Source organism: Dermochelys coriacea, chromosome 4 (genome assembly GCF_009764565.3).
Source record: "Dermochelys coriacea isolate rDerCor1 chromosome 4, rDerCor1.pri.v4, whole genome shotgun sequence".
NCBI classification, from domain to species: domain Eukaryota; kingdom Metazoa; phylum Chordata; order Testudines; family Dermochelyidae; genus Dermochelys; species Dermochelys coriacea.
The window spans coordinates 108,936,773-109,071,714 of record NC_050071.1 but is presented as its reverse complement, the minus strand read 5'-3'; the positions used below and the strand labels follow the sequence as shown (position 1 = coordinate 109,071,714).

Sequence of the window (134,942 nt, the reverse complement as noted above, 5' to 3'; positions counted from 1 at the left end):
GATATTTCTAATGTGCTCTCACATGTCTTTATAGGCTTATGTGCATTTCCTACTCTCAGCTTTTTGACTCATTAGAATAATATCTAGATGTTCTTGTGAAATTCTGTCAGATTTTTCTTTGACTAACTTTAAAATAGAAGAAGTTTCTTGCTTTTCCTTAGTCAGTTAACAGAGTGGCTCTTTGTTTTAAATAAAAGCTTAAACAAGCCCTCTATCAAAACACCAGGGGTAGGTTAGGAAAAGCAGTTGCTACAAAGGAACTGGAGGAATTATGTTGAGACATATCAGCGCTCTAGGCTCCTTTGTTGTAACTATTCTCCTGTCCTACATTCAGCTCTTGTTTATCTTTCTTCACTCTTTATATACGTTGTGTCACATGCCTTTATTTTTAAGCAGAACTCATGGATTTCAGTGGAGACATTTACTTAAAAACTGATAGCACATGTCCCAGCATATTCATTCCCAGACTCTAATAATTGCTATTTACACTTAATTTATAATTGTTCTAGTGTACATCATTTTCATAAGTTATATTGTAAATATCTTTGTGATTGAGTTGTTTACATGCCATATTTGAAAACTATGCAATGTTTATCTATAATGTAAAAAGGACATACTGTATATTTTATAACATAGCTTTTAAAAATTGTATTTGTAACTATGTATACTTCATACTGTGGAGCCATGTTAGCTAAATATCTTCATATTAAGTCTATAATACAGAAGGATGTTGAATTCTATTTTTCTAACCAGTTGTGAATTTTCTGTGAAGAGTAATTGTTGAGCCACAAGGTTTATAAAAATCATTTTTTTAAATCAGAGGAAATTATACAACCTTTCGGGATTTTGTACCATTGGCTTTGTAACCTGGCATGAGTGTTCATCTTGCTCTAGTAGAGTGCAGTGCAATGAATAAAAAAATAAAGAGATGTTTAAAATATATACATTTACTTATATGCAGTGGTTGCCAATGGAAAAATAGTTCTGAGTCAAAGAGCTCTACTTTGAAACAGCAACATGTAAAGGATATGGGGTTGTGCATCAGCATAGGTACAACAAAGGAAATCTTAGAAGGAATGTGCACCAACACAGATTTTCATACAAGTGAACATGATGCGTATGAGGCATGATGGAAGGGACCATGAGAGGTCATCTAGTCCAGTCCTCAGTGCTGAGGTAGGGTCGAGTTAGATCTAGAATATCCCTGACAGGTGTTTGTGCAACCTGTTCTTAAAAACATCTAATGCTGGGGATTTCACAACCTCCCTTGGAAGCCTGTTCCAGAGCTTAACTACCCTTACAGTTCAAAAGTTTTCCCTAATAGCTAACCTAGAGCTCTCTTGCTACAGATTGAGCCTAGTACTTCTTGTTCTACTTTCAGTGGACCTGGAGAACAATTGATCACCATCCCCTTTTTAACAGGCCTCAGCGTATTTGAATACTGTTAACCAGTACCCCTCTCAGTCTTCTATTCTCAAGACTAAATAGGCCCAGTTCTTTTTAACCTTCCCCCACAGGTCAGGTTTTCTAAACCTTTTATCATTTTTGTTACTCTCTTCAGGACTCTCTCCAATTTGTTCACTTCTTTCTTAAAGTGTGGTACCCAGAATTGGACACACTACTCCAACTGAGGCCTCTCCAGTGCCAAGTGGAGTGGGACAATTATCTCCTCTGTCTTACATAAGACACTCCTGTTAATACATCCCAGAACTATATTAGCCTTTATTTATTTATTTATTTATTTATGCAACTGCAACACATTGTTTACTCATATTCAATTTATGATCCTACTATGATAAACCCCAGATCCTTTTTCAGCAGTTCTATCACTAGCCAGTTATTCCCTGGTTGGTAGTTGTGCATTTGATTTTTCCTTCCTAAGTAAAGTGCAGTTGCAGTTGGCTTATGTGGGCATGGGGATTTTCTGGCAAGTTTCTATGGGCTAGCCATAGTGTAAAGTAGGTATGGAAAAGTAAAGGGAAGATTGTCATAACACTCTTGATGCTTGATGGAGTGTTGGGCCTCTCCTGTCCTTTCCCCTGCACTGTGCGAAGGGGGATACATGTAGAACAGAATGTATTCAAGAAACACTAGCTTCTCTTTTTCCCCAGCTAAGGACCTAAATGATTTGGCTTTGTAATTGAGCATGCATATCTGTTTTGCTCTTTCAGATTGAACATGGTATATGGAATTTAAAATGCGAGAAGAACCCAGACCTATTTAAGATCATTAAAAATTGGTAAAGTACAAAATTACAGCGTTCTATCAAATTAAAATACCAGCACAGAAACATTCCTTATTTGAAAATGGATAAATGTGCAACACTACATGAACAGGGTTCTTTCAGAAATTAAAACAGCAGATGTCTTAGACATTTGGCTTATAATTTTTAACCTCCTCTATTAAACTAGAAATATTGAAATTCAGTTTGCTGTCGTCATGCCTTATGCCTGACTCCCCGTCCCTCGTGAATTAAAGCACATCAGTGAAAACATGGATAGTGCCTGTAACGGGGTGGTTTGTTTGGTCAGCAGGCCTAGCAGTCTGGGCCTCCAACTCCAGCCTTTCTAGGGTTGCCAGGTGTCCAGTTTTCAACCAGAACACCCGGTCGAAAAGGGACCCTGGCAGCTTTGATCAGCACCGCTGACTGGGCAGCTAAAAGTCTGGTAGGCAGCACAGCATGACTAAGGAAGGTTCCCTGCCTGCCCTGGCTCTGCACGGCTCCCAGAAGCAGCCAGCATGTCTCTGTGCTCTCTAGGTGCAGGGACAGCCAGGGGGCTTTGCGCGCTGTCCCCACCCAGTGAGCCAGCACCGCAGCTCCCACTGGCCTGGAACTGCGGCCAATGGGAGCTGTGGGCACGGAGCCTGTGGACACGGGCAGCATGCAGAGCCCCTGTGGCCCCAGGTGAAAGGGCCAGAGGACATGCCACCAGTTCCATGAGTGCACAGAGCCAGGGCAGTCAGGGAGCCTGCCTTAACCCCATTGTGCCGCTGATTGGGAGCTGCCTGAGGTAAGCACTGCCTGGCTGGAGCCCACATCCTGCACCCCAGCCCCTTGTCCCAGCCCTGAGCCCCCTCCTGCACCCCATGCCCCTCATCCCTGGCCCCACCCCAGAGTCCACACCCCATCCCACACCCCAACCCCCTGCCCCACCCAAATCCCTCATCGCCAACCCCACCCCAGAGCCTGCACCCCAGCTGGAGCCCTCACCCCTTCCTGCACCCCAATACCCTTCCCGTGCCCGGTGAAAGTGAGTGAGTGAGGGTGGGGGAGAGTGAGCGACAGAGGGAGGGGTGATATAGTGAGCAGGGAACAGGGCCTCAGAAGCGGTGGGGTAGGGGCAGGGCCTCGGGGAAGAGGAGGAGGAGGGATGGGGCAAGGGTGTTCGGTTTTGTTCGATTTTAGAAAGTTGGCAACCCTAAGCCTTTCTGTCTGTTCAAGGTATCCCTGACCATTGGATGAGGTGTTAGCTGGAGTGACCTTTGATGGTAACCCCTCGTCCTGTCCTCCTTGAGGCTATAGGCATAGCTCTGGAGTGGGAAGGGGACCTGGGCCCTCCCTCTGCAGCAGATCCATGCCCTGGGCCCTGAAAGTGAAACAGCATGCAGTTTGGCCAGCCTGCTTGCTCGCTTTCCCCTGGGCCACTTCCTACCAGCACGGCATCTCAGTCTGGGGCATGGGCACAGTGGCATTAGTCTTTATTTCCAAACCCACACAATCTAGGGCTGATGCCTGTCGCCTGCTCAAATCCTAGCCCACGGTTCCTCCTCACAGCTGGGGAAGTGGGGGGAGATTCACAGTCAGGTTCACTTAGGAGAACTTTCCTCTCCTCTTGCTGCAGGGCAGTGCTCCTCCAGGAAATAGGCCCCCACCTGGGGCTGCTGATGCTCTTTATCCTGATATTCTCCCAGGAGCATGCTCAACAGTGCCTGAGGGGGAAAGGCCTCCCTGGGCCAGTATTGCTCCAGCCCTTCCTTTGTCTTTGCTTTAGTGTGGGGTTTGTAAAGCTCATCCCTGTGCTGTCCACCTTATGTGAACAATTTTCAAATCCGTTCTGGAAGTATATAGATTCATAGATTCATAGATACTAAGGTCAGAAGGGACCATTCTGATCATCTAGTCCGACCTCCTGCACAGCGCAGGCCACAGAATCTCACCCACCCACTCCTATGAAAAACCTCACCCATGTCTGAGCTATTGAAGTCCTTAAATCATGGTTCAAAGACTTCAAGGAGCAGAGAAGCCTCCCTCAAGTCAACCATGCCCCATGCTACAGAGGAAGGCGAAAAACCTCCAGGGCCTCTCCAATCTGCCCTGGAGGAAAATTCCTTCCCGACCCCAAATATGGCAATCAGCTAAACCCTGAGCATATGGGCAAGATTCACCAGCCAGATACCCAGGAAAGAATTTTCTATAGTAACTCAGATCCCATCCATCTAATATCCCATCTCAGGGGATTTGGCCTATTTACCCTGAATATTTAAAGATCAATTACTTACCAAAATCCCATGATCCCATCATACCATCTCCTCCATAAACTTATCGAGTAGAATCTTAAAACCAGATAGATCTTTTGCCCCCACTGCTTCCCTTGGAAGGTTATTCCAAAAACTCACTGAAGCCTCACTTTTTGGCAAAGCATTTAAGCAAACACTTAACTTCAGGCAGGTGCTGCAGAAGGATCTAAAGACTCTTAGAATGAAGTTCAGCAAGGGACTCCTCATTGCTGCTCTTATCTCTGCACATTGCTGTACTTCTCTTTCATCTGTCTCCGCATCTGGCCCACATTGTTCATCATTCACCTCTGAGCTTTTGCTCCTTTGCTGTCACTTTCAAGTGGACCCTTCTTCTCACCAGGATTATTTGGGAGGTTAACTTCCCTTTCTTCAGTTTCCAGTGTGTCCTGACAATGTATTCATATCTAGAACAGAGCATTAAACTGAGTACATTTTAAATCCAGGGGAAATTAAACACACTACTATCACTACTGCGGGTTAAACACTCCACTACTTATTTCTCTCCTTGATTTCCATATTGGTAACCATGGAAGGAAATGGTTAAAGGACTGTTTTTAGACTAATCTAGATCGGTTCTTATACTGCACTCATCACAGTAGTATCAGAGCACTTTCCAGAAGTGCATTAAGCAACGTGACTATCTGTTGCATTCTCATTCATTTTCTTTCTTATCCTTTCCCTGGGGGAAATAGTGCTTGCAGTGCAGTGTTTTGTTTTGGAAAACTTAAATATACATGCTTTCTATGTGTGTGTTCTATGTGTTTATTAGAGCTAGTCAAAAAAAATTTTGACTGGAGAGTTTTCTGGAAAATGCAGTTGTGTTGAAATCAAAACATTCATGGGCAGGATTAGCATTTGACAACATTTTTGATGGGAAAGTGTTGAAATGATACACTTCAGCCATCTCAGTTTGATTGGTTTATATTTTTATATTAAACATGAACTTAAATGTGTAATTTACTATTTTATATTGTTTTGCAATTATTGAAACTGTATATTTTGCCATTTCTGAATTGATGTTTTTTCCGAATTTCTGTACCACAGAAAATTTTGAAATGTTGACTTATGCCAATTCAGAACCAAAACAGGTTTTGATAAGTTGAAATTTCCTGAGAAATAGAAATTCTGTTTTTCAGTCAGCTCTAATGTTATGTTAGAGAAGGCAAGGCCAAAGAAGTGACCCAAGATCAAGATCACTGTTATCTATAGAAAGAAAAGGAGTACTTGTGGCACCTTAGAGACTAACAAATTTATTAGAGCATAAGCTTTCGTGAGCTACAGCTCACTTCATCGGATGCATTTGGTGGAAAAAACAGAGGAGAGATTTATATACACACACACAGAGAACATGAAACAATGGGTTTATCATACACACTGTAAGGAGAGTGATCACTTAAGATAAGCCATCACCAACAGCAGGGGGGGGAAGAAGGAAAACCTTTCATGGTGACAAGCAGGTAGGCTAATTCCAGCAGTTAACAAGAATATCAGAGGAACAGTGGGGGGTGGGGTGGGAGGGAGAAATACCATGGGGAAATAGTTTTACTTTGTGTAATGACTCATCCATTCCCAGTCTCTATTCAAGCCTAAGTTAATTGTATCCAGTTTGCAAATTAATTCCAATTCAGCAGTCTCTCGTTGGAGTCTGTTTTTGAAGCTTTTTTGTTGAAGTATAGCCACTCTTAGGTCTGTGATCGAGTGACCAGAGAGATTGAAGTGTTCTCCAACTGGTTTTTGAATGTTATAATTCTTGACATCTGATTTGTGTCCATTCATTCTTTTACGTAGAGACTGTCCAGTTTGGCCAATGTACATGGCAGAGGGGCATTGCTGGCACATGATGGCATATATCACATTGGTAGATGCGCAGGTGAACGAGCCTCTGATAGTGTGGCTGATGTGATTAGGCCCTATGATGGTATCCCCTGAATAGATATGTGGACAGAGTTGGCAACGGGCTTTGTTGCAAGGATAGGTTCCTGGGTTAGTGGTTCTGTTGTGTGGTGTGTGGTTGCTGGTGAGTATTTGCTTCAGATTGGGGGGCTGTCTGTAAGCAAGGACTGGTCTATCTCCCAAGATCTGAGAGAGCGATGGCTCGTCCTTCAGGATAGGTTGTAGATCCTTGATGATGCGTTGGAGAGGTTTTAGTTGGGGGCTGAAGGTGATGGCTAGTGGCGTTCTGTTGTTTTCTTTGTTGGGCCTGTCCTGTAGTAGGTGACTTCTGGGTACTCTTCTGGCTCTGTCAATCTGTTTCTTCACTCTAGCAGGTGGGTATTGTAGTTGTAGGAATGCATGATAGAGATCTTGTAGGTGTTTGTCTCTGTCTGAGGGGTTGGAGCAAATGCGGTTATATCGTAGCGCTTGGCTGTAGACAATGGATCGAGTGGTATGATCTGGATGAAAGCTAGAGGCATGTAGGTAGGAATAGCGGTCAGTAGGTTTCCGACATAGGGTGGTGTTTATGTGACCATCGCTTATTAGCACCGTAGTGTCCAGGAAGTGGATCTCTTGTGTGGACTGGTCCAGGCTGAGGTTGATGGTGGGATGGAAATTGTTGAAATCATGGTGGAATTCCTCAAGAGCTTCTTTTCCATGGGTCCAGATGATGAAGATGTCATCAATGTAGTGCAAGTAGAGTAGGGGCATTAGGGGACGAGAGCTGAGGAAGCGTTGTTCTAAGTCAGCCATAAAAATGTTGGCATACTGTGGGGCCATGCGGGTACCCATCGCAGTGCCGCTGATTTGAAGGTATACATTGTCACCAAACGTGAAATAGTTATGGGTCAGGACAAAGTCACAAAGTTCTGCCACCAGGTTAGCCGTGACAGTATCGGGGATACTGTTCCTGACGGCTTGTAGTCCATCTTTGTGTGGAATGTTGGTGTAGAGGGCTTCTACATCCATAGTGGCTAGGATGGTGTTTTTAGGAAGATCACCAATGGACTGTAGTTTCCTCAGGAAATCGGTGGTGTCTCGAAGATAGCTGGGAGTGCTGGTAACGAAGGGCCTGAGGAGGGAGTCTACATAGCCAGACAATCCTGCTGTCAGGGTGCCAATGCCTGAGATGATGGGGCGTCCAGGATTTCCAGGTTTATGGATCTTGGGTAGCAGATAGAATACCCCAGGTCGGGGCTCCAGGGGTGTGTCTGTGCGGATTTGTTCTTGTGCTTTTTCAGGGAGTTTCAGATTGACAGAGCCAGAAGAGTACCCAGAAGTCACCTACTACAGGACAGGCCCAACAAAGAAAACAACAGAACGCCACTAGCCATCACCTTCAGCCCCCAACTAAAACCTCTCCAACGCATCATCAAGGATCTACAACCTATCCTGAAGGACGAGCCATCACTCTCACAGATCTTGGGAGACAGACCAGTCCTTGCTTACAGACAGCCCCCCAATCTGAAGCAAATACTCACCAGCAACCACACACCACACAACAGAACCACTAACCCAGGAACCTATCCTTGCAACAAAGCCCGTTGCCAACTCTGTCCACATATCTATTCAGGGGATACCATCATAGGGCCTAATCACATCAGCCACACTATCAGAGGCTCGTTCACCTGCGCATCTACCAATGTGATATATGCCATCATGTGCCAGCAATGCCCCTCTGCCATGTACATTGGCCAAACTGGACAGTCTCTACGTAAAAGAATGAATGGACACAAATCAGATGTCAAGAATTATAACATTCAAAAACCAGTTGGAGAACACTTCAATCTCTCTGGTCACTCGATCACAGACCTAAGAGTGGCTATACTTCAACAAAAAAGCTTCAAAAACAGACTCCAACGAGAGACTGCTGAATTGGAATTAATTTGCAAACTGGATACAATTAACTTAGGCTTGAATAGAGACTGGGAATGGATGAGTCATTACACAAAGTAAAACTATTTCCCCATGGTATTTCTCCCTCCCACCCCACCCCCCACTGTTCCTCTGATATTCTTGTTAACTGCTGGAATTAGCCTACCTGCTTGTCACCATGAAAGGTTTTCCTTCTTCCCCCCCCTGCTGTTGGTGATGGCTTATCTTAAGTGATCACTCTCCTTACAGTGTGTATGATAAACCCATTGTTTCATGTTCTCTGTGTGTGTGTATATAAATCTCTCCTCTGTTTTTTCCACCAAATGCATCCGATGAAGTGAGCTGTAGCTCACGAAAGCTTATGCTCTAATAAATTTGTTAGTCTCTAAGGTGCCACAAGTACTCCTTTTCTTTTTGCGAATACAGACTAACACGGCTGCTACTCTGAAACCTGTTATCTGTAGGAGGTGCAGCTAGAATAGGATTTTTAAAACTCCCAAAACACTCACATTAAAAATGTGTAAAGCACCATGCAAGAAATGAATATTTGTAAAAATAAATGTGCACAATACATAGGACCACTGAAGTCAATACAGCAGGGCCAATTTATAAAGCAGAAAATTTGACTCAATGTTACTACAAAAAATGAATGGTTAATGAATAATACTGAGAACAAATCCACATGATTTGGTAGGTGTGTAAGGAAAGGGTGCTAAATATGAATATTGCAAATGGCATGGCCAACATTTAACAGCATAAGGAGATCAGAAGAAAATCTCAGTCCACATTTCCATATAGGTACTGTAAGTAAGCAGCAATGCTGTGCTCCATATCATCCTCAATATGTCATTGATAGGGATTTGTTTCTATTCAGCGGGCATTTCTAAACATACCAAATGCCAATTGCTATAAATATTTTTGTCCATGTGACTGGCTGGCATTTTACTGTACATATCAACTCATGCAATGTATTTTTATAGGGAATATTCTGTGAATTGTAGTCTTCCCTTCATCACTTTACTCTGAAGGGGAACACATGCTCCATAACCAGGGAAGCTAAGGTGTGTATTTCTCACATGTATAGTAATTATGCTGATTTTCACTAGAGCAGTACTAAGTAGATTTACAATGCAGATCAGACCCCAGTATTACAACACAGCAGAACACCAGAAGGGAGGACAATATTGAAATCATTCCATTTTACTCATGCCCTTGTGAAATTTTCATAATTACCCTTTACACTTCTTGCAGGCACCAATCACTATACACTAGTTAATATATTAGTGCCCTGCACTGTATATAAACAAGCAATTTAATTACAGCAGTAGATAATATTTTGCAAGTAGATGACAGTAGCATGTAACTACTGCTAGTTTACACTATGCAAGAAGCATACATTACAAGCTGGACAATTTATGGGCCAGATTCTGCCTTTGGTTATGCAATGTGCAACTCCTATTGGCTTTAGCGGGAGCTGTGCACATGTAACTGAGGATAGAATTCAGTCCTCTACTATTTGACTATGATCCAGAGCATCAGTTCTCAAGCTGTTGTCCACAGAGAGCTAGTTGGTCATAAGGGGCTAGCTCCACAAAGGTGCTCAATCTCTCCTGTTAAAGTTACTTCGCTTTGTATAAATAATTAAATGACCAGACGCAGCTCTATGGCCCAGTAGTTAGAACGCTCAGCTAGTACGTGAGAGACTGTGACAGGATGCTGTTAGCAGCTATAAACTGAGCCCTTTGGAAGCAACCTGGTCACTTAGAACAGCCAGGGTACTAGGTTTAGTTAGAATATGAGGGACTTAGGTAGTTTGGGTCTGGAAAGGCAGAAAGGATCACTTGCACCTGTAGGGAGCCTGGGGAGCTAATGAAGTAATTAGCTCACATGCTGGATAGCTCTGAGAAGAAAGCAAGCAGTGTAAAAGGCAGAGCCTGGGAGTAGGCGAGTGAGGTTCTACATAACTGCTGCTATGCTGCGCTGTGCCTGGCACATAAACAATAATCAAGACTCTGTGTGTTGCTTAATTCACAAAGAGGGCTTACTAGCCAGTGTTTCTAGAAGCTGAAGGAGAAACCCGTTCACAGAGACCCAGATTCAAGTCTCTGCCCCAATGAATAGCTGAGAGACCTACCCCAGAATAGCCAATAGCTTGCTTGTGAGGGCATTCACCTCAGATGCGTCTTCAAGTCCATGTTCCAAATCAGGCTTGAAGATGGGTCTCCCACATCCTAAGTGAGTGGCCTAACTACTGGCCTGCTGGCTATAACAGAGTAGGTCTCTTGCTGATTTTCAGTTGCTAGGACATGGGTTACTTAAGCAGCTGATCTGGAATATGTGTTTAACACCAGGAGATGGTTCATGGCTGAGGATCTCATAGAATCATAGAAGATTAGGGTTGGAAGAGATCTCAGGAGGTCATCTAGTCCTAGCCCCTGCTCAAAGCAGGACCAACCCCAACTATCTTGAGCAGAGGGAAGCACCTTCCTCTGCCTGTCAATTTAGTCACCTTGAGGCCCTGATCAATGGAAGTTAGAAACCTAAATACCTTTGAGTTTGGGCTATAAGCCACTCCCCTTTTCTTTGCATTTCATTCCCGGCTAGCTTCGGCGGCTTCCCTGTTGGCTTGCTGGTTTCTAATGATTCCTTCCTCACGAGCCTAATTTTCTCCATGCATTGTGCAGGGAGCCTGGGCACTTAACTCAGAGCTGAGAATTCTACACCTTGGTGGGGTGTTGTAACACCTAACTGCCTTTGTGTATCTAACCCCGGTGCTGGCTCCTTCTTGTTGCTGGTTGCTACTTTGCATGAAAAGATGCTAAAAATGCATTAAGTATTTTCCCGGTACTTTTCCATGGAAGAAGTTGCTGTAGTTGCCACAGGCATATTGTATGATCCCAGATGGAAGAGTAGGTGATTTATATAATCATAAGCGATTCCCTCCCTCACCCTTTGCCCCAGCGGTGGTTGTTCCTCAGCACAATTTATAGAACATGAACCAAAAGACAATATAAAAGCATTACTAATCACCATGCTCACAGAGGGAGCAGTCCAAAAAAAAAAAATCAGGTCTAGCTTATTCAGTAAAGCTACTGAGGCTGATAGGGAAGGGCAAGGCAAGATTAAAGCAATCTGGGACCTTGGTCTTGCCATCTCCCCCACTTGGAATTGTGGTGGCATGGGGATCCCCTTCCAGAGAAGCAGCATGGGGCATCTTCTTCCTCTTAGGAGCAGCAGCAGGGCCACCCTTGCCTCAGGAGCAACGTTCCCAGCCAATGGAAGCTGCGGCGGGCCGTGCCTGCGAACAGTCAACATAAACAGAAACAAAGAGGAGTCCGGTGGCACTTTAAAGACTAACAGATTTATTTGGGCATAAGCTTTCATGTCCAGCAAGATTGAAGTGTTCTCCTACTGGCTTTTGTATGTTACCATTCCTGGTGTCCGACTTGTGTCCATTTATTTTTTTATATAGGGATTATCCGGTTTGGCCAATGTACATGGCAGAGGGGCATTAGTAGACGTGAAAGTGAATGAGCCCCTGATGGTGTGGATGATGTGGTTAGGTCCTCTGATGGTGTCGCTAGAGTAGATATGGGGACAGAGTAGGCAACAAGGTTTGCTGCAGGGATTGATTCCTGGGTTAGTGTTTCTATGGTGTGGTGTGTAGTTGCTGGTGAGTATTTGCTTCAGCCTTGTGGGGTTGTCTGTAAGTGACTGGCCTGCCTCCCAAGGTCTGTGAGAGTGAGGGATCATTTTCCAGGATAGGTTGTAGATTGTTGATAATGTGCTGGAGAGGTTTTAGCTGGGGGCTGTACATGATGGCCAGTGGTGTTCTGTTATTTTCCTTGCTGGGGCTGTCCTGTAGCAGGTGACTTCTGGGTACCCATTTCACTCAATCTAACCCCTGATACTTGACACAATGTAAACAAAATGTCTCACGGCCCACCAGCAGATTACCCTGATGGGCAGCGTGCCAAAGGTTGCTGACCCCTGGCCTAGAACCTTCCCAAGCTTCCGCCTGGCTTCCTGCTACAGTTTAAAAAATATATGCATATCTTCACAGTCACCTTACATACATACTACAGTCACTTTTAAGATGAAAAAAAATCTGTATTAGTAACATTTTTTTCCTCAGTATGGTATGGATGAAACCCCCACCATACGATGATAACCATTTATTAAACCAAGCAGAACTGGAAGAGAAGTGACACCCTTATAAGAGACGTTTAACAGCTGCACATAAGGCCATGTTTTTAAAAAGCGATCACAAACAGCTGTGATTGCTATGAAAAGGAACCACAAAGAAAAGTTAGTTAAATGTTTGAATTAGACTTTAAGCTTGGGCTAGGGACTGTCTTTTCATTCTATTTGCGCAGCATCTAGCACACTGAGATTCCAGTATGGTAATAAATAAAAATAAAGACAAAATTTGGGCTAATTTGGCTTCCTTGAGTTCAGAGGCTCTAGAAAGTTTGGGATGGAGAGGGACAAGTTGGGGGAGATTTACAAAGGCACAAATGGTCTCTGGAACTCAACTCTTATTTCAGAAAAGTGGGACTTAAGTGCCTAACTATCATTTGTGCCTTTGAAAATCCCCTCCCATTAACTTTAACTGTGTTTTGAGAATTTCTTAGCCCATGTGGAATTAGCAAATCCTAGCTCCCTTTACGTTATTAACAAATCATCTCCCTTTCATTTGAGTCCTCTCCCTTTTTCCCCTCCTACCTCATCTCTCTTCACTTCAGTAAAACCTTTTAGGGGCATGCTGCTTTCCGATGCTAACTGCACTTCTGAGTTTCTGGGTAATGCTTGTCTGTGTGGCGTATCTAGCTATGGTACCTGAAAGAAAATGTTGTCATTTTCTTTTCTGTGTATTGCTCCTTTAAATGTAGAACGGTCTTCCTGCCCTCTTCAGGGCCAGCTGTGAGGGAGATGCCATTTTGTGTCATCTCAGATGTAAAATGTTAGCAGGTGAGTAATTGTGCTCTCTATCTTGATGAATTGCATGGCTGTTTTTACTTGTTTTACAGGAAGGTAGAGATCTGTAAATCATACATACTGCAGGCGCTAACTCCATTTTCAGATTCACTGTTGGCAGTGCTGTACCAAACATCCTAGAGATGTGACAACATAGTCTGAGGCCTGCCCTCTTAAATGGTAATGAGGGGCAAAAATGAACGGAAGAATCCACACGAACTATCACAATTAATTGCTATTTAAACAGTCATTTTTCTAATAGTTATCACTCAGCAAGATCTCCCTGTGCTTAGAATAGCACATAATCAAGTATCTCAGATTCCCTGATGTGGTGATTAACAGAGAATTCTGGGTTTTTAACAGGGGCCACTTGTACCTTTGGGCATCGCCATCCTTTGTTATAGGTCATTTTATCAAAGCATCTGTTATTAATAGTTTTAGCCAAGATAGAATTTCCACAGTGGACCTACTGTGAAAGTCCACAGCCGCACAAAGTATATCGCTTATAAAGGTTTCTTTGACATTGGCACAGCATTAGGTTATTGTATGTAACAAAATTATGGCATATTCCCTCACAGGATTTAGATCATCCTTACTGGAAAAAGAAGCATGCACCCCAGGTGAAGTCCCAGCAGATCTTTCCTCAAAAAGTTATTGTCACATTTGAAACTCTAAAAGCCCAAATCTCCTCTCAGTTCTGCTACTGCAGCACCCACTAAAATCAGTGGGAGGTGGTGTACGTGCATATCAGAAGACTGAATTAAGTCATGAGTGGATAAACTGCCCACAATTCAAATTCCTCTACTAGGAAGAATAAAAATCATTGCAATTAAATGGTTGTAAATGATCCAGTGTGGCCTTTGTTCCATTGCCAGGGAAAGGTGAATTGCATAATAATCACATTTTAGTGCCATCAACAAATAAAAGTGGTGAGTACTACTGTAAATGTGACCATGAACTAAAATAATCTTTCTGTTCAGTAGCCAGAAGGAACCCTCATAAAATCAGAGCTTTTAAGGTCACTTGCTGAGCTGCAATGTACTAGCGATGTAGTAACAGCAAAATTTCCCTCTGAGGGAATGTCAGCACAGCAGAATGTACCCTGGTCTCGGCTCCTGTGCAGGCAGATCAGTGCTTGCCAAGCATGCATCTGAGCAGCCACGCTACAGAGCCACAGATGACCATACTGATGTAACTGCATCCACACTAGCACTGCAGTTACATGGGTTTGATCCATGGGTGTGTATCCCACGGCTCTGAGCACTTCACTAGCTTGAGCTGCTCTCACCATTGGTTAGCGGTATATTGTGGAGGATTTGTCTGTCCCTCCTGGGCCTCTTTGTGGAAGTGTTCTTAGTCAACCAGCGCATCTAGCTGGGGCACTTGTGGCTCCGTACACTCCTCGCTTCTCTCCATTCCAGCCAGTGCCATGCCGTTGACCCAGAACTGCTTGTGGCTGAACTGTTTTTGGAGCAGGGTGCAGCTAGAGGTTCTGTGAGATGGTTGATGACATTACAGCAGCAGTTTTGCCCCTTGGAAGGTGGCGGCAGGTCTCAGAGGGGAGTTCATTCATGGCAGACTGGAGACACCCATTGCATATTGCAATCACTATGAACTTCCCATATGTAGACCAGCACTTCTGGTGCAGGGCCACTGAGACAGCATGGTGGGATCAGATCATCATGTGAACCTGGGGTGAACAGCAATGGCTCCAGAACTTCCACAAGAGGAGGCAGACCTTCATGGAGCTGTGTGAGAAGCTTGCCAAACCATTCAGCACCAGGACACACAACTGAGGCAGGCCCTTATACTGGACCAGAAGTAGGTTGCTATTGCCATCTATATTCTGGCTCCCAGACTGCTACAGTTCCATATCTAACCAGTTTGGAGTTGGGTTGGCAAGTCAGCTCTTGGGGTTGTGGTGACTGAGATTTGTGAGGCAATTGATACTGTGGTGGACATTGTTAATGTGTCTGCAAAAATATCTGGCTTTGAGAGAATGGGTTTCCCACCCTGTGCTGGAGCCTTCAATGGCACTCACATATCCATAGTTCACCTGTGACAAGGAGAACATGAATATGATTCAAAGGATGCTACTCGATCATTCTGCAGGTCTTGGTCAGCCACAGAGACAGGTTCATGACAACAAACATAGGATGTACTGGAAAGGGGCCTGAAACCAGGGTGCTGAGAAGATCTGGCATTTACTCGTTTGGATAAGAAGGGACCTAATTCCCTCCAAAATATACCCTGACCTCAGGGAACATGACAAAAGAAAGGTCAGTTACATACCGAGCAATTGCAGGATGGTGCTGGGTGTCCATTTGGGAGGTCGAAGGCAGGATGGCACTGCATAAAGAACTGTTTGGATGCCAATGCAGCTGGTGCCCTGTGTATTATTGTGCTCTGCTCAGCATATGCATGAATAAGGGCAAACATTTTTGCCTGGCTTGGGCTCAGGACACTGTCATTTTGCAGGCCTGGTACAGGCAACCAGAAAGTGCACCTATCATCTCTGGGTCTTGGTCCAGGTCAGCAAGTGAACCTAGGGACGCACTGAGCACCCGTACCTTTAATTTTGGGGTGACATTGGTGAGGAAATGTGATGCTGTGGTGGGGGGATGCAATGCTATGTATTTTTTTAGTACGCATATCAATGTATTTGTTATTGTCTTGATTTGCTATTGTTTATTTGCTATTGGTTTTATGTGATTGTATGAGAGTTTGTTCCTCTATTAAAAGCTTTGGCTACAACTTCCTTCTTTTCCAAGCACTCAGACATAAATGTATTGTACAGCCAAACCAATATATAAACAAAAGTATTAAAATAACCCAAAGTATTCTGATGACCATTTCAGGCATCCCAGCTGCCTGTCCACAAATAATGATGTAAAAGGATAAGAAAGTGCAACAGAGTGCAAAACTGTGCCATTAGCTAAAGTTCAAGCTGTGCAGTCTCCCTGGCAGTGGAACTGGATGTCAAAAGAGTATCTCTTCTTCTTCCCCCTGCTGAATGGGTTGGACAGGGTGGAGTGAATAGGGTACATCTGACCATTCCAGTTCATGGAGTTGTTTATAGCCCACCCCAAGCCTCAGGACTCTCAAGTGGCTGCATTGGCTGCAAGGTGGATGTAGTAGCATGGAGGAGAGCCCATGGGCACTGCTTAATGGGGTTGGAGCTGCAGGCTGGGAAGTGGTGGTCCACAGGGTGAGCAGCTGTTCAAACAGCTCCCTGTGCTGCACTCTGTCCTGATCCCTTACTCATGCTTAGGCAGAACACGAGCAGCCATGCTCTCCCTCCTGCTTCCTGTTTTGCTCCTCCTTTCCTCCGGCACTCCAGGTGTTTGTCTGACCTGAGCTTAATGTCATCTCTGAGCCTCTTGAACGCGCCTCAAGAGTCCTGGTGCCTCATTCCCACTGAACTGGAAGTTCCTGCAAAGGAAATGAAAGTGTGTGTTATGTTTTGTCCATTGGGCATGGTGGAAGAAAAGAATCTCGCCATCCTGGCAAAGCCATAGTTTCTATGTTTATTGGTTTGGTGTGTTTTTATTTAGTCCATCTTTACTGACCTGTTCAGAAGCTCCTTCTAGCCACATACCCAGCCTACAGACACACTCTGGTCAGAATTTCTGATTTATTTCCATTTTTAAAAAATGGGGGGAGGGGGTGATTTAGGGCAATCGGACCAGGGGCTTGTCACCAGTAGTAGTTTTATCATTATTTCAGGCCAGGGAAGCCTTAGAGGATATTAATTGATTGGAAGTTTCAAAGTGGAGGAGGGAGCACATTTCCAGGCCAGTGGTTGAATTCCATCTATCTGTGCAAAGGAGATTTTTCATTGTTCACTTACTGAATGGCATAAGCGAGGTCAGGAGAGAGCTAGTAAGTTATAGGGGTGGCTATGAGAAGTTTGCCCTGCCCAGGAATCTCACTGACCATCTTGAGTTTCTCCTGTATAAATAATTCTCAAGAATTACCTGCTGGAGGGGGTAAAATTTGGGCAAACATTAACAGTATGCTGAACTAGAAGGCAGAGGCTTGCTAACGCAGACCAGGTTCCCCCTCCTTCCTCTCCTCAGCCTGGACATCAGGACCAGGAGGAGAAGTACTGATTTCCCAAGGGATTTCACTTAATACGTCCATTTGTTCTTTTAATTCAGACTGTCTGGGACACTGCTGTAATGCTAGCATTGGAATAACTCTATATGAGTCTACAGGGGTGGCAGACTTACACAGAGAGCAGGAGTACTTGTGGCACCTTAGAGACTAACAAATTTATTTGAGCATAAGCTTTCATGAGCTACAGCTCACTTCATCTGAAACAGAGAGCAGGATAAAAGAAAAGGAGTACTTGTGGCACCTTAGAGACTAACAAATTTATTTGGGCATAAGCTTTCATGAGCTACAGCTCACTTCATCGGATACGTCACGAAAGCTTATGCTCAAATAAATTTGTTAGTCTCTAAGGTGCCACAAGTACTCCTTTTCTTTTTGCGAATACAGACTAACATGGCTGCTACTCTGAAGAGAGAGCAGGATATGCACTCATGCTTGCTAAGAATGTAATCCTGATTATCCTGAGTTTTTTAATAAGTGCAGTTTTTTAATAGTAAGTGCTAATTGCATGTTTAAATCCTGCCTCTCCCACACTTGGAATCCACCTTGGATCACATGTGGTATGGGAAGTGAGTAGGTAGAAGGACCAGAACAAACAGGCCTGGGAATTGTGGGTCAGCACTGGAGGATTAACTGAACATGAGGTCAGCAACATATACTTTAGCTAAACCTTCACTGCAAAATGGACAGTTTGGAACATGCCTTAATATTAAAGACAGGCTTTACCCCAGACCCGCAGCTGTACAAGGAGTGCCCAAGTTTAAAACATATACAAGCATGAGTTTAAGGGTTTTATGTGTGGATGATAATGTGATTGGGACTAAACCATGCGTAATAGCATGGGTTAAGCCTGCAACTTAGACACATGGTTATTGGGACAGAAGATTTCAACTCTGATATCACACTCATGTGCTGCTGTTTAAGAACAAATTCATTGGCTAATCAGAGCCCTCTACTCTGATGAGCTTCCCCTGTCCACACTATAAAAAGAAAGGGAAAACAGGCCTACAACTGTTGGCTGATTGGTTTTCTTTTATCCTGCTCAAAAGCTCTTCAATATCATCCTTATATCACTCTCCATCTTCTCTGTGTTCAGTATTTTTGGGTCAGTTTAGTGTCAATCTACCCCTGTCACTCAGGCCCTGCCCCATCAATGAGCTTCAAGTAGAACTCATTTGTAGCTTTGACTCTTGTGAATTAAAAGAGCCAATCCAAATCCTTGCTGAGAAAGGGCCTGATCCAAAGCCCACTGAAGTCAATTTCCAATGCAGTGAGCTGTAGCTCACGAAAGCTTATGCTCTAATAATTTTGTTAGTCTCTAAGGTGCCACAAGTACTCTGTTCTTTTTACTGAAGTCAATGGCAGCCCACAGCCTTTATTCACAGCACAAGATCACATATTCTGTCTCTATGGATGTATTAGCCATTTGTAGCCTTCCAGTTCAGGCAATTAATGCAGTTCTGATTAACTATAGCACATTCTGGGCCATCTGCCAGCTCATTCATTGAAAGTTCTGCCATGGACTGAGAGTATATGTAGATATAACTTCCCAAGTTTTCATCAAGAGCTGCTTGAAATCAAACAGGTATGTCATAGCAAGATTGTATTTTCACAGTTCTTAACATTGGGCCTTATATAGGGGAGAACTTTGCCCTCATACCAGCATGGTAGAGCTGCTTCCTTTCATGAAAATGAGGTTTCTGGTCATGTAGAACGAATGCTATATCAGCTGAGATCTGCTATGAAGACCAAAAAGGAGAATTTCAGCTATGAATCAGTGTGTGCATTTCAAGAAGAGAATGAGCCCCTTTGCTTTAGATGAACCAGTCTTAAATTGAATAGCACTGTGATGGGGGAATACAAATGCCCGGGACAGGGCTAACAAGCTGCTGAGGGCTTAATCAGCTCTGACTCACTACACTGGCAATAGGCAGCAGGCTGGAGGGAGGAGTTAATAAGGGACAGCCCAGCTCATTTGGGATCTGGCTGAGAGGGAAAGCAAAAGAGAAGAAGCCTAACTGGCAGTGATTAGGTTTGGGCTGGGGAGTGAATCCCCCCAAGGTTTTTGCTTAAAGTTCCAGGCTGTGGAGTAGGGGGGAGGGGGCATTGCCCCAACACTTTTAAGCAGTGGACCTGCATGACGTTAGGTACTAGGGTTGCCAGTATTCCTGGAGGTTTCGTCATATGTCATAATGCTTAATTAAAGAGTATTCTTTAATTCCTGGAGACTCCCGGACAAACCTGGAGGGTTGGCAACCCTAATCAGTACAGCTGCTGCCAGAGCAGTCTGAAGGGTCGCTTCCACTGTATGGTCACAACACTACTTAAATTTGACCCAGCCACCTCTCCATACAGATTTTACCTCCTCCCAGAACTATCTGAAGTGATGTCACTGCTGTCTGTGGCCAGGAACTAACTAGAGACTGCTGCCTGCCAGAGCCCCCCCTGAAAGAAGGTAGGCCAGATGCAGGACTTTGGGTGTGATTTGCTACCTGTGACTTGCCCGTTGCTGCTGCGTAAGACTGCTGCAGGTGGTGCCCTGCCTGAAAGGGGGAGACAACCCAATAAACCCCGTTTTGTGACTGAATGGGGTTACAGCAGTGGGTTGCTGCAAATCCAGGAGTAACACTGCCACAATCACTAAAATGAAAACAGCCTGTATCATGACCTGGCCCTGACAATATTGATACAAAATCATATATTAATTTATAGAACAGATTTTTTTCTCCTGTTGGCATTTTAAAAAGTTTTTAGTCTCCCCAGCTCCTTCAATAATCCTGATAAAAAGTGGAATTACTGGTGGCCTTGACCTATTTGTTTCCTATCATATTGATCCTGAGCTACTTATACAACATGATGGACCAAATTCCACTCACTCTCACCAGGGTCAGCCCAGACTATTGACGTTAGCAATCAAGATTTCACACTGCTTTTTCCTTGACCTCCTGTGGAGCTGAATCATCAGTTTATCTTAGAAATAATCTTATCCAACTAATGAACAATTAATGATGAGAAAATAACTTATGAGAATCATGCGTGGCATGTGCTGAAAGATACACTGAAATGACTGTATTTTGCTCTGCAGGGGGAGAGCATTTCTTCTCCAGATCAATCACAACACAAAAAGGGAAAAACAAAGCAGGTAAGTTTCACGTATGCGTTCATTTCAAGTTGATTTATTTGGGTCCTGTAGAAATGTCTGATGGGTGGCTCTGTAGGCTGCCTGACCTTTCACCCTCACGTTCTAAGGATTTTGATGGTCTGGATTGAAATCTTAGCAGCATCTGTCCCATTTTTTATTATTACAGACAAAACCACAGCATATAAGGAAGGTGGGGCAGTGGGATTCCTTCAGTGTATATATTGCACCTTAGCCCAAGCCCATTGTCAGTAAATGGAAAGACTCCCAGTGATTACAATGGGCTTTGGAGCTTGCAGTCACTGACATGCCCTGACAGTTGTCCTAGGAGAATTCACAGGAGATTGCTGAGTGTCGCCTCTTTTTGCACTGCATGCTGCAGGAATTAGCAAAAGGGTGTCCATGGGCAGGACCGGCTCCAGCTTTTTTGCCACCCCAAGTGGTGAAGGAAAAAAAACACACCAAAAACCCGATTGAGCTGCCGCCGAAGGGGAAGGGAGGGAATGAAAGACCTGCCGCCGAAGACCCGGACGTGCCGTCTCTTTCTATTGGCCACCCCAGGCACCTGCTTCCTTCGCTGGTGCCTGGAGCCGGCCCTGTCCATGGGGCTGTATGGGGCACGTTTTCAGAAGTGTGCCTGTATCTGAGTTTTGCACAATGGGTTTTTGGGATGCAAACAAGAAATCTTAGGCAAAACTTGGCCAGCTTGCGATTAGTGGTGCTTTAACTGCAAAATATTCAGAATTGTGTACTTTCTCCTCTCAGCTCCAGCACCCCACCCCTTCTCTTTATTACCTTGAAATGAATTCTTCTTAGCATATGCACAACATGCCTTGGGTGGTACGTGACTAGGATTCATCACCAAATTTGTTTCGCTGGTTGGATCATTAACTTCCCTGGCTTGGGCCAGGTACTGACGGGGAGTCCGACGTGAATGCTGATCTCTGTCCCCCTTGAAACCAATTTAAGACACACATATAAACTTAAGACTCTCTTCTTGCCTTTCCTTCCCCTCTCCAGTCTGCCCCAGCATTGCCAACTTAGCTATGAGTTCACATATGGTTTTCTAAACAAAAGATGCATTTTTTTTTTTTACTCTTTCTTGAAGGTGCAGATTCTTACCCTGACCCTAGCTTCCTGTTGAAGGGCCTGATCCAAAGTCCATTGAAATGAATAGAAAGATTCACATTAACTTCTATGGGATTTGGAACAAGCCCAACATTTACAGGAATCTCACTTGTCCCAGTGCTTTGTCTAAGCTATCTGTATGTGTTGATTTTAAACTTCCTGAGATGGGGTCACAGCAAAGAGAGAGAATGTTATCAGATAAAGCTAGCACAAAAGAGCAAGGCCCTGTGGCTGAAAACGTAATGATTAGATTTACACTGCATACAAATATCACTATGAAACTGTTAGATGCCCATTTTAATTGGACATGTCACAGGGTGCAGTCCCAGCATGTAACCCCCACAGGGCAATGCAGCCACCCTGCCTCAATTTCCCCTCCTGGAGCTCTCACCAATTCTTCCAGTTGTCATCTCAGTTCAGTTGCTGAGGTGACTTAGCCCCTCCAGCTAAGTCACAAGAGTCCACTCCTTCTGGAGTATCAAAATCTAATAAAACAGACAACCAACCAGTCTTTTTCCCTAGGCTTAAGCTGTGCACAGCCCATCCTGCCCCAAAGGTTTGTCTTCCGCTCACCTTTACCTCCTCTTCAGCCTGTCCTCTGGGCTCAAAATTCTTCCCCTCTTGGGATAGGGACTCCACAACTCTCCTTCTTGGGGCTGTATAGTGGGACCTTGTGCTCTTTGATGGGCCCAGCCTAGGAACCTTAACAGCCAGGGCCCAGTTGTAGGGGTGAGTGGGCAGGCAGGGCAGTCATCGTGGGCATCAGACTGATATGCTGCTCAAGATTTTTTTTTTTAATCCACTCCAGTTGGTCAGATTGATTTTTGATTATTTTTTTTTTTATTGCTCAGCAGCTAAGGGCGGGTGGGCTGGAAACATTTTCCACCCTGGCCAGCAAAACAGCTAGGGCTGCTCTGCTTATGGCCACATGCTGCTCTGCTTCTTTCCCCCAGGGCTTCTTCCTACACTTGCTGCCCGCCTGCTCTTCTCTTGCATAGTAATTCCCGGGCTCCTCTCTCTTCCCTCCTGGTGTCACTTTCAGGACTCTTTCTAGTGCTCTATCCTACGCTCAAACCTCTCCCTTGGGATAGGGCATCAGACAGCAACCTCCTGCTACTTGGCTCTCCCATTTCCCTGGGCCACATGCTGCCTTTTTATCTCCCAGCATGTCTGGTTCAAGTCACCCGACTCTTTGTCACATGGTTTACTCATTTCCTCCATCTGGGAAAGTGGACTAAATCTGGTGCAGGCACAGCTGACCCCAACCCCTTAATACAGTACAGGTGATCTTTAGTCATCTAGCATAACCCTTAAGGATCTGCATGTTTCAGAACAGCAATGGAAATGGAACCAACTCTTCAGTGAAATCAAATAATAAATTAATTCATTTTAAAAAGTATTGTGTGCCTTCAATCTTGTGTAGGACAAAATGGCTGGGGGATGTAACTAGACATTTGTGTCCTCTGGGAACTAAAATGAAAGTAGCTTTAGTTCTTCTACTGCCTCAAATCCCTGACCTTGCCCGTAAAAGTAGATGCTGAGGTCTTGCTTCCCCAGTGTGCTACTGCTGCATTGCAGTCTTCAGGCAGTGCAAATCGGTCCCAAAGCCAGCTTGGCAGGCTGCTGCAGGATCCCTAGCTGGTGTTGAGCTGCTGTAGAGGCTCCTACATCCCGCACCCCTCTAGCTGCCAGTCCTGGGATATAGTCAGGGCATCCATATAATCCAACAACCCCCAGGGAGATTAGGAACCGTATGGGCCAGTGACAGTCGGTGTAGATTGGACCTGTTTTTGGTGACTTAAGCGGAACACTTCTGGACCAGAACTGAGGGCTGGAGCCTGAATGTTCATGTCTTGTTTTTATATTTGATCACTTACTCAAATGACCTGATCTAAAACTTTCTCAAACATTTTTTTTCCACTGGAAAGTTCAGTGCCCCCTTTGAAACACCATTGTCTTGGACACATAACAAATAAAACAGAGATGCGTGCAGAGACATTACTATAACACAGGTTTTTAAGTGATGGAGTATCATAGTATGCTATGCACTTTATTACCTGACAATGTTTTGTCTTGTGCGGCATGCAGTATATTGGATTAAAGCAGTAAACTGGGGTCTATGACCACAAGGACAATGATAATAAAAAATACTATATTATGTTATGTGTAAACCTAGTTACAGGAGATACCAAGCTCAATTTTAGTAACAAAACCCAATATCTTTTTGTTTTGCAAATATCATGGTTACAGTCCCAGGAGGAAAATTTCAAAAGCACCTAAATGATTTAGGAACGTAAGTCCCATTTTCAAAAGGATCTTTAAATACAGTTAACGCTATTTAGATGCTGAAAGCTGCAGTTTCTGAATCCCGCTGGGCTTACGCATGAGTTAGGCACTGAATTCCTTGGTGGTTTCAGGTCTCAGGCATTTTTGTGCATGCCCACTGGAAAACATTTAGGCATCTGGAGGACTTTACTAGTGGAAATTTGGATGCCAAGGGAATTTGGGCACTTACAAGGTTAGTTGGCAGTTGAACAGTGTTTTGTGAATGCTAGTGTTTTCTAAATGTTGGACAGAGGTACTTAAAGGGGCAGTTAGTTCTCTAATGGTATGTCATTACTGCAATATAAGTCCATGGATAATGAGACTTGAGTCAGCTAACCCATGTTAAGGAACCCTGGACTTGAACATCTACAGTGTATTTTAACCCTAGATTAAGACTTTTCTAACCTCTACTTGAACCTAGAGCTCTGGTGTCCACACAGCAGTGCATCAACCCAAGTCAAAGTAACAATAACCTTGTCCCTAGGGCCCCCTGCCCCTGAAGTGTGGCTGCTCAAGCCCTACAATTGTGGTGCACTGTGGGAAAACTTTACTGCTTGCCCTGCATGTTACCGGGAAGTAGCTCACTTTGCAAAAGGGTTGATGGATTCGCTCTCCATTGCAAAGCCGGGAGGCTCTCTGACAGTGGACTTGTAGATCAGTGATCAGAAGAGAATGGGTTAATACTGACCTGAGCTGCTGCCATTTGCAGAGTGTGGGGGTGGCTTCTCTTTTCAATAGAATAGATTGCAGATTCCTTAGGCCTAGAGAGGACTAAGGAAGTTATCACATGGAATTTTGTGATACTTCCAGCTGACTCCCAAGACCTAAGTCAACTGGGGCTGTGTTTATACTGCTAAGGAATATGGCTTGGACCCTGGGTCCCAGCTTAACTTGAGCTTGGACCCTCCAGCCCTGCAGGGTCCTGGGACCCTGGGTTAGCACAATTGCAGTCTAGACACAAGGGGAGTTAGGCTTGAGCCTAGGCTGAAGCACGGGCTTACACTGCAGTGTAGACATACTATACATCCTCCTCGTGAACTAGCTCCTAGGGCCATATTCAGCTATAAGTTGTTAAAATACAATTGAGTATTACCCTGCTGTGAAAAGCATCTTCAAAATCTCCAGATAATCAAGTTGAAAATACAGACAGAAAATTTGCCCTTTGATTGCAATATACAGATATCTGCAAATGACAGTAGACCTTTCTCCTTGCCTTGGTTGAATATAAAATAAAAATTTAAACACATCATTCCTTTAGTCAGCTTCAGCAGGGCAGATTAATGATTATTCAGGAAGGTTATTAATACAACCATGCAAACTATTCAACATTTCTTCCATTGTACAAAATTTGCCTGAGGTGAATGTCAGTGTATTCACCGGTTTCAGAGTAGCAGCCGTGTTAGTCTGTATTTGCAAAAAGAAAAGCAGTACTTGTGGCACGTTAGAGACTAACAAATTTATTAGAGCATAAGCTTTCGTGAGCTACAACTCACTTCATCCGATGCAATGCATCCGATGAAGTGAGCTGTAGCTCACGAAAGCTTATGCTCTAATAAATTTGTTAGTCTCTAAGGTGCCACAAGTACTGCTTTTCTTTTAATGTATTCACCCACTCCTAGCATGACATTAATCTATTCCTATTAGAGCTCATCACACAAGATCAGGTCTGTCATTTATGACTCCACAGTACCAGAATCATCCTCCCTGAGGACTTGGCTTCACCAGGTGTGTTTTTAATCAGTGTTAAATTAAATCATGTTACAATCCTAGTGAAGACAAGGCAGCTGTAATTTTAATTTATGTTAGCTGGTGAAGGAAAACCCTATGCTCCCCACTGGAGTTTACCTTCACCAGCCAATGCAGGTTGAAATTATAACTGCCTTGTCTTCACTAGGATTATAATGTGGATGAGTTAAGGTGGTTAAAAATACATCTTTTTTCCCTAGTGAAGACACAACCCAGGCTTTGTGGATTAGCAATCTGGATTGTGGGAAGGCCAGCCAGAGCTGTGTAGGAGGGCATGTTCAGGGGCCAAACCCACAGGTCACTAACCTCCCATGCACTGGATCAATTGTGGACACAAAATTGTGCCCCAGAATCTGTGTTTCTCCATCGCTACCTGTGCCACTGATTCCTATTGCCACAGATCTCAAACCCAGTCCGAATGCTGCTTCTTACCTTGAGCTGAGTTCAAATCCCACAGTTGGTTGAAACAACTTCACCCAGTTCCCTGAGCTCATGTGCTGTAAACTGAATTGCAAGCCTCTTCCAGTTTTCCTCTCTATATGGGTATGTCTTCATGATAGCAATAGCTTGTGTGACTGGTGCCCACAGCAGCCTGGCCTGAGGTGTGAGAAACCACACTGCAAAGCCATACTGGAGTTACTAGATCCCCATGGCACTACACTCGGACTTCCGGGGGCATATCCTATGGTTCTTTGTACTGCCATAAGCTGAGCTGCTCTGTGATTCTTTTCCACTGAATTGTAGAACTTGTCTGTCCTCTGGGGCACATGGTTGGAGAGGGGAATATTGTGGGAAAGCCTCAGATGACTCGCTGTACTTGAGTGGTTCAGCCTCCAGCCTCACTGCAGAATGGATGAGTTATGAGGCAGAGTAAAAATGACACCTGAGCTCTAGCCTCTACTACAGCCAGGCCAGCCAGCCTAGGTTTGAAACACTACCAGACTTGGGAGAGAGGATTTTGTGTGTGGATGAGAGGGGGGTTAACACAATGCTTCCATTAACTCCGCAATGAAGCCATACCCTATCCATTTGACGCAGCTACTAAATGTAATTGATTTGGATGTCCCAGGGCTGCAATTCTTAACTCTAGCACAATTTTTAGATGTATAAAATTCAGCATTGTAAGCCAAAGCACTGAAGGAATTCTGCTGTGATTTGCCAGTAAATGCAGTCAAAGGGCAGTTTGTGCATATCTCTTCAGCTTTGTTATTTGGACCTGATTTTTCAATTTCGTCTCACATTTTGCATATTCAAATAATTGTGGGATTAACTAATGTGGGTCTCTATGAGGACAATTAGGTGCCTAAACACCTGTTTTTAACCTACAAGTCATTTATGACCACATGTAGCTGCAAAAATTGCAGCTGCAAGAGGGAGACTGTTTTTTAACAGAACAGACCCTTTAACATTAGTCTAATATGTGAGAAGAGAGTCGAACACATCATAATTAAATAATAATGATTAGTTTGGAAGATCGAAACGGTTTAGTATTGCTCGTAAATCAAGCTCTATATCTCCCCTGCTAACTAGGTTTAAGCATAGGATGGATAATAAAGCGTTTATTTTATTGGCCTCATAATTATGTATGCTTATTTTTATTACTGCATTCCATTAAACAGTATGCTGTGCAAAGCATTTTCCATCTCTAGTATCTATGCATGTACGTCAAACATTGTCATAACTTGATCTTCTGACATGTATAGACATTTATTACAGTAATTTCTATGTGCTTGCTTCTTGCTCTTTTGTTTTGAGTTTAAATTTGCTCGAAATACTGGTGCAATAAAGTTTTGACTCTTTCTAGTGTAAACAATATTTGATAAAGTTACAAGAAAGGCCACATAAAAATTATGGGGCACGATAAAAGGATGGATTATACAGCTTTTCTGTTTGCTGGGTCTCTTCCCTGCTTTCTCAAGCTGCCATTCAAGGGTGGCAATGGGCCCCCGTTCGCTTTGAGGAAATGGCGAGAAGCACTGGCAGCTCGGATGTTCCTTAGTGATGGATGAGCGATAAAGATGGATGAGCGATAAAGAACGATAACGGACACAGCTAGACATGAACAAATCAGAGAAGGGAACGGGAAGAGGAAAGCTGGGGACAAGAGCAAGGATAGAAGACAGCCTGGAGAGTTGAGGCGTTTTTGACTAAACAACAAAGCTTAAGAGCCAAATTTACAAAGGTGCAGACAGACGCCTAGTGGGCTTTACAAAGTGCTTTTACAGCATAAGAACCTAGGTCCCACTGAAAGACCAGGAGAGTTAGGCACCTAACTCACCAAGGTGCTTTTGAAAATCCTACTAGATTTACTTGGGGGACTTACTATGGTGAGTGTACAGAATCTGATTAGGCACCTTGCCGTTAAGTGGAATTCACAAGCCCGAGATAGATGCCTTGGCTCCCCATCCAAGGAGAGTTAGGTGCCTAACAAAGAAATTCACAGATGCAAGCACATTAAATGAGAGCCACTTAAACTAGCAAATAGGAAATGCTGAGGAGAAGGGTACAGCCTAAGGCCCACCTAACTCTCAAAGGGAGTTAGGCCACCAACTCTGGGCTGCAGGGAGATTCCTTCCTCCATTGGGGATTCGCAGCTGTTATCCCTTTCCTGGCATTAAGTGCCTAAATCAAGTCACTCTTTTCTCAAGTGAAAGCAAAGAGGAGGTGGGATGCCCCCTTTTACCCGAGAGCCCAGTGGTTAGCGCATTCACCCCAGATGTGGGAGACCTGGGCAGGGGTGTCAGAATAGGAGGAGCCAAGAGGAGATGGCACATTCACTTTTCGCCACAGGCCCAGCCCTCTGCCCCTCCTGTGCCTCCTTCCCCCGAGGTCCCACCCCCTGGCCAGTCCAGAAGCCGGAGCCTGGCCCGGGTAAGACCAGTCCAGGGAGCCTAGGAAGTTGTGGGGAGCCGCAGACCCTCCACCTGTAGACTCTCCACCTGCCCAGGGTAGGGAGGTCCCAAGAGCAGCCCCCGAACTGTGTCCCCGCCCCCTGTGTCCACTACCCAGAGCAGATGGACGGTGTGCAGCTTTCCACAACTGCCCGGGTGGCTCTTACCTATGGCCTGGCAGTGGGTCTTTGGCCCCCGAGACCCTGCTTCCAGGGCAGGCTGGAAGCCAAAGCCAGGTTGGGGTAAGAGCCACGTGGGCAGCTGTGGGGAGCCCCAGACCTACCACCTTCCCTGGATGGGGGTGCCCTGGGCGTGGGGACACAGGCTAGGGGCTGCTCTTGGGACACCCCTCCCTGGACCGGCTCTGGCTTGACAGGGGGACAGGGCCTCCACGAGAAGAGGAGGGGAGGGGGCAGGGCCTCATCCTCCCCCCACTTTTAGAAAGAATCTGTCACCCTTGGGCTTGAGTTCCAGTTCCTGCTCCATTGAATACTGGAGGCTAAAGCAGCTGCTGAACATGTCTACCAGATCGGGCTCTCCAGGCAAGCCAGAGCGGGGAATACTTAGCCCCAGCAGATTCACAGGCTTAGGTGTGAGATAGGCACAGAGTTGCTCAGTGATCTCAGGATTGAGGGTGTGGGCATGTGCACCAGCAGAAATGTAGGTGCCTTGGGAACTTTATTGGCAGAAACATAGGCTGGGTAATTTCCGCACCTACACCATTAGGCAGCAGCTGCGCAGGAGTATTGAGGATCTAAATTTTGGATTCAGGTACCAAAAGTGGCATTTAGGTGCCTATGTTCCCCCTTGGGAATCTGGTCCAAGGTGCCACTATCTGCATCTTTAGGCCTCTAAATATCTTTGTAACTCTGCTCTAAAATGACCATGAATGTAATATGGGATTTTCATAAGTGCTCAACTGACTAAGGAACACAATGCCCTTTGAAAATCAATAGAATTTACATGCTACTGAAAACCATATGCCAAGCAATATCTACAATAAAATACTTGAACTGCATTATTTATATCCTTGTCACCTAATATTTATTTTGATATCCTATACATCATACTACTTCCTGCATGAAAGCCAAGTGTGGTGTAAATGTCTAACAGAAGCAGGCTTATGGGAGTGCAATCACTACTTGACATGAGTTCTGTGCAAGGCATATCCTGTAAACGTACAGAGGCTGGAAGTACGAAGATATGCTGTTTTATTCTGCATCAGGTTCAGACACGGTTGCTCCCGATTCACATTTTTACTAAAATCCCTTAACACTGCAGCATACAAAGGGCCTTATTTGTGCCTAGAGTGGTATAAAGGGGCCTTAGAGTATCTAGATGGGTCAGGAATTAGGGTGCCTGGGGCTGCTTTAATGCACTCTAACTTGCAAGTGTAGCCAAGCCCTATGACTCAGGCCCTTGGTCTTCACTCCCAAGGTTTTGCCTAGTTCCAATCCTGTTTACATATCTGTCCTACTACACTCTTGCTCATGTACTACGTTCAGTCTACTCTTCCAGGACTGCATAGCCCTTAGGCACCTTCTCTTACTCAGGATTTTGGGCTATTTTCCATGCTGTTCTCTATCTGGGCCATCTGCTTCTGCCCAGTGCACTAAGCAATCTTGCTCTCATCCAAGATCCCCTTTAAAAACTCTTACTAATCTCTCACTCCACGTCTCTTTCAACAGCTCAGTCATCCTATCTAGCTCACATTCTATCACATCTTTATGAAAACACCCAGCCAAACAAAAAACTCACCTTGGAAATCACAACGTATGTGCAACCTGTGACACTATACCCCACATTCTTCATAGAAATATTGGTATAATATGATTATAGCTTATCTAAGATGTATTTTATGATAGATGGGTCATGTGAGATATCATTGGAAAGGTTATGATGTACTGACTATGATTATCCTATTTGTGTGCATGTATCATGTTTGTATTTGAAGTTGGGAATATTGTCTATGTACTATTACATAGGTTTACACCTTGGGAACGCCCACTAGACAGAATGCAATCAAGTCTAGATTGCTGGCTGAAAAGGGCTATTAGGAAGAAGAACAGGTCTTTGAAGATGCTAACCTCCCACTTTCCTGAGGACTTATGGCTGCTTTGACATGTGATCATGTCACCTGCTACTGGACTCCATCTTGGAATACCAGTATTTTTCCACTAGGAGGGGAGGGGAATCACACTGAGAGACAAAGGATTCCTGCCATATGTAAATCCTATTTAAGGAAGGGAAGTGAGTTAATCATAGAACTGGAAGTGACCTTGAGAGGTCATCTAGTCCAGTCCCTGCACACAAGGCAAGACTAAGTATTATCTAGACCATCTCTGACAGGTGTTTGTCCCACCTGCTCTTAAAAATCCCCAATGATGGAGATTCTACAACCTCCTTAGGCAATTTATTCCACTGCTTAACCACTCTGACAGTTAGGAAGTTTTTCCTAAAGTCCAACTTAAACCGCCCTTGCTGCAATTTAAGCCCATTGCTTCTTGTCCTATCCTCAGAGGTTAAGAACAACAGTTTTCTCCCTCCTCCTTGTAACAATCTTTTATGTACTTGAAAACTGTTATCATGTCCCCTCTCAGTCTTCTCTTCTCCAGACTAAAAAAACCCCAATTTTTTTCAATCTTCCCTCGTAGGTCATGTTTTCTAGACCTTGAATCATTTGTGTTGCTCTTCTCTGGACTTTCTCCAATTTGTCCATATCTTTCCTGAAATGTGGCACCCAGAACTGAACACAATACTCCAGTTGAGGCCTAATCAGCGCGGAGTAGATTAGAAGAATTACTTCTCATGTCTTGCTTACAATACTCCTGCTAATACATCCTAGAATGATGTTTGCTTTTTTTGTAACAGTGTTACACTATTGACTCATATTTAGCTTGTGATCCACTATGTTCCCCAGATCCCTTTCTGCTGTACTCCTTCCTAAGCAGTCATTTCCCATTTTGTATGTGTGCAACTGATTGTTCCTTCCTAAGTGGAGTACTTTGCATTTGTCCTGATTGAATTTCATCCTATTTACTTCAGACCATTTTTCCAGTTTGTCCAGATCATTTTGAATTTTAATCCTATCCTCCAAAGCACTTGCAATCCCTCCCAGCTTGGTATTGTCCACAAACTTTAAAAGTGTACTCTCTATGCCATTATCTAAATCATTTGATGAAGATATTGAACAGATATCTTCACTGAATCCCTGCCCAGGATGACTGCTGAAAACATCGAAGATAGAAGGACTGAGGGGGGCGTGGAGAAGAGCTGAGCTCAGGCTGGAAACGGTATCTGGCCTGTGAAAGAAATACCTAGAGTTTTAAGCTGCAAGCAAGAGCAGCTTGTCTTCAGGAACCTCTGCAATCTGCCATAAAACAACATTTAGGGTGAAAAATTACTACTTGTAAGCAGTTTCTTAAGTGTATTAAGCTTAGTTTGTATGTTTGTTTTATTTGTTCAGTAATCTGCTTTGATCTGTTTGCTATCCCTTATAATAATTTAAAATCTATCTTTTGTAATTAATAAACTTGTTTTTGTTTTCTCTAAACCTAGTTTGTGGAATTCATAACTGTGGGGGGAGGGAAGCGATGCATATCTTCCTCCACATTGAGGGAGGAGGCGAATTTCAATAAGCTTATGCTGTACAGTTCTCTGTGCAGCGCAAGTCAGTACGATTTTGGGTTTGCACCCCAGAGGGGGTGTGCACTTGAGTGCTGGGCAATTTCCTAGCTGAGTCTTCCCAGGCAGAGCTGATTTCAGTGTCTGTGTCTTTCTGCAGCTGGGTGTGTCCCTACCTGTGTGTGTGCTGGAGGAGGCTTGAGGCCTGGTTCAGCAGGACAGTGTAAGGGAGCCCAGGCTGGTGGAATAAGCGGGCTCAGTGGTACCCCAGTACATCAGGTGGCACTCCGGAGTGGGGGGTCAAACCGTCACACAACCCTTCTTTGTATCTTTGTACAATGTAGGGGCAGATTTGCAGCTGGTGTAAATTGTCAGAGCTCCATTACTTTAGAACATAAGCCCTACGGGGAATGGTCTGTGTCATCTTGCCTGCTTGTAAAATGGCATGGACTTCAATGGTGCCATATAAGTACTAAGAAATGTTTCATATGTATGAAATGTATTTAATTTCAAATATAAATATACAAAAATGTTAGCATCGCTGGGCCTAATTTTCATGTATGCTAATGTGTAACTACACACTCCAATACACACACAGAATTGTATGCTTAAAGTTCATCCCCACGCAAATTAGGAGATAGCATAGTCCAGTGGCTAGGGCCACTGAGAACACCTGAATTCCGGGTCTACTCTGCCACTAACTCACCCTGTGACCCTAGGTAATTCACATGACTGAATTTTCAGCATGTCCTTTAATTTTTGGGTGTCTGATTTTGAGGCACCTATGGCCTATTTTGCAGAAGTGGTGAGCACCTGCAATATACATTGATTACAACTGACTTTTTGTGTAAATCTAGGCCTTAATTTCTCTGTATTTCAATTAAACCATCTGTAAATTGGATATAATTGTCCATGTTTCTGCTAATAATAGTATCTGCTAATAATAGTATTTCCTATCTCCTATTTAGCATTTTTCATCCATAGAGCTCAAAGGTCTTTACAAAGAAGGTCAGTATCATTATCTCCATGTTTCAGCTGGGGAAACTAAGGGACACAGCAGTGACGTGACTTACACAAGGGCACACAGCTGGCAAGCAGCAGAGCTGGGAATTGAAGCCACATCTCCTGAGTTCTAGCCCGGTGCCCTATTCATTAGGCAACACTCCCTTTTATCACAGTTCTTTGACATTATTGTTATCATTAACTATGACTAACTGGCCATTTGCAGATACAGACGCCCATTTGCCTACTCCTTTGTTGTAACTGTGCACAAATTAGATGCACAATTGTGCACCCATTTTGGAAAAATCAGGTCTTTAATACCGTGCCATGTTCTCATTTGTATTTAACAAATAAAATTTGCAAAATTTTGCAGAATTTTAAAATATTGTGTGCAGAATTTTCAATTTTTTGGCGCAGAATGCCCGCAGGAGTGAAAAACCACAATTCCATTGTGTGGGGTTAGGTAATTACTTTAATCATATGGACCAATTAATATTTGGTTTGGCACCAATGACCAGCTGGATACAAAACTTGCCACTTGTATGTACAAATACCCGATTTGCATGTAATCGTAGTATTTGCTCATGCAAATTTGGCACAGAACACAGGCATTTTAAAAACGGGTATTATGTGTCAAATATTGTTCTGTAACAGCAGCTGCTCCATAATTAAAGTTTGTATCTTAGTTTCCATACGAAGTCCAATTTTGGTTTCCCTTCTAACATAAATTAAAATTTTCATACCAACTTAAATAAAGTGCAAATATCATAATGCAGTCTGCATTTAGGGTAATAATGACAACTTGTTTTCATTTATCTGGTTAAATATATAATATTAGAATTCTGTCAAAAGTCCAAAGGTGTGTGCACGCGTACTGTTTGTGATCAAATGTAGCATTGCAAAATTTTACAGTTGAATGCAGGCTCAATAGAGATGACCAATTATTTGCAATGGCTAAAAACAATACAAGGCATAAACACTAGGCATCTGATTATAATTTACATTTTACATTTAATTTATGCTAACCTTACGGACCCTTTACGTTGCTAGAGCAGGGTAAAAGGTTCTTGTGAATCAGACCCTAGGTAAATAGAACTAGATGGATTACATGGCTTTTCAACCACAAATGTACTATTTTTCAAACAAACAAACAAGCAAGCAATTCTACCATTCAAGTTTTTATTATTGAAAATAACTAGACTTTGGTAAAAATAGTTCATGCTAATAATGGATACTGTGATTATGTTGCTGAACTGAACATTGGGGATGGCCCAAAAAAATTGACACAAATTGGGTTTTTGAAAAAATGAAAATTTTTGCTGACAGTATTTGCTTTTCTAGAAAATTTTCAGGGTTTTTTGGTCAGAAAATCGAAACTCAAAGGTTTGAAAATGTTTTGCCTTTTGGCTTTTTGTTTTTTCAATGAAAAGCCAAGATTTTCCATAGGGGAGAATCCCATTTACTGATGAGCTTTTCTGAAAATGCTACAAATAGTGGAGCACTGCTTGATGAGATTATCTGCACAGATTATATCCTCTAAAGCTAATTTGTGGCTACAAGATTTGTGTAGAACTATCCTATCTGTAACTCAAGATAAAAAGACAAATAAGCCAGTTACCATACAGTCAGCAATAGAAAAATAATTTTATTTACTCTTGTAAATAAAGCAGTGCAAAGAGAGTAGATTTAACTGACAAGAATGCATAGATGGATACAATTACATACGATTTTTATGTGTACACACACCTGCTGAACACAGTCACTCCTTTCCTACATCCACTCACTTTGCATAGCTTTAAAATCAGACAGATGAGATCTATGCTCTGTATGATTACTTCCTGTATATCCTGTTATCCTGACTGTCCTAACTAGCATTTTTATTATTTATCATCATTTGTATTACTATAGCCTATTCGACCTCCAGACATGGAATCAAAGACCCCATTACACTAGGTGCTGTATAAACATATTAATTAGTGAAAATGACACCTGATCAGTAATTTAGTTCAAGGACAATTTAAAATATACTGTAAAACTAGAGAGAAATCCCTTCCTATATTACCCATATAAGAACTTGAGAAGAAACTGTTCACTGATTTACTGTGACACTTCTACTTTTTTTTGTATTTTTTGGTAAAGGGAGCTGCTCCCTATAATCAGTCACCCTTGTTCAGCTACCCAATAAATTCAAAGCAAACAAAGACTGGAGCCAAACCTCCAGGAACAGGGCTACAGGAAATTTAACCTTGCGTCTAAGTGTGGGCAAAGACTGTTTAGTAAAATATTTGATACCGTGGGTGAAATCTTAGCCATATTGAAGTCAAAGGGAGTTTTGCCACTGACTTCAAAGTCTGGTCAGGTTTTCACCCCTGTTTTTCTATTCCCATCAAAAACAAGATCATACAATGCATTCAGATGTATAATCTAATGAGATAATCAACATGTATTCTTGGTTTGGGTTTTTAAAATTTCCTTCTCCTTTATATAATAGATCGATTAGATCACTGGGGTTGCCCAGCTGTAACTAAGAGCAGGATTTAGCCCATGAAGTATATAGTTAATACCATTCTATACAGTTGTGAACTCTTAGTATTGTAACTGCTCAAGACCATGCCTTCCTAATGTTTGCTTTGGAATTCCAATCTTTCAGAGAATTACATCTCAGCTGATCAAATGGGGATGCTGAGCTAAATTGTTCGTAAGAGTAGATTCCTCTTGCTCTGTTGATCTAGTGTCACTGGTGTTTTCAGTGGAAGAATGTACATCTGGAGATTGTTCTGGCCTTGGTGCCTGAGAATCATTGGCTATAGAAAAAACACAAATACAGAATAAATATTGAAATGTAGTACTATATATAAAGTATACACGTACATATCTGGCTCTCATACAAACATATAAATAAAACTATATGGAAGAAAAATCAAGCATTAAAAAATTAAGAAATGTCAAAATAAGTAGCCCAATGTAACTTTAACTGTGTCCCTTTGTGTATATGCATTATGATGGCCCCTAAATTATATCAACTGCAGCTGGTAATAAAGGACAGGGCTTTCAAAATCAAGTTTTTAATGCATCTGTGAACAATTTATATATGTTGTAAGTCTTATTTCTTAATAATTCAGTAAATTTTATATTAATAAAGGAATATTTGTGATTATAAGGGAATTATTTTCCAAAATTTAACAACGGGGGGTGTGAACTGCAGAATACACCCAAGTATTGAGCACTAACTGCCTCGTGGTCACTGCTAGTGCAAAGTAAAAGGTAGCTTTAGAGAGAAGACTCTATTAATGTGAACTAGTATCTTATAGTTTGCACTAGCAGTGCCTACACAGGGCAGTTCATGTGCAACATTTTGCTGTACTCTGCAATTCACAACTCCATCGTCCACACAGTGGCACGGTGTAGACATAGCCCTGATTTTACTTTATTTTGTTACAGTAATAAGCCGTCACCATATACCCATTCTATGAAGACTAGACTATAACATTTTTAAGTTTGCAAGAAAATACAATATAATGGAAACCCTCTTTCCATAATTTGTCCATATTTCTTCTACAGTTTGCTGATCAAAAACTGTCTTGTCCTTAGATACGTGCCTGCCTTTGCTCTCTTCTTTAATTTGTGGCTGATCATGCTCTTCAGCTTTGTTGACCAATGATTTACTATCTGTTGCACATCATGAGCACTTTTCCCCCTAGACAGTGGGGTTTTTTTTGTCTGTAATATTCCTTTGAACTGAAAAAAAATTTCTAGGAGACTGAGGGCTGATATGTGGCCCCAACATTGATTCTCTACTTCCTCCCTATCAGAAAAGAAAGCAATGGGCAGGATTTTCCAGTCTGTTAGATCCATTTTGACCCACTCTTGCTCTTCTATGACTGATTCTGTACTGGTATAAAGTATGAGCTTCCACCCTCTGGTGTAAGTCAGAGTTGCTCTCTAGTAACTGGTTTCAGAGTAGCAGCCGTGTTAGTCTGTATTTGCAAAAAGAAAAGGAGTACTTAGAGACTAACAAATTTATTAGAGCATAAGCTTTCGTGAGCTACAGCTCACTTTATCGGATGCATTTGGTAGAAAAAACAGAGGGGACATTGATATACACACACAGAGAACATGAAACAATGGGTTTTATCATACACACTGTAAGGAGAGTGATCATTTAAGATAAGCCATCACCAGCAGCAGGGGGGGGAAAGAGGAAAACCTTTCATGGTGACAAGCAAGGTAGGCTATTTCCAGCAGTTAACAAGAATATCTGAAAAAAGAAAAGCAGTACTTGTGGTACCTTAGAGACTAACAAATTTATTAGAGCATAAGTTTTCGTGAGCTACAGCTCACTTCATTGGATGCATCCGATGAAGTGAGCTGTAGCTCATGAAAGCTTATGCTCTAATAAATTTGTTAGTCTCTAAGGTGCCACAAGTACTCCTTTTCTTTTTGCGAATACAGACTAACATGGCTGCTACTCTGAAACCTGTCAAAAGAATAAGATAAGCCATCACCAGCAGCGGGCGGGGGGGGGGGGGGGGGAAGGAGGAAAACCTTTCATGGTGACAAGCAAGGTAGGCTAATTCCAGCAGTTAACAAGAATATCTGAGGAACAGTGGGGGGTGGGTTTGTCTCCGTCTGAGGGGTTGGAGCAAATGCGGTTATATCGTAGAGCATGGCTGTAGACAATGGATCGTGTGGTATGATCTGGATGAAAGCTAGAGGCATGTAGGTAGGAATAGCGGTCAGTAGGTTTCCGATATAGGGTGGTGTTTATGTGACCATCATTGGGCCTAATCACATCAGCCACACTATCAGAGGCTCATTCACCTGCGCATCTACCAATGTGATATATGCCATCATGTGCCAGCAATGCCCCTCTGCCATGTACATTGGTCAAACTGGACAGTCTCTATGTAAAAGAATAAATGGACACAAATCAGACGTCAAGAATTATAACATTCAAAAACCAGTTGGAGAACACTTCAATCTCTCTGGTCACTCGATCACAGACCTAAGAGTGGCTATCCTTCAACAAAAAAGCTTCAAAAACAGACTCCAACGAGAGATTGCTGAATTGGAATTAATTTGCAAACTGGATACAATTAACTTAGGCTTGAATAGAGACTGGGAATGGATGAGTCATTACACAAAGTAAAACTATTTCCCCATGTTATTTCTCCCCCCCACCCCACCCCCCACTGTTCCTCAGATATTCTTGTTAACTGCTGGAAATAGCCTACCTTGCTTGTCACCATGAAAGGTTTTCCTCCTTCTCCCCCCCCCCCCCCCCCGCTGCTGGTGATGGCTTATCTTAAGTGATCACTCTCCTTACAGTGTGTATGATAAACCCATTGTTTCATGTTTTCTGTGTGTGTATATCAATGTCCCCTCTGTCTTTTCCACCAAATGCATCCGATGAAGTGAGCTGTAGCTCACGAAAGCTTATGCTCTAATAAATTTGTTAGTCTCTAAGGTGCCACAAGTACTCCTTTTCTTTTTTCTCTAGTAACTATTACACTGGGACCGAGTGGCATGGGATGAGGGAAGCCCAGTTGGTGCAGGGGTGCAGAATACAGCTCACTGAATCTAGTGGCAACGATCACCTGAAGTCATAAACTCATTAGTCTGACTATTCACAAGGTGATAGGTATAAGGACTATAAAAGGAAATAATGTATTCCTTCTAGTTACTATCTCTTAAAGATAATGCTATACTAGGAATCTTCATAACCACTGCCTTAACAACAGGTTTAAATTAGCCATCAGTGCCAGGTTTCATTCAGACTTCAGTAACTAATGTGATGGTCAAAGCATCAGAAAGGCTTAACACAAATGGTAACCAACAACAACAAAAACAAAAAGCGGTAATGAGCATAACCTCTCCTGTGATACTAATTACTTTTCTGAACCTTTATTTCAAGGATAGGTTAAAAATCCTCTTACTGCTGCTTAACCCAACTCGAGTTATAAAAAAATATTTTACTAGAATAGGACACATGAAACTGACATTACTGAACTGTCTGTTCATTATTTTTTGTTTGTTTTATTCCCATTATTCTAGTTAACTGTACTTCAAGAAGAGGAAGGAGTACAGAGATGAGGAAAAGAAATGTGCACGGGGCTGGAAGGAGTGATTTGTAATGTAGGATTCAGAGAGCTAAGTATGTATTACTTGGAGAAGTGATGACTACGAAGGACCATGATAACAAATATCTGATGGGTGTGAACATCAGGAAGGGAGAGGAATTACACAATTAGGACGGTACACTGGGTATGACTAAGAGTATGAAAAGTCAGAATGCATTAGGCGGATAAAATTCCTAAAACAAAAGTTTAGGCTGGATATCGGGGAAAACAGCTTAATCGTAAGGGGTATTGTGGAATACTTTCCCAAGTGAAGTGATAGACAGATCACTTGGAGCATGTGAAATCTTGTTTGGGGAAAAAAACACACTAGAAAAAGTATAGTAGGGGGTAATCCTGCACTGGCAGAGAGATGGGCTCTCTAACAACTAGATCTTTTCCCATTTCTGTGACTATCATTCCAAACAGAAGGAAGCTGCAGTTTTCAAGCTACAATAATTATGTTAAAAACATCCAAGGCTTTAGTAACAAAAGCCCTTAATTCACTTATACATCCATTAATAGCTTTTTGGAGGATGAAAAGGTAAAAACAGTATCTTACTTGGGATGCTGAAATAAAACAGAGCGCTACAATGCTATACAACATAATAAGAATGATTTTCAGCTCCTCTAATCAAATTGTGTTTGGTTAAAATTGGTGAAAGAATGGTGAAATTGTTCTGGCGGGGGGGGGGGGGGGAGGAGGATGGCAAATATCAATACAAATTTCCAAATTACTGATCTGGTGCAAAATTATTGTTCTGCGCTTGAGGCCTGAGTCTGCACACCCTTACTCATGCTGATGCTCTGAAGGCAGTAGGACTCCTTGTGTGAGTCAGATCTACTCCTGCAATTAAGAGACTGAATTTGTAGGACATTACTTGCTTTAAATGATATATGAACTGCATGCTGGCACCAAATCTTGAAGTCTGTTCTATCTTTAAAGTTCCCTATTTTATGTATAGAATTATTTTTTTTCTAGATTATTTCAGCCTGACCATGGCAAATACTTACCAGACAGAGACTGAAAATGTTGCATTGCAAATGCAACCAGTATTGACACAAGAAAGGTTCCCATGAAATAGATCTGCAATAAGTTTAGAAATGTGTGTTAGATCAATACAAAGGTCGGGCGCTGGCTGTAACTGTGCTGATAAATGTGACAATGGAATAATACATACCAGAGTAAAATGCAAAATGTTATTCCAGAAAACTCTTAAGTAAAAATAAAGCAAAGCTAATGAGCATGGATTAATTAATTCTTGATTGCTATGAATCCAGCACCTATAAACAAAAATAAAAAATGGTATTGAATATTTAATATTACTGTTTTGTACTTCTATAGCAATGGGACTACAAGAAGTAAGAATGGTAGCATTGGGCCCTAAGTGACTTATCCAAAGTTGCACGGCCACTCAGTAGCAAAACTGGGAATAGAGCTCTCTGTCACTGACTCACAGCTCTGTGCATTAACCGTTAGGGCATCCTTCCTCATTTATCAATAAGATGATTCTACAATGTTACAGATTACTGAGTGAACTTTCATTACATACTGTTCTTCACTTACAGGGTAGAATGGGAATTGCTTTATGTGGTATCAAGGAAACCAGCTCTCTGTAAGTAAATGGAACAGATATAATGGTTATGTATCCGTAACTGGAGTTCTTAGAGATGGAATCTGCATAGTCCTATTCACGTGCCAAACCGGCGGGTGCAGCTGAGGCGGTGGAACCTTCTTGTAGCAGTGCCCCTAAAAGTCTCCTCCTTACCTCTCTCTTCTGTGTTCCTGCAGGTTCTGAAAGTGAGGCTATAAAAGGGAGTGTGGTGCCTCCCTGCTGCCTCAGTTGTTTTCGACCTTGCCCTCTCAAGTCAAAATTCCATTGGGATTCCCAGGAACGTGGGTGAATATGCAGAGTCCATCCCCGCAAAACCTCCAGTCACACATAAGTAACCTCCATTTCTTCTTCAAGTGTTTGCTGCACAGTCCCACTCACAGGATAGTTTGGCAAGCAGTACCCCATCATGGAAGGTGGGACTCAGAGTCCCAAGCGAATAGGGATTATAGTACTGCTCCATCAAACTGCTCCATCAAACAGTAGACCCAATCCAGATGCTAGGTCTAGGGAGAAGTTTTGTAAAAAGTATGTGTGGAGCTCCAAGTAGCAGCCCTACAGGGCTCTGCAACTGGGACGGGTCTAAGGCAAGTGATGGAGGTAGCAATTGCTCTGACAGTATGACCCCACCCCAAGAAGGGGTGGAATGAATACTAGTTTATAGATTTCCTCTATGCTCGATCTAACCCCACTAGATAAAGTCTGAAGAGAGTGTGTGTCTTTTTTATGGTTGTCTGCATATGAAATAAAGAGACTGGAGGATTTCTGAAATTCCTTCATTCTATTAGTACAGTAAGCCAGAGCTCTTTTTTAGCATCTAACATATGCAGCTTTGACTCCTCTATGAGAGTCTGAACCCTAGGGGGAAAAAATCTGATTGACATGAAAGTCAGGTACCACCTTGGGAAGGAATCTAGAATTAGGGCACAGGCCACCTTATCCTTTTGGAAGATACCTGATGAGCCATGTGGTGATAGTTCACTCATTCACCTAGCTGAGGCTGTGGCTGCTATGAAAGCAGTTTTTATAGATAGATGGTACAGACAGCAGTCTTCCATAAGCTCAAAGGGAAGTATCATTAGCTGTTTCAGATGTAAATTGAGATCCCATGATGGTATTGGATCCTTTATTTGTGGATATATATTGGCAAGTGTGACCCAGGGACCTCTGGGTTCCCACTGGCAGAGGGCACAGTGGGGCATAGGGCTACATGGACCCCCTGGATCTGGTCTCTACATGATAGTTCATCAAAGGGTCTCATAAAAGGTCTCTACTGAAAGCCTGTGTCACACGGATCATCATATCCATTGTGAAATGTATGGATGCGTAATATGTAATGAGTTATGTATATATACACTGAAGATAATGCTCTTAAGGTTTGTGAATTGGGGTTGGTCACCACAGAGATAATAAAACAAGTTTCTTTCAGGTGGGAGATGCTCTAGATGTCTGTCTGTATGTAAATTGAGTATTGGATACTTCACAATGGATATCTATTTACAGACGGAGTAAAATGTTACTCAAGAGACTGCAAAGTCTCCAGAGGAGTTTTTCTGCAGGAAAAACAACCAGCAGGGGATACAATGTTTGCAGTGAAGAAAATGGATGGTTCAAATTATTTTGGGGTTGCACAGGTACACCTTAACCTAGGGGACAAGCTGCCAGTGTGGCTGTGATCCTCCATTCATAAAACAAACAATCTGGCTGTTTAAGCCTGGGGATGAGTCTTTTGAGTGGGCTAACATTTATGAGGCAGGAGATTGTCTTGTTAGTTAAATTTAGGCTACAGAAAGCATGTTACAACTTTATTTTATATGTAAATATTTATTTCCATTAAGTCTACTTGCTGCTTCTTGAAGTTCTATTATTTGTTAAATAAACTTTTTTACCTGATTGCATTATAACCATATCTAAGTGCTATAAATTGAGGTGAGCAGTGATCCTGAGATGTAACTGGTAAACTGAGGTGTACCGTTCCTTTGGGAATAGCAGATCTGTGAATTCGGTGAGTGTCCAGGGGACAGGACAATCCAGGGGTATGACCCTTGCCAGGCACAGACAAGGCTTCCTTACACTAAAGGCAGGTGGTGGTGAGGCGCCTCACAACCCTGGGTCCCCCAGGAAGTATCACAGCAAGTCTCTTCATAAATTTTCTAACTGTATTATGTGCAAAGACAGGTTTGCAACCCAGCAAGGTGAGGATCTCATCTATAGATTTCTTTAACGACAGTTCATGTTGTTTTGTTACATCTCTGTTCAGCTGATCTACCAGGCTGTTGTCCTTGCCTGCTAAGTGTAGAGCTATGGGATAAATGTTGTGCTAGATACGCCAATCCCATAATGCAACTGCTTCTTTGCACAATTGGGAAGCATGAGACCCTCCCTTTTTGTTGATATAATCCAGTCATTGTGTTGTTTGTGACAATTGCATTACCTGTTCTGGCTGTGAGACATAATTTGAGAGCCCAATGGATTGCTCTCATTTCCAGGTTATTTATATGCAGTGTCTTTTCCTGAGAACTCCAATGACCTTGAACTGTCAATTTGCTGAAATGCACTTCCCATCCCTGTTGGAGGCATCCGAGGTGACTCTTTCAGATAGAGCTGGAGAGTTGAAAGCTACCCCTCTCAGAACATTGCAACGTTGAGTCCACCATATCAAGGATAGCAGTATCTTACTTCGAATGGTCCATTATATGCACGTGCCATCTGTGCTTGGTTCGTAACTTAACATCAGCCAAAGCCACAGACTTTTCATCCTGAGCTGAGCATAATTTGTGACATAAGTCACTAAACCCATGAAAGCCTAGAAAGAACATGACTCTAAGTGGGATCTTGATGAAGCACTCTGTAGTGGATTGATGCTTCAGGTATCTTTCTTCTAATAGAAAGGCTCTGCCCTCCAGGGAACTGAGACCTGCTCCTATAAAAGGAATCCTCTGTGTATGTAGCAGAAGAGATTTTTTTCTTGTTTATCATGAATCCTAACCTCTTGAAGAGGGAGCATGCATAAAGTTTGCAACCATGGAAAGGTACTTTGTAAATAGCCATGAGACAGTAGATGGGTAAGATTTAGTACTGGGAGTGGTCTTGTCTAACCAGGAAATGAAGATATTTTTGATGCCTGGATCTGATGTAGATATGGAAGTACACATCTTTCAGATTGAGAGCTGTAAACCAGTCTAAGGTGGTCAGGAAGGCTATGATGGATGCTTGTGTCAACATGGGGAAATGGATTTTTTTACAAAGGAGACAGGCCTTCCATAGATCTAACATTGTACAAATCCCTCAGTCTGTCTTTGGTACCAGAAAATATCTGGAGTAGGAACCTTGTCCTTTGAATTCCCTTGGCACCTCCTCTGTGGCTCTTGATTCCAACAAGGAATGGAACTCTGATCTTCACACACTCTCTTTTGAGAGGGTCCCTGAATAGGGATAGAAATGGCACGCCGGCCAGGTGGAGGAAAGGAATTGAGTCAATGGCATAACCACTCAGTAATATCTCCAGAATTCATTTGGGATGTGATGTCATTGTGAGCACTGATGTAATAGAAAAGTCTGGAAAGATGGCAGGGGTTGGAAGGAGGTTACAGGTTGGTCTGAAGCTTCTGATCATCATGTCAAACTTTAGGTCTGATGTTTGAATTTGATGTTGCAACTGATAGTTTTCCCTTCATTTGGGGCTTAAAAGGCTTTCTCTTCTATTTCTAAAGCTGAAAATGACATATTTCTGAATAATAAGATGATGAAGAAGGGGGATAGAATTTTCCATGATACCTGAAGACAGGTCTCAAACTCCTTCTCCTCTGAGCTAGGTAGACACCTAAAGCTCTTGCAGTAGACCTCATGTCCTTCATCTTCTCCAGTATCTCCTTGGCCTTATTACTAAAAACCACAAGACCTCTGAAGAGAAGATCTTCTACCTTTGATTTGGTTTCAGGTTGGAGAAAGAAGATCTGAGCCAAGCATGTCTGTATAGTGTGATAGCTGAAGCAATAACTCTCACTGCTAAAACTACAGCATGAAAAGAAGCTCTAACCATATTTAGCCATTGCCTGCCCCTGTGTTTTCAAGGTGTTGGCCAGATTCCTTAGCTCTTTGGGGAGTGCTTTGGCAAACATGAACATCCTTTTTCCCATAACTGATATTGATAATTCAACATCACTGCCTGGTAACTTGCTACTCTAATTCTGAGCTATGCAGATAAAAATACCTGTCTACCAGCTGCATCCATCTTCTTATACACCCTGTCAGAAGGTGTGGAATGTGACTGCCCTCTTCTGGATCTTTGTTCCACCCCTGCCACCACTAGAGACAGTACGGTGTGCAAGAAAGAATGGAAACTTCTATACCAATAGATATAATTTGTCAGCTTGTTTCAATATAGCCTGATAAAGTGAAGGAGTAGACCAACTGTCTTCCCAGGCTGCAATAGTTTATCTAATATTGGAAAGATAATCTTATTTTAAAACAGGATTGAGGTTTCTTCCAGTGTGACTGATGGAATTGCAGTGCCATTGCCATTTTGTCCACAAGTTTGTGGAACTGTAAAGCATCATCAGAAAGAGAGGAAACTGAAGCAACTCCAATATTTTCATCCAGGAAAGATTCATCATCAAGTTCTGGCTCCAACTCTTGACAGTCCACCTGAGCTGTAGGCTCCTCTCTTTCTTCTGAAAGAGTATCAGAAATTATGGTAGGAGAATGAACCTTGAAAGCAGGAGAAGTCAACTGATCTGGGAATCTTGGAGATGAGGAGTGAGACATTTTCTGACCCCTCGTGGGAGAGGGGTTCTGACAAGAATTCAGAACATTCCTATACTGTCTGTGAAGGCCAGTAGGGCCACCTAGCTCACAGTGGTATCTGCCAATCATGCCACTAACTAAACTCAGGTTCCATGTCCTATCTAGGAGGACATGTTGTTTTCTAGACACCAAACCTAGAAGTGTGTTCTTTCTCATGAGCATGGAAACTGGGTGGTATGTTGGTATACCTAATGTGAGACAATCCCTACTCAGACTGTGGATACAACCTCAGATCCAATCGGATCAGACACAGATTATTGGAGAAACTACAGGACCTGGCATGTGTAAAAACTGAGAAGGGGAAACAAATTTATTGGTAGAGCCACAGGGTGTGTTGGGGAAGAAAGGGAAGTGTCTTATTGTCTGTGAAAACTCATCCAATGTCCTCCTTTTCTCTTTCTGGAAGATCTGAGGAGGATAACTAGAGGGAGCTTTCCTATTATCTCCCTTAGGGGATGAAATCATTTTTGTCCTTTGTAGATCTGCCAACAGATCTGATTTTGCATTTTATGGTGCTCTTGTGATATCACTGTAGAGATTGGGGCACTTTGGATGGGTGGTGTAGAAACAACTGTTGGCTCTGGAATGATCTTCAGGTCCGATGTGAACTTCAGGAGTGAATGGCTCTTAAGCAGGGATTTATCCTGAGCTAGAAACTATCTTAGACTTTGATTTAGGATCCAATGTTCTCTGATCTGGATCTGATGGATACAAGAAGTGTCCGGAATGTGGTTTGGCCCTACTAATGGGAGCCTTCTTGTCTGACACAGTTTTTCTCAGAACCAAAGTAGAAGGGTCTGAAGGTTTTTCCCGTGGTTTGGCTCTAATTTCTGAGACCAGCACCGATGAAGTCTGAGCGTGTTGAGGTTGGATCCAATCATCTGCGAACTTACTGCACTGAGGTCTTGGATCCTGATCCTGGGCAGATACTGGAAACTTTTGAACAGTGCTCTTCATCTTCTTAGTCCCCAATGGGTCAGGAGCTGACACTGGCCTTTTCAACTTAGATACAGACTCTTTAGATGAGCTGGATCTGGGAGGTTTTGCAGCCAGAGCATCTTGCAGCAATAAGGCTTGCAGCCTGTTCTAGCGCTCCTTGTAAGTTCTTGGGTAAATGTTCTGCAGATGGAGCACCTTGAAAGAGAGTGCCTTCTCTGAGGCATGCCATGCATCTGGTATTGGCATCTGACACCAGGAAGACTGCTGTACAAGACATGCATCTTTTGAAGCTAGGTCTCTTTTTGCTTTTGGATCCACCATAGAACTTATAGTCAGAACTGAAGGCTTAACTAACTCTCCTAAGAATAAAAATCTAACCACTAACACTGACCCTACACTAAGCTAAGGCACTGAGTTCTTTTAGAGAGACAGATCCGGGAGAGGTTCACATCTGTCTGCTGCTGCAGCTGAAAAGAACTGAGGGAGCACCATGCCCCCTTTTTATAGCCCTGCCCTCAGAATGTTCAGGAAGGCAGAGGGGAGGAGCAGGAGGGGCGTGTGTGCACTCTAACCGGCACTGCTACGAGAAGGTTCCACTGTCTGAGCTGCACACACTAGTGCAGGGGTGGGTAAACTACGGCCCGTGGGCCAGATCCAGCCCTCAAGGCTTTGGATATGGCCTGCGGATTTGCCACCCCTGTGCCGGCGCGGGCCCTGTGCTGCTCTGGGAAGCGGCCGGAACCATGTCCGTGCAGCCCCTGGGGGAGAGGGGAACAGAGGGCTCCGCACGCTGCTGTTGCCTGTGGGTACCTCCCCTGAAGCTCCCATTGGCCGGGAACGGGGAACCGCAGCCAATGGGAGCTTTGGGGGGAGGTACCCACAGGCACGCGGAGCCCTATGCGCCCCCTCCTCCAGAAGCCACAGGGACATGGTGCAGGCCACTTCCCGGAGCAGAGCAGAGCTTGGCCCAGGCCCAGGGCAGGCAGGGAGCCTGCCTGACCTTGGTGCATGCCGTTGCCACCCCAGAGCCGCTCCAGGTAAGTGGCGCCAGGCTGGAGCCTGCACCTCAAACCATTCCTGCACCCCGCACCCAAACTCCCTGCTCTAAGCCCCCGCAGCACCCCACACCCATCCTGCACCCAATCCCCTGCCCTGAGTCCCCTGCTGCACCTTGCACCCCATCTGTACCCCAGCCCCCTGCCCTGAGCCCCCTCCTACACCCTGAACCTCTGCCCTGAGCCCACTCCCGCAATCTGCACCCCTTCTGGCACCACTGCCCTGAGCCCCTTCCTGCACCCTGCCCCAGCCCTACATTCATGGCCCAGCAAGCAATTTCCGCACCCCGATGTGGCCCTCGGGCCAAAAAGTTTGCCCACCCCTGCACTAGCACATCGCGTTAGTGGGAATATGCAAAGGTCACTTGAAGAAAAACTAGAATTTCCAAAGTGAAAGCAGACAATGTCAGCATTTCATAGCAAAGCAAGCAGAAATAAATAGAAGCTGTTCCTAATTCAGTACTCTATATTATTTCTCATATTTGTATGTAAAAGGCTATGTTAGGCATTTTAGAAATGGAACAGGTACAAATCGCTAGGGCCTGGTTTGGCAGTAAAATTTAAGGCTCCATTGTGGGATCAGAGTACTCAACTAGTCCCAGTGACATTTGCAACAAGTAATAATGTGAGTAAAGATAAGAATTCTAGCTCTTGGTATTGAAAGATGAATATATAAACTCACCTTTGATAAAGCTCCTGAAGGATGGAAATATTACTAGAATGGAGAGTCCTGTTGATCTCTAAGTGATCTAAAATGTAGGGAGGAATGGAATTACCCTCTTCCATGAGAAGGGCCAAATTAAAGAATCCCTAAAAATACATAAAATATACAATTATATAGAAGAAGATACATAAAACTAAGGCCTGATCCTGCACCACTGAGCTCAATGAAAGTTTTATCACTGACTTCAGTGGGAGATGGATTGGGCTACTGATCAGCATGTCACTAATTACAATTGCTATTTTTTACCTTTTTCACTTTAATATCATATGGTTCTGTGATCTTCACTGAATAAATGTGAGCACCTTATTTCTCTAAGATATGCTCATGTGAACGATACATTTACAAGAACATCAGAAACAAGAAAACATTCCCCAGGCTAATTCTAGTTCATCTTAGTGTAATGTTGAACTCCATTTTCTCAAACTAGCTCACTAAGGATCTAAGCTTTTCATCCCTAGATCCTGTCTAACTACAGCAACAATTGAAGAGCGCATCACGCTGACATATTTTATACAAAGCCTGAAAGCAGAAATGGACCATGTTCTGTTCCCAATTAGTCCCCTCCCATGTAACCCTACTGACTTCAATGGATGTTGCAATTGTGCATCTGCAAGGAGAATTTAGCTGAAAATGGCTTGGGCTCTGTTCCTGTAACGGCATCTGCTTGGACAGACCTCTGACTTCAGTGGGACACTCCAGAGGTACAAGGGTCTGTCTGTGTGAATGCAGTTGCAGGATGGAGCTTTGATGTGTCTTTCCCATTTAAAATGGAAGACACTTGTTTCTCTTTGCTTTCCATTTTAGCTGCTGTTACAGACACTGGCAGCTTTTTGTTTCAAGATCCTCGGGGTGTGTCCCAACTCTGGTAACTGCTCAAATCACGTGCAAGAATTTTTCTGGTGTAAGTGAGAGTTCCATATGCCTAGGAGAGCAGAATACTGAAGAATATCTGCTATGAAGATTTGAGAACAAAATGCTGCCCAGTGTTAAATTACTCATGTCTTTGGTACAATGTCTTGGAATATCTTGGCATTATGAGAGCATATATGCTGAAGTTTTTTGTTCATGGGAACATACTGGGCCAAGTTCATCCCAGGAGTAACTCTTGGCTTTAAGGGAAGTGCATCATTATTATTAATTTGTATTACAGTAGCACCGAAAAGAGTAACGATGAACTAGGCTCTTCACCTTTAGCCCTAAAAACATCCCGCAGGCTAAATTCTAGTTCATCTTAGTGTGAAAGAGCAAACTTGTGACTCAGATCATACTTTAAAATAAATGATACATTTATACCAGTAGGTGTGTTGGCTGCATGTGTGTATTGTGATTTGTTCTTAAAATGATATTTCAAGAAGGTATTTTTATAATAGTGAAGATACCTGTGAATCTCCCTCTAATGCAGCTTGTGAATACATCTGCGCTGACAGCTCAAGGTCTTTAGGGTGGTTCTGGTAACCATAGTAATAGAAGTCTCCCATCTTCAAATAAGCTGTGGAAGGTAACAGTAACAGCATTACAAAATATTTGTATAGAAAGAATTGAACTATTAATATATTTGAAGAATTTACTGAATTTTCCATTCAGAGCATCATATTATGTATAATCATAGTTTCTCTCTTCTTAAGATTGTGACCTTCTTTCTATGCCAAGCCCATAGGGTCTCCAACCTCTGAAAAAACACATTCTGAATGAAATTTCTCATGGTTCTTCTTCTGCCAGGGAATGGTCTTAGGAGGACATTTCAGGTTAATCAGGCAAGGCATTTTGAAGACACAAGTTTAATTAATAAATGGTTTTCCTACTCTTGAAAAATTTTCTAAGATGACTGTGCAGCGTAATCTCTACCACAAAACTAACAATAACCTCCAAAAACCCCAGACCTAGAAGCCCTAGACCTTCAAATTGTTTTATTCATTCGGCTTCCTAAAGAGACCAGCTGTGAAATCCTAACTCCATTTAAGTCAAGGGATGTTTTGTAATTAATTTCACCCCAGAAATCTGATGAACTTTAGATGCTTCTCTGATATAAGACTGTGCTCATGAAGTCTGTAAGTTCTGGGAGCCAAATCACAGGATGTTACAAGCTCCATTAGAAAACCCTGTGGAGTTTGTAATTTCCAATGGTGAATCACTCTGGACTGAGTTGGGTACAGGCACCACCAGTGTGGTACTGGGATTCAAATACATTATTGTTTTTCTGTTTCATTGAATAGCTTGCATTATTTTTATACTACACTTATAATAACAACAACAAAACATTGTCACAGAATGAAATCTACAATTGTGTCACTGTTTTTAAATACAGGGTAAAATTTTCTAAAGTATTTAATTGACTTAGGAGACTGAGCTTCATTGAAAGTCACAGATAGATTGACTGTAAGGCCAGAAGCAACCAATAGCTCATCTATTCTGAACTCCTGCATAACACAGGCCATAGAATTTCTGCCAGCTACCCTGTATTAGGCCCAATAACTTTTGTGTTTGACTAAAGCATAATTTCCAGAAAGGCATCCAGTCTTGATTTAAAGACCCCAAGAGATGAAGAATCCACCACCTTCCGAGGTAGTTTGTTCCAATGGTCAGTCACCCTCACTATTACAAATGTGTTCCTTATTTCTAATTTGAATTTGTCTGACTTTTAACTTCCAGCCATTGGTTCTTGTTATGCCTTTCTGTGCTAGATTAAAAAACCCTTTAGTACCCACATATTCTCCCTGTGAAAGTACTTACACACCATAATTAAGTCTTGATCTTCTTTTTGATAAGCTAAACAGACTAAGCTCTTTAAGTATCTCACTGTAAACCACTTTCATTTAAGGACATTTTTTCCAGCACCCGAATCAGTGACTTAGTTACTTCTGAAAATAAGACTTAAGTCACTCAGGCTTTTGAAAATGTTATTCACTATCTTAAAAAAAGTAGGACATTCTCTGACAAACTGCATTAAGATATAGGTAAGCCTGCCAAGAGATATACATTTCTACTGCTGAAATTCCTGTTGGAACACTGCAGTTATAAAAGAAAAAGCTGTGAATGGCAGGAGTTTCTAATTTAAAGTTTCCTTTCTGGAAAGGCTTCTCTGCATATTTCTGGGGGACCAATCCTGGGTCCGGTGGTCCAAGAACCAACGAAGGGCAAAGGTAGCTTGCAGCCGTTTTGCAGTCCCCACTCCTCCACACTCAAGTTGTGTCATGTGCAAAAAGCTAGAACCCCCCCATAATCAATCCCCTTTCTTTCCTTAATTTGCTCATTAGGATAAAAACTTCACACTGTATACACAATTTTACATTCTCATTGTAATCAACAATTAAAACTGAAATCCTATTAAGATCTGAATTAATAAAAAGTATGCTATACATACCAAATGAGGGAGCATTGATTTGAGATATGGAGAAATTATAGTATCGCCAAACACAATTCGTAGCTAAGTATCTTTTTGCTAGTTCCTGGAAAGAAAAAGAGTGGATCCATTTATATCACAGGAAAGTTATTAGTATTACAGTATCACTAATGATGTAAAAGGACCATGTATTATGAATAAATTTACTTACTGGTCTCTCTTCACAGATATGTGCTAAGTTTGTCTGTGACACTTCAAATCCAGCCTCTGCTGCTAAAACATAATACAGCAAAGCTTCATGCCTAAAACAGAGGACAGAAATAAAAAAAAAATGACATCACCAGGATTTAGCTATAGTTAGAACTACCAAATAAATTCTGAAACATCCATTTGGCAAGCAGAATTTGTGAGCACAGTTTAGAAAGAAATAAATGGCTATTCCATGCAAGGGCTACATCTACTGGCCACATTTGGTATAAAAGAAAATAATTTGGTTTTGGGTGGTTTCAGCATCTTCTCTTCGGCTTTGAGGTAGAATCAGCTCCATGTAAGGTTCTACTCTTTTAAAGTGCACCTGCAGGAATGTTTGGTGTGTAAGGCTGGATTATGACACTTAAGTGAGATGGAGTGGCCTGTTTCAAGATATAACCCTGAAACAAACAAACAAAAACACGCCACACACATATACATCACCATCATCACAACATGCACCTAACATTACATTTCCCAAATTTCACTTCTGCTTGTATGCTCCATCTCTTTTTCCTACACTTTGTCTATCTAGCTTGTAAACTCTTTGAAACAGTGGAGTTTGTGTGTGCATGTACACATGAACAGCATCTAGCACAATGGCACCTCAGTCCTGGCTGTGGCTTCAACATACTATTGCAATACAACTAATAAAAGTCAACGTCACATTTTCAGTAACTGGCAGTCTACTGGTGACTCTGATCCTGACGGCAGCTCCTGTTTCCTCTTCTCCTTCACTCTTGAAGGCCAAGCCCCACCAAAAAAATCATGACTGGCTTTTAAAAATGGGGGTGATTTTTGTTTGCTTTCTAGTTTTAGAGCCTCTAGGAGTCACATTTTCAAGCTGTTCTCTGCAAACATTAAGGCTAGAAACAGGTTTGTGGTCTTTTAAAAGAAAACGAAGTTTCTCATACAATTACATGACTTCAGAGGCTTAAGCAAAGAGACCCAAAATAATAAAAATATCCTATTATCTAGTGTTTTTCATCAGCAGGTCTCAAAAGTGCTTTACAAAGGAGGTCAGTATCATTATTCCCATTTTACAGATGGTGAAACTGAGGTACAGAGGAAAAAGTGAGAGTTGGCAGCACTGTATACCAGCTGCCCCATGTAAATAAGCAGGCTTTGCTCCTGTTTTCCTGCTTATTTGCATGGGGCAGCTTCCGAAAGCATCCTTTTCAGTGAAGAGTCTAAAGCCCTGTAGAAACAGCTGGGACAAGGAAAGTCAGCACCAAATGACTAGTCAGCTCTCCGTGTTTGACCCACAAGTATTTTGAGGATTACCAGTGGCCACCGGATCAGTTAGGGACCTCTAGCCTATGCAAAACATTTTGGTCAGCAAAACAGTAATTTAAGATTAGGATCCAATGTGTCTAGCAGCAAACTGTAGCAAACTCCCCAACCTCTGCAGCAATATCAGCACTAAATTCTCCAACAAACTGAAATTTCCACCTAAGTGTAAGATATATGGAGACAAATTCAAAACCAGAGGGTTTTCACGTGAGCTAAAGATAAGAACGATTAACACATCGAACAACGCAAGACTTCCATAACTAACACTAATCTTTGCAAATGACTGTCTAAACATTCTGTGCTGTCTCAAAGCTAAATGTATAGTGGAGAGAAATCAAGAGCCAGGTGGCCCACCTGCAGAAACTAGGTTACGACTCCTAGCTGTTAAGGGACTGCAATTATAGCTTCCCACCCTCAGTTATCTGCACAGAACTCTAACAGATTTCAGTGGGAATGGCCTAGGGTAATTGAGGACAGAATTGGGTCAACAGGGCCTATTTCACACAGGCATCTTTTCTAGCACCCTGTAAAATAATGGGACTAAAATAGGGCATTATTTAAAATAAACGATTAGGGCTGATTAAAGGTTTGCACATGATAAAGTGCCACATAAAACTAAACGGAAGAGTGCTTCCAATTTGCAGAACACAGAGGTCAAGTTGTCTGATTTGCATGAACATGCATTAGGAATATAAACCCTCATATTTTGGGATATAAACCTTCTTCTAGGACTAACCACTACTAGGGGCAGGATACTAGATGGACTACTGGCCTCATCCAGTATTGACATGCCTTATGCTCTGGTGCCTGCATGCAGAAACTAAGATGCTTACGCCTGCAAATGAGCATGCATGCAAAAGTGGAGCACAAAAGTGGGCTGCATGGAGACTCCATTGGCTGGCTTGTTGGACATTGTAACCTATTTAATTTTGGGGGAAAAATAACCAAAGCTCTTCATAATGAAGAACACAGCTAAGGTAATAGCATGTGTTTCTATGTTTTGGAAGAAGCTTTGCTGTCAGTGTCAGCTTGTGCTACCAATACCTGGGACAGAATAATGAGTAAAACAATGTGCCTAGGATTAGAGATACCAAGGTCTACAGTGCTGTGCATGTCAAGGACCATCTCAGCTCAGCAGTATGTGTTTGTCTTCCCTGCAGCCCACTGTAAGTTCTGGCTGCCTCCAGGCTTAGGTCTCTAGAGGAAATTTTAGACAAACTAAAAAAAAAAAAAGTGCTAACTGAAAAAACACACGACGAAGAGAGAATGAAATATGACAGTTTTGGCTGTTTGGTTTTTCATCAGATTACTTCTCACAAAGCCCTAGAAAGGCCTCAGGGCAAAAGCAACTATTTTGCTGCCATTGTGCTGATGCAGCATAAATGTTGTTTCTCAATTATGTACTTTCATAAATTCCAGAATGACCTCCCAAAATACCAGCTCATCACAGCTACATGAATATTTTGGAAAGAACATGCCAGACAAATTCACAGGGACTTATTAAAGAAGTATCTAATATGAAATCACAAAATTATACAACAGAAAGAAAGCAAAATTAAAAGAAAACAAAATATTGTTTGGGGAGAAGGAAAGAATGTTAAGGTTAAATGCCACAGGAAGTGCCATAAAATCCACCTGGAAACTATTAGGGAAACATGTGGGCAGTTGACATAAGTTAAATATCATGAGATAAAAACATGTGATATGGGAAGAAATTAACTGCAGAGAGAATTGATGGAAAACTGCACCTGCAGGTGAATTAAAATGATAGATATCAATGTACGATCTGCTGCTATAAATTAACAAGATATGCGGTAAAATTCTCAAAAGCACCTAAGTCTCATAGAGATTCCAGGTGACTTAGGTTCCTGAGTGGCTAAGTCACTTCTGATATTTTCAAAAGCAGCTAAGTATGTCTTGACTGTTTGATTCTAGGCTCTTTGTGACAGGCATTGCATTTTCCTTTGTCTTTACACTGCCTTGCACAATGGCCCATGGGATCCCAATTCTGATTGCTTTACCCCCTTTAATATAATACTAATTTTTAATAATGTTTTGTGGGAACAGTTTTGACATCAATCTGTCTGTCTGCACAAGTATCTCCATTTTATAGATCCATTTCACCTGATTCCAGCAGTGCTGTTGAATGCCTAGCCCAGTGTCTGATGGAGACTAGGTCACAGATGAGAACTAAGTGCCTGAAGCTCAATCCAGAAAAGATTGAGGTGATGCTGGTTGTTTGGGGAAAGCAAACAGATGATATGGCAAGGCTAATATCTGCCCCTTTGAAAGAGGGTGTTCACCCACCATTTGTGATGGTGTTTGCACAATTTGGAGGTTGTGTTGGATTGCCATCTGCTGTTGGATGCTCACATAGCTGCACTGATGAGGTTGGTGTTTTGAACTGTATGTCAAGGGTGCTTTGAATAAGTGCTCCTTGACTTAGAGTTTGTGTAAGACTGAAATACAAAATCAATTACATCAATTGCAACTACAGTTTTTTTGCACACAAAAAAATTCTAAATAAATGAAGGAGGCCAGGTTTGAAAAAAAGCTACCCATTATTGTGCTTTGTCTACAGTTCAGCGAAAGACAACCTTTCTGTATGGTCCTGGTTTTGATGTGTTTCATTTCAGTTGTATTTATTCTCATGTCAAAGACTTCCTGGGTGAAATCCCAGCTTCATTGAAGTAAACAGAAGTTTTGCTATTGACTTCCAGGGATCATAATTTCACCCTGGGTGTGTGTTGGGGAGATGTTACATCGTTTTACCACAAAAGTTTATAAAAATAAATCACATACATAACAACAAATTAGTTACAGACACAGTGCAGATCGAACTTACCAGGACAATTCCAAATAGGCATTGAGAGCTTTTCTGATTACATGTCCCAAGTAGCCATTTTTTTCTGCAATATGTTTTGCCCAGCTGTAAAAGAAGAAATATGACAATAAATGAACACACACATTTCACACATCATAGTCCAGTGCTATTCTCACTGGGGCCAATAGGACTTTTGGTACTGATTTAAGCAGGTGCAGGATCAACCTCTTTGTCATTAAAGGCATACATTTCTATGATGTATTTAGCCCCTGATGTGATATTAATGTTGAAATGTCCAAAGGTAATATTTTATTTCTGTAACATTTTAAATGTAAATTTTGGTACAGCATCAAAACAAAACTCCAGGTCAAATTCAACATATCAAAAGGTGGCAATTTATTCGCTAGTTATGAATGGGTCTCTATGCAGGTATAAGTGGCAAAGTAGCCTAATTTATACTAATTCATAGATTTTTAAGGTCAAAAGGGGCCATTAGATTACAGTGGTTCTCAACCTTTCCAGACTACTATATCCCTTTGATGAGTCTGATTTGTCTTGCATACCCTCACTTAAAGACTACTTGCTTACCAAATCAGACAAAAATACAAGTGTTGCAGCATACTATTACTGAAAAATAGCTTACTTTCTCATTTTTACCATATCATTATAAAATAAATAAAGTGGAATAAAAATATTGTACTTACATTTCAGTGTATAGTATACAGAGCAGTATAAACAAGTCATTGTCTGTATGAAATTTTAATTTGTATTGACTTCGCTAGTGTGTTGTAAAACTAGGCAAATATCTAGATGAGTTGATGTACCCCATGGAAGACCTCTGCATACTCCCAGGGATATACATACCCCTGGTTGAGAACCACTGCATTAGAACATCTAGTCTGACCTCCTGTATATCACAGGCCATAGAGTTTCACCCAGTAATTCCTGCATCAAGACCACAGCTTCTGGTAGAATTAGTGCAGCGCTTCTCATACTATGGGTTGGGAGCCCACAGTGGGTCACAACCTCATTTTAATGGGGCCGCCAGGGCTGGCAATAGATTTGCTGGGGCCCAGGGCCAAAGCCCAAGCCCCACGTCCCAGGGTCAAAACCCAAGCCAAAGCCCCACTGCCTGGGGCTGAAGCCTAAGCCTGAGGACTTCAACCCTTGGTGTTGGGGCTCAGGGTTACAGGCCCCAAGCCTGGGGCTGAAGCTCTTGGGCTATGGTTTTGGCCCCCACACCCGGAGTGGTGGGGCTTGGGTTTTGGCCCCCGCACCCACAGCGGGCTCAGGCTTCAGTCCCCTCTCCTAGCATCATGTTGTAATTTTTGTTGTCAGAAAGGGGTTGCGGTGCAATGAAGTTTGAGAACCCCTGAACTAGTGCATATCTTTGCATGAAATTCCCATTAGTATCCTTGGAAGTTCCCTGTATAGATTAAGGACAGCATATGGTCCTATAGTTTTGCTGATAAAATTACTTTTTCTTTTTGGAGAAAATGATGCATTTGTTCCAGGTGCTAAGAAACTACAAGGCCGCTGTGGTATTGGAAAATGCAGGTTCCACCTCTTCTTACAAAGCTGTGAATTAGATATCCTTTGACAAATCAGTAGACTTGAATTTCATGTGAATAGTTTCATCAACCAAAAGACTTTTTGGGATAATGGGCAGCTGTAACTTGACTTTCAGATATGCTAAGCACTTGCAGTTCTAGGAGGTGAAGGTGCTCAGCACCTCTGAAAATGAAGGCTTAACTATTTCCTAAACATTAAGATATGAAAACATTCAAGTGGAGCAAGTATTATTGCCATGGAGCAGTTTCTCAAGAAGAAAGATGCACATTTTTTAGATTGAGGAATCGAGAACCTGCCGTAATTGAAATGATTTTTTTCATGATCGGAATCATTACTGGTTTAAAAATGAGATTTCCCTTATAAAAAAAAAAACGTTTCATTCCTTACATGACAGCTTTTTCTGGATCTCTAGCAAAGTTTTCCATATTTCCTGTGATGTAATACAGAGAACATCTTATGGTCCCTTCTATGTGTCCACCTTGGGCAGCTTTATAGAAGTACTCAGCAGCTAGTGTCTGCAAAGAAACAAGATAAAAATGGCAACCTCCTGGGGAATTACTATTTCCCTATAATTGCTTCATTTAAAAAATAAATAGATAAATAAATAATGGCAACCTGGCTAATGAAACCAGTCAGTTTAATCACTTTCTGTGCAGATGGGTGAAATCAGTTTCTTTCTTCTACCACCTTACCAGGTTAGGTTGGAAGTTCTTTAAAGCTGAAATTGTGGTAGCATTTTTATCAGATAGATGAATATATAAAATATACAACTGGCCTCTGGTGCCATACGGTGTGGCTTTGTTGACACTGACAAAAATGGGACCAGTAAGTCACTGTCAGTGATAGCAGCAGTGGAAGCTGGAGAGTAGAGAGAGGGTACAGGCATTTTAACCCTACATTCACAGTTAGTGGTAAAAATACTGCAGTCCTGACTACACTACAGCTTCCAGTGTTGCTACAACTGGTGGTGATTAGGGGAGCTGTTTTTGCCAGTGTCACAGCCTGCTGGAGCAAAGCTTGCTCTCTAGCATCTGAGAAATCATTTACATGAATGGCAAGAACAGAGGGTCCAAACCTGGAGACCTTTACTGTGTGAGTAGTCCCAGTGACTTTCATGAACTACACACATGAGTATGGGCTCCAGGATCAGGTTCATAATTTCTCAAGCATATGAAGCTAGTTTGTGTAAGGCAATACAGGCTCAGCAGGACAGGACAGAACTGCAGAAGGAGGGGGAACTGAGAGAGTATCCAGTTCTCATAGTCAACAAGTTTTATACAGTAATCATAGTAAAGCAACAGCAATTACAACTAAACAATTTCTTTAATCCAGGAACGTCTAACTAGCAACCTCTGCTGTAAAATGGAGACCCAGTATTTTTGTCAATGGTCCTGGACTCTGTAACTAGCTCCCTCATTTGATCCAACAGAGCCTGGTTTTATTAACTTTTAGAGCATGTCTCTTTTCTCAGGCTTTTGGTGATGAAGGAATACAGGACCATAGAGTGCTTTTGTAAGGGCTGTTATTAACTTGGAATTGTATTATTATGGGCAGGCCATTATTATGTAATTTTTGTCCCCAGATAGAAGAAATATGCTTGCCACCATTTGCTGGGCGGCTCTTGCTGCTGTTTGCAGCATATATGCTCACTGACTGAGGCACTAGACATGCTCTCGAATGCCTAGACCACATTTTCCAGGCTCCTTTGGCCTGAAGCATGAGGTTGGGTAACTTTTATTTTCACATTCTGAACTATAAATGTGATTGGTCATAAAATTATCCATCAAAATAATGATATCCTCTGTTGGAAAAAGAACATTATTTTTTCTTGATATATATAAAATTAAGGTCCTGTTTTAGAAATTCAAAAATAAAATATGTAGGTCTATGAGGGCTGCATTAAAATCGTAAATCAGACTTTGAAAGAGAAATTTAATTTAAAATCTGTCTTGAAATTTTTTTTTTTCCACAACAATAGCAGCTTCGATATGAGTGCAGTGTAACAGCTCAAAAGCTCTAGTGCAGATTCTGCAGCCCTTAATCACACTGGATAGTGCTCTGCTCCATGTAAAATACCATGGAATTCAATGGAGCTACTACTGAAGTAGAGAGCTATTCTACAGGAGTAATGATGGCAGAATCTGGTCCTCAAGAAGGTGTAAAACAACTCCAAACTTGATTTTGTATGACATTTTTAATGGGACTTGTGTTTTACTCTTAAAGGGACAGTGGTACTCTTGAGATAGAACTACACAGGTCAGAGGAATGCAAACACATCTTTAGCAGACATGAAGCAGATTGTGATGCCATTATGCTAAGTAGTGCCTTGCTCCAGAAGCAGTGCCCCTGACTTCAATGGGACTTCATACAGGAAAAGACTTGATTCACTGTGATGAAGGGTAGCAGAATATGCCCCCCTAAGTAAACACAGAATCTTAAAGAATAAAGCCAATATTTGTAAACCAGACCCTTTAATAAGAAATCACACATTGACTATTTACTTACTCGATTTCTGCCAGGCACTCCTGGGTAAATCCCATCTAAATGCAGAGCACCCAGGTTATAGGATGCATCTGAATTGCCCATTTCTTCAGCTTTCAACCAGTATTTTGCTGCTTTTATGTAGTCTCTTTTAAAATTATGGTAATACCATCCCAAACCATTCATTGCCTGATGTAATCCCTGTGGGTAAAGAAAAAAAAATGTCCTCAACCACTCAAATTCAGCTGTGCTTTGTGACATCTTCTGATGCCAACTTATTGTCTAGTGTCAGGAGTTCTAGAAAGTTAATCTTTGTAGCTCTTTGGAGCATGTTATCTAGACAGTGTTCTACCAAGCTGTAACTAAGAGGTTTGTGACAGCTGGAATCCTTAGGGTCCCCTTATTTTTCTCTGCTTTTTTTCTCTAAGGCCCCGTGTTCAATGAACCTCCAATGATGGGGATTCAACAACCTCCTGTGGAAATCTGTTTAACTTTGGAAGCTTAACTACTTTCCTAGTTAGAAAGTTTTTCTTAACCAAAGGGCATGGCTACACTTGCAGATGTAGAGCGCTTTGAGTTAAACTAGCCTTCGTAGAGCACAGTAGGGAAAGCGCTGCAATCTATCCACACTGACACCTACAAGTGCACTGGCATAGCCACATTAGCAGCTCTTGCAACGGCAACAGAGAGCAGTGCATTGTGGTAGCTATCCCAGTATACAAGTGGCTGCAATGTGCTTTTCAAATGTCTTACATATGACACTCTTGTTAGTACACCCAGAATGATATTAGCCTTTTTTGCAGCTGCACCACATTGTTGACTCATATTAAATTTGTGATCCACTATAACCCTCAGATCCTTTCCAGCAGTACTACTATCTAGCCAGTTATTTCACATTTTATAGTTGTCCGTTTGATTTTTCCTTCCTAAGTGAAGGAATTTGCATTTCCCAACTTTGCATTTGCCTTTACTGAATTTCATCTGATTGATTTCAGACCAACTCTCTAATTTGTCCAGGTCATTTTGAGTTCTAATCCTGTCCTCCAAAGTGCGGGCAACCCCTCCCAGCTTGGTGTCATCTGCAAATTTTATAAGCATACTCTCCACTTCATTATCCAAGGCATTAATGAAAATACTGAATAGTACCAGACCCAGGACAGACCACTATGGAGCCCCACTATATATGTCCCCCCATTTGATAGCAAACCATTGACAACTGCTCTTTGAGTATGGTCTTTAAACAGTTGTGCACCCATTTTACAGTGATTTCATCCATTTCCCTAGTTTGTGAATGTCGTGTGGGACTGTGCCAAAAGCCTTACTAAAATCAAGATGTATCACATCTAATGATTCCTCACTATTCACTGAGTCAGTAACCTTGTCAAAGAAGGATATTAGGTTGATTTGGCATGATTTGTTCTTGACAAATCCGTTCTGGCTATTCCTTAAAACCTTATTATCTTCCAGGCCCTTCAAATTAGTTGTTTAATAATTTGTTCCACTATCTTTTTGGGTATCAAGATTAGGCTGATTGGTCTATAATTTCCTGGGTCCTCTTTGTTTCCCTTTTTAAAGATAGATACTATGTTTGCCCTTCTCCAGCCTCCTGGGACCTCACCCATTTATCAGCAGTGATAATCAAGATAATTGATAATGATTGTGGGATTGCTTCAGCTAGTTCCTTAAGTACGCTAGGATGAATTTAATCAGGCCCTGTAGACTTGAATGAATTTAATCAGGCCCTGCAGACTTGAATAAGTCTATATTTTCTTTAATCTGTTCTTTTGATATTCTGGCTTGCATTCCTTACATTTGCTCTGAAAATAAATGGGAGGCCATTAACATGGAACTTCAATATGCTGTTTTTACAGAGTAGAGACAGTCGGCCAGTGCCATACAGTTTTAGGAAACACCGTGTATGCCTCCCACAGCAGCTCAGGTTATGGCAGTGCTATACACTAACATTAGGCCTCATATTTGTCTAGCAATTATGCATCAAGGGAAGCTCATTATCCTGTGACAATGTTCTATTTTGTCAACATTAACTCTGTCTACTTGCATAGCTGGTCAATTGCAAGTACCAGCAGTTCAAATTACTATGCTAATAAGCATGCTCTTCACCACTGCCTTTTGACGCATGTTTAATAATGGCTATGCCAAAAACAGTGGACTATATAGGATAAGAGAGCTATCTAAAGGACCCCAGGACAACCCAAGACATTTGTTTATATTTATTTATTTTTATTTATCTGTTCATTTATTCTAAACTTACATCTGAAACAGTTTCTGTGACAATCGGGGTCTAGACACCCCAAAGAATAAACAATTGAATCAACTAGTTATATACTATGTTATTATGTATTGATTGGGGCTGCTGATTAATCGCAGATAACTGACACAATTAACTCAAAAAATTAATCGCAATTAATCCCACTGTTAAACAATAGAATACCAACTGAAATTTATTAAATATTTTTGATGTTTTTCTACATTTTCAAATACATCAATTTCAATTACAACACAGAATACAAAATGTACAGTGCTCACTTTATATTATTTTTGCTTACAAATATTTGCACTTAAAATTGATAAACAAAAGTAGTATTTTTCAATTCACCTCAGACAAGTACTGTAATGCAAGCCCCTTTATCATGAAAGTGCAACTTCAAATGTAGTTTTTTTTGTTACATAACTGCACTCAAAAGAAAACAATGTAAAACTTTAGGGCCTACAAGTCCACTCAGTCCTACTTCTGGTTCAGCCAATTCCAAAGAGAAACAAGTTAGTTTATATGTACAGGAGATAATGCTGAGGTTGCGTCTTTATGGTTATTTTCTGTGTAACTTGTATGCGTTTGCTTTTCCTTAAAACGAAAAGGAGTACTTGTGGCACCTTAGAGACTAACAAATTTATTTGAGCATAAGCTTTCGTGAGCTACAGCTCACTTCATCGGATGCATTTGGTGGAAAATACAGTGGGGAGATTTATATACACACACAGAGAACATGAAACAATGGGTTTTATCATACACACTGTAAGGAGAGTGAGCACTTAAGATGAGCCATCACCAGCAGCGGGGGGGAAAGGAGGAAAACCTTTCATGGTGACAAGCAAGGTAGGCCATTTCCAGCAGTTAACAAGAACATCTGAGGAACGGGGGGGGGTTGGGGTGGAGGGGAGAAATAACATGGGGAAATAGTTTTACTTTGTGTAATGACTCATCCATTCCCAGTCTCTATTCAAGCCTAAGTTAATTGTATCCAGTTTGCAAATTAATTCCAATTCAGCAGTCTCTCGTTACCAGCACTCCCAGCTATCTTTGAGACACCACTGACTTCCTGAGGAAACTACAATCCATTGGTGATCTTCCTAAAAACACCATCCTAGCCACTATGGATGTAGAAGCCCTCTACACCAACATTCCATAAGATGGACTACAAGCCGTCAGGAACAGTATCCCCGATAATGTCACGGCTAACCTGGTGGCTGAACTTTGTGACTTTGTCCTGACCCATAACTATTTCACATTTGGTGACAATGTATACCTTCAAATCAGCGGCACTGCGATGGGTACCCGCATGGCCCCACAGTATGCCAACATTTTTATGGCTGACTTAGAACAACGCTTCCTCAGCTCTCGTCCCCTAATGCCCCTACTCTATTTGCGCTACATTGATGACATCTTCATCATCTGGACCCATGGAAAAGAAGCCCTTGAGGAATTCCACCATGATTTCAACAATTTCCATCCCACCATCAACCTCAGCCTGGACCAGTCCACACAAGAGATCCACTTCCTGGACACTACGGTGCTAATAAGCGATGGTCACAAACACCACCCTATATTGGAAACCTACTGACAGCTATTCCTACCTACATGCCTCCAGCTTTCATCCAGACCACACCACACGATCCATTGTCTACAGCCAAGCTGTATGTATATTCCAGTGCACATTTTCACTAATAATAAATAGTTGCTCTGCTTTTGGATTTTAATGAGTAAGGATTCCAGATCTGACTTGAAATTTGAAAAGAAAAAAAATCCTTCTCCAGAGTCCCTTTGAAAGCTTCAACAATGTAAAACTCTTCTTACAGCTGGAAATTTGACAATGTGATTGTGACATTTTGGGGCTCACCCAGACCAGGAAAGGATTCTGTCACCACCTGCCTTCTGATGGTGGGTGCTGTAATGCTATGCTGCTATGGCTCAGAGCTCTGACACTAGGAGCCAGCCCAAAAGCATAAAGGTCTCACTCTGGCTTCCTAGTTACTCCGTGCAGGGTGACGCCAACAGTCTTTCTGGTCCCACGTCTCTCTAAATCCATCCCCCGAGTTCTTAGCTACCAGATACTTGGATGTTTCCCTTCTGGTTCATCACCCCTGAAAGAATGAAACCTGCCCCCAGTTATCAGTTCACTGTGGGCTGCACAATCCACCCAGACTGCACAACAGAAACCTGCTTAGGGTAAAAATAAACAATAGAAAAATCACAGATTCAAAGATGAAACAGTAAGGAAAAGCAGGTTTCAGAGTAGCAGCCGTGTTAGTCTGTATTCGCAAAAAGAAAAGGAGTACTTGTGGCACCTTAGAGACTAACAAATTTATTAGAGCATAAGCTTTCGTGAGCTACAACTCACTTCATCGGATGCATTTGGTGGAAAATACAGTGGGGAGATTACACACACAGAGAACATGAAACAATGGGTTTTATCATACACACTGTAAGGAGAGGTTTCAGAGTAGCAGCCGTGTTAGTCTGTATTCGCAAAAAGAAAAGGAGTACTTGTGGCACCTTAGAGACTAACAAATTTATTTGAGCATAAGCTTTCATGAGCTAGTGATCACTTAAGATGAGCCATCACCAGCAGCAGGGGAGGAAAGGAGGAAAACCTTTCATGGTGATAAGCAATGTAGGCCATTTCCAGCAGTTAACAAGAACATCTGAGGAACAGTGGGGGGTGGGGTGGGGGGGAGAAATAACATGGGGAAATAGTTTTACTTTGTGTAATGACTCATCCATTCCCAGTCTCTATTCATTTATTTTATTTAAAAAATAAAATCCTTATTGTTGTTGAATTTGGTTATCTGCCATGTGCCAGTTGTCTGAAATTTGCTGCCAGAGCTGGCTTTCCAGAAAACCCAGGTTAGCAGGTATTGCACCATGCTGTGAAAGGCAATCTGTTTAGTCAGGCTTCTCTTAAATAGGCATTTGAACAGTGTTTTATAGGGCTGGTAGAAATGGTGCTTTGAGTTTCTTTTTTATCTGGCAGTGACTGATAATTCATTTGGAGATTGTCCATTTGATACCAATAGTTGGCAGTGGACTATGAGTGGTTTGAATAGTTATGGTTTTCAAGATATAAATTTACCAGAGGCCTGGGCAATATAAATAAGGACATAAATATATATCAGGATGTGGAAATCACTAAGGGCCAGATCATGGCATGATTGTGGCCAGATTGTGGCTGCACAGGGCCATTATGCCTCCATGTGAGTTCCCTGGTCCTGTGACAGAGGAGTATGTAACCTCTGCACACCCACTACTTCCCCCTGAGATGAGATGCAGAAGGGCAGGGAGAGGGTGGAGTCTGGTCTCAGCTGCTTAGCACTCCAGCTAGTGGAGTTGAGCTGGTGCAGGAGGTACTGATCTGCAGATGGCAAGAGATGGTAACAGCTTAGTACCCACCAGGTGTAATGGATGTGAGGGAATGAATCCTGACTTTGAGTTACCATTTAGTCCTGGTGCAGCTACCCACCACCAATTACACAGAGCACATTGCAAAAGCACAGTCTGGCTCTCAACCCTTCTTTATTCTTCTCCTTTATACTGTATTATTATGAAGTTTGTTGGCCTGATTTTTCAAAGGTGATGATCACCTCTATCTCCCATCGCCCTCAGTGAGATTAGTGGGCACACAACATCTCCAAACATCGGACCAGACGGGGATTTCTGTATGACAATTTAACATGAAACTCGGTCAGGAAGAACAAGCACAGGAATTGGATGTAAGAACACCTGAGTTCTAATCCTACAGCTGCCACTAACTCATTGTGTGACCTTATATAAGTCACTCGGAGAAAAAATCAGCTTTTGTGTATGCAGGCACAATTCCATTTACTTCAGTGGAGTTGCACCTGCTTACTCCAGAGCTCAATTAGATTTTGTGGGATTCAGTTTCTCCATTCAGGATAATAATGCTTTCCTAATTTATGATCAGGATGTTGGAAGGACTGATTAATGTTCATACAGCATTGGGGTGATGTAAAGTGCTACATAATAATTATAAATTATAATCATATCCATAATAACACATGTTACTTAGATAGCACAGCTATAAATATTTACTATTATAAATATTTTACCTTGGATGCTGCTTTTTTCATCAGTTCTAAAGCAAGTCTTGTGTTCTTTTTCACACCATGACCCTAAGTAACAAACATAATAAAATAAGTATATATAAGCAACCACTATTTTGAAACACATAATCCATGCTAATGAACATTCACAGCTAATAATTTTAAAAGCAAATTTAAAATTTTTGGATATTATAGTTATTTTTTAATCTTAATATGTTAAAATGGGGGCTGGGTAGGAAAATAGCTTTCATCACAATTTTGCCTGGGTGTCTTAATCTAATAGATCTGAACACATACTGAAATAATCTTAGTAATTGGAAAAATACTGTAAGCGGAACGTCCTTGAAACCTACTTCTTCTAAGGAGGCTCTCCCTGCTAATTCTCTGTTGCTATAAACCACATTCCGTCACAAACTTTCTTAAAATGTAACCAACATGAAATTCAAACTGCAACCAGCTTCTGTCTCGTGCTCACTATGGATATCCACGCACTGAAAGGCTGCTTCTTCCTCTTTTCCTCTGCAGTCTACTGTACCTGAACCCTTTCATACTTGTTGCCCTATTGTTTTGTTTGTTCTGTAATTTTAGGGCTCTGTGATGGGGTACGCAAACATGACACTGGCCAGGAAAGGGTTAACAAGCTGCTTGTAGACTCAGCCAGCTCCCGTGCTACACAGGCAAGCAGGCTGGGAGGAAGGGGCTAAAAGGAGAAAGCCCAGCTCAGCTGGTTGTTGACTGGGAAGGAGAGTAGGGTTCCAGCCCTCAGTCTGGAAACCAGGCCTGGCTGGGACAAGGAAGTTAGGGTTGTCAGGTGTCTGGTTTCCCACTGGAAAGTCCAGTCGAAAAGGGAACCTGGCAGTGTCTGGTTAGCAGGCTCTCCCTTCCCTGCCCCACTCATCCCCCCCCACCCCCGGAGCGCGGCTCTCCCTTCCCTGCCCCACTCATCCCCCCCCACCCCCGGAGTGCGGCTCTCCCTTCCCTGCCCCACTCATCCCCCCCCACTCCCAGAGCTGGGCTCTCCCTTCCCTGCCCCACTCATCCCCCCCCCCCCCGGAGTGCGGCTCTCCCTTCCCTGCCCCACTCATCCTCCCCCCACCCCCAGAGCTGGGATCTCCCTTCCCTGCCCCACTCATCCCCCCCCCCACCCCCGGAGTGCGGCTCTCCCTTCCCTGCCCCACTCATCCCCCCCCACCCCCGGAGCGCGGCTCTCCCTTCCCTGCCCCACTCATCCCCCCCACCCCCGGAGCGCGGCTCTCCCTTCCCTGCCCCACTCATCCCCCCCCCACCCCCGGAGCGCGGCTCTCCCTTCCCTGCCCCACTCATCCCTCCCCCTGGAGCGCGGCTCTCCTTTCCCTGCCCCACTCATCCCCCTCCACCCCCGGAGCGCGGCTCTCCCTTCCCTGCCCCACTCATCCTCCCCCACCCCTGGAGCGCGGCTCTCTCTTCCCTGCCCCACTCATCCCCCCCCCCCGAGCGCGGCTCTCCCTTCCCTGCCCCACTCATCCCCCTCACCCCCACAGTGTGGCTCTCCCTTCTCTCCCTACTCTGCTCCCAGACCCTGGCTCTCCCTTCCCTGCCCCACTCACCCCCACATCCCCAGAACGCCGCTCTCCCTCCCCCATCTTGCCCCACTTACTCACCTCTGGACCCCGGCTCTCTCTCCAATGTCCTGCCCCTGTCGCCCCCCATCCCATGAGCCCTGCTCGGCTGGCAGGGGGAGGGTGGTGGAGAGAGCAGAGGATGTGGGAGGTTTCCGGCACTCAGTGTCCAGTTTTCACAAATTAGAAAGTTGGCCACCCTAAAGGAAGTGCTAGAGAGGCCGCTGGCCATCTTTGAGGGGTGGTAGGCCTGACATGGGATTATTGTTCTTCTGATTTACTACTGGTGACTTGCCTGCAGTTGTGGAGGCAGGTGCCTGGGGCCGGTGTCCTGCCTGAGTGTGGTGAGCACAAATAAATAACCTTTTGTTTCTTTACACCCGACAGAGGACTCAGTAGTGATTTGTCCAGGCCTGGAAGTGACTAGGTCATAGGCCCAATCTTGCTAACGCCAAGGGGTGTGAGTGGTCCCACAAACTCCTTTCAGGAATAATCATCTAAGCACAGTTCATACATCCAAAGCTTAGTACCATCTCTATGCATGTGGAAATCTTCTTGTTTTTCAGCAATGAGATCAAAAAGACCCCATGAAACAATAAGGATGTGGCTATGGACAACGGCTCCCCCCAGCCATACTCTAATAGGTTGTAGAATCGTCTCTCAAGGGAAGATATAGATATTATGGTGATGGAGGGCCATCTAAGTACCAGACATAAATTAGATAGATTAGACAGGTAGCTGCCCCATTCGCTGGGATGCTTAAAACTAAACTGGACAAAACACTAGCAAATGTGCTGTAGTGAACAACCCTGCATGGGCAAAGAGATGTACCAGAGAAGTAATAGGTCCTTTCTAACTTCTGTAATTTAGTGATATGGTGGACTGTCCTTATGAGACACACTGACTATCTAGTGCTCTTGTAATCATATAGGGCCAAATTCTCTGCTGGAGTAGTTTATTTGGTCTCAGTGGAGTTATTCCAGGAGAGAATTTGGTTCCAATTTGGAGAGAATCTATTGGTTCCAAAGCAATGCATATGCAAATGCATCCAATGAAGTGAGCTGTAGCTCACAAAAGCTTATGCTCAGATAAATTTGTTAGTCTCTAAGGTGCCACAAGTACTCCTTTTCTTTTTGCAGACTAACATGGCTGCTACTCTGAAACCTGTTAACTCTTGGTAAGTGTAACTCCCATCCAGATCTTGCTGACACACAAACGGTCATTGGAATAACTAAGATGGTTTTAATTCACCTCTTTTGTTATTTCAGTGCAAGTCTGGGTGTGGGCTTCAGAGTGTCCTTTTTCAATTTAGCTCAAGTTGGTAAAAAGTGGAGTTATTTAAGTGGTGTAAAATGGTGTATCTAAGGCTATGTCTACACAACAGACCTTACACTGGTGCAAGCTGCAGTGGTACAGCTGTGCCACTGTAAGGTCTCCCATGTAGCCACTCTACACCGGCGGGAGAGAGCTCTCCCATTGGCATAATTAAACCACCCCAACAAGCAGTGGTAGCTATGTCAGAGGAGAGCATCTCTTGCCAACATAGCATTGTTCACACCAGTGCTTTTGTTGGTGAAACTTATGTTGGGTAGGGGTATGTGGTTTTTTTCACACCCTGGCAGACAAATGTGATAGGTAGACATAGCCTCACAGTACATCTACACAGCAAATCCGCCCTCCACCAAGGCAGCAAGTCTCAGAGTCCAGGTCAACTGACTTGGGCTCACACTACAGGGCTAAAAATAGCAATGTAGCCATTCAGGCATGGAGTGGAGCCTGGGCTCTGAAACCTGGCAATGGGGGAGTATCTCGGTCCCCAGGTTCCAGCACCTGCCTGAACTTGTACATTGCTATTTTTAGCCCTGAAGCATGAGCCTGAGTCAGTTGACCTGGACTCTGAGATTCGCTGTCATGGGTATTTTTAGCTGTGTAGACATACCCTAAGAGTATTACGATGATCACATAATATGTCACTGCAGAAAATGCACAAAGTTCTCTCCATTATCTAAATTCTGAAGCATCTACACCCAGAAGGAAACTACTCTACAAGTCTGAAATGAACTGAGAATTGAAAGCATGTCTTACCTTGAATAAAACAATGGCATAATCATATATTAATATTGGATCTTCAGTTTCCAGTGCACCCTTTGAGTACCACTCTATTGCTGCTTCCGGATTTTTTGCCACCCCTTGCTGGCCCCAGAAGAGCATCTGTGCCAATCGTTGCTAAAAACAAAACGCAACTATCACAATAATAAATCTTAAATTTAAACTGTAACTGGAGTTACAGGGATGGATTATTTTCACAGATTTACAATGGTGATAAATGTGTCAAGAAGGCAGTTAAGTGTGCTAAGCATTCTGAAAACAGGTTGCCTTATGTAATTTTCAGAGAGGGCTTCCTATCAGTAATGTTTACAGATAATGGACCGAGTTCAGATCTGGCATATGTAGATGCAACTACAATGAGAGTCTCTGGATTGAATTCAGCAGTGAATAAATAGTGATATAAGTGCACTGGAAAATGTGTGCAGATGGCACAGTAGAGCAACTTGCATGGAGCTGGCTTTCTGTAGTTGTACAAAACAAGTGTCAAATACACACCAAGGGAATTGAAAGGACAGTTATAGCAAGTAAAGCAATGAGCATGTAAGATGAAGTCTCCTTATGTGTCCTTCTCTTTGGCTTATGTCAACTTTTTAGTGGTTTTCACACTCAGGTTGAAGCACTAGAAAAGTTTAAAGATCAGACAAGAAATAAGTTTGAGATAACAACATGACAGCACTACCAGCAATTTTATGGTTTAGTACAAACTGTATGTACAAGCAAAATGATGAAACGATATGCTATGATATAGACTATACCTGTGCAGCTGCATTTCCTCTTGTTGCTTCATATTTTAACCACATAAAGACATCACCATTTTCTTTAGTTTGGGCTTTTAATAGTTCATCATCCCTCAGCCTTATAGTTTCTACAAATGCCTGAAAAGAGGGTGAACAGAGAAAACATTAAACAGCACATTAATAAACCTGCCCACCTAAATGAAAACGTTAGATATTTCCTGATATCTTGAACAATTCCTTCTCTATTCTGGGCTTTCAAAGTTCTGTTATTTTCTTCACTGGTCAATTTATTAATCCTGAAATCATTAGCTCATTGTCATTTCCTTTCATTCACTCAGGCCCTCCTATTCTCTGACAGGCCTGTCTGACAGAATGGAACAAACAGAGACCCTGTCTACCCTAGATTTATTTTTCTAAAGCTCCCCACCATTTGGTACTATTCAGTGCAGCTCCATTAGTGGTAACAACAGTAGCACTAGTATGGATAAACTGCCAGCGGCAGCTGGCACCTTAACCACCATGCTGTCTACACCAGCGGTTCTCATCCAGGGTGGGACCCCCTGGGGGGGCCGCAAGCAGGTTTCAGGAGGTCCTCCAAAATAAACCAGAGAGCAGGGCCAGTGTTAGACTCACTGGGGCACAGGGCAGAAAGTTGAAGCCTGAGCTACGCTTCCTGGGACTTAAGCCGAAGCCTGAGCAACTTAACTTCGCAGGGCCCCTGGTGGTGTGGGGCCTGGAGCAATTGCCCTGTTTGCTATGCCCTAATGCTGGCCCTGCTTTTAATCTACTGCGTATGCAGAAGTACAGTTGTTATGGCACAGGTGGGCCATGGAATTTTTATAGTATGTTGGGGGGTGGGGCTCAGAAAGAAAAAGGTTGAGAACCCCTGGTTTAGATCTGCAGTGAGCAGACTGAGATGACATGGTGGTAAAAGCACTGGCAGCTACTCTCCGTTAAAGCTCCCACCTTTGGTAGTACTGAGGATGGTAAAGATGGGATAGTTTAGAAGTAAAAGATAGTTTAGACAGCCGCAGACTCACCAGGCATCAACTATTATTCACTGCCACACCAATATGGGACCATGGGGTGGGGAAGAGTGTAGATAAGAGGAGGAGAATGATCAAAGCAGAAGAGAAAGGAAAAGGAATGTTTGAGGGAGAAAACAAGAACATGACTGGAGAAATTGCTTGGCACGTTTTTTAAGAGAAAGTGGATCTATAAAAACGGGTCTTATTTAAGATCTGGAACTTGCAACTTCCACACTCCATCACGTAATGGAACAGCTGGGAGAAACCTACGCCAAGCAGAGATTTCTTATAGCCTGGAAATGGTGAAAATCCAGAGACTCTGTGAAGTCCAACAAAGTGAGAGATTGCTATTGCCAATATAATTAATGTAGGAGGCGCTCAGCAATAGGTGACAGCACAAAACCATAAAGCCTAGTCTACACTACAAGGTTTACTGGTGTAGCTATATGGATAAAACTCTCCTAATATAGACCCAGTTTATACTGGCAAGTAAGTGCTTTTACTGATATAGCTTATACAAGTTCTCTGAACAAAATAAGCTATACCGCCAAAAGCATTCCTTTGCCAATATAACTGCACTTACCCTATAGTTTTGCTAGTATAGTTATGTTGCCAAATAAATAAATAAATAAAATAAATCACACCTTAACTGACATTGGTATGCTTGCATAAGTTTCTAATGTGGACTTGGTCTATGATAAGTAATTACAAATCAATTTGCAGTCTGTATGTTTTGATTTTGCAATGTTCAAAATCCCTCAGTTATCCTTCCTTTTGTGATAAATCTCAGTCCTAAGCAGACAGTGTTGTCCAAGTGTTTTTTCAGGCCAAGATCCTAGCACTCATTTAGGGTTGTTAAATATTTTTTTCATCTAAAACTACATTGTTTCCTATTCACAAGCCATTTCTGAAACAAGTTTACTTGGATTTTCATACAGATATTAAACACAACTAAACATTTTACATTTGATTATGGAAAAGACATAGATATGGAGAGTACAGGTGGCCTTTTTCCTGAATTTAATAAAGTCTGGGTATTAAAGAACAAAAAGAAAAACAGATACTTAACAGTCCTTAATATAGATTGATATGATCTCATGAACTAAGCATGAACAAGGCTACGAACGAGGTACACCAGACTTCTTTCTCAGCTCTGACACTGACTTCATCTGGTCACGGTCAAAACAGTTAAACTCTCTGTGACTTAGTTTTCCCAATCTGTGAAATGGGGTAATAATACCTACTGTTTCATGAGATGTTGTGATTATTAGGTAAGGTAATGTTTGTAAAGTACTTTGAAGGTACAAAGCTCTGTATATGTAAGTATTAATGTATTATAAACTGCTATCATGGCAAATAAATTCAAATACACCTATAGCTCTTTTACCTGATCTCCTTTAGTAGCATGTTGATCAAGAGATGTCTTTAGTGCAATATTGTTGTAATAAGCATATGATAACTCCAAGTCTAGTGGATAATTGTTAATGCCTTGGTAATGTTTATAACCAAGATTCATCACAGCAAGTCTCTCATTCCTCTGAGCACCAACCAAACTGTATAACAGCCCCTGGGAAAAATCAACAAACATAAACAATTTATTGGATAGCTAACAAGTTTGCCTACTATTAACCATTTTGGTGCTGTCTCACAGACTTTACAGAATGAGCAACGTGCATCTGCAGTATTGGCTGATACACCAACTATATCAGGTGAAACTCCCTCAGGGAACAGATGGCCAGGATCCCCTGGGGGACTAACATGAAAGGGAAGGGAGTCCAGGAGAGCTGGCTGTATTTCAAGGAATCCCTGTTGAGGTTACAGGGACAAACCATCCCGATGAGTCGAAAGAATAGTAAATATGGCAGGCGACCAGCTTGGCTTAATGGTGAATCCTAGCGGATCTTAAACATAAAAAAGAAGCTTACAAGAAGTGGAAGGTTGGACATATGACCAGGGAAGAGTATAAAAATATTGCTCGGGCATGTAGGAAAGATATCAGGAGGGCCAAATCGCACCTGGAGCTGCAGCTAGCAAGAGATGTCAAGAGTAACAAGAAGGGTTTCTTCAGGTATGTTGGCAACAAGAAGAAAGCCAAGGAAAGTGTGGGCCCCTTACTGAATGAGGGAGGCAAGCTAGTGACAGAGGATGTGGAAAAAGCTAATGTACTCAATGCTTTTTTTGCCTCTGTTTTCACTAACAAGGTCAGCTCCCAGACTGCTGTGCTGGGCATCACAAAATGGGGAAGAGATGGCCAGCCCTCTGTAGAGATAGAGGTGGTTAGGGACTATTTAGAAAAGCTGGACGTGCACAAGTCCATGGGGCCGGACGAATTGCATCCGAGAGTGCTGAGGGAATTGGCGGCTGTGATTGCAGAGCCCTTGGCCATTATCTTTGAAAACTCGTGGCGAACGGGGGAAGTCCCGGATGACTGGAAAAAGGCTAATGTAGTGCCCATCTTTAAAAAAGGGAAGAAGGAGGATCCTGGGAACTACAGGCCGGTCAGCCTCACCTCAGTCCCTGGAAAAATCATGGAGCAGGTCCTCAAAGAATCAATCCTGAAGCACTTAGAGGAGAGGAAAGTGATCAGGAACAGTCAGCATGGATTCACCAAGGGAAGGTCATGCCTGACTAATCTAATCGCCTTTTATGATGAGATTACTGGTTCTGTGGATGAAGGGAAAGCAGTGGATGTATTGTTTCTTGACTTTAGCAAAGCTTTTGACACGGTCTCCCACAGCATTCTTGTCAGCAAGTTAAGGAAGTATGGGCTGGATGAATGCACTATAAGGTGGGTAGAAAGCTGGCTAGATTGTCGGGCTCAACGGGTAGTGATCAATGGCTCCATGTCTAGTTGGCAGCCGGTGTCAAGTGGAGTGCCCCAGGGGTCGGTCCTGGGGCCCGTTTTGTTCAATATCTTCATAAATGATCTGGAGGATGGTGTGGATTGCACTCTCAGCAAATTTGCGGATGATACTAAACTGGGAGGAGTGGTAGATACGCTGGAGGGGAGGGATAGGATACAGAAGGACCTAGACAAATTGGAAGATTGGGCCAAAAGAAATCTAATGAGGTTCAATAAGGATAAGTGCAGGGTCCTGCACTTAGGATGGAAGAATCCAATGCACCGCTACAGACTAGGGACCGAATGGCTCGGCAGCAGTTCTGCGGAAAAGGACCTAGGGGTGACAGTGGACGAGAAGCTGGATATGAGTCAGCAGTGTGCCCTTGTTGCCAAGAAGGCCAATGGCATTTTGGGATGTATAAGTAGGGGCATAGCGAGCAGATCGAGGGACGTGATCGTTCCCCTCTATTCGACACTGGTGAGGCCTCATCTGGAGTACTGTGTCCAGTTTTGGGCCCCACACTACAAGAAGGATGTGGATAAATTGGAAAGAGTACAGCGAAGGGCAACAAAAATGATTAGGGGTCTAGAGCACATGACTTATGAGGAGAGGCTGAGGGAGCTGGGATTGTTTAGTCTGCAGAAGAGAAGAATGAGGGGGGATTTGATAGCTGCTTTCAACTACCTGAAAGGGGGTTTCAAAGAGGATGGCTCTAGACTGTTCTCAATGGTAGCAGATGACAGAACGAGGAGTAATGGTCTCAAGTTGCAATGGGGGAGGTTTAGATTGGATATTAGGAAAAACTTTTCACTAAGAGGGTGGTGAAACACTGGAATGCGTTACCTAGGGAGGTGGTAGAATCTCCTTCCTTAGAGGTTTTTAAGGTCAGGCTTGACAAAGCCCTGGCTAGGATGATTTAACTGGGACTTGGTCCTGCTTTGAGCAGGGGGTTGGACTAGATGACCTTCTGGGGTCCCTTCCAACCCTGATATTCTATGATTCTATGATTCTATGAAACACCTGAACAACAAAGTGGTTAGGATTTCTTTTATAAAGAAAGGTATAAAAGAAACCCTATGACACTTCTACTGAACACACATGATGAGCATTACTGCCTATCATCTTGCTACCACTAAATAACCTTGCTGTTTAGTGCAATGCTACTCCTGGGACAACCAAAAGGCATCAGCTCATAATTGGGGTGCTAAGGGTGGGATTTTTGCAGGCTCTCAAAACTCTGCTCTCATTGAAGTCAATCGGAGTTTTACCACGGACTTCAGTAGAAGGAGATTTAGGCCATAATGGGGCACTTTTGAAAAATCTGACCGTAAGGGTCTGCCTGCACAAATGACTTATGGCTGACAAAGGTTATCAGCAATCGATTCCCCAGGCTGCACTTCAGCTGGTACTGAAAATAGCACTGCTAGTGCAGATCGGACACAACCATTCTTAATACTCCACCAGTCTCAAGGGTGCCTCTGTAATGGTTCTGAAATCAGTTTTGTCCCACCTGCACTAGCTATTTAAATTAGTTTCAACAATATTTGAAGGGGACCCAGGAACTTATGGTTAGCACTGGGCATATCTGTAGTTTAGACAAGACCTAAGTCTCAGTTTCTCTTCCTTGAACAGGATGTAGTAAACTTTGCCTCAGATTAATGTCTTGGGAGCACCATTTAACTCCACCTCCTAATATACTGACACGTTCTATAGTGACATTAGGCAGCCCCACCATTCTTGAGTATTTTATATTATTGTACCATTTCATAATTAAACGGCTGTCAGCAAGTTCATTATAAAATAGCCTCCAGTTTCACACATATATCTTTCTCCTTCTCAGATCCTCCTCCTCTTTTATTTGACACTGTGAAATTACAAGGATATTTCTGACCTTATGATTAATTTGAAAAATTTTGGAGTTCAGATGCTTTTCTAAAACTTTTGTGGCGTTTTCCCTCTCAGCCCAGTCTCAGTAGCATGTCTTGTGCACAATAGACCACAGGATTTCTTTCCCTTCTAGTCCTATACAACCTTGTTCCTCCAAGAGACCCCACCACTATGCCCTACCTAGTGCCAAGATTTCTTGAATGGGGAATCCTTGTGACTTGCTGTCCCCATCAGCTCAAGGATATTTTCTTCATCACAGGTTTCGGGGGCTGGCTAACAGATCCACTTCCTCCAGTCTACATTTCTGGAGGCAGCAAGCTGGCCCGCACTCCCATCTGGAGTTAAATGTGGATGACAAGTAGGCCCCCATCCTATCTCTTTAGTGGTCTGCAGGACTGTCCCTCTATCCAAGCTCACTTTGCCACCCTCTTTTAGGAGTGACCAATCAATGCATTTCCCCATTGTGTAGCAGTGGGACAGAGAAGTTCCTCCATTAGGCTCCACTGCTTTTAGCCCTATGGTGTATCAGGGAATTCAGAAATATCTGTGGCCAGCTGCCCAGTAAAGGGGTAAGGTAGAGGGAACTTATTGGCATACCATGAAAAGGAGACCAGATTTGAGATGCGGAAAGCTACCAAAATTTCTTTCCTGTATTTTTTCTTCAAATGGCCAAGTTTCACTCTAGCAACCTTCTGTGTAAATTGCTTTTGAAGGTAACTAATTTCATCTGAGATGATCAGACACATTGAGTACATTACCTGCACAGGGTCTACGGGCACAGTTAGTCCCGTTTCAAAAATAACTGCAAGGAAAAAGGAAGCTTTGTGGTATCCACAGCAGCTGGAATCCATCAGAAAAGAGATGGAGGAGTTCATGTAGTGTAGACCATCAGCCCTGGAAAGATTTTTTGCAACCTTCTCAAATATCCTCCGGCCAACTTCTAAAACTGTATTGTTTTGGTCTTCTGACACTAAAAATACATCACAAAGTAGATGCACAATTGTTATATGTGAAAACAGTTTAAATCAAAATGTTGATGGTGCAACTGTGTGATTTATTCTTATTGGGACAAATTCTGCTATCCTTACTCATGCTCAAAAATACTTTACTTCTCAGGAGTACCACTGAAATCAAAGAAATTCCTAGAAGAGTAAGGTACTACCCAACATGAATAAGGTTAAAAAGAAGAAGATTTGGCCCAGTAGAAATAAGTCAGACAATTTCACAATGTAAATCAATAGGACTTGTTGAAGAGTAAGGTAATAGTCAACATTAATAATGGTGGCTGAAGCTGGCCCATAGTCATTACCACTCCATAACTGAGCATTTAAACAAATTGCCCACATTTTGGCCAAGGACACTAAAAACCCTGTGTGTTTCTGTATTTCCATCTTTTACATTGTGTCCATTCCTCATTTGCAATGTGATATAGACAAATTACAGGTTACCTTGACACTCCATCCTTAAGTTAAGTGATGTGAAAAAAACTTCTACAACATAAGATAAGGTCAAAGTGTGCCATCTTCTAAGGGACATTGTATAGTAATTTCAGAAAGACAAGATAAAGGCATGATTACCATCAGATGGACTGAAGTCCATCTCTCGCAGCAGGTTGAACAAGCTGTGGTATTTCTCCCTTAGCTCTTTGCCCCAGATGAAGGCATCACACTTGATCTTGGCCCCATACTTGTAATTCAGCTCTGAATAATAGTTTTCACGGATACCTGAACAAAGTGAGAAATCAAGGAAATGATCTGACCTGGGAAATGAGCTGGTCTTTGGAGGAAGCTTATATTTAAAAGATGTCCTTACGGTGGATCAGAATGTGGTATATAGGATGGGAAGAGGAAAGAGACAGGAAACAGAGTGAAAAACTGATAATGTCAGTATAGCTCATTTTAAAAAAATATAAATGATTTATTATAACCTCTTCCATATCTTGCAGGACATATAATAATGTTGTTCATACTTGATATCCAAAATGTGTTCTTGAGTGCTATAATAATTAATGTTGTGTTACTCCACCAGTATGGAACAGAACAGATGCTTTGATATGAATTTTGTCTCTCAGCTGCTTCATATTGAGTAACTATGGAACAGATCTTCCAGCATAACTCAAAAGTTGTTGGGAATTTTAAAAATATGTATGCAGTTGCAGCTATTTGCTTTCTTGTACTGTAAAACATTGTGAATTTGATGTAATACTGAGGACAAATTTGTATAACCAGCCAAAAGAAACTTACATAGACATAGAACAGAAGAGGGGGATTTGAGTGGCATATCATATTAGCCTAGAATCATTTTATTGTTCTTTTTATTTGTCTTTCTTCTTAAGGGAAAAAAAATCAATAACTATATTGGAAGGAAGCCTTTCCAGCACTGAGCAATAAAGTTTTACCTTCCAGCAAGCATGCTGCAGAAGACAAATTAATTTTCTTCTTATTAAGCACATGGTGGAATTTATATTTCTTTTTTTTTATTAAAATCATCATCTAGTCACACTCTGTCTGTGATAAAGGCAAAGCAGGAGACCTCAAGAACAAGGTACACTAATAATCAGATCCTGAAGTTCAGTACTTACAATCTTTTTGCACTGCTTGGCTTTGCTTTACAAGGTGTCCATACCCAGATACTATTTCATGGATGTCTGCACATCTCTCATAGTAGTGTTCAATCTGTTCCATAATTTCTTTGTCATAAAGAGGATTAGAAATCTAGACAAAGGCAAATGACATGCTGGTAACTACAATAGTTATGATTATCTGCATTCTTCTAAAAAGAAAAGGAATACTTGTGGCACCTTAGAGACTAACAAATTTATTAGAGCATAAGCTTTCGTGAGCTACAGCTCACTTCATCGGATGCATACAGTGGAAAATATAGTGGGGATATTTTATATACACAGAGAACATGAAACAATGGGTGTTACCATACACACTGTAACAAGAGTGATCAGGAAAGGTGAGCTATTACCAGCAGGAGAGCGGGGTGGGGGGGAGGGGGGAGAACCTTTTGTAGTGATAATCAAGGTGGGCCATTTCCAGCAGTTGACAAGAACAGTGGAGAGGAAATAAACAAGGGGAAATAGTTTTACTTTGTATAATGACACATCCACTCCCAGTCTTTATTCAAGCCTAAATTAATAGTATCCAGTTTGCAAATTAATTCCAATTCAGCAGTCTCTCATTGGAGTCTGTTTTTAAAGTTTTTTTGTTGAAGAATTGCCACTTTTAGGTCTGTAATCGAGTGTCCAGAAAGGTTGAAGTATTCTCCGACTGGTTTTTGAATGTTATAATTCTTGACGTCTGATTTGTGTTCATTTATTCTTTTACGTAGAGACTGTCCAGTTTGGCCAATGTACATGGCAGAGGGGCATTGCTGGCACATGATGGCATATATCACATTGGTAGATGCGCAGGTGAACGAGCCTCTGATAGTGTGGCTGATGTGATTAGGCCCTATAATGGTGTCCCCTGAATAGATATGTGGACACAGTTGGCAACCGGCTTTGTTGCAAGGATAGGTTCCTGGGTTAGTGTTTTTATTGTGTGGTGTGTGAGTATTTGCTTCAGGTTGGGGGGCTGTCTGTAAGCAAGGACTGGCCTGTCTCCCAAGATCTGTGAGAGTGATGGGTCATCCTTCAGGATAGATTGTAGATCCTTGATGATGTGTTGGAGGGGTTTTAGTTGGGGGCTGAAGGTGATGATTAATGGTGTTCTGTTATTTTCTTTGTTGGGCCTGTCCTGTAGTAGGTAACTTCTGGGTACTCTTCTGGCTCTGTCAATCTGTTTCTTCACTTCAGCAGGTGGGTATTGTAGTTGTAAGAACGCTTGTGAAGATCTTGTAGGTCTGTCTGAGGGGTTGGAGCAAATGTGTTGTATCGTAGAGCTTGGCTGTAGACAATGGATCGTGTGGTGTGGTCTGGATGAAAGCTGGAGGCAGGTAGGTAGGAATAGCTGTCAGTAGGTTTCTGATATAGGGTGGTGTTTGTGACCATCGCTTATTAGCACCATTATGTCCAGGAAGTGGATCTCTTGTGTGGACTGGTGCAGGCTGAGGTTGATGGTGGGATGGAAATTGTTGAAATCATGATGGAATTCCGCAAGGGCTTCTTTTCCATGGGTCCAGATGATGAAGATGTCATCAGTATAGCACATGTAGAGTAGGGGCATTAGGGGACAAGAGCTGAGGAAGCGTTGTTCTAAGTCAGCCATAAAAATGTTGGCATACTGTGGGGCCATGTGGGTACCCATCGCAGTGCTGCTGATTTGAAGGTATACATTGTCCCCAAATGTGAAATAATTATGGGTGAGGACAAAGTCACAAAGTTCAGCTACCAGGTTTACCATGACATTATCGGGGATACTGTTCCTGACAGCTTGTAGTCCATCTTTGTGTGGAATGTTGCTGTAGAGGGCTTCTACATCCATAGTGGCTAGGATGGTGTTTTCAGGAAGATCACCAATGGATTGTAGTTTCCTCAGGAAGTCAGTGGTATCTCTAAGATAGCTGGGAGTGCTGGTAACGAAGGGCCTGAGGAGGGAGTCTACATAGCCAGACAATCCTGCTGTCAGGGTGCCAATGCCTGAGATGATGGGGCATCCAGGATTTCCAGGTATATGGATCTTGGGTAGCAGACAGAATACCCCTGGTCAGGGTTCTAGGGGTGTGTCTGTGCTGATTTGTTCTTGTGCTTTTTCAGGGAGTTTCTTGAGCAGATGGTGTAGTTTCTTTTGGTAACCCTCAATGGGATCAGAGGGTAATGGCTTGTAAAAAGTGGTGTTGGAGAGCTGCCTGGCAGCCTCTGGTTCATATTCCAACCTATTCATGATGACGACAGACAAACTTATTAGAGCATAAGCTTTCGTGAGCTACAGCTCACTTCATCGGATGCATACAGTGTAAAAGATAGTGAGGAGATTTTATATATAGAGAACAGGAAACAATGGGTGTTACCATCCACACTGTAACAAGAGTGATCAGGAAAGGTGAGCTAGAGTGGCGGGGGGGGGACGGACCTTTTGTAGTGATAATCAAAGTGGGCCATTTCCAGCAGTTGACAAGAACAGTGGGGGGGGGAGGGGGATGAATAAACAAGGGGAAATACTAACATGGCTGCTTCTAAAAAGAGATATAATTGAGTCTGAGTTTAAGGTCAGAAAGGACTACCAGATCCATCTAATCTGACATCCTGTATATCACAGGCCAGAACCAGCCCACTAACCCCAGAAACCAAAATTAGACCAAAGTAGTACAGCCCACAGATTTTACAGACTTGATGACAAAATAAATCCCGGTTACTAACCTTTCTACAGCTGTTAATCTTCAAGATGTATTGCACATGTCCATTCCAATGTAGGTGTGTGCTTGCTCCAAACACAGTCATTGGAAAGTTTTCCCTCAGTGGTACCCATCGGGTCGGCTCTGGTGCCCCCTGGAGTCGCATCTCATAGCACTGGTATAAAGGGTCCTGCTGATCCACAGCCCCCTCAGTTCCTTCTTGCTGGCCGACTCTGACAGAGAGGTAGGAAGGAAGGTCTCAGAATGGACATGTGCAACACATCTCAAAGAACAACAGTGACAGAAAGTTTAGTAACCATTTTTTCTTCGAGTGCTTGCACATGTTCATTCCAATGTAGGTGACTCCCAAGTAGTTGTGCAGGCGGAGGGTTGAATCCAGCATCATCTCTGGCCTGTTGGTTGATGGTGTAGTGAGACGCAAAAGAGTGAACTGATGATGATGTTGCCGCTCTACAAGTGTTCTGGATAGAAACTTGTGCTATGAATGCTGCTGAAGAGGCTTGGGCCCTTGTGGAATATGCTGTCAGGGCAGGTGGGGGCAGGGCCCTTTGCCAGGTCGTAGCATGTGTGGATGCAGGAAGTGATCCATAGTGAAATTCTCTGGGCTGAGACAGGAAGACCTTTCCTCCTCTCTGCAATGGCTACACACAGTTGAGTAGTTTTCTGAAATAGCTCAGTCCTTTCTGTGTGGAAGGCCAGTGCGTGTCTGACATCTAGTGAGTGGAGCCTCTGCTCTTCCCTGTTGGAAGGCAGTTTTGGATAAAAGACTGGCAGAAAGCTATCCCATGGATACTATGGAACTGTGAAACCACCTTTGGAAGTAAAGCTGGATGAGGACACAATTGGACGTTGTCCTTGAAGAATACAGTGTTTGGTTATTCTCAAGTGAGGGCCTGGATTTCTGGCACTCTTCTGTCAGAAGTAATGGCCACTAGGAAGGTCACCTTCCAGGATATGTAGAGCAGAAACCATGTTGCCAGTGGCTCAAATGGGGGTCCTGTCAATTTTAACAATACCAGGTTGAGATCCCAGGGAGGGTTGACATATCTGGGGGTGCAATCTAACAAGGTCTTTAAGAAACTGATTACAGATGCTGTTTGAAAACATGGAACAGCCATTGGTGAAAAGCTCAGATTGTGGTCAGATGGACCCTAATAGATGATACGGTTAGATCGTGTTGCTTAAGGTGTAGTAAGTAGTCCACAATGAATGGTATTGCTGATTGCGTAGGCAAGACCTGATCGAGAACCTCTTCCACTGTGCCAGGTAAGTAGCTCTGGTGGACAGCTTCCTGCTCCCTAGTAGACCTCATGCACTTGCCCTGAGCATGCTAGCTTTGTGGGGTTCAGCCATGGAGCATCCAGGCTATCAGATGAAGGGACTCAAGGTTCGGGTGATGCAGGCAGCTGTGGTCCTGGGAGATCAGGTCTGGATACAGAGGTAGAAGGGTTGGTGTCTCCATTGAGAGTTCTAGGACTGTGGCAAACTAGTGTGGCACACTAGTGGTACACTGTGGTACACTGTGGCAGGGGCTATCAGGATGACTCGTGCTCTGTCCGTTCTGATTCTCAGCAAGACCTTGTGAATGAGAGGAATGGGAGGAAACACATAGAAGGAAGTAAAGCTGGATGAGGACACAATTGGACGTTGTCCTTGAAGAAAACAGTGTTTGGTTGTTCTCTTGTTCTTCTGGCACTCTTCTGCCAGAAGTAATGGCCACTAGGAAGGTCACCTTCCAGGATATGTAGAGCAGAAACCATGTTGCCAGTGCCTCCATCCAAGGAAGGAGGAAGGCGTCTGCGAGAGATCTGGGGCTGTGACCCAAGAGGGAGCAGAATTAGAGACACTTCCTGTTGTGCCTTGTCGCGAACAGATCTATCTGGGGAGTTTGGAAAATGATGTTCATGACATCTAAATGAATGGACCACTCGTGGTGGTTTGGAGAAGGATCTGCTGAGGTGATCTGTTATCTCATTCTGCAATCCCAGCAGATAGGAAGCCTTGTGGTAGATCAAGTGGGCTATGTAAAATTCCCACAAGTGAAGTGCTTACTAGCACAGGTGAGAGAAGCACCCTCCTCACTGCCTGTTGATATAAAACATCGCCGTTGTGTTGTCTGTGAGAGCTGACACGTTCTTGCCAGCCACATGGGGCTGGAATGCCTGGCAAATGTGCAAACTACCCTGAGCAACCTGATATTGAAGTACAGCAAGAGCTCTTCTGGCGACCAGAGGCCCTGAGTTCTGAGGAAACTCAAGCGAACACCCCACCATCGCTGAAGCATCTGTAATGAGAGACACTGATGGTTGGGGTCTTGAGAATGGGACTCTCGCATGCACCGCCAATGGGTCTAGCACCAATTGAGGGAGGCGATCACCGACAAGGGAACTGTAATAACTGTGGCCAAATGGTGTTGGTTTGGCAAGTATACGGATGCCAGTCACACCTGGAGAGGTCTGAGTTGAAGTCTCGCATGCTGCACTACTTAGATGCATGAGGCCATGTGGCCCAGGAGCTTCAAGCAGTTCCTTGTTGTCATGATGGGTGATCTCTGAGGCTCTCTATAAGCATCACTATTGCTTGGAACCATGCTTCTGGGAGGAAGGCTCTGCCTTGGACATAGTCGAGGATCGCCCCAATAAACTCTGTCCTTTGAGCGGGGAGAGGGTAGAGTTCTGTGTGTTTATAAGCAGACCTAAGCCTTGGAATACTGACTGGTTTAACTTTATATTGGACGCCACCTGGCTCTTGGTGTGACCACTGACGAGCCAGTTGTCGAGGTAAGGGTAGACCTGAATCCCTTGCCTCCTCAGGAAGGCTGTGACTGCCATGCACTTTGTGAACACCCGAAGGGCCGCTGACAGGTCAAATGGAAGAGCCGCAAATTGGTAGTGCATGTGGCTCTCGATGAACCTGAGGAACCTTCTGTGTTCCTGAAAAATCAAGATATGGAAGTAAGTGTCCTTCAGATTGGACATACCAGTCCCCTGGATCCTGGAAGGGAATGATGGAAGCCAAGGAGACCAGGTGGAACTTTAGCTTCTTCATGTATCTGTTGAGCTTTTGCAGATCCAGAATTGGTCTGAAACTGTCACTGGCTTTTGGGATTAGGAAATATTGGGAATGGAACCCTTGGCCCCTTAACTCTGGTGGAACCTCTTCCATGGTTCACACACTTAGGAGTGACTACATCTCTTGGGCTAGAAGATGCTCCTGAGACAAGTCCCTGAAGAGGAGCAGGGTAGTGGGGGAGAAGACGTGAATTGAAGAATCCTAATACTATCATGCTTAGCACCTAGTGGTTTGTTGTAATATGGGCCCATGCCTCATAGAAATGGAATACACAGTCCACAAATACTGGGGAGGTTGGATCCAAGTTCTGTTCTGTACGTCGTCCCCAAGTGACCCATCAAAAGGGCTGCTTGGACCCACCAGTGTGTCTGGATGGGAGCAGGCATGGACGCGGATGAGGACTGTGGAGGACGTCTTCTCCTAAAGCCCCTGCTCCTCTTCCTGTGAGAGTCCTGCAGGGCAGGTGGCAGAAAGAATTGAGAGGCTGGTTGAGGCTTATTTATGTTTCCATGTGGGTGCTGGTGTATAAAGACCTAGGGAATTCAGGGTGTACCTGCCGTCCTTTAGGCTTGGAGTCCATCTGCTTGGAAAAGAGCAACATGCCCTCAAAAGGAAGGTCTTGCAGAGTCTGTTGAATCTCATGTGGTAGGCCTGAGGTGCTTCTGCACATCGCCACCACTGAGGCCATAGATCTGGCTGCAGAGTCAGCTGCATCCAAGGCTGCTTGAAGGGACGCCTCTGCCACTGATTTGTCTTCTTCCATGAGAGCTGAAAACTCTTATCGGGATTCCTGGGGTAACAACTCCTTCAATCTCAGCATAGAGTCCCCAGGAATTAAAATCATATCTGCTCAGGAGTGATTACTGGTTCACGATCCTGACCTGAAGGTCACCTGTCGAATAGATTTTCTGCTGAAAAAGTCTACTTTTTTGGCATCTTTGGCCTTGGGTGATGGCCCTTGTACCCTTGTTGCTCCCATTCATTGGCTGTTGACACAACCAAATAGCCCAGTTGTGGATGTGTCAATAAGAATTCATAACCCTTAGCTGGGAAAAAGTACTTCTTTTCAGTCTTCTTTGCTGTTGCTGAATGGACGCTGGGGTCTGCCAAAATGCTTTGATGGGTTCATAATGGCCTCATTAAGAGGCAGTATCATTCTTGATGGGCCCGTTGACATTAGAATATCCACCAAAGCATGGGTGGATTCCCTGACCTTCTCTACGTGGATCCCCAGGTTTTGGGCCTCTCTCTTAAGGAGCTCCTAATGAGCCCTACAATCAACCTGAGAGGGCACTATATCTGCTTCCACCACTGCCTCATCAGAAGAGGAGGAAGAAAACTGAAATGGTAGGAAGCACTGTTCTTCACCTTCAGCACTGTATAGGTCTCCCCAGGTGCTGGCTCTTGGTACTGGATCCTGCTCTGAGTGGCACGGTGGTAGTGCTCTGGACTTAGATGCCACATAGTATGACTTTCTGGACCGGGGCCCCTGCATTGATGGGAAAGCCCACGGGTTCCAGAATGACCGTTGTGCTGGCATCTGCCACCACTCTTGTGGCCACGCCATGGGTGGGATGCCTTGGCCCGGGTCCATAGGAGGATAGTGCCAACTGGAGTGATGGTGTTGGCTTTGGCAAGAGACTCTGCCTCCAATTCCGACTCCAAAGACTTCTTTCCTGGAGACCAGGGAGGTATGGTGCTGATCGGTGCCAGTGACCAGTGCTAAGAGGGAGGAGATTGGGGTTGGGCCATAATGATTTCCCTTTGAAAGGCACCTGAGACCTAGGTGCCACAGAGGTCCCTTCATTTGGTGCTGTTGCTGTCAGCTCCTGAATAGCCGGAGACTCCGGTACCAGCACTGAGAGTAAGTCTCTTGCTGTGGTGAATGCCTCTGGTATTGACTGTACTGCCAAGGCACCATAACTCTGGTGGCTCTCCTGCATTGTTGAGTTCATCATAATGGTACCTATTCTGGGGCTAGAGTCAATGGCACCACATGGCTGACACGGGTCACACTCTACTCTCCCTGCCCCACCGACCTCGGGGTTGGGGATCGACCTCTGTCAGTCTTCTTCTGATAGAGGCCTGATAGAGGATTGGCAAATGGTGCCGAGGTTCTCTTGCAGGAGCACTTTTCTTCTGCACTGGACATGGCTCTTGAGATGTGGAAGAAGCTTCTCTCCTTGGTACCGGTGATGAAGAACAGCACCAAGGGTCCCGAACAGCAGGCGGGGAGCTTCTTACTGAGGCTGAAGTGCTTGGTGCCAAGTCCAAGTGACCCAGCTCCAAGGGATGTCTTAGTGCTGCTTCCATGAGGATAAATTTCAGTTTGGTGTCTCTACCCTTTTTGGTGCGGTCTTTACAGATCTTACAAAGTTCCCACATGTGATCTTCCCCCAGGCACTCAAGGCAGCTGGAATGGGGATCACTCACAGGCATAGGATTGTGGCACAGGGCTTAAAGCTCAGAGACCAAGTTCCAATAACCTAACTATCTAATAACAGAAACAAATTGCAAGGACGAGGTAGTTTCAGCAACTGTCATAGGTGGTAAGAAGGAACTGAGGGGGCTGTGGGTTGGCAGGACCCTTTATACCAGTACTATGAATGCAAAACCCTAGGGGGCACCAGAGCCGACCTGATGGACACCACTGAGGGAAAATTTTCCAGCGGTTGTTCTCGGAGTGAGCACACCCCTACATTGGAATGGACATGTGCAAAAATAAAGGATTATTTTCAACAAAACTGTATCATGTTTCGATGCATTTGTTTTGAGTCAGATGACATGATGCAGACCATGCCAAGCAGTCAATGTAGACCAGGACACAACGGGATGAGTTCTTGACCCCAGTGAAATCAATGGGACATTTTCCATTAAGTTTACGGGAGCCAGAATTTCATCCATTGTGTTCAATATCATGTCAGCTATACCTAAATAGCATTCGGCATTTTTTAATATCGAGACACTTGTTTAGGCCCTTATATATGGGATAAGGAGCCTATCTTTAGGTACCCCTTCATGAAAATTTATTAGCTGGTGTACATGTTTTGTAGGCATATAAAGTAACTAGATCTTAACGGAACCCAGGATCACATACTGATGAAACCCTCAAATTCAATAATGGTTGATGACAGGCTTATCATTTGCTGTGGCTTTAGTAAATACCCGGGGTCTGATCTTGTCATCAGTCTGCACTCAGAACTCTCAATGACATCCAGAGGTGGAACTTCCATAGGTAAAATGATGGGAGAACCGGGCCCCAGTAGTTTGACACAGTATGTCACTCTGTATGCATTTACCTGTTTTGTTTCCAGAATATTAAGACGGTAGTATTTCACAGGTCCAAAGAACCCTTCAATGCCTGGTGCGTACCCACTGCCTCCAAGAACAAAGTATCCAGCCGTGTCATCATAATAGAAATCTTCCCTAAAACTAGAAAACAAGATGCATAAATACTCTGAGTATTTGGAGGTATTATGAAGCAAACAAGAACCCTGTGTCTCATATTTTGGTAGAGACTACCTTAAATTCATCCCAAACATCTATTTCTGTTCCCTATCCTTTTACTCTCTCTTTGGAAGTCAAGGCAGTTAAACTGAATTAAAGCCACTTTAGTTCTGAATGAGCTTGTCTACACAGGGGTTTAATGTGGTTTAACTAATCCACTTTTAAATCACATTTGTAGGTAATTCAGAATAATTTTCATGAGTGTCCTTGTGTAGACAAATCCATAAAAAAGATTTAACAAACATTTTGTTTCACAAACATTTTAGAACCGCTGATTTTTTTATCTGTTGACATGATTTGCACATTTGAGGTGTCTTTCTTCCTGATTTTTTGTGTCAATAAAACCCAGACAAAGACCTTTATTTTTATTTTTTATATTTACTATGAATCCATTGTCACAGTGAATATCTGCAAATGCATCTTACACAGTTCACATTTTGTAAACAAGAATGGATAGGAAAAAGAGTAAACACCAAACCTTACAATATAATGTATTAGTACATAATCTTCTTTATTAAAGGAATCCTAAAACTCTTTGCACAAGAGAGTCAGTTGTATGCTAGAGGGAAAATGAATAATTTAACATGAGATTTTAAGAAAAAAAATGGTCCAATAGCTTGGAGCCAGGGATGGAGAAAGAGCAATAAGTCAATGGGACAGAACAAATACACGAGCCACCCCCAACCATGGACATGAGAGGCATGATCCTCATGCCACTGAAGTTGATGGAAATTTTGTCATCTACTTAAGAGGAGCAAATCTAGACCTTTGGATGAAATCCTGGCTCCTTGAAGTCAATGTCAGTTTTGCCATTGATTTCAGTGGGGCCAAGATTTCACCTTAAGAGCCTGATTCAAAGCCCACTGAAGTAAATTTTACTCTGTTAGTTACAGTGGTCTTTGATCAGACCCTATAACTAGACAGCAATAGCTTTACTTATGTTGAGTAGTAACTTACTTCTCAAATGGTCCCATTGTACAGGTAACGTAATCTAGCCCATGATTGCTGTAGTGACATGAGTGGGTGAAGAATAGTGTCAGAGAGGCAGGGTAGAAAGATTTGGAAAATTAGTTTTTGAATTTCAGTTACACCCCTCTTCCCTGCCCTTCCCTCCCCACCCATCCCCCACAACCAAACACAGACTACATTATTATGCAAAGGGGAATGTTTCTCTTACTTAAAAGACTGATGCTGGTGCCTTTTCAGATTCTTCCCAACACTGGTTATTTCTATCTAAAAGGATGGAAAATATTAAATGTCAGTTGTGATAGACTACAAATTGAAAGCTAACTGCTATAATATTATTTGATATACATTAACTCTTAGTTTTGAAAATTGTTGTTTGCGTCCTGCTGCATCTTTTGGTATGTTAAGAGGGACACTGTCAAATAGCTTAATGGATTTTCGAAAACACTTAGTTGCTTTGGAAAATCCCACTAAGTGGCTATCTGCATCTTTAGATGCCTAAATACCTTTAAAAAACTGGCCTCTAATCTCTTGATGCCTCATTTCGCCATCTATAAAATGGGGATAATAATCCCTACCTAATTGGTTAATGTTTCTGTGATACTCAGATACTACAGTGATGCGAGCCCTAGAAAAACTAAGAAATAAATAGCTACTCAATAGGGATTGCGGGAGGAGTGAGAGAAGGAGAGCAGTGTATAGAGTTTCTATTACTCTAAGATGATTTCCACACATACAAAAAAGCCATATTGTACTTCCTTGTGGTAAAACTTTAGGAAATGCCATAAAGTTTACTGTGTGGTGTTTCCTCCTGATATTACCTCTGTGGGAAGGTATGTGGAGCTTGGCCTGTACACTCTACAGCGAAAGGGGGCTCCAGCCAACACAGAAACTGAGAGCTGTCCATCCATGCTTCTCTCCAATCTCCATTTCCCTAATGGCCCTAAGGCTCCCTTAGGAATCTGGCCGGACTTCACAGGTATTGGGCTGGGCACCAAAAGGAACCCTGTCTTGGAGGGGAGTGGAGGAGTGTGCCTTGTAAAGCAGCTATAGTGGTCCTGTGGAGAGACTTCTGCAGGGCTAGACTATGTCACAGTGCTTCCATCCATCTTAGGTACTTATCGGCCCCCCCAACAGTGTAATATCTGAATGCCTCTCATAATATGTATTTACCCTCCCAACACCCCTGTGAGTCAGGTGCTATTATTACAGATGAGTAATTGAAGCACAGCAAGACTAAGCAACTTGACTCTGGCTGAGCTGGGAATAGAACCTGAATCTTCTGTGCCCCAGGTTCCCACTCTAAGCTTTAGACCGTCCTCCTGTCTGGCTTTGTTCCTCCTGCCTCAGGAGGAGCTCTGATGAACCCTTTTATGCTCCCTTCATATCAACCAATAGAGAAAAGCTCGAGATTTTACTTCAAGTCTATGTGAACTAACTCTGTCCTAAGATTGCAGAATAATGTCTTGATTTAGCTATCCAAGTGACATAGGCAACCCTCTTCAACAGGAAATGACTTATTCACCTTATGTTAATATTGACAATAACATTCACGTCTGCACCTGAACTGGGCTTCAAGCCAGGTCCATGCCTGCTTCCAGAAGTGGAGCCCTGAACTACACAGTGCAGTTTAAACAATTTTAAAAAGTCACCTAAAATTATTCAGAAACAAATTGTTTTTTAATTTCCTATTAAAAAAAGTAGGTTGGAGACAGAACACACGTTAAAATGAGGTAGTCATTTAAAAATAAATATACATTTCCATCTGATTTTTTTTTGCAAGAAAATCAGGCTACTTTGTGGAACCCTGACCTTTTCCTCCATTTATATATTATATTATAGATGTCTGGCATTAAGGTTGCACGAATGTTTTCATTTTAAAGTGTCATTTTCTGCCTTGTCAGTTTTTACCGTTGGATCTAAACTGGGCAGTGTGGCTCTTTTAATCCATAAATTAGTGGGTTTTTTTAAACTTTGAGCAAAATCAATTCAGTCCTTTTCAAGAATGAAGAGAATGAAGAGGAGAAAAAAGATTTACACACTTAAACAAAAGATGCAAACATTTTTAAAGTGCTCTAGTGCATTAGTGGTTCATGGTAAGAGACTAGAAATGGGGCAGGGAGAATGACCCAGATGTGCCTTTTAGTGGTCTGTTGAAAACTGGTTGTGATTTGTTAAAATTATAGGAGTTTAAAATATGTGTTTTGTCTATGGGCAGTGGATTTTGTAATGTGATCTCTTAACAGCATTCTACTGGTTCTCTGTATGGAAGCAAAGCTTAGAAAATTGCATAGGAGGTGGAATATTTTTTCTTTAGGCATGAAAGAGGTTGGGAGACGTGCTTCTGGGAAGGGTAGTTTTTAGATTACTGAGAGATGCAGGAGCTAAAGGTGGAGGAGGAGGAAGTATACTTAATAGATGGAAAACTGAGCCACAGAAAATCAGTCCTTCATTGCACTGGAAAATGTTCTCTTTTCTAGCAGCAGCACAGCTACACTAGAGCTAGCAATGACTAATATGTGTGGATTTGTGATAGACATTGGCCTCTAAATCAAAAGACCTAGTTTCAAATCTCAGGTCTCTCATTCTTTTGCTGTATGAAAATGTGCAAATCATATAATCTCTCTTTGCCCAGTCTGTAAAAGGGGATAGTGGTGGCATAACCAAATATAAATAGCCCTCTGCAAACTCCAAACACTGTTACCCTCATCTTAAACTACAAGATGGCAGCTGTGACACCACACATACCTGTCCTCCATTAAAGGAGAGATCTAGTCGAAACCACTGTTTCAGAGGAAGGCTGAAGCGAGTTTTCACTGCAAGGTCTTCTCCTTTGACAAGACGCATCTGTATATGAACATAACCTGACAAACACAGCAACAAATGAAAACAAAGAAATAGTTAAAACCACAAAAATATGAAAGCTAAAAACTGGCTTCCTAAATGTTGTTCACAATAACCCTATCCTGTGAAGCAATACAATGATAATTTGACTGTACTACTTAGAATCACAGAAGTTAGATTCACAGAGTCAGAGATTTTAAGATCAGAATGGAGTATTATGATCATCTAGTCTTATGCCACCCGAGAGAGGCTGACACCCTGCGTAACACAGGCCATAGAATTTCACCAAGTAATCCTTGCATGAAGCCTATTCTAGTTGAGCTATCGCATATTTTTAAACAAAAAAAATCTAGTCTTGACTTCAACTGAAGTCAAAAGAATCCACCAGATCCTTAAGTAAATTGTCCTAATGGTTAATTATCCTCACTGTTAAAAAATTTGCATTTTATGTCCAGGCTGAACTTGTCTAGCTTCAGCTTTGAGCCACTGGATCTTGTGATGCCTTTTTTCCAATTAAAGAGTCCTCAACTTTCAGAAATCTTCTTCCATCATATGTACTTGTAGACGATGATCAAGTCACCCCACAACTTTCTTTTGGATAAGATAAATAGACTGAGCTTCTTCCATCTCTCATGTAAGGCAGAACTTGAATCATTCTAGTACCTCTTTTCTGAGCCCTTTCCAATTTTTCAACATTCTTTTTGAAGTGTGGACACCAGAACGGGACACAGTATTTTAGTTACAGTCTCATTAATTTCATATACAGAAGTAATACCATTTCCTTCCTTCCTCATTCTCTTGTTTACCCATGCAAAAACTCTGGGCTTGACTACACTTACATTTTATAGCACTCTAACTTGCTGGCTCAGGGGTGTGAAAAATCACACACCCCGGCCCCCGAGCGCAGCAAGTCAGAGCGCTTTAAAGCGTTAGTGTAAACAGGCTCCCAGCTGTGCTCCCAGCGCTCAGAGCTAATCCCCTCATGGAAGTGGATTACCAGGAGCGCTGGGAGAGCTCTCTGGGAGAGCGCTTGCGCACGACCACACTCGCACTTCAAAGCGCTGCCGCGGGAGCACTCCCACAACAGCACTTTGAAGTTTCCAGTGTAGCCATGCCCTTAGTTTGCTCTCATAGTCACAGCATGATGCCAGCAGCTGTGGAAAAGACTTATAATATTTAGTTCATCCTCCTGAGAGTGTGGGATTGTTCTTGAAAATAAAATCAGAAAAAAAACCTGACACTTTCTGAGATAGCCCTGGCTGGATGCAAAGATTTCTATGGAAATACCGTGGCCAAATTTAATTCTTCTTAATCTTACTCTAACAATATACTGGATATTTTTTGTTTCCAAACATACAGGGCCAAAATGGAGCATTCTGCCAGGCGTGAGTTTAGTACAATAGGCCTGACAAAAATTTTTGTAAATGTTGTTCTTTGTTACAGGTCAGGGATGATAACACTATTTCTTCTCTTGAAGGCCTTATGGTATTATTACCTTCTTCATTTAAAAATACAGCCGGGGTACTATACATTTCTCCTGGGTCAATAAAGTAGAAAATTCCACACAGATTCTTTTCGCAGTGACGGAGTAAATAAAGCCAAACTGAAACAGTGAACCTGCATGAGTAAAAAGAAACAAACAACCCACTCTGAGGATATATATCATAACAATTTTTAAAATCTACATATTTTTAAAGGCATGTTTTCCACTTTAGTTTAGCAAAGCTCATTTACTCTTGTGATCTTCAAAATAGAACACAGAACAGTTGCAACTGCTTGGGACAAAACAAGCCATTTCAGAGTCTTGCTGCTGAGATCTCCTCTTGGATACTCAGGTTTGCATTGATGTAGCACTGAGAAGTCAGGTACAGTGCTTGATTTTTCCAAGTTATACAGTGATTAGAGAGGAGGAGAAAGTCTTTAGGGCAAGATTGTGACCAGTCCTTCTGCTGGTGCACAAGGGAAGGATACACTAGCCTGTCTTCTACTCTTGTGCTCCTGTGCAAGGGCCAATTATGGTGTGGCTAAGAAGCATAGTCCCGTCTCTCTCCTAGACCTCCTCTGGGTACCAGCTGTCTGAAAGGAGGGGTGGGCTGAGACAGATGTCAGTGGAGAGCAAATCTTCACAACTTGGGCCAAAAGGAAAGATGTATTCACCTGCCAACCTAAGATTCGATAGTTGGGTGGATCTCTACAAGTGGGGAGGGGAGAGCACACATTCCTTCAGGCTGTCACAAGGCACACAGTGCAGGACAATGCTGACTGAGTCAGCACTCCCTGTCACTGTAAATCTCACTGTAAAATATAATTCTCTGGCAGGGAAAAATTCTGTGGTCAGTAGATGCTCCAGGATTCCTGCTTCCCCTTGGTGCCCAGTGCCTAGAGGCAGCTGCCCCATGCAATAGCTGAATTTCTCCAGCCCTCTCTCACTATATTGTGCTCATCTGCTTTTCTGTCATCCTTACAGAGATTTCTGCACTCAAAGAAATCCCTGACTAAGACTGAAAACTTCAGACTGTTGAATTTGGCTTGTTTGCTCCCCTTGAAGGTATGGAGAGGAGCAAAAATTCACATGTAAATTGGGCTGTGGAGAAAAAGCTGTGAGGTAGCATGCTTCCTCTCTCTCAGTGTGTAGCTATCAGCAGCTGGTTTGCCACCACAAAAAAAACGAGTGGTGTTCCATGTAAAAGAGGGGATGAGACCTGGTGGCAGGAAAGTTAATAGTGCATATTCCCATCCACAGATTCTTAGAGGGGAAGTTGAATTCAGCTGCAGTGGATGAGCCACTGATAGCATGGCACATGAGCCAGCCAATTCTAAAGGGGCAAGGAGCTGGAAAGTGCATCAGAATAGAACTTCTACACATGGATGATTTAAGAGGTCTGTGTCTAGGGCCACTAATTCCCGCAGATCCTCAGGATCAGCAAGTTTGGCAGTCACACCTCCTGTCCTTCAGTATATAAAGGTAATATACAAATCTAGTTATCATTTTCCATTTCCATGACCATGTTGCACTGAGGGGAGGTCAGGGAGCAACAGGAGCCCAGGGAAGGGTAGGGATCCTCCTCTTTTCCTTTCAGATCCCTATGTGGGACCAAAGAGCAATGGGAGCCTGGGAAAGCTGCAGGAGGGGGAGTTCTTCATGAAATACGACTTCTCTGCATATCTTGGGAAGGAGTTTAGAAGCTGGGAGCCTTACTTCCAGTGCTGCTGGAATGTTTAGAGGGAGTGGAGGAGGAAGAGGAGTGAGCCTAAGTTTATTTGGTGTTGCAAATCTCAGTCCTGTCCTCTGCTGAAAAAAACCCTTATAAACACCAGCAGGGAAGCTGCCCTATCACTTGCTTATTAGTGGAGACTGTGCCTTTAACTTATGATTTTCTGTACAAGGGTGGCTCTGAGCACAGATTTTAGCAATTAGGAATTAAATATACTCATCTTCCATGATTTGCATTTGCTTACTTTGGGTAATCGATCTGATGCTGCCTGATTGTCTCAAGTTCTCTGTTGTAAAATCTCTTGAACTTCTTCACAATTCCTGTTTTCTCTCCGCTTGATGCATATGGAAAACTGAGGATCTCGACAGCATCTGCCAAATGTAATCATTCTTAGTCTGCCAAGAAATGTCAATTCACATTGACACCCCGCGTTCGTACACTGTTAAATGTTTAAATGAAATATCTTGTAACATAGATCAAATGCTATGATCTAGTCAGCTCACAAATACACAACAAATCCCTAATGTTAGGTCAACTCTCCTTTATGCAATACACTGCAGCCCAGGGAGAAGTTACTCATAGGAGGGAAAGAAGCATGGGGTCCATTTCTCATGGTTATTCTGAGGCTAGGATTAGTGGTAATGAGGTCACAAAATGTGGCAAAAATTCCAGTTGTTAGATACAGATCTGCCCAGACAGTCTTCTGACAGATTGTAGGTTTCCCTAGACATACTGAGAAAGGTGGGTCAACTAGATTTCTACAGAGATATCCCACATCCTGCAAGCTGTGTTTGTGGAACAATCATGGCTAAACCAAATCATGAGATGTCATCATGTTGCATCCAAGTGTGATGGCATACTTATCCAATGCCACACTGGATCACAACATAGGTTGGCTGTACCAAGGAACACACTGAAAAAGATGCAACTCTTGGGTTCCACACCCTTTGAATACATTATAGCAAATGCCCAGTTATAGTGGAGACAAACTTTTTGGTCACTATAATGGCCTCAAAACAGTTATAGACTAAAATGTAAGTAAAAGCATACTAAACTACATAGAGACAAATTCTACCCTTAGGTACATGAGTGCACTCCCATTGATTTCACTGGCAGAAGTACCCATGTAATTGAGGGCAGAACTGGGCCATAAAGGCCTAAGATGGCAAAAACTGTTCAGTTTCTGCGATAATAGACTTTTTTCTGAGATAGTGGGTCACCTTCTGTATTTACTTCTGTACCCACACACAGTCTTCAATAGGGGTGGATGGGTATAAATGAAAGCATAATCTGACTCACCATATGAGTTTTAACTCATTTCTGTTCCTTTCTAGGAAATTTAGAGGGATGCTTCAGATTTTATTTATAAATAAAGCATAGCATAGCAAAACTACAGTTGCAGATGAGATGGACATTGCATTCTAAACCCTATTTTCAGTTGTTTCTGTATCATAAAATGTTTCCTGCTGGGTTGAAATTTCACATACCCACTCTTAGTCCAAAGGCTAGTCTTCTGTGTGGAGGGAGGAATGGAGATTCATTTTAGGGCCTGATCCTATCATTCTTGTATCCATTGAGGCAGGATGCATTGATTTAAATCAAAGCTATTTAAATCACTGATTTTAATCATTTTGCTACCAAAAGCAAATCCCTCTGGCAAAATATTTTTGCTAATAACTATAAATATACACTTTTATAGCAACTTATACAATGTACCATTTTGGTCCCATTTTCTTTCTCTAAAAAAAGGAAACATGTAATTGTACCTACCAGTCTCATGTGGGCACTGAGGTATCCTGTTTGCCTGGAGCCTCCACATGTGCTCAGAGCTCCACTTAAAACATACTTTGTGATCTTTGTATGGACGCTCACAAGGTGGAACTGTTTCCAACAAAGTATAAGTTCTGGCAACTGCCTGTAGGTAGCTTTCATCCCGCTTGGCATCATAGCCCTCAACAGGTTTGTGACTGATCCATGCATATAGTATCACAGTATGCACTATTATAGAGCTTCTGATGAAATAATCATCTCTGTAAACCATGATGTTTGGAAATTTCAAATGCACTGTTTGAGTTCTACTTATATGAAGATGCTTCTCATTTTTCCATCTCTTCTTATACACTAACACACCAGTTCTGAACTCCGATGAGGCTACTGCTTCCAAAGTGACAGTACAAGGTTTAGAACATAAATACTGAACTGAGACCTCAGAATTGTTAAGAACTCTTCTTTCTAAAATGTTTAAATGAATAAAATCTTCACAAGCTATGCTTTGGTCAGACTGTGGGATAACTGATGTCGTCAGGAGTGTCTCCTTTCCAAATGATGGCACATAATTCTGGAAAAGAATTTTTGTAAACGTTATATCCACCTGCCTGAGTTAAACTTTATTATTAATATATTTTCAATAATGATACATTGCATGTGTTTCTTTTCATTTTAAAATGTAATATACAGTATTAGACACCCAAAATGTGAAGGCCCTTTCATACAGGAACTAGCTATGAATTATTGAAGAGACGTTAGAATTTTTAGGCTAATATTTGACCATTTAAATTCTTATAACTACATACACCAACAAATATGCATATAGATATATCCTTCAAATCTTACTCAGGTAAGATCCTATCCACCAAAGAAATGACTTACTCTAGGAGGCACTAGCACATTTTAGGATCAGACCATCAAAACTCCTATTGTGATTTATAGGACTTGAACCCTTGTTTCGTTTTCGTTTAGTTGTGTTTTTGTCAGCTTTTTATAATACAATTGTAAAAATAAATTTTCCTACTACAGAAACATTTAAATTAGTCATCTGTAAAGTGGGGATAATACTTAATCCACTTCCCAATCACAGTTTTGTTAGGATTAATGAACATTCGTCAAAAGTGCATTACAAGAATGAAATACAGAATGGCAGTTCACTTACTAGTTGGAAATCTAGTTGGAAAGCACAGTCGTCATGATTTGCAGCAGTGTAGACTTAGGTGCTAATGCGTCAGTTCCCCTGCTCTGGTCAGACTGGAACTGTTGCACAGAGTTTGCTCAGTCTGGAGGGGGGGTCAGTCAGCCTTTCCTGTCTGAGTCTCTATAATAGTCCTGTTCTGGACTATGAAGGTCTTTGTTTCTGTACCTCTGGGGTATACAAGTTTCCCCTTATAGTTGGCCAGGGCTAGCTGGTCTGGAGACCCCTTTTGGTACTTAAGTCTCCATTGAGGGATCAGTAGGCGAACCCATGCCAACCTACTCCACTGGGTTCCAGCTCAGGGTTCTTAAACCAGGCAGGCACAATCAATTCTCAACAATTTCCCCTGCTGTACCCAGAACTCCTTCCTACTTTACTTGGCTTTGTAGGCTTCTTCAGCCCATAGTTACAGTCATCCCTTGTCTGGGGTTTTGTGCCTGGGCAGCTTGTCACCAATTTTCTGGCAGGACTTCCCTTCTCTAGCCTGCTAGCTCCTCTGGCAGTCTCCCCGCCCCTTTGCTTCACAGCTCCTTTATTCTTCCAGCTGCTGTGAGGCTGCCAGTCAGCACTGGCTGTGGAATCTGCCAATATCCCTTGGTGAGATCTAAAGTCTTTATATAATATGTGCTTGTCCTAGATGTTCGATGAGGTTATCTAGTCAAGACACTGGGTAGGCATGGAACAGCAATAGTAAAACAGAACAGTATCCTCCTAATTTCATATGCGAACACTACACAGACTCAGGAAGACAACACTGCATTAGTTTACAGCTGATTCACATAGTTATTTTAACATCCACAAGGGCTACAAACTTTTTATTAATTGGAAGGGAGTTAGATTCCACTGAATTTGATGGCATTAGTTCTATTGGCATGCCAGATTTCAGGGGAAGCTTCCTATTCACCAGTGATGAGCAAGGAAGTTGATTTTCAACCTACGAAACTTCAAAGATACCAGGCAACAAAAAAGAAAAAAGGCTGAATAGGCATTATTATAAATCATTCCATTAGTATCAGGAATGATGAGCGTGTCATGGGGACCAAATTCAGCTCTGGAGAAACTCCACTGACCTCAATAAAATTGCATCTGTTTACACAAGATCTGAACATGGCCCATAGTCCTCTACTGTGCCATGCTGAATTTTAAGATATGTGCAAAATCCCCAATATGAGAAATTCAGCACAAAGGGCCTAGTCCTGCTCCCATTCAGTATCAATAGCAAAACAATCTGCACTGACTTAAATTGGAGGCCAAAAGAGCAAAAGCAGAGTCCTGAAATTATGCCGCTTTAAGTTGATTTGTATAGTGGGTGCCATTAAAAACTCATTATTTACCACCTATCTGGGTACCTATAGTAAAGATAGTATACTCTTACATGTAAAAGAAGAGATACCACAGTACCACAATCCCTCTGGAATGGAAAATGTTGAGTTTTTAATGGCATCTACTGTACAAAGTTTTCTAATGCATTAACGGTATGACTCATCACTTTTTAGATCAATAATGTACACTGAGAAATAGTGAGTATAGGAGGAAATAAATATGTCTGGCCAAAATGAGGAGGATCCTTTTTAAAGGGTTACATTTTTAAGATCAGTATTGCCTCAAAATTAATCAATGTGACATTTCCCGCTTCACAATTTGTAACTCTTTTGTTGTCAGAGACAAATATGGTAATCTAAAGCCTGACCTACAACTATGCTACAAAGGTAAACACAGCCCTTTCTGTATGGGTGCAGGCAGAAAATATATAATGATCTGAAGATAATATAAGATAGGATAAGAATATAATATAAGAGAAGAAACCAGGAAAAGTTTCTTTCCTTTTTTATGTGTATAAAAAATAACTACATACAATCATGTTAAAATGACGTCAATAAGAGTTATGTATGTTGCTTACATAAGGACACAAGAATTTAGACATCTGAGGCTAAATTTTTTAAAAAGCTATGGTCCAGATGTTCAGGTGCTTGAACCCACAATTGGGGCCAGATTTGGAAAGCTCCTATTTAGGCACCTACATAAAGGCAGATTTTTGAAAGCACTCAGGATACAACAGCTTCCAGAGTGATGCTGATGTTTTTTCAACATTGATCTCTTTTGAAAATGTGGCTTTAATTGTGGATGCTGAAAATTTTGTGAAAATCTTGCCCATGTAGTCTTCATTAAGAATAAATTAACAGATTAATGGCCCAGTTATCAACTCTCCAACTCTTACTCTCACACACTATCCTTAATCAAAATAGGAGAACCGGTTAAAGAAGATTCAGATAAGTTAGATGTATTTGAAGTTGGCAGGGCCTGATGAAATCCATCCTAGGATACTTAAGGAACTAGCTGAAGCAATCTCAGAACCCTTAGTAATTACCTTCTAGAACTCCTAAAGAATTGGGTGAAGTCCCAGAGGACTGGAGAAGGGCAAACATAGTAACTATCTTTAAAAATGGGAACAAAGGGGACCTGGGAATTATAGACTAGTCAACCTAACTTTGATACTGGGAAAGATACTGGAACAAATTATTAAACAGTCACTTTATAAGCACCTGGAGAAATGGTTCTCAAACTGTGGATCGGGACCCCAAAGTGGGTCATGACCCCCTTTGAATGGGGTCACCAGATTGGCTTAGACTTGTTGGGGCCTGGGACTGAAGCCTGAGCCCCACTCCTCAGGTCTGAAGCCAAAGCGCTAGGGCTTCAGCCTTGGGCAGCAGGACTCAGGTTGCAGGCCCCCTGACTAGGGGCTGAAGCCCTTGAGCTTCAGCTTTGGTCCCCCTGCCTGGAGCTGTGGGGCTCGGGCTTCCTCTCTCCCCCCGCTACCTCCCCAGGGAAGTGGGGCTTGGGCAGGCTCAGGTTCCTGTTCCCCCCATTCCTGGGGTCGTGAAGTAATTTTTGTTGTTAGAAGGGGGTCGTGGTGCAATGAAGTCTGAGAACCCCTGTCCTAGAGGATATACAGGGTTTTAAGCAACTGTCAACAGGGATTTGTCAAGAACAAACCATGTCAACTGAAAAATGGGGAATAACTGGCTAGATAGTAGCAGAGCTGAAAAGGATCTGGGGGTTATAGCGAATCACAAACTGAAAATGAGGTAACAATATGAGGCAGTTGCAAAAAAGACTAATATCATTCTGGGGTGTATTAACAGGAGTGTTGTATGCAAGACTACTCTACTAGGCACAGCTGAACTACTGTGTCCAATTCTGGGCAACATACTTTAAGAAAGATGTGGACAAACAGAAGAGAGTCCAGAGAAGAGCAACAAAAATGATCAAAGGTTTAGAAAACCTGACTTATGAGGAAAGATTAAAACAACTGGGCATATTTAGCCTTGAGAAACACTCAGGGGAGGGACTGGCAACAGTCTTCAAATATGTTGAGGGATGTTATAAAGAAGATTGTGATCAATTGTTCTTCATGTCCACTGAAATAGGACAAGAAGTAATGGGTTTAATCTGCAGCAAGGGAGATTTAAATTAGATATTAGGAAAAACTTTCTAACTATAAGGATAGTCAATCTCTGAAATGGTCTTCTAAGGGAGGTAGTAGAATCCTCATTTTTGGAGGCTTTTATGAACAGGTTGCACAAACACCTGTCACAGATGGTCTAGGTTTACTTGGTCCTGCCACTATGCTGGGGACTGGACTTGATGACTTCTGGAGGTCCCTTCCAGCCTTATTTTTCTATGATTCAAGTTAATATAGTCCTATGGAAAATAGTGGGATTCTTCTTGTTTGGTGTTGTGCTGGAAGTGTATTGGAGTGGATGGATGGATGGATGGGGATGGGGGGTTACACGGGAAGTGTGCTGGGGTGGACGGAGGGGATACTAGGGTGCAGGAGTGCATTGGGAATGGGTTGGGGTGGATAGAGGGATGAAGGTATTGGAACTGCGTTGAGGTGGATGAAGGCATGTATTGGGTCAGAAGACTGTACTAGGAGCGTATTAAGGTGGTGTGTATTGGGTGTGTGCTGGGGTGGATGGAGAAGTGTGGAAGGGTGTATTAGCAACATATTGGGGTGGGTGGAGGGGTGTATGGGAATGGACAAGTATATAGGGAGTGTTGTGGTGGATGGAGGGTGTATTGGGATGGAGGGATGTATTGGGAGTGTGCTGGGACGGATGGAGGCACACAGGGCGCGTGCTGGGGGGAGTATTGGGAGTGCCCTGGGGGGGTGCACCGAGGGGTGCGCTGGGAGGAACGGGGCATACTGCAGAGCACAGCGGGGTCCTGCTTAGCTTCCGGGGCCGGCAGCGGAGGATGTGCCTGCTGCGGGGCAAAGGAGCTGGCAGCCCAGCCCAGGGCGCTCCCGGCCGCAGGTCCCGGCCAGCCCCGCAGCGGGGTGGCGGCCGGTGTCCGGGGAGTGGGGGGAGGCGGGCTCACCAGCAGCCAGAGCAGGAGGAGGCCCCCGTGGGGCAGGGCCCGGGGCTGCGCTGGGTACCACATGGTTCCGATGGGGCTCAGGCGCCAGCTGCTCCCATGGGGCGTCGCGGATGCCGCCGGTGACGGCGCGCGGCGGGTCGGTGCCGGGAGCGGAACCTGCTGCGGCGGGTCGGTGCCCAGGGCAGGGCAGCCCGAGCGCGCGGCCGCCTGGGGAATCCGGCCACGGGGACTAGGTAGATCCTGCTTCCTGGAGGAGCTCAGCCTCCGCGGGGGGGGGGGGGGGGAGGAGCCGCCCGGGCGGGGCTGGAGCCTTCAGGTTTTCTTGGATTTTACTCTTCTGTAGACTTCCCATCACATCACTTAACTTTGCTGTGCCCCAGGAACCCATGAGTCAAACTGGAATAAGTTGTAAAGCTTCATTAATTAATTCTAGTAAAGTGTTTTGAGAACATCTGTCACATCTCTATAGAAGGGCACATTATCATGTTATTAGTTATTAACCAGACTCACAGAATCATAGACATTACAATAAGAAAGAAAGTGCATGGGCTGAAGTCCTGGGTACATTTTATTACTATTAATTATTATATATCTGCACTATGCTCAAGCATATAGTATGTTAGGCATACACACATAGGAAGGCATAGTAGCTGCCTTGAACAGCTCACGTAGAGCATATTATTGTTTTTACTTATGCTTTCAAACCTGAACTTGAATAAAACATATGGCAGGACAGTACCAATTTAATTGCCATTTTCTAATAATGCAGTTAAAATGATTGTTTAATATATGTTTCTATCTATTACATTGTAATATTACATTGTAATTCTATTACATTGTAATTAAGAGTTGTATTAGATAATGGCGTTCAATGTTATCTGTCATTTATGTAGAACAATAGAAATGCATAGCACTTTACAGTGGGCTTCCTGCCCTAATCAGACTACAGTCTAAGGCCTTGGTCCCAATCAGTAGACTTTGGCAGACCTCTTGCACATATGTGGAGCCCTTGATGCAAGACTGAAGGGTCCTTAAATATAGGGCCATGTGTGGTTCCGCTACATTTTGTTGAATTTTAGCCTTGCAGAATATGGCCCCTATCTGCTCTCATCAAAGCAAATTCCCACTGGCTTCAATATTAGCAGGATTTGGCAAATACTGCTTCCCAGCATCCCAAGTATTGTACTACATACAAGTTCTGTCCTTGAAAACATTTGTATCCGGTTGGGAAGGACACAGTGTTTAGGATGACAACTATGCCTTCTTCACATACCACAAATGCTTGTCCTTTTAAATATCCAAAACTGAAAATTCAGCTTATTCCATTATTTTGCTTTGTAATGATGCAAAACAAAAGCCTGAAAGGTTGGTTTGTTTTTTTCCTCAAAGAAGGGCATTGGGAGAGGAGGGCTGCTTGTTACATACAGTAGGGGTTCTCAAACTTCATTGCATCGTGACCCCCTTCTGACAACAAAAATTACTTCAGAACCCCAGGAGGGAGGACTGAAGCCTGAGCCAACCCCTGATCCCCGCTACCCTGAGCAGGAAGGCCAAAGACAAAGCCCAAGGGCTTCAACCCCAGCAGGGAGCTTGTAACCCAGGGGTCAGCAACCTTTCAGAAGTTGTGTGCCGAGTCTTCATTTATTCACTTTAATTTAAGGTTTTGCGTGCCAGTAATACATTTTAACGTTTTTAGAAGGTCTCTCTCTATAAGTCTATATTATATAACTAAACTATTGCTGTATGTAAGGTAAACAAGTTTTTTAAAATGTTTAAGAAGCTTCATTTAAAATTAAATTAAAATGCAGATCTTATCAGTTTAGTGCAGTGGTTCTTAACCTGGGATTCACACACCCCCTGGGGGTGCGAGATGCCATTTCTGGGGGTGCGAGACGTGAGGTTTTTTTAGAAGGTAAATAATCAAAAACACAAATTAAGCACAGGCACATAAGTACAACTACTTTGTTCCATCAAACCTATGTATTTATTAACATTATACATTTTTTAACAATTACTATAATATACAAAGTTTTTACGTTTTCAAGTTTTTAAGCTAATTGTAGTGTAATTTTTGATAAGGGCTGCAGAGCGCTGGGCCCAGGCCAGGAGCAGAGCTGGTCTGGGGTTTCGCTGACTCCTGCCAGCCGGGGTTCCGGCTGCCAGCCCCGCTCAGCCCGCTGCTGGCCAGAGGTTCTGTTCACTCAGGCCAGCAGCGGGCTGAGTGGGGCCAGCGGCTGGGACCCCGGCTGGCAAGGGGCTGGCGGCCAGAACTGCAGACCGTCAGCGGGCTGAGTGGGGCCGGTGGACAGAAACCCAGACCGGCGGCGGCTGAGCAGCTCAGCCCGCCACCGGTCTGGGGTTCCATCCACCGGCTTCTGCCAGCCGGGGTCCCGGCCGTCGGCCCCGCTCCGCCTGCTGCCAGCCAGCAGTGTGCCAGTAAAAATCGGCTTGTGTGCCGCCTTGGCATGCATGCTGCAGGTTGCTGACCCCTGCTGTAACCTGAGCCCTGCTGCCCAGGGCTGAAGCCCTCAGACTTTGGCACTATATGGTGGTGCTCAGGCTTCAGCTTCAGCCCTGGGCAGCGGGGAATGGGGTTTGGCTCTGGCCCCAGGTCCCAGCAAGTCTAAGCCAGCCCTGGCAACCCCATTAAAATGGGGTCCCGACCCACAGTTTGAGAACCGCTGCATTGGAGATTCAGATTGTGTCCAATGTGCTTATCCTGAAAGACTCTCTGGACAACAGGAGAAATTGTAGATGTATGATAGAGTTATCATGCAAGTGAAAGCTGATTAACTGAGAGGGGCAGTGACTCTTATTCCGGGTTTTTAAAACTTTGTTTTTGTTAATACATTCAACTCTAACACCTAACAATATACTTGGGGCGGAAAAAACTATCTATTAAATATTCAAAGACTGAGAAATCTTTTGGCCCACAATCTGGTATGCCCAAGGAGCCCTCAGCAAAACCAGAAAAGATTGACCATGACATCCTTAACTGATATTTGTAATGTAAAAAAACAAGCAGAACATGACCCTTTTTGAAACAAATCTTCCAGGCAGAAGAAGAAGATGATTGATTATGCTCTTACAAGCAATTTCTTTCTCTTTGCAGGTTACATTCAAAACACCCAAGGAACTGGATTCTGCTAGAATCAATATCAGGCTGGTTATCTACAGAAAATGACAGTTTGGCATCTTTGCTTAATGTAATAAAAACCGCACATACTTGTTTATTCTGCTGTGTTTGAAGTCACAGCCATTCATCTTTTTGCATGATGATGTTATAACTACATAAAGACTGACTGGTGTTAGAATGTACTAGTAGCTTCAACTGGATATATTATTATTCACTTCATGGGTTGCCAAGTGGTGTTAAACAGCTTTTCTATTCCACTCAGGAAGTGACTACATATCTGTGATGGGTGGCCCGATTCATGTCCACGTTTGTAATTCACTTTAGGATCAATCATGATGAAAGGCACAATGTAGATGTATTGTTATTAAACTATATATATCATTACATACTCCTGGGGGAATTCTGTGCCAAAAAATTAAAAATTCTATGCACAATATTTTAAAATTCTGCATATTTTATTTGTCAAAATAATGCAATATAATCATGCTAGTTTCAATTATTTAGGTAATTTATATGAACTACAATGTAATGGATGGAGAATGGGAGTGGAGAACATTGGAGGAAATCTCCCAACCCCCTTGCCTAATAGTAATGTAGCTATGTTTTATTCTTTATTTCTAGTTATTAGTCAACAAATATATGCAGCCATATGCTCAGTGTTACATGATAGGTAAGGCTACATTTTAGTCATGGGTATTTTTAGTAAAAGTCATGGACAGGTCATGGGCAGTAAACAAAAATTCATGGCCCATGACCTGTTCATGACTTGTACTATATATCTCTGATTAAATCTTGGGGGTGCTTGGGGCAGCAGCACAGGGGCACTGTGGCCGCTGGCATGGGGGCGGCCCGGAGTCACGTAGCCCAGGACCACTGCTGGAGAGGGGGGCGCAGCTGGCAGCTGGCTCCCTACCTGGCTCCGTGCCTCCCTGGAAGCAGCAACATCCCCCTCCTTCAGCTCCTTAGTGGAGGCATGGCCAGGCAGCTCTGCGCGCTGTCTCCGCAGCTCTTATTGGCAGGGAGGAGGATGTTGCTGCTTCTGGGGAGCCCCCAAGGTAAGTGCTGCCCAGATCCCTCACCCCGTCCCATGATCCAAACCCCTACCCTCTCCTACACCCAAACTCCTGCTGCCGTGGGGGGGGGGGGGTGTGGCACGGTGGCCCGAGACTGTCCCAGCAGCGACCGGTGCAAGTTGCCCAGGGGCTGTCCCAGGGGTCGCTCACCAGCCGCTGCAGAAGTCATGGCGGTTACAGAAAGTCACAGAATCTGTGACTTCCATGACAAACTCACAGCCTTAATCATAGGAAACTGAGGAATAAGGGAGGGCTGGGGAATCAACTCATAATTTGTATTGGCTACTGACCATCTCCAGAATGGTCCGTAGCAAACAGTTCATGGAACATATTTTGATAGGAAACCTTTTCAGTCCAAAAATGTAGACCAGTTCTAATCATTAAAGCACCATAAGCATTTATAAGGCCACACTGTCCTTTACACCACTCTGGTAATGTAAAGGAGCCTTAAAACTTTGACACCTGTTTTATACTCCTGGGGGAATTCACAAAGACAATGGGACCAATTCACTAAGAAGACGGGCTGCCAAGTTCTGCTCTGCCTCAGGGGACAGAGCCTGCCCCACAACTAATGCCTCAGGAACACCCTGAAGCTCTGCCCCTCCATGCCAAGTGTGCCACAATAGCGAGCGAGAGGGAGAGAAAATGTCCCTCTGACACGCACGGCTGCTCAGCTGCTCTTCCCCCCCCCCCCCCCGATTTACGTTTCCACCGGCTACTTCAGATGCCCAAACTGACCTGCCTATGCTGCCAGGGAGGAGAGCATGAATGCTCTTGCAGCTTCCCTGTGCTTCTGCATCCGAAGTCATTTTTCTGCGGGGAAGCATAGAAATCTGCAGTGGTCATGGATTCTGCGCACGCACAGTGACAAAAATTTCCCCCGGGGAGTACATTACCCTGTGGCAGGATGGAGTGTAACCGAGGCTTTTAAATGACAATGAGATGCTCCCCGGGACTGAGGGGACACTAAAAAGGTGGCAAATGAAGGGTGCTGAGATTAGGGCTGATATAAATGTACTACACATTGTATTTTCCAGACGTAAGAAGTCATCCAGAGGTGACCCCCCCCCCCCCCCCCGCCGTCTCCAACGCAAGCCCCTCCGGAATCATTGGTCTCCCCCTCTTTCCCCTGAGTCTGTCTGTCCCTCCGCACGCAGCGGCGTTTGTACCGGGCCCACCATTCGACCACGTGCTTGTGCAAAGCCCGGCAGGCTCCGAGCTCTCGGACACGCCTGACCAACGGCTGCAGGGGTTTCCCAGCTCGCGGCCGCGACCCCGCCAGGGCGGCCCGCACAAGCCGGCGCCTCCCGGGGCTCGGGGCACTGAAGCGAGGCGAGGCGACGGGCTCCGCCCTCCGGAGCGCGCGCGAGGACGCCGCAGGGGGGCGCGCTCTGAGCGGGCCGCGCTGGGCCAGCGGGCGCCTCCGGGTGGGGCCGTGGCTGAGCGCTCGCCCCGGGCCGGAGAACCCACGTGCCCCAGGCGGCCTCCCAGGAGCCCCGGCACTTGCCCCGGAAGCGGAAGTGTGCAAACGGGGAGGCGGGAGGTCGGGAGCGCCGGCGTTGCTCGCGCGCAGGTTTGCGCCCTGCCCTGGGCCGGCCATGGCGCGCATCTCCCGCACGCTGCTCATCTTCGGCGGGTTCGTGGCCCTGGTGGGGGCGGCGTTTTACCCCATCTACTTCCGGCCGCTGCTGCAGGTGGAGCACTACAGTGAGTACGGACCCCCCTCCCCCACCCCAACGAGCCTCGCGTGATCCCCGCTGGGGTGGGCAGTGCGGTTCCCCCCCCTCCCCGCCCCCCGCCGAGCCTCGGGTGACGTGGTCCCCGCCCTCCGCCGATCCTCCCCTCTACGCCGCCGCTTTCTGTGCATCGCGCTGGCGGCCCCTTCCTCCAGGCTGTGCCCCTCACCCTGCGCGGCTGAGCCCGCGGACGTTGCTCCCCGTACGGTGCCCGGTGCCCACCCGCGTGTCCCCTGTCCTCCCGGGCATGCCCCGGGCCCCAGTGAGCAACCTCCCCTTCGGGCACGCCCCGCCCAGCTCCCCTCCCGGTATAACCCCTAGGACTCATCCTCTCGCCCCTCACGATATCCTCTCTTTGGGTTATCCCTCCCTGAGCCTCCTGATCACATGCATCCGATGAAGTGGGCTGTAGCTCACGAAAGCTTGTGCTCCACATAAATTGGTTAGTCTCTAAGGTGCCACAAGTGACTCCTTTTCTTTTTGCTGATCACATGAGTTATTTCCCCCACGAACCCCTCCTCCTCTTGGCTGTCTCAGGGATTCAGATTTTCCTTGGTTTTTTTAGCCAGCCTATCTAGCTGTCTCCTGACAGAGCACCATTACTGCCTCCCACAATAAATGTCCGTAACCAGACAAGTGACACCTCCCTGCTGTCATCTGTTCTGTATTTTCAGTAACTACTTAGCAAGAAATCTGCAGGAGAGGAGTTCTCTTCTTTCAAATGAAATGCTTTGAAGAAAAGGTTTCATGGTGATGGGTTCCATGGGTGGTGGTTGTGGCTGTATTCAGTTAGCTTGATACAGGATGAGTCACCAGCAGCTCTACTGAAGCCACCCCAGGAAGTTCGGCAAGGGCTCCCGCTCATGCTGCGCATCTACCAATGTGATATATGCCATCATGTGCCAGCAATGCCCCTCTGCCATGTACATTGGCCAAACTGGACAGTCTCTACGTAAAAGAATGAATGGACACAAATCAGACGTCAAGAATTATAACATTCAAAAACCAGTTGGAGAACACTTCAATCTCTCTGGTCACTTGATCACAGACCTAAGAGTGGCTATCCTTCAACAAAACAGCTTCAAAAACAGACTCCAACGAGAGACTGCTGAATTGGAATTAATTTGCAAACTGGATACAATTAATTTAGGCTTGAATAGAGACTGGGAATGGATGAGTCATTACACAAAGTAAAACTATTTCCCCATGTTATTTCTCCCCCCCACCCCACCCCCCACTGTTCCTCAGATATTCTTGTTAACTGCTGGAAATAGCCTACCTTGCTTGTCACCATGAAAGGTTTTCCTCCTTCCCCCCCCCACTGCTGGTGATGGCTTATCTTAAGTGATCACTCTCCTTACAGTGTGTATGATAAACCCATTGTTTCATGTTCTCTGTGTGTGTATATCAATCTCCCCTCTGTATTTTCCACCAAATGCATCCGATGAAGTGAGCTGTAGCTCACGAAAGCTTATGCTCAGATAAATTTGTTAGTCTCTAAGGTGCCACAAGTACTCCTTTTCTTATTGCCTTGAATGCTAGTTTAAACTATATTCTCTTCTTTCTTTGTTTTTCACGGTTAACTGTCTAGAATATGGTACTTTTCTAATCTACTGTTTCTTTGCCTCTTAAATAAATTTTTAAATTTGCTGTTGTATTCTGTAAACAAATTTTTAAAAATCAAATGCTTTTTATGCAAGGCCTAGATGAGTCAGTGTTTAGTGTTTTGCTGATGCAGAGCCAGCAGGGGGAGCATAAATTAACTTTCAGTTGATTCCAGATTTTATTGTTGCTCCATTGTGCACAAAGAGCCATAAAACAACTCAGATTGTAACAGAAAAGGAAAACATTTTTTGAAAAATACAGAAGATCAAATTTCTGCACAGAAATTTTATATCAAGCTTTTAAGAGGGGACAGCTAATAATGGAGAACAAAGGAGCTAATCTCTTAAAATTTGTATCTCCATTTTAACACAAACTTTATTGTGATTCATCTATTGAAAGAGTTTTGAAAATATTTCTGAATTGTAAAAGAGAAGGTGAAACAAATTTTATGGCCACCTCAGAGGGACTTTCATTTTATTTCAGTTTAAATGCCATGCTAATTGGTAAACACCTACAGTTTGTTAGGGAAGCTCCACTTACTCAAACTGGTAAGTGTTCTATTTCCCATCAAAAACTGATCAATCTTCTCTGTATCCTGTTCCTCCTCATAATGCAGTTTAAATATAAATTACACACAAAACACTATGCTAAAAGAACATCATTAAGGTTACAAAGTCAAGCACTCAAATGTCTGGAAATTCCAGAATTAAGGTTGCCTGTGCAATCTTAATTCACTCCCCCTTGTCGATAGACTGTATCAAAATGTATATCTTCTAGCTCCTCATCTGATACTAGTGACATTTCCCTTCCCTCTCCGCCCCACTGCTCCCAGTCCCAGCCTGCTCCTTCCACAGGTCTGTCTTATTAGCTCCAATTTCCAGTCTCTTTGGCCAACAAGTGCCAGCCTCCTCCTCCAATTCTGTCACAGTTTCTCTCCCTCCCTCCTCCCCAGGGGAGGAAAAAAAGCCTGAGGCAGACTCCTGGCAGGGAAATTTTCAGCCCAAATGGTTAAAGTAAAAAGCTATTGCAAACAGGTCCTTCTATTGGGAAGTGTCAGGGAAACTTAAAGATGTTTAGTGCGACCAGCCCTGTCTATAAGAAGATACAATAGCACCCAAAATGTGCTAACCACACTTCCATTTTGTCAATACAGTCATACTGGGTCAGACCAATGTTCCATCTAGCCCAGTATCTTGTCTTCCAACAGTGACCAATGCCAGATGCTTCAGAGGGAGTGAACAAAACAGGGAAATTATTGAGATATCCATCCCATTGTCTAGTCCCAGCTTCTGGCATTTGGATGTTTAGAAACATTCGGAGTATGGGGTTGTGTCCAGATCAACTTGGCTAACCGGCATTGATGGACCCATCCTTCATGAGAATATTGGATTCTTTTTTGAACCCAGTTATACTTCACAAGATCCCATGTCAATGAGGTCCACAGGTTGACTGTGTGTTGTGTGAAGAAGTACTTCCTTTTTGTTTTAAACCTCTCCGCCTATTAATTTCATTGGGTGATCTCTGGTTCTTGTGTTATTGAAGGGGTAAATAACACTTCCATATTCATTTTCTCCACACCATTCATGATTTTTATAGACCTCTATCATATTCTCCCTTTACTAGTCTCTTTTTTAAGGTGAACAGTTCCAGTCTTTTTTTAATCTGACCTTGTATGGAAGTTGTTCCATACACCTAATCATTCTTGTTGCCCTTTCCTGTACCATTTACAATTCTAACATCTTTTGTGAGATGGGATGACCAGATCTGCAGGCGGTATTCAAAGTGTGGGTGTACCATGGATTTACATAGTGGCATTATGATCTTTTTTATTTTATAATCTATCCCTTTTCTGGTGGCATCTAGCATTCTATTAGCTTTTTTTGACTGCTGCTGCATATTGAACGGATGTTTTCAGAAAACTATCCACAATTACTCCAAGATCACTCCTTGAGCTAATTTAGATCCCATCATTTTGTATGTCTAGTTTTTCCAATGTGCATTATTTTTCACTCATCAAAGTTGGATTTTATCTGTCATTAAGGTGTTGTGTTCCCTAATATCACCTTTTGGTGATAGCTGACGCTATATTATAGAAATACTATATCAAAAAAACTAATCCTTTCACATTATCTCTTTTTTGGTTTGGTTATATATCCAAAAATTGTCTTGCTTTTTATTGGTCTAAGATGCAAGCTTTCATCCTGTGTGATTTATTATATTTTTGCTGAGCAGACTGCTGATCATCAGCGTGTCAGACTATCACATTTTTTTTTTTTTTGCTGCCTTTCTGATTCATAACATTTTGTTCGCTACTGTAAGAATATATGGTGTTTCTTTCTGTGTGATTTTACTGCTTGTTGTGTTTACCAGGGAAGGAACAGGCAACAAATCGATCTGGTATTGTTCAAGAGGATGTTCAGCCTCCAGGTAATAAAACGCTCATTGAATACTATAATTTCAGCATTTAAATAGACTTTAAAAGCAAGTATGTTAAATTAAATAGTATGTCCATTTATTTATTCAGTGTTCTTTTAAAAAAACTAACAAACAACTTGTAATACGTGACTTAGTGCTAAACAGTTTTCTCAGGCATCGTCTGTGACGGGATTCCAGAAATGCAGCTGGGACTGTGGGACTGCTGTGTCCCCTTAACTTTCCACCCTGGGGCTGTCTCTCACAATGCCTTGCTAGTTACAAGCAGCAAACCCCTCTGGGCGCCGTTATCCCTCAGCACAACTGCATGCGGATTCCCACACCCAGCTAGATTGCATGAATGCTCCCAGAGCCACTCATGAATCACACAGAGAAAGGCACCAGCCGAATCTCCCCAGCTCCCAGCCTTGTACCTCAGGAATATACTATCTTGCACTGCTCAAGACGAGCAGTTCACTAATTGGTTCACCACTTAATCAATGGAAGGTGGATATACATCAGCCTTTGTGAACCTGAGCAGATTCACCAAACGCTTCAGGCAAACTCACTGATAAAGATAAACAGTAAAACAAGTTTATTGATTACAAAAAGTCAGAGTGGTTACCAAAAGAAAAGAAAATATAAGCATGCAGTCTAAACTCTCAACCCTATTAGTCTGGGCAACATCTAGATCAAACAGTTTTTCTCACCCCACTGGATATTGCAGATCATATTACGCAGGTTTCACCCTTGAAATCTGGGCCAGTCTCCTCGGTCAGAGTCTTCAGTCTTCGGAGTGTTCTTGTTGCTTGCAGCATAGGTGGGGGGGGAGGAGCAAAGGCAAAGCATGGGGCCCCTGTGCTGTGTTTTATACTCCAATCTCCCCGCCCAATGTAGACCAGGGCTTAATCTAAGTTATGCAACTTCAGCTACGTGAATAATGTAGCTGAAATCGACGTACTTAGGCCAACTTACCGTGGTGTCTTCACTGCAGTGAGTCGACTGCTGCCGCTCCCCCCGTCGACTCTGCCTGCGCCTCTTGTGGCGCTGGAGAACAGGAGTCGACGAGAGAGCACTGGGGGGTCGATTTATCGTGCATAGACTAGACGCGATAAATCGATCCCTGCTAGATTGATCACTGCCCGCCAATCTGGAGGGTAGTGAAGACATACCCTTCGTCCGTCCATGTGTTTGGAGAACATAAGTCAAGGCATGTCTGGTGGGCATTGCTGAGTCACCACCAGGCAAAGTTGAGCAATTCCCCTGGTGTGGCCTTGTGCAAGTGAGTAATTGAATTGTAACTCCCTTGCAGGATAATGGCTGTTGATGATCGTTTGACACCCGCCCAGGCTGTGGTTAGCTGCCTTGTCCTTGTCTGCGGGGATCTAATATCTGGGCAATTCCCCAATTCATAGCATATTTTAGTGACAACCATACGACCATAACTTCGTATGCACTAACGATATACATATTTAGATAGGGTTATGATCTGCTGAAAGCCATTGTTCTTTCTCCTGCTACCTCACATGGCATACTTTATATGCAATATCACAATTATAGACAAATGATGAATATTGGGGCTACAGGGCGCTCCCCTGGGATGTAGAGTGTCACATCGTCGTTGCACAGAAATTTCACCAATTTAACTAACTTGGTTTAGAAATTGATTTAGTTAAATTGGTGCAACCCGTCTGTGTGGAGATATGTCACTTTTAAACCAGTTTCAGAGCATTCATTCAGAGGGGTTGTACAGATTAAACTACAGATTTCTAAACCAATTAAAAGCTTCTATGTGTAGGCTGGGCTTTACTGTAAAAATGTACATTTGCACTCCGCATTGCTGAATAGAAGCTCTAATCAAGAAACTATGTAGAACTAAGCTGCCTGAGCATTTATTGTTTCCATTGTCAGAAATATTTTGTTGATAACTACTGTTATAATTTCCAGCTAGTTTCTTTGGCTTGCTGTGCCAGTGAAAGAGATTCTTGTTGATAGGCAAAGTAAATGTAAGGGCTATGGGAAGATTAAAGTACCAACTATTAGCCATTCAAGATTGGCCATTTGTTGCTGCAGACAAGAGGCTATTTGTGTTTCTGTAATAAGTATTACAGGATTATTTGTTTCAATTTTTTTTATAAAAGTCCAAAATAAACTTTAGGGGAATATCAAATAGGGAGGTGCTACTACTTCTGTACATGGCATCAGTGAGACCATTACTTCAATATTGTATCCACACTTCAAATAGGGTGTTAAAAAATTGAATAGGGTTCAGAAAAGAACTACAAGAATGAGTTGAGGTCTGGAAGACATGCCTTATGGATTTAGACTAAAGAAGCTCAGTCTATTTATCCAAAAGAAGATTAAGCAGTGACTTGATCACTGTCTACAAGTGCCTACATGAGAAAGAGATGTCTGATAATAGACAGCTCTATAATCTAGTGGAAAAAGACATAGCAGATGGAAGCTAGATAAATTCAGACTAAAAATAAGGTGCAGTTTTTTAACACTGAGAGTAATTAACCATTGGAACAACTTACCTAGAGTCTCCATGACTTGAATTCTTTAAATCAAGACTGGATGTCTTTCTAAATGATATGCATAGGTCAAACAGAAGTTATGGGCTTGATTCAGAAATTACTGTGTGTGGTTCTTTGACCTATTATGCAGGAGCTCAGACGATAATTATAATTGTCCTTTTGGCCTATAAAAATCTATAAACTCTTGATGGTGTTTTTTTTATCTGATTTGTAGGGTTAAAAGTGTGGTCTGATCCATTTGGAAGGAAATAACATCATCTTTGTACATCACAAGGTGCGACTGAAGATGGATATGTTCAAAGCAACTGTTTTGACTCATACACTGAGTGTATCGTTTGGGTGTTGCTGGAGAAGGATTCTTAATATGGTGGTTTCGGTAGTCACTTCAGTGAATGCCTCTGATTCTGAAGATTAATACTAAATTTTTCTTAAGAGTTCTGTAGCTACTGGAACAAAATGGACTGACTGAGATGGCTGAATTATTTTTGAGTTTAGAGCTGAAGCACTTTTTCATACATTTGAGAGAAGAAAAGAGTACTTGCTATTAGGGTTAATCTGTAGCCATTTATAGAATAAATATGATCAGAATAAATTATGCAGATCATCGTAGTTTACTCCACTGTTTGATTATTCCTTTTTGAGTTTATAAATACAGATGAAAGGCATAGTATATGCAAGATGGGTGAACAATGCAGAAAGAATGTAATGTGATTTAACTGTAAATCTGTAAACAATATTAAAATAGTGTTTTATTTAAACTGGCATACATTTTCTCCATTTCATTATGTTTATTTTGTAAATAGGAAACAGCATTGACAATGTCAGTGAAGTAGAATGTATCTTGTAGGGTCTTTCTGTAAAGTCATGTTTTTTACAGTGAACATAATTAACCGCTGGAAAAATTTAACAAAAAATGTGGCAGATTCCCCATCATTGGAATCCATCAAAATTGGATGCTCTTGTAAAATGTGGTGTAGTTCAGCCATGTATCCCTGGGCTTGATACAGGAATTACTGAGTGAAATTCTGTGGCATCTTATGCAGGAGTGATAACAAAGGTTCCTTCTTGCTTTGCAATCTATTAATTAATTTCCTGATATCTGCTGGGAGAGCAATACAGCGGTGCATAGACAATCCAGGAAGTTTTTGGAAAGCGTAGGGGACAATTTCCTGGTGCAAGTGCTAGGGGAGCCAACTAGGGGGAGCGCTTTTCTTGACCTGCTGCTCACAAACCGGGTAGAATTAGTGGGGGAAGCAAAAGTGGATGGGAATCTGGGAGGCAGTGACCATGAGTTGGTTGAGTTCAGGATCCTGACGCAGGGAAGAAAGGTAAGCAGCAGGATACGGACCCTGGACTTCAGGAAAGCAGACTTTGACTCCCTCAGGGAACAGATGGCCAGGATCCCCTGGGGGACTAACATGAAAGGGAAGGGAGTCCAGGAGAGCTGGCTGTATTTCAAGGAATCCCTGTTGAGGTTACAGGGACAAACCATCCCGATGAGTCGAAAGAATAGTAAATATGGCAGGCGACCAGCTTGGCTTAATGGTGAAATCCTAGCGGATCTTAAACATAAAAAAGAAGCTTACAAGAAGTGGAAGGTTGGACATATGACCAGGGAAGAGTATAAAAATATTGCTCGGGCATGTAGGAAAGATATCAGGAGGGCCAAATCGCACCTGGAGCTGCAGCTAGCAAGAGATGTCAAGAGTAACAAGAAGGGTTTCTTCAGGTATGTTGGCAACAAGAAGAAAGCCAAGGAAAGTGTGGGCCCCTTAGTGAATGAGGGAGGCAAGCTAGTGACAGAGGATGTGGAAAAAGCTAATGTACTCAATGCTTTTTTTGCCTCTGTTTTCACTAACAAGGTCAGCTCCCAGACTGCTGTGCTGGGCATCACAAAATGGGGAAGAGATGGCCAGCCCTCTGTAGAGATAGAGGTGGTTAGGGACTATTTAGAAAAGCTGGACGTGCACAAGTCCATGGGGCCGGACGAATTGCATCCGAGAGTGCTGAGGGAATTGGCGGCTGTGATTGCAGAGCCCTTGGCCATTATCTTTGAAAACTCGTGGCGAACGGGGGAAGTCCCGGATGACTGGAAAAAGGCTAATGTAGTGCCCATCTTTAAAAAAGGGAAGAAGGAGGATCCTGGGAACTACAGGCCGGTCAGCCTCACCTCAGTCCCTGGAAAAATCATGGAGCAGGTCCTCAAAGAATCAATCCTGAAGCACTTAGAGGAGAGGAAAGTGATCAGGAACAGTCAGCATGGATTCACCAAGGGAAGGTCATGCCTGACTAATCTAATCGCCTTTTATGATGAGATTACTGGTTCTGTGGATGAAGGGAAAGCAGCGGATGTATTGTTTCTTGACTTTAGCAAAGCTTTTGACACGGTCTCCCACAGCATTCTTGTCAGCAAGTTAAGGAAGTATGGGCTGGATGAATGCACTATAAGGTGGGTAGAAAGCTGGCTAGATTGTCGGGCTCAACGGGTAGTGATCAATGGCTCCATGTCTAGTTGGCAGCCGGTGTCAAGTGGAGTGCCCCAGGGGTCGGTCCTGGGGCCCGTTTTGTTCAATATCTTCATAAATGATCTGGAGGATGGTGTGGATTGCACTCTCAGCAAATTTGCGGATGATACTAAACTGGGAGGAGTGGTAGATACGCTGGAGGGGAGGGATAGGATACAGAAGGACCTAGACAAATTGGAAGATTGGGCCAAAAGAAATCTAATGAGGTTCAATAAGGATAAGTGCAGGGTCCTGCACTTAGGATGGAAGAATCCAATGCACCGCTACAGACTAGGGACCGAATGGCTCGGCAGCAGTTCTGCGGAAAAGGACCTAGGGGTGACAGTTGACGAGAAGCTGGATATGAGTCAGCAGTGTGCCCTTGTTGCCAAGAAGGCCAATGGCATTTTGGGATGTATAAGTAGGGGCATAGCGAGCAGATCGAGGGACGTGATCGTTCCCCTCTATTCGACACTGGTGAGGCCTCATCTGGAGTACTGTGTCCAGTTTTGGGCCCCACACTACAAGAAGGATGTGGATAAATTGGAAAGAGTACAGCGAAGGGCAACAAAAATGATTAGGGGTCTAGAGCACATGACTTACGAGGAGAGGCTGAGGGAGCTGGGATTGTTTAGTCTGCAGAAGAGAAGAATGAGGGGGGATTTGATAGCTGCTTTCAACTACCTGAAAGGGGGTTTCAAAGAGGATGGCTCTAGACTGTTCTCAATGGTAGCAGATGACAGAACGAGGAGTAATGGTCTCAAGTTGCAATGGGGGAGGTTTAGATTGGATATTAGGAAAAACTTTTTCACTAAGAGGGTGGTGAAACACTGGAATGCGTTGCCTAGGGAGGTGGTAGAATCTCCTTCCTTGGAGGTTTTTAAGGTCAGGCTTGACAAAGCCCTGGCTAGGATGATTTAACTGGGACTTGGTCCTGCTTTGAGCAGGGGGTTGGACTAGATGACCTTCTGGGGTCCCTTCCAACCCTGATATTCTATGATTCTATGATTCTATGATTCTAATCTATAAATGGCCATCATATATAACGTTAGTGTAGCAACTTACTTCTTGGAGGGGAACAGCATGAGGTCCAACAATGCTGTTAGGCCATAGAACAATATCAACAAGTGTGTTTCCACTGTTTGTTTAGATTCTATGTATATATGAAGCAAGATTTGTGCCATATTTTCCAATTAAAAAGTAGAGAATCTATCTGAATGTCCTTATTTTCTTAAAAAGAAGCAACCTCTATAACAAAGCTAAGATGGATTAGTTAACATGTGAAATGCAGCAATTCAGGTTCAGACCACTCACAACTCCCAGCTAAATATCACAGATGAGATTCTGTGCTGTGTCTCTGAGCTTGCAGCTCAGTGGTCATGGGGGGCATCTTTAGAATCATAGAACTGGACGGGACCTCGAGAAGTCATCTAGTCCAGTCCCCTACACTCAAGGCAAGACTAAGTATTATCTAGACCATCCCTGACAGGTGTTTGTCCAACCTTCTCTTAAAAATCCCCAAAGATGGAAATTCCACAACCTCCCTAGGCAATTTATTCCACTGCTTAACCACTCTGACAGTTAGGAAGTTTATCCTAATGTCCAACCTAAACCGCCCTTGCGGCAATTTAAGCCCATTGCTTCTTGTCCTAGCCTCAGAGGTTAAGAAGAACAATTTTCCTCCCTCCTCCTTGTAACAACCTTTTATGCACTTGAAAACCGTTACCATGTCCCCTCTGAGTCTTCTCTTTTCCAGACTAAACAAACCCAGTTTTTTCAATCTTCCCGCATAGGTCATGTTTTCTAGACCCTGAATCATTTTTGTTGCTCTTCTCTGGACTTTCTCCAATTTGTCCACATCTTTCCTGAAATGTGGCGCCCAGAACTGGACAATTTCCCGTGCGGGGTAGAGTGGAAGAATTCTTGTGTCTTGCTTACAATACTCCTTCTAATACATCCCAGAAGGATGTTTGCTTTTTTTGCAACAGTGTTACACTGTTGACTTGTATTTAGCTTGTGATCCACTATGAACCCTATATACCTTTCTGCAGTACTCCTACCTAGGCGGTCATTTCCTGTTTTGTATGTGTGCAACTGATTGTTCCCTCCTAAGTGGAGTATTTTGCATTTGTCCTTACTGAATTTCCTCCTTACTAAAGTCAAGAGATACTGTATCTACCACTTCCTCCTATCCACCAGGCTTGTTACCCTGTCAAAGAAAGCTATCAGGTTGGTTTTACATGATTTGTTCTTGACAGATCCATGCTGACTTATTTATCACCTCATTACCTTCTAGGTGTTTGCAAATTGATTGCTTAATGATTTGCTGCATTATCTTTTCGGGTACAGAAGCTAAACTGACTGGTCTATAATCCCCCGGGTTGTCCTTATTTCCCTTTTAATAGATGGGCACTATACTGGCCCTTTTCCAGTCTTCTGGAATGTCTTCCCCGCTTCCATGACTTTTGAAAGATAATCGCTAATGGCTCAGATATCTCCTAAGTCAGCTCTTTGAGTATTCTAGGATACATTTAATTGGGCCCTGGTGATTTGAAGACATCTAACTTGTCTAAATAATTTTTGACTCGTTCTTTCCCTATTTTAGACTTTGATCCTACCTCAGTTTCATTGGCATTCACTATGTTAGACGTCCAATTGCTACCAACCACGTTGGTGAAAACCAAAACAAAGAAGTCATTAAGCATCTCTGCCATTTCCACATTTTCTGTTCTTGTTTCCCCCTCCCTTTATTGAGTAAGAGGCCTACCATGTCTTTGGTCTTTCTCTTGCATCTAATGTATTTGTAGAAGGTTTTCTTGTTACCCTTTTTATCTCTAGCTAGTTTAATCTCATTTTGTGCCTTGGCCTTTCAAATTTTGTCCCTACATACTTGAGTTGTTTGTTTATATTCATCCTTTGTAATTTGACTAGTTTCCGCTTTTTGTAGGACTCTTTTTTGAGTTTCAGATCATTGAAGGTCACCTGGGTAGGCCAGAGTGGTCTCTTGCCATATTGCCCATCTTTCCTACGCAGTGGGATAGTTTACTGTTGTGCCCTCTATAATGTCTCTCTTTGAAAAACTGTCAACTCTTGAACTGTTTTTCCCTTTAGACTTGCTCTGAGGGGATCTTACCTACCAGCTCCCTGAGTTTGCTAAAGTCTGCCTTCTTGAAATCTGTTATCCTTATTTTGCTGTTTTCCCTCCTACCATTCCTTAGAATCATGAATTCTACTATTTCATGATCACTTTCACCCAAGTTGCCTTCCACTTTCAAATTCTCAACCAGCACACTCCTAAGTCTGGATTTGCTCTGAAGCCCCTGGCATAACCTAGTCCTTGGAGGCCTGTCACTGATTGCCTATGGGCTGCATCATTGTCAAGGTTACATGCTAAAAGGTTACTTGCTGCGAGTCAGGGCATGTCAGGCCTCAATCTCTTGTACCAGGACTTGTGAGGTAGTCCTCAGAAAGCAGCCTTACGGTTGTCTTGCCCAGTTCCTGTTCTGGGGGAATCCTCTGCTCAAATTGGGCTTTTATAACTCCTGTATGCTACTCTGGCGGTCTTATTCATGTACAGGAGCTAGGCTTTCACCTCACATATGAATCAATGTTGCTGACAGCACCTTTGCTGTATTACATGGCACTGTCACTATGCTGCTATTTGAGCCTTGGTTAGATAACCAAGAATCTAGTTTAATAAACTTGAGGTTGGAAAATTTCACACCAATTCAGGCATGTTTCTCAACAAAGTAAGATTGAGAAGTTTGTGTTTGGGGTAGGGTGGCTGGGTTGGTTCTACCTCATACAAAAGTCATATTGATCTATTTAAAGAAACAATTCCAAACAAGTTGCTTCTGTTTAAAAACTGAACTAAAATACTTCTTAGCTATACCTATGGTTCATAGCTTTAATCACTCACAGAGTAAATGTGTAGATTTAAACATCGATGCATGCACTGTAGAACAAAATATTTGGAAACCATTTCTGAAGGACAGCATTTGTTCTGCAAGTGCTGACATTAAAAACAGGGTAAAGAATGCTGTATTTCTACCTGTTATGTGGTTATTAAATCACTAACCCTTATATGATAAATGGTGTGTGGGGAAGAGAGTTATGTAAAACTGTGAAAGACCTGATTGAATTACATGATCTGTAGTTGAGAGACATAGGTTCTAGTCCTGGCTCTGGCACCGATCTAGTTTGTGGTGGTGGGCAACTCCCTTATGTCCTGATCAGATCTGGAAGTCCATGAGTTCAGATGACAACACTTGTGCAGCTAAGGTGTCTGTGCTAGTGTACGCTGATGCAAAATCTGAATCTTTTATCTCTGTTTTCCTGTGAAAATTGGTTAAGGAGCATTTTGAACATGTACAAGGTTTTATAAATACTGTTTATAAATTTAAGATTACATATCCATTGTTTTTGACTTCGAAGATCTGAAACAGTTATTGATAGCCTTTAAAACAAACAAACAACAACTTCAGCTCATGTGTAAGTTAACAAGCAGAATATACAAATAGGAAACAATGAGATTTTGTATTTACTTTGTATGTTAAGTTTGCCCTGATGTATAGTCTTCATTTTCTACTGGGATTAATTTCAACTCATGCATGTAGATTTGTATGATCAACATACAGCATTGGACACGTCATAGAAGATGTTCGTGATCTAATATACTTCATATGCATACTTTTGTTAAGAAAGAGCGAACATATTTCCTTCCAGGGTTTGCCAATACTTTTGAGTGGCCTCCAGAGGAGGGTTACAACAGGTAAGTCTGCCTGTTAGAATCAGTTGTAAGGAACATGTTACACTACTTCTCCAGGAGATGCTACTCTGCCTTCCTATTGCTGTTATGTGCAATTTAGTGTTGACTTTTTATCAGTGTAGTGCTATATGTTGGTTGGTTTCTTCCTTTAAGAGTGCCTCCTGAGTAGCTGAGATCAGCAGGGTACTTAGCTAGCAATGCCTATCTCATAGGAAGCTCCTCAAGCCTGGTTTTAGCTTTCCTTACTTGGTTTCCCTGGCCATTAGGGCACCATGCAAAGCCCATTTCTCTCCTAATCATTTGCCTAAGGATGGAGTTAGATGAATGAGAGAATGTGAGGCTCCAACCCTTTTTGCTGCTCAGAAGCAAAATTGCATATTTTCATTAGATCTGGTACATGCACCTCAAGACATAAAAAGATGCATTAAGAAAATATTAAAAATCTCAAATTAACAAAACAATTCAATCGGTGTTATATTGAGGTAACCCTGGGGGGACTGTAGAGGAAGAAGGATGGCCTTGATTGTTTAGGCCACATTTTTCTTGTTTTCTTGTTTTCTGAATCATTCCCGTAGGGCAGTGGTCCCCTATTGCTTGCTATTCCCAGAAGACTGTGGCGGGTGCCTGACACCCTGCCGCCGAAATGCCTTCTCAGCGGCATTTTGGCAGCAAGGTGTCCTGTGAGCACATGAAAATGCCCCAGCAGGCGCCATGGTGCCCGTGGGCACCGCGTTGGGGACCCCTGCCATAGGGGAACTGGAGAGAATCTTTCACTAGAAATTCCTTTTGTAATCAGTTTATTAAAATAATAGATAACATTTACCTTGATTACTTTACAGTCAATATTTTTTCTGTAGCTGATGTAAAAAACAGTTAGAGTAAATTTAACTTCAGACCTAGGCTCATGGGACTAACCTCAATTTTGGATAGTGTCTTAACTGAAACAATTGGCAGTGTAAAGTTGGTTCACGAACATAAGTAAGCAGCTTTTATTTAATGTTGGCTGTCTTTTTATGAGCTTATTTGAAATAGACAAGGTGGGTAAGGTAATATCCTTTATTGGACCAACAAAACTTGATCCAGTAAAATATATTATCTCACCCACCTTGTCTTCTAATATCCTGAGACCAACAGTGCTACAACTACCCTGCGTACTACTTTGAAACAGGCAGTTTGGATTGAATCCAGCAGATTTATGAAGTCATAGATTTTTACAACATGCTGAAACAATCAAACCTAAACTTCTGAACAGGAATGAACTTGGCAACTGCTATGAGTCAATTGATCAGAATATACAAGAATATATATATATATAGAACAGAATATATATATATAGACAAGAAGGCTTTGACTCATTGTGACATCATGCAGATAATTTCACTGATGTCAATGGAGCTATTCAAGTTGGTAAGGTTAATGTGATTTGTTAGGAGTACTCTTTACTTATCAATTTTTATTTTAAAAGCCAAAAAAGTATTGCTCAATCCTCATGACTTGGCTGTTTTTCTACATCAAAATAAATCAGGTGAGCTTTCCCTTGTTGAATTCCAGTAATGATTGACTACTAGTTTTCCCAGAACTGTTTACAGTCTTACTGACCTCAATTATGCTACTACGCAGGCACAGATGTAAACAAAGATCATTCGTAGGTGTCTGTACTGCAACATGTTTGCTAAATGGAGGTCATGTTTGATGGGGGGAAAATTGAAGCTTCTGAAAAAGTACTGTAAACATTCTGTGTATATGTGTGTAAAACAACTGGTGGATAAAAACAAACTTACAGCCTAAAGCCTAAATCATTCCGGTTTTCACAATTGGAATCTTAAATCCATAGGCTGAGATTGCATGGTCCTGGCCCTGAAGCTCGAATTCTCTTTCTGCCTTTGACAGCAGCTTGCTGTGTGACTTTGGACAAATCACTTAACTTTGCTGTTTTTCAGTTTACCCATCTAAAAATGGAAATAGCAGCTACTATACTTCATAAGTGTGGAATGAACTCAAGTCCATAATCCCACTGATATGAATGGGAAGTTTGCACAAAGATCCAGGGTAGATCATAACTTTATCGTTACTCAAGACCTTTTGTTGCATTTAATGGGAAAATATGCTTACCTTAGAAACACTGATATTTCTGACCTTTGTTTCTTTCCACATCCTCCATTTTCTGTTTTTCTCTTTCTTTGTAAATCTGTTCTTTCCCCTCTGTATTTGCTTTTCTTCAGCAACCCCCAATTCCTACCTGTTCCCAGTGGCTTCCCTCCCACACATTTCTTTATTCTACCTACTATTAAGGTCAGCAATGAAACAGTTTTTTTCCAGATGTGCCTCTAAGGTTCTTTAAGATATATTATAGCATTAAGTCATTTTAACCCATTTTAGTGTAAAAGTAAAATATATATATTTAACTACTCAATTTCCCATGAAAAACAATTTAATATTACTTTAGTATCCCATGATTTCCTTTTTAAATTAAAATTACACTTTTTGCCATAAATAAGCCATGACTGTTCCCCACGCCTGTAATGATGAACAATCTACCTTAGGTTCCAATTTGGTAAAGCATCTAAGCACATATTGAAGTCTCATCGAAGTCAATGAGATTTAAGCACACGCTCACAGTCAGAAATGTGCTTCAGTGCTTTGCTGGATCTGGGGCTTTAATGATGTATTTCGTTTTTAGCACTGCTGAGGTAAATTCTCTCTTTGACCACTAGATAGTGCAAGTGAGCCTCTGTAGGTTCATGTTCCTTTCTTGAGCAAGCTACGTTTTCTCAAAGGTTTTGGGGGATTTTTCTTTTGTACTGCAGCCTGGGATTTTTTTTTGACATAACTGGAGATAATGTCTAGAAGTTTACAGACTAACATAGCTCATGTTTGGAAAGAACTTATGTAGTTAAAATGGAGATTATATCGCAAAGTACCAACTAGACCAACGTTACACCATTGTAAATCTAGTGTAGCTTCTCTGCAGACAGTGAAGTTACCCTGGCTGTACAATGGTGTAAATTAGTAGGATATGGTCCAATGTTTCCAAAGGCACAAGCTCATCCCTCTGGGGAGCAGTGTATACTCGCCTGACCTTCACGTCACTCAAGAGTTGCTTTGACATCTCCCTCTTACTCAGACCCAGGCTATTACCAAGTCTTCTTGCTTCTCCCTCTCTATGCACTTTAAAATAACCACCCTTTATTTCCATCCACTGTCAAAACCTTGGTTCGTGCCATTATTCTCTCACCTAGATTCCTGTAACCTCTTTCTGTCCAGATTCCCTGACTTTCCCCCTCAATCTAGTCACCATCCAACACTTAAATAATTTTGTTCCTGCCATAAGACCGTACTGTCCACTCCCCATATATCTCATGTCTCTTTACTGGCTCCCTATATTCTGCATAAAGTTCAAACTCTTTGGTGCTGCCCAGCTCTGCGAGCGTTTTCATTTCGTTCTTTGTCTAGTTACTCACTATCTCAACCCACTGACTTCACTGGTCTCACCTTGATCCCCCTTTTTTTTTCTTCTCCTTCCCACTCCTGCCCTTTCCCACACTGTTCCCTATTCCTACATAGCAGTGTGGACACTGAGGCTGGGGTGGAAGCTTGGGTTCTGAAGCCAACCCAACCCTCTGGGTCGGCCCTTGGTGGCTAGCCTGAGTCTCCACTGGAGCCACAATGTCCACACTGCTATGTATAATGCACTAGCTTGAATCCCATTAGCCTGAGTCTGTCTGCCTGGGCTGGGAGCCTCACTCCCAGTTGCACTGTAGCCATACCCTCTGTGCCTCAGTTCCCCACCTGTAAAATGCATATAAATAGCACTTCCTTTCCTCACAGGGATGTTGTAAGGATAAATACTTCAGAGTGGGAGAATGACATTCTGGAGTGCAATCCAAACCACTGAGGGGCTGTCATCATCTGCCCTGCAACCTTGGGTGTCTCATAATGCTTTGATGTTGTTACTCCCAGTCTGGGCCCCTCACAAACAGCTAAACAGCAAGCAGATCATACCCAAGTGTCTGTGTATAACTGCATCTTGCCAACGCTCTCCAATAACGCTCTGGCTTCCACCACTCTTAGTTACCACTGGCAGGGTGGCCTCAACACACTCCCAGTCATGGATTTCACCTTAAAAAGTATGTTCTGCATTGTCCAGCCCTCTCCTGGACAATCCAGATATTAGAAGTCTATTGCCCTGTGATGGGTCAATATTCAACAGTTTGCTACTTTAATTGGAGTTACTAAACAATTCAATTTAAACACAGCACTGGATTAGTTTTGATTAAAGAATGAAACAAGTTTATTTAACTTCAAAGGGATAGATTTTAAGTGAGTATAAATATTAAAGTCAGACATGGTTACAAGAGAAATAAAGATAAAATGTTTCCTGGTAACTAAATTTAAACAAACTAGATTTGGTTCAAGGTAAATGTTCCCAGCAACAGGGCTGACCAAATTCTCAGGTCAGAGCCCTCCCAAAATCCAAAGGCTACTTCTTTTGTCGTCTTGGGTGAAAGGGCGATTGAGAGAGAGATAAAGAGAATGTTCCTGGGATGTTTCTGCCACTCACTTTTATAGTCCAGTCACCCTTTGAATGATTTTTTCCTGAGGGTTACCTCTACATAAAGTTTCTTCTAGCTGTGAGGATGAAGGCATGGAGTTATGTGGTGAAAAAGGTTACATGTTGTTTACTAAAATGCAAATCAATATGTTCCTGCCCTGCCCTTCATCATCATCAGAATCATAGGACTGGAAAGGACCTTGAGAGGTCATGGCAGGACTAAGCATTATCTAGATGATCCCTGACAGGTGTTTGTCGAGCCTGCTCTTAAAAATATCCTATGGTAGAGATTCTACAACCTCCCTAGGCAATTTATTCCAATGCTTAACCACTCTGACAGTTAGGAAGTTTATCCTAATGTCCAACCTAAACCGCCCTTGCGGCAATTTAAGCCCATTGCTTCTTGTCTTATCTTCAGAGATTAAAGAGAACATTGTTTTCCCCTCCTCCTTGTAACAGTTTTCATAGATTCATAGATACTAAGGTCAGAAGGGACCATTCTGATCATCTAGTCCGACCTCCTGCACAGTGCAGGCCACAGAATCTCACCCACCCACTCCTACGAAAAACCTCACCTATGTCTGAGCTATTGAAGTCCTCAAATCGTGGTTTAAAGACTTCAAGGAGCAGAGAAGCCTCCCTCAAGTCAACCATGCCCCATGCTACAGAGGAAGGCGAAAAACCTCCAGGGCCTCTCCAATCTGCCCTGGAGGAAAATTCCTTCCCTACCCCAAATATGGCGATCAGCTAAACCCTGAGCATATGGGCAAGATTCACCAGCCAGATCCTACAGAAAATTCTTTTCTGGGTAACTCAGATCCCCTCCATCTAATATCCCATCTCAGTGGATTAGTCCTATTTACCCTGAATATTTAAAGATCAATTACTTATCAAAATCACATTACTCCATCATACCATCTCCTCCATAAACTTATCAAGTAGAATCTTAAAACCAGATAGATCTTTTGCCCCCACTGCTTCCCTTGGAAGGCTATTCCAAAACTTCACTCCTCTGATGGTTAGAAACCTTCGTCTAATTTCAAGTCTAAACTTCCTGGTGGCCAGTTTATACCCATTTGTTCTTGTGTCCACATTGGTGCTGAGCTGAAATAATTCCTCTCCCTCTCTCCTGTATTTATCCCTCTGATATATTTATAGAGAGCAATCATATCTCCCCTCAACCTTCTTTTAGTTAGGCTAAACAAGCCAAGCTCCTTAAGTCTCCTTTCATAAGACAAGTTTTCCATTCCTTGGATCATCCTAGTAGCCCTTCTCTGTACCTGCTCCAGTTTGAATTCATCCTTTTTAAACATGGGAGATCAGAACTGCACACAGTATTCTAGGTGAGGTCTCACCAGTGCCTTGTATAATGGTACTAAAACCCCCTTATCACTACTGGAAATGCCTCTCCTGATGCATCCCAAAACCGCATTAGCTTTTTTCACAGCCATATCACATTGGCAGCTCATAGTCATCGTATGATCAACCAATACTCCAAGGTCCTTCTCCTCTTCTGTTACTTCTAATTGATGCGTCCCCAACTTATAACTAAAATTCTTGTTATTAATCCCTAAATGCATAACCTTACACTTCTCACTATTAAATTTCATCCTATTACTATTACTCCAGTTTACAAGGTCAACCAGATCCTCCTGTATAATATCCCGATCCTTCTCCGAATTGGCAATACCTCCCAGCTTTGTATCATCTCCAAACTTTATTAGCACACTCCCACTTTTTGTGCCAAGGTCAGTAATAAAAAGATTAAATAAGATTGGTCCCAAAACCGATCTCTGAGGAACTCTACTGGTAACCTCCCTCCAATCTGACAGTTCGCCTTTCAGTAGGACCCGTTGCAGTCTCCCCTTTAACCAATTCCTTATCCACCTTTTGATGTTCATATTGATCCCCATCTTCTCCAATTTAAATAATAATTCCCCATGTGGCATGGTATCAAATGCCTTACTGAAATCTAGGTAAATTAGATCCACTACATTTCCTTTATCTAAAAAATCTGTTACTTTTTCAAAAAAGGAGATTAGGTTGGTTTGGCACGATCTACCTTTTGTAAAACCACGTTGTATTTTGTCCCATTTACCATTGACTTCAATGTCCTTAACTAATTTCTCCTTCAAAATTTTTTTCCAGGACCTTGCATGCTACAGATGTCAAACTAACTGGCCTGTAGTTACCTGGATCACTTTTTTTTCCTTTCTTAAAAATAGGAACTATATTGGCAATTCTCCAATCATTTGGTACTACTCCTGAGTTTACAGATTCATTAAAATTCTTGCTAATGGGCTTGCAATTTCAGGTGCCAATTCCTTTAATATTCTTGGATGAAGATTATCTGGGCCCCCCGATTTAGTCCCATTAAGCTGTTTCAGTTTCGCTTCTACCTCAGATATGGTAATATCTACCTCCATATCCTCATTCCCATTTGTCATGCTACCATTATCCCTAAGATCCTCTTTAGCCTTATTAAAGACTGAGGCAAAGTATTTGTTTAGATATTGGGCCATGCCTAGATTATCTTTAACCTCCACTCCATCCTCAGTGTTTAGTGGCCCCACTTCTTCTTTCTTAGTTTTCTTCTCAATTATATGGCTATAGAACCTTTTACTATTGGTTTTAATTCCCTTTGCAAGGTCCAACTCTACTTGACTTTTAGCCGGTCTCACTTTATCCCTACATGTTCTGACCTCAATAAGGTAGCTTTCCTTGCTGATCCCTCCCATCTTCCACTCCCTGTATGCTTTCTGTTTCTTCTTAATCACCTCTCTAAGATGCTTGCTCATCCAGCTTGGTCTACAACTCCTTCCTATGAATTTTTTCCCCTTTCTTAGGATACAGGCTTCCAATAGCTTCTGCAGCTTTGATTTAAAGTAATCCCAGGCCTCCTCTACCTTTAGATCCATAAGTTCTTCAGTCCAATCCACTTCCCTAACTAATTTCCTTAATTTTTGAAAGTCAGCCCTTTTGAAATCAAAAACTCTAGTTGCAGATTTATTTTTGTTAATCCTTCCGTTCAGTTTGAACTGAATTAGCTCATGATCACTTGAGCCAAGATTATCCCCTACAACCATTTCTTCTATGAGGTCCTCGCTACTCACCAAAATTAAATCTAAAATGGCATCCCCTCTAGTCGGTTCAGCAACTACTTGATGAAGGAATCCATCAGCTATCGCATCTAGGAAAATCTGAGCCCTATTATTATTACTAGCACTGGTCCTCCAGTCTATATATAGGAAGTTAAAGTCTCCCATGATCACGCAGTTTCCATTAGTATTTACTTTATTAAAAACATTAAAAAGGGCTCTATCCATATCCAAATTAGATCCCGGAGGTCTATAGCACACCCCAAGCACTATCGTAGGAGAGGCTTTACTAGTTATCTTCCCCAATGTAATTTTTGCCCAGACGGACTCTGTCTTATCCATTGCATCGCTTCTTATTTCTTTACATTCTACCTCATCATTTGTACTTTTCAAGTACATAAAAGGTAATGTCCCCTTTCAGTCTTTTCTTCTCCAGATTAAACAACCCCAACTTTTTCAATCTTCTCTCATAGGGCATGTTTTCAAGACCTTGAATCATTTTTGTTGCTCTTCTCCGGATTTTCTCCAATTTGGCCGCATCTTTCCTAAAATGTGGCACCCAGAACTGGTCAAAATACTCTAGTTGAGGCTTAATCAGAGCTGAGTAGAGCAGAAGTATTACTTCCCGTGTCTTGCTAATACTTCTGCTAATATATCCCAAAATGATGGGGTTTTTTTTGTTTTTGCCACAGCATTACACTGTTGACTCATATTTGGCTTGTGATCCACTATGATCCCTTTCTGCAGTACTCCTTCCTAGACAGTCATTTCCTATTTTGTATGTGTGCAACTGATTGTTCCTTCCTAAGTGGAGTACTTTCATAGAATATCAGTGTTGGAAGGGACCTCAGGAGGTCATCTAGTCCAACCCCCTGCTCAAAGCCAGACTAATCCCCAAATAATCATCCCAGCCAGGGCTTTGTCAGGCCCGACCTTAAAAACCTCAAAGGAAGGAGATTCCACTATCTCCTTAGGTAACGCATTCCAGTGTTTCACCACGCTCCTAGCGAAAAAGTTTTTCCTAATATCCAACTTAAACCTCCCCCACTGCAACTTGAGACCATTACTCTTTGTTTTATCATCTGCTACCACTGAGAACAGTCTAGATCCATCCTCTTTGGAACCCCCTTTCAGGTAGTTGAAAGCAGCTATCAAATCCTTCCTCGTTCTTCTCTTCCGCAGATTAAACAATCCCAGTTCCCTCAGCTTCTCCTCCTAAGTCATGTGTTGCAGTCCCCCAGTCTTTATTGTTGCCCTCCGCTGGATGCTTTCCAATTTTTCCAATCTTTCTTGTAGTGTGGGGCCCAAAACTGGACACAGTACTCCAGATGAGGCCTCACCAATGTCGAATAGAGGGGAACGATCACGTCCCTCGATCTGCTGGCAATGCCCCTACTTATACATCCCAAAATGCCATTGGCCTTCTTGGCTACAACAGCACACTCTTGACTCATATCCAGCTTCTCATCCACTATAACCCCTAGGTCCTTTTCTGCAGAACTGCTGCCTAGCCATTCGGTCCCTAGTCTGTAGCAGTGCATGGGATTCTTCCATCCTAAGTGCAGGACTCTGCACTTGTCCTTGTTGAACCTCATTAGATTTCTTTTGGCCCAATCCTCTAATTTGTCTAGGTCCCTCTGTATCCTATCCCTACCCTCCAGCATATCTACCTCTCCTCCCAGTTTAGTGTCACCTGCAAACTTGCTGAGGGTACAATCCACACCATCCTCCAGATTATTTGTGAAGATATTGAACAAAACCATCCCGAGGACCGACCCTTGGGGCACTCCATTTGATACCGGCTGCCAACCTAGATATGGAGCCGTTGATCACTACCCGTTGAGCCCGACAATCTATCCAACTTTCTATCCACTTTATAGTCCATTCATCCAGCCCATACTTCTTTAACTTGCTGGCAAGAATACTGGGGGAGACTGTATCAAAAGCTTTGCTAAAGTCAAGTAACAACAAGTCCACTGCTTTCCTCTCATCCACAGAGCCAATTATCTCGTCATAGAAGGCAATTAGATTAGTCAGGCATGACTTGCCCTTGGTGAATCCATGCTGACTGTTCCTGATCACTTTCCTCTCCTCTAAATGCTTCAGAATTGATTCCTTGAGGACCTGCTCCATGATTTTTCCAGGGACGGAGATGAGGCTGACTGGCCTGTAGTTCCCAAGATCCTCCTTCTTCCCTTTTTTAAAGATGGGCACTACATTAGCCTTTTTCCAGTCATCCGGGACTTCCCCCGATCGCCATGAGTTTTCGAAGATAATGGCCAATGGCTCTGCAATCACATCTGCCAGCTCCTTTAGGACTCTTGGATGCAGCGCATCCGGCCCCATGGTCTTGTGCTCATCCAGCTTTTCTTTTTCCACAGAGGGCTGGTCACCTCCTCCCCATGCTGTGCTGCCCAGTGCAGTAGTCTGGAAGCTGACCTTGTTCGTGAAGTCAGAGGCCAAAAAATTGAGTACATTAGCTTTTTCACATCCTCTGTCACTAGGTTGCCTCCCTCATTCAGTAAGGGTCCCACACTTTATTTGTCACCTCATTATCTTTTAGGTGTTTGCAAATTGATTGCTTAATTATTTGCTGCATTATCTTTCTGGGTACAGAAGTTAAACTGATTGGTCTGTAATTCCCCAGGTTGTCCTTGTTTCTCTTTTTATAGATAGGCACTATATTTCCCTTTTTCCAGTCTTCTGGAATTTCTCCTGTCTTCCATGACTTTTGAAAGATAATTGCTAATGGCTCAGATATCTCCTCAGTCAGCTCCTTGAGTATTCTAGGATGTATTTCATCAGGCCCTGTTGACTTGTAGACTTCTAGACAGCTAACTTGTCTAAGTAAGTTTTAACTTGTTCTTTCCCTATTTTAGTTTCTGATCCTATCTCATTTTCACTGGCATTCATTGTTAAATGTCCAATTGCTATCAACTTTTGTGGTGAAAACTGAAACAAAGTCATTTAGCACTTCTGCCATTTCCACATTTTCTGTTCTTGTTTCCCCCTCTCTTTATTGAGTAACAGGCCTACTATGTCCTTGGTCTTCCTCTTGCATCTAATGTATTTGTAGAAGGTTTTCTTGTTACCCTTTTTGTCTCTAGCTTTAATCGTATTTTGTGCTTTGGCCTTCCAAATTTTGTCCCTACATACTTGTGTTGTTTGTTGATATTCATCCTTTGTAATTTGACTAGTTTCCGCTCTTTGTAGGACTCTCTTTTTGAGTTTCAGATCATTGAAGATCACCTGGGTAAGCCAGAGTGGTCTCTTGCCATTATGCCCATCTTTCCTATGCAGTGGAATAGTTTACTCTTGTGCCCTTAATAATGTCTCTTTGAAAAACTGCCAACTCTTGGACCATTTTTCCCTTTAGACTTGCTTCTGATGGGATCTTACCTACCAGCTCCCTGAGTTTGCTAAAGTCTGCCTTCTTGAAATCCATGATCTTTATTTTGCTGTTGTCCCTCCTACCATTCCTTAGAATCATGAACTCTACTATTTCATGATCACTTTCACCCAAGTTGCCTTCCACTTTCAAATTCTCAACCAGTTCCTCCCCATTTGTCATAATCAAATCTAGAACAGCCTCTCCCCTAGTAGCTTTCTCTAACTTCGAAAATAAAGAATCATCTCCAGTATGTTCCAAGAACTTGTTGGATAATGTGTGCCCTGCTGTATCATTTTCCCAAGAGATGTCTGGGTAGTTGAAGTCCCCTATTATCACCAAGGCCTGTGCTTTGGATAATTTTGTTAGTTGTTTAAAAAAAGTCTCGTCCACCACTTCTGTCTGGTTAGGTGGTCTGTTGTAGACCCCTACCACAACATCACCCTTGTTTTCTACCCCTTTTATTCTTACCCAGAGACTTTCAACAAGTCAGTCTCCTATTTCCATCTCAACCTCAGTCCAAGTGTACACATTTTTAATAAACAAGGCAACACCTCCTCCCTTTTTCCCTGCATGTCCTTCCTGAGCAAGCTGTACCCTTCTATACCAATATTCCAGTCATGCATATTATTCCTCCAGGTCTATGTATGCCAATTATGTTGTAGCTACGTTTATTAACTACCATTTCAAGTTCTTCTTGCTTATTCCCCATATTTCTAACATTAATATACAGACAACTAAGATACTGATTTGATTTTCTCCCTCTGTTCTTTCTTGTTTCTCCCTTATCCCTGCTATAATGGTCTATACTCCTCCCCAGATTCCAACCCTTCTCCCCCACCATCTCCATGTTTTTGAATTACCTGTGGGTTTTTGTCACCTGCCCCCTTTGACATTACATCCTATATTTGTCATAGAAATATGGTTATGTTATGAATATGGCCTAAGATATATTTTATGCAAGATGGGTCTTGTGAGGTATCATTGGAAAGGTTATGCTTTACTGAATGTGATTATCCAATTTGTATGCATATAT

The 134,942-nt window shown here is 42.9% G+C and overlaps 2 protein-coding genes and 1 long non-coding RNA gene across 4 annotated transcripts; 2 read left to right on the top strand and 1 right to left on the bottom strand.

The window, feature by feature from the left end:
• Window positions 1–19,427: 19,427 nt before the first annotated feature.
• Window positions 19,428–40,647, top strand: LOC119855124. Its single transcript, XR_005292757.2, has 4 exons — window positions 19,428–19,876; window positions 20,507–20,563; window positions 39,331–39,430; window positions 40,375–40,647. It is a non-coding gene; the product is annotated as an uncharacterized LOC119855124 (long non-coding RNA).
• SEL1L3 (SEL1L family member 3) lies at window positions 34,902–103,348 on the bottom strand. Of its 2 annotated transcripts, XM_038400577.2 has the most exons (24): window positions 103,098–103,347; window positions 97,523–98,090; window positions 95,997–96,123; window positions 94,033–94,154; window positions 92,442–92,557; window positions 89,905–89,960; window positions 88,520–88,652; window positions 79,429–79,561; window positions 78,425–78,571; window positions 77,606–77,817; window positions 73,505–73,684; window positions 71,108–71,227; window positions 70,329–70,469; window positions 66,652–66,714; window positions 60,313–60,489; window positions 58,195–58,322; window positions 56,257–56,340; window positions 52,081–52,171; window positions 51,891–51,975; window positions 49,909–50,018; window positions 48,488–48,615; window positions 40,574–40,676; window positions 40,407–40,479; window positions 34,902–36,080 (listed from the first exon to the last, which is right to left on the bottom strand). In XM_038400577.2, exons 1-24 carry the CDS (start codon window positions 103,158–103,160, stop codon window positions 35,938–35,940), a joined length of 3,303 nt encoding a protein of 1,100 aa, XP_038256505.1. In that variant the 5' UTR covers window positions 103,161–103,347; the 3' UTR covers window positions 34,902–35,937. The 2 variants fall into 2 exon arrangements, with proteins under 2 accessions (XP_038256505.1, XP_043369990.1); XM_043514055.1 differs by lacking the exon at window positions 40,574–40,676 and having other exon boundaries at window positions 103,098–103,348.
• A 5,375-nt stretch (window positions 103,349–108,723) lies between these two features.
• Window positions 108,724–116,354, top strand: SMIM20 (small integral membrane protein 20). The gene is made up of 3 exons (XM_038400579.2): window positions 108,724–109,013; window positions 113,018–113,074; window positions 115,811–116,354. The coding sequence occupies exons 1-3, from the start codon at window positions 108,905–108,907 to the stop codon at window positions 115,846–115,848; spliced, it is 204 nt and encodes a 67-aa protein (XP_038256507.1). The 5' UTR covers window positions 108,724–108,904; the 3' UTR covers window positions 115,849–116,354.
• Window positions 116,355–134,942: the final 18,588 nt, after the last annotated feature.

Bases quoted from the DNA above. Each gene is read 5' to 3' on its own strand.
- SMIM20 (XM_038400579.2), top strand. From the start codon at position 108,905: ATGGCGCGCATCTCCCGCACGCTGCTCATCTTCGGCGGGTTCGTGGCC. The intron at 109,014-113,017 runs GTGAGTACGGAC...TGTGTTTACCAG, and splicing joins GCTGCAGGTGGAGCACTACA to GGAAGGAACAGGCAACAAAT. The intron at 113,075-115,810 runs GTAATAAAACGC...TCTGATTTGTAG, and splicing joins AGAGGATGTTCAGCCTCCAG to GGTTAAAAGTGTGGTCTGAT.
- SEL1L3 (XM_038400577.2), bottom strand. From the start codon at position 103,160: ATGTGGTACCCAGCGCAGCCCCGGGCCCTGCCCCACGGGGGCCTCCTC. The intron at 79,562-88,519 runs GTAAATGCATAC...GCCTTTGTCTAG, and splicing joins ATATTCTGGAAACAAAACAG to ATTTCTAATCCTCTTTATGA. The intron at 58,323-60,312 runs GTAAGTAAATAG...GTTTCTTTGCAG, and splicing joins GAGTGCCTGGCAGAAATCGA to ACACTAGCTGCTGAGTACTT.